Below are 121,896 nucleotides of genomic sequence, written 5' to 3'. Positions count from 1 at the left end.
ATAGGGGCACCCAGGTACCATTTCTGAGCAACAAGATATTCGCCAAGAGGCCAAGAGAAATGACAGCAGGCTGCCTCAAAACAGACCCCAAATCTAAGTGGAACTTTCCAGACACTACAAACTTCTAGGATCTGGCGTCGTCTGGAACCGGTGTTGACTTGCAAATCATCTTATTTATAAAACTTTTATTTTATTTATTTATTTATTTATTAAATTTATAGAATCATCTATTGCAACGTCCTTCCTGTTGAAGACTACTTGAGCTTCAATCAAAACAATACAAGAGCTAACAATAGATTTAAACTCCCATGCTAACCCTTTCAATCTTGATTGCAGAAAATATGACTTCTGTAACAGAGTTATTAATACTTGGAACACACTACCTGACTCTGTGGTCTCTTCTCAAAATCCCCAAAGCTTTAACCAAAAACTCTACTATTGACCTCACCCCATTCCTAAGAGGTCTATAAGGGGCGTGCATAAGAGCACGAAATGTGCCTACCGTTCCTGTCCTATTGATTCCTTTCATTATATCCAATTAATATAGCTATTACATACTTATGCTCATTTATATGCTTATATATTATATAGTTATTTTCATGCTTATACTTACATATACTGTTGTGACAAAATAAATAAATAAATAAAAAATCTGGAAGGCACAAGGTGGCCTCCAGGACTGGGGGCATCTCCCCAAACCAAACGACGCACAGGTGAGGGTCGATAAAACAATCCCGCCCCCCCGGGGAGAGACCCGTCTTCCCCTTGCCTCCTCCCTCCGTGTCACGTGACTGCAGGAGAGCCTCCTCCTCCTCCTCCCCGCCCCGGAGAGCGTGTGGGGTGAGAGAGCCTGGGAGCTGCTTCCTTCGCGTCGCGGCGGCTCAGCTGCGGCCGGGGCAGCTGCGCTCCCGCCGTTTGGCCGCTCTTCCCCTCGCCCGCAATATGCCTCCGCTGCCCTCCGGCTGGCCGCCATGCCTGGGATGCGCGGGCGCCCGCCGATCTCCTCGCGGCTGGGATTGGCCGCCGCGACGTTTTTCCTCCTCTTGCTGCTGCTGCTGCTAAAGAGCCGCCCGGGTTCCGCGGCTGCCACCGGCGCCGTCGGCTTAACCAGGCGCCCTCAGCAGCGAGCCAGCTCATCTACGCCGTCTTCCTCCATGGCTGCTCCAGGTAGGTGCCCCTCTTTTCGGCCCTGCAGGTTGGCCAAAGTTTTTTTTTTCTTCCTTCCCTGCGACCGCCCGCATTTGGATGGCATCCTCGGCGTCCCATTTGCACCTTTCGGCTCCTGGGGCACTAGGAGGGATGCCTCTCCTCCCTGCCTCCTTCCAGCCATTCCCTTTCCTTCAGATCTGCTCCGGTCCTTCCATCCTCTCTTCATTTTACTCCTTGGCAAGCAGCAGTTCGCGCTTCCTTTTTCCCCTGTAAGGACTTGGCTTTCCTCTTAGGATAGCGGATGGGCTGCCTGGCGCTTGGAAGGCTGGGTGGAGGCTGGGTGGAGTAGAGAGAGCATCTACTCGTTCCCGGGGCCCTCTGGGCCGAAAATACTCTGCCTACCCGCTCCTTCCCCCCCTCCCGCAATTATGTAAACGGCCTCCTTGTTTTCTGACGGAGTTTGCGGCCATCTCGGCTCCATTTCTCCCCGTCGTCTTCTCCCCATCGCATCCTTTGCGTCAGATCCATCTCACGACTTGCCTTCAGGTGGACGGAGAAGGGCCGGGATGCCAGAATTCATTTTTCTTCAGTTAAAAAAAGAAAAGAAAAGAGAAAAGAAAGAAATCGAGCCCAGGAAGGGGCGATCTTCATCAAAAGGCTCAGCGATTTTTAGAAAGGGTTGTTTTCCCTAGGTAGGGAAATAGGAGGTTGACTTGGCTTCCAGGAGGGAGGATTGTAATGGTGGTGTGTAGCATAAACCTTCCCTGGTCCCAAAATGCTCTCTTGCCTGGAGAATATCATCTGCCTCTTTTTTTAATGTGCCGCCTTACTTTTATCTCTTCTAGGTAAAAACCTCCCCTCCCTTTAGCTTGTTTCCATCCCCCTTCAATTTGTGCCTGCAGACAGCTTTTCCCCAGGTAGTAGGTAGGTGCCTTCCCTTTGACGCCTCAGCTTTTCCTTTAAGTCTGGCAGACTCCCCTTTTCTCAGGGGGATTACATTAGACCATATGTGCCACTTGTTATTTATGGGTAGGGCTGCTGGGGAAGGGTCTTGACCACTGTGTGCTTAATGAAGCGGCTTCCTTGCCTCTTGGGAGATGTGAATTAGCCCTCCAGTTGCTCTTCCTTTCCCCACTGAGGGGGTTTTAATCGCTCCAGAAGAGCAGCTGCAGCTCTACTTTAAAGCGAATAGGAAAGCAGCTCCTTTGGCATATGGCGACTTGATTGTCTTTCGCAATTCCCCTGTAACCACAGAAAGGAAAATACTTTATCTTTATTTCTACAAGATGCCTCTGATTTGTAGGCTGGGGTCCATAATTTAAGCAGAAGAGGGGTTTAGATTTTTATATTTTTTTTGCATATCGGAATTGCGTTTTGTCTTTTTGTATGTGCACATACGTATTCGGTATATATCTAGAGGTTTACAATTTTACATTAGTGCAAATGCTAGCGTTTGAATATTGAGCAACTCCATTTTCTGCTTTCATTGGACATTGGTTCAAATAATGCCATGTATGACACATCCAGCCAGGAGTGTAGGTATCCAGTGATCTGTGACTTCATCTTTGATGGTTTAATTTATAGTTTAATTTACAAAAGAAGTGCTGGTTTGTGAGATTGCCTATAATTTTTAATGATAAAGGTTTTCTCTCACTCTTCCTAAACAGAGTGTACTTTGCTGGCTCCTTTTCTCTTAAGTCTTATATCATTTTGTGTTACCCTTTTAAGGACAAGTGGTGGCTTTGCAATATCTGTATGCCACTTGAAAGTGGTCTTTAGTTTGTAAGGTAATAATGAACATGCCTTAAAAACAAGTATACTGTATCTTGGATCTTGGCTACAAAGCCTAATCTGTATTTTATCTCCCTTCTGATACAAATCTATGAGGTCATTTGTTTCCTCCCTCCATATGTGTATGTATGTATGTATGTATATGTATGTATGTGTGTGTGTGTGTGTATATGTATACACACACACACACACACACAACTTCCTGCTAATAGTAAGTACCATGTTCCTTCCATAAGAAGATTCTAAAATCAATCTTGCTTTGCAGATTCTCATACATTACAGTAGTGTTATGAAAGAATTGGTACTTATAGTTGTATTATGAAGCTTTATTTTTAATGTTTGGATCAGGACTACTTGAAGTTAGCAGCTCATCACTTATATCTTAAGCATCATCATATTAATTCAGTGTAGCTTGAATGTCTCTCCGGTGAGAGAGTCAAGAATACATTTCTTCTTTTTGGAAATGTGACTGTATAGTTAAGCAGCATCCATGTGAAAGATATAGCGATATTAAATGAAGCTGGGGTTTTTAATAAGATTAAAGAGGGGGATAATTTTGATCCACATTTTTATGCAGCCTGAGCTTCTTTGCATTTATCTGATAATTGGTAGGCTATTGCATAGTTACAATTTGGATTGTATATTCCTCTGAATTTTCTAATATATTTATTTGCTTCAACAGCTGAATAATGATAGTGTGGATTTAAAACATATTATTGAAAATGTCATGGAAATAACTGCACATATTTTCGGGGGCTTTTTAAAAATTTAATGTGCTACTAAAACTGAATGAATTTATTAACAGCCGTGTTGGCGCAGTGGTTAGAATGCAGTACTGCAGGCGATTTCTGCTGACTGCTGGCTACCAGAAGTTTGGCAATTCGAATCTCATTGGCTTAAGGTTGATTCCGCCTTCCATCCTTCCGAGGTCGGTAAAATGAGGACCCAGATTGTTGGGGGCAATATGCTGACTCTGTAAACCGCTTAGAGAGGGCTGTAAAGCACTGTGAAGCGGTAAATAAGTCTAAGTGCTATTGCTATTGCTATTATGGCCTGAATGTGAAACTTACAGATCAGGAGCAGACTGATTTGTTGATCCATAGCTGAGCTACATAGTTTCTGAAATCCGTATGTTACTATTCCAGAGAGAAAATAATGAAATTCTATTATTCTATCTATCTGAAATTCTATTGCAGCTAACTAATTGCCCTTTTAAATAAGGGGAAATTTATTATTTTTCTTAAAACCTGAAAAATATGGGTAAAACGTGAATCAAATCTATTTGTTTACTATGTTTAAAGTAACGACATCAAATATTTTACAGTGACCAGTCACAAAACAAATATAAACACTTCAAAATTTGCTCAGTTTATAAAACATCTTGATTTTTATCTGGTTTGTATGAGGCTCAGGATGAGGGACTATGATGGAACAGGGGAGTACCTTGAAAATAACCTGAAACTAGTACAACAAAATTTTAGATTGAATTCCTATCATATATTTGGAAAGAAAAGAAATCCAGAAGAATCCCAGTAGAGGTGAAATAAGTTAATACATTTGTAAAAAATATGCATGTAATTGTTTATTGCAAGAATAATGTTTACAAATTACATTTTATTCTGAAATGTTATTTGGAAAAGTAAAAGAAGCTCATAATATTGTGCAGAAAGGAAGTAATTTTTTATGGAAATAAAAGTATTATCTGATCAAGAGTCTTTTAAAATAGGATGTAAGGACACAGATTCTGATACAGAATTTGATTTAATAATTGTATGTATGTATATACATACATACATATATATATATATATATATATATATATATATATATATATATATATATATATATATAGGTCTTTGGTTATTCGGGTTTTCTCCCGCGTAAAATTGGAAGTGTCTTGGCGACGTTTCGACGAAGTCTCATTCGTCATCTTCAGGCTTCAGCTTCGTGCTTCTGGGAGCAAAGACCTACATACAAACACCCGCGAAAACCTCAGAAAACAAATATAAGAAAAAATGGAGACCCTCAAAAACAACCTGAGGAATGAACACCTGGAAGTGCAATCATTGGAATCAAGAGAGGATTCATTTGAGGCTGAGAGTAATTTTGAAACAACCAGTGGAAGGCACTAAGGAGTGGACCGTCAAAATTCTAAACGAATCTATGATATGGGAAAGGGAAGATATGAATACAAAAATGGACAGGATGCACAGAACCAACATAAACATGTTATAAGCAAAGTATCTATGTATTTGGCCAGGAAGATGACAAGAGATCAAGTTATACAACAGAAATTCAACACTAAGATAATTCTACCCCAAGAAGCTTCTATTAGAAGATACTTTACAAAGAAAGAATGCAAAATTGTTTGTTTGATCAGATACAGAATAAGTACTTTTGTAAATGTTGAAAACCCTTCATTGACTTTTTTTTTCCTGAAAACAGTTAAAATGCCTTTGATGATTTTTTGCTTTTCTTAATTAAAAAGGATTGAATATAGGAAGAGAAGAAATATGTATGAAAGCTAAAAGAGGAAGAGAGAAAATAAGGTTGCTTGTGACTACTGTAAAGAAGAATGGAAGTCATTCTTTATAGAATCTTTTTTTCCCTGCATTTTCTTTCACTTTTTTCCTTAACTGTTTTATATATATATATTCATGTTCCTTTTATTCATCTACATTTTTTCAACGAAAACTATAAGGAAAAATGATTTACACAGGAATTCTGTATATGAAAAAATCTATTACCATACGAAATACCAGAATACATCTGTATTTTAATACACTAACAAGGAGGATGAGACAATTGTCAGGGTGTGTAACTCTTGTTTGTACTTGTTTCCTTGCCTTAATCATAGTTTTGCTAGAGGCACTATATTTCTCCACCATATTCTGGCTCAGGAGATTAGTCTTGAGAATTGATCCTACAGAATAGGAGATTGCTTTACATTTTAAGAACAAAGAAAAAATGTCATGACCAAACTTCTTCAGCTTCAATATGCAAAATATAGAATAAGGGAATAATAAATTAATAATAAATAATAAATTTATTCAATAAGAGAAGGATTTGAACTGGGGTGTCCTTAGTCAAAATTCAACATGTAACTGGTCTGACTAGCCTGTATTGGATAGCAGCTTCCGTAATAGTTGGGCACTCTAGTTGGTATGATGGTATATGTAGGCCAATCATTTGGATGGTTTGGAAAAGCTGATATAAGAATTGAATACTTCCTACATTTTAATTGCATGGACATTGAGCAGGATTTCTTGATTATTTATGTGGAGTTATTCTATAGTAATTGATCTTTTTTGTTGAAATAATACATATCAATGTACTTTTCTTCATTATAATTTGAGGTTTTTGAAAGTAATGACTTTTGATACATTTTCTCTTAAATTCTTTTGAATCTATAAGGATTGTATAAGATTGATGCTTTATGTTAGCTCACTGAGCTTATTAGTTTTCTGTCCTCATATTTGCCTCTATTGATTGCTTTCCTATGAAAAATTCAATGAACAAAGTTGAAAAAAAAAACACTTTCCACAAATTAGCTTGCCTTCAACTTTGCCCTCTAAATATTTTATCACATATATATTATTTATTAAATAGCTTTTAAGTTTCATGAGCAGTGCCTGAATTAATTTGACAGCAGGTGTTTGATACATTATTTTGAAGCAGGGAAAAAAAGAATGTTAAGTAATGGCACATATTTAGATACTTTGGATTCTGTCATTATCTCTGATTATAAATAGTAATTCTAAAATGGTGACCCTACCCCAAATTAAGGGATTACAGGGTCATAAAAAGGGATTTTAAAAAGGAGTTGTGTATGGTAATCAAATTTAGTATGGGCTAGTTCATCTGTCCATGCCTTAGCACCAATGCAACAGAAGTTGTGACACTGAACTGAAAATATGCAGATTGCAGTGTTATGTGCACGTGTGCATATGAACCAGTTATATCTGCTAAATTCTTTTTCATGTAAATTCCCCTTGGAGTAGCTGAAGCAGTTTCTATCTCCTTCAATATTTCATACCTAATTGTTCTTGCACAATTCCTTACCTTCTCTTTTTCTACAGTAAAAGTTATGACTGCTTGACATCACCTTCCTGTGATGTGTCACACCACATGGAAAGCCAGTTGTTGATAAGCTGTAGCTAGGGATTGTATTTTATTGCTCCAAAATTGACAGGTGGTCTGGACACCCAAGGGACTTTTTAAATTAGCAACTTTATGGCAATTGTCTGGTATGGGGTGGGGGGAGTCATGTATCTCTGCCTAGAGCCGTGATGGCGAACCTATGACACATGTGCCACAGGTGGCATGCGTAGCCATGTGGGTGGGCACACAAGCTCAGCTCTGGTGCGCATGCGTGGGCCAGCCAGCTGATTTTCGGGCCTTCTGGTCCCACCGGAAGTCAGGAAAAAGGCTGCTTCTGGCCTACTGAGGGCCTCTGGGGGTGGGTGGAGAAGGCCAGTTTTTCACTGTTCCCAGGCTCCAGAGCCTTTCTAGGAGGCTGGGGAGGGTGAAAACGGCCTTCCCCATTACCCACCGGAGGCCCCCCCAGAGGCCGGAAATGGCCCATTTGCCGACTTCCAGTCCCACCGGAAGGCCCATTTTTCACTCTCCCCAGGCTCCAGAGCCTTTCTAGGAGGCTGTGGAGGCCATTTCCAGCCTCCGGGGGGCGGGGAAGGCCATTTTTGCCCTCCCCAGTCTCCTAGAAAGGCTCTGGAGCCTGAGGAGAGTGAAAAACAGGCCTGTCGGGCCCACCGTGTAATCACATGCAAAAAGTGTGAGGAGCGTGGGGGGGGGTTGCGCACGCATGTGCGGGGGGCGGGGTGCATAAATAATGGGTGTGGGCACATGATCTTCACACACACTCACCCCACTTTTGGCACACGATGGCAAAAAGGTTAGCCATCACTGGTCTACAGTATTAGAATCAGAAATGTTTCAACCAGCTCTGAAGGGTTCTAAAGTAGTGCATGGAATTCTGTCATGGTGCAGGGTGGTGATAGGAATCTTAGAGCTTTACTGTCAAAACATCATTTCCCCCCAAAAAATGTTTACTGTATGTCTTGGTTTAGAGGTCATTCTATATATTATATATTATTTTGTTTTTATTTACTTGCTTGCTACCTTTAAGATAAAAGCCATGACTAGGAGAAAGAGCCTGTTCTAAATCACTGGTGCCTGTCATCCTGCCACCGCTACTTCAGATCTTTCAATTACAGTCACGTGAATTGGATTAGCTCTGAGGGTTAATAACTACTAAACTGTGGCTGCCTCTCTCATAAGAACAGCCTTGCATTGCACACTGAAGCACTGACAGCTGTAGCTAGGAACCCAGTCTTACATAGACCAGGACAACTATAGTAACGGAATCTTGCAAGTTTAAATGATTCTCTTTTTTCTTCGCTTTATCTATGGTTGAACTAGGGAGAGGCCTGTCTGAGAGCTTTTCTCAAATTAATTTCTTAGAAAAGACTTAAGCCCTGCTTATCTATCACTCCTTTGCTAGCAGCTTTTCTGGCTGACCTTTAAGGCTATTCCCTATGCCCTCTGCAAGCATTACCAGACTGAAAAGTTGATTGGTCCCATCATTATGCCAATTCTTAAGAATACCAGGTATTGCGTGTAACTAGCGAAAGGATGTCAAAAGGTTGGTGGAAAGCTGTCCAGTTTTGTTTTGTTTTCTTTGGTGAATTGTGATTATAGCTGTTATAGTTGTTAGCTATTTTTACAAAGAATCCTAATCTAACTGGGTTGAAGAAAATGTGATATTCTTCAGACAGAAATTCATACAATTAAAAAGCATATGTCATTTGGACCTTTTATTTTTTTACAAAGAGATGTTGAGTGTTCTGTGCCTTTTTTGTAATTTGAAATGAATTACGAATTATGAGGATTTTAGTGGAAAAGAATTAAATTACTCACATATAACATCTTGCTGTCAGTAATTTTTTTCTGAGTTTGGAGATAAGTTTATTTGTTTTTTTTTTAATTTTCTTTCTGTTCTAGTTATCTGTATCTTTGTATTATTACTGCTTCAGAAATCAGTCTCTCTTGGTCATTAAGATAGTGTAAAGTGGTTTCTAAAAAAATAATTGCATGATAAAATGCTGAAGGGGCCACGAGGATGATGATGGTGATAATGATGACTCTGACAACATTTCATGTAGTTGTCTACATCAAAAGTTCCCAAACTTTCTTGGTTTCCTTAGTGACTTAATCTTTTAATGGTGCCCCTAGCCCAAAAAAAATGTATCATTTTAGTTTTTTTGGAGTCACTTACCATTCCTCTTGCATGCAATTGTCCAGGTTGTCGCTGTCCCTTCTGTCTTCCACATCCATTACAGATACATCCAACCAAGGAATTATAGACTCTAGACCAAGGGTGTCAAACTCAAGGCCTGTGGGCTGGATCCAGCCGACAGGATGCTTAGATCTGGCCTTGGGGCCGCCCTGGAAACAGCAAACGACTGGCCCGCGGTGTCTCCACCAGCGAAAATGGGCTCCCAAGCTCCTTTTTTGGCTGTGACAACCTTCTACAACCCTCTGCTAGCGAAAATGGAGCTCGTAGTGTTAGACTCATGGTTTGTGTGTCTTGTCTGGATTACTTTTAAGAGCAGACGGTCTTGGTCATTTAATGCTATATTTCTTTGAGTCCCTGTTTATCTGGATCAGAAAGTGATGCTGTGGATTAGTGGTCTCCCCATTATAGTTATAGCTTGTACATCTGGTATCTGCATGGCTGTAGTCTGTATTGGATGGTCCTAAGTGTGGTGGGTTTTGGGTTTTTTTTGTGCTTATGTGTGAAATTAGAAATATTATATGATATTGAGTTTCTTTTCCTTGGTATTAGTGGTAGATTGACCTCTTCCAGTCTGTTGGCTGCTGTGATGTCTCCAGATCTGTGGCCATTCTTGGCTAAAATCTTAAATATTTCTTTTGTTTGCCATATATCTTTTATATTAATAAAGTGTTAAAAGGGAAGATAAAAACTACTACAAATAATTAATATGAATTAATATGAAGTAAAAAGTAAAGAAAAAGAAACAAAGAAACAGAAGTTTAAGAAAGGGGGCAAAAGCTTAAAGAAAAATAGAAAAAGAAAAAAGAAAGCAGAAACTTCCAATCTTTATAGCAGTTTATAAGTACAGTTACAAATTTACCTCTTACTCTCAGATTACAACATGACTCTTCATAATATAATTTAAAAATCCATAAATGGTAAGCAATAAATTTATTGTCTTTTTTTTTTATCTCACCCAGTTCTATCATTTTCACAGACGATTTTCACAGACGGTTCCTCCATTGTGGGCTAAGCCAAATCTTTCTGTTTTTTCTGCATACAATAACCTTGTTCCAATTATATATAAAAACAAAATCCCAGGTCTTTTTTCCAACTGTTTGTCCATCAATCCCAAAAGAAAATCCTTTGGCTTAAATTGCGAAAGACAATCAATGAATATATTTGAATACAAAATTTTCTAGCTTTTTCATATGTCTACCAAGCATGATAAAATGTCCCTTCTGATCGTTCACATTTCTAACATAAACTTGGATTGTCTTTATACATTCCAGACCATTGATAACTAGTCTAGAGTTATCTGATAATATACGAACAGTACATTTTTATAAAAAAATTAAAGATTTAAAGCATAATAAAAATTTCAGTCCTTTCAATCACATATTTTTCATCTATATATTATAACAAAAATGTTAGCCCACTTCATCATACGTTATTTTACTTATTCTTCAAATTTGAATAAAATTTTATACATTTGAGTAATTACATATTCATCATTTGTACATAATTTCAAACTCAGTTTTATAATGTTCAAAGCATAAACACTTTTGTCTACTTTAAATCTTTCTAAAAACTGTAAATCTGAAAACCATTGGCAACGATATCCCTTTGCCATCAGTTTTTGTCTTGATTTTATTTTGATTTCTCCTTGACAAAATTACAGTATCCCATTTGTTTTTGCCTGTTGTTTAATGCTTCTTATGCTAAGAACCACAAAGGTGTTCTCAGGCATAATCTGGGTTTGCTTGAGTTTGCAAAGAAACCAGGGACATGGTTGGCTTATAAATTACAAAAAGAAAGAAAAAGAAAAACGAGTTTTAGAATTTGAAACAAACCTTGTCTTATTTCTCAGTGTTCTGAATTCGGAATGTGATTATTTGGGGCTGGGGGGGGGGGAGAAACGGCCTTGTATCAGCTTTGGCATGGATACAACCATTTCATGAGAGGGTGTGTATACATTTATATATATTTATGTTATTTCAGCTTTAAGTGATTTTTTAAAAATGTACTTAAATAACTGTAGGAAATAATTGTGGTTCCAGCCATGTTTGTTTCCTAGCTATTCTACATACTCAGTTCTTCTTGCTTTCTGCAAATTTTTGCAAACGTTTGGCAATGTTGGCGGAGAAATTCTGGGAGTTGAAGTCCACACATTTAAAGCAGTTAAGGTTGACTGACACTGATGTAGACAAAGAGCATATGGCCATAAAACAATCCAATTTATTGAAATTTGCTTTCAGCATAATGCTCAGAAGCTTCTGTTGTTTCATCACATTTGTCTTTCATACAGGTGGTTCCCAACTAGCCTATGCATCGTACCAATCCAAGAGATGGTACTTGAATGAACTGGAATACATTTATTTGCTGCTGCTTCTACAGATAAACTATTCGTTTTAGTCACAATTAAAACAGATGTCACCAGATAGATACTGTAGATGCACTTGAAGAAAAAGTTGATGATATCCATTCATTGTGTCTGACTCTTGACGATTCTGTGGGGCATTTCTCTCCACATCTTCCAATCTTGCACTACTTTGAATTACTCTATGTTCTGGCTGGTGTCAGCTTTGATGGTGTCCAGCTACTGTGTTCTTTGATGGCCTGCTTTCCTTTTACTGCTAAGTCATCCAAACATAATTGATTTCTGCAGTGAATTTCCCCACATGGCATGGTCAAAATAAGCGAGACACTGTTTTATGATTTTGCCTTCCAGTGACATGTATGCTGTTATACTCTCCAGTACTTGCTGGTTAAATCACCTCTGCTGTCCAATAAATACGCAGGAGCCTTCTCCAGCATCGCGCCTCAGATGAGTCAGTTTTCTTCTGTCACACATACAAACACATAAAAATCATGATTTTGTGCATCTTGATAATGCTGTATATGCTATATGTTTGGGGGATATCTGCTCTTGTATTAAAAAAATGTTTTGGGTACTTTAGGACACGGTGGCTCAGTGGCTAAGACGCTGAGCTTGTCGATCGAAAGTTCGGCAGTTCAGTGGTTCGAATCCCTAGTGCTGCGTAACGGGGTGAGCTCCCGTAACTTATCCCAGCTTCTGCCAACTTAACAATTTGAAAGCACATAAAAAATGCAAGTAGAAAAATAGGGACCACCTTTGGTGGGAAGGTAACAGCGTTCCGTGCGCCTTTGGCATTTAATCATGCCAGCCACATAACCACGGAGACGTCTTCGGACAGTGCTGGCTCTTTGGCTTTGAAACGGAGATGAGCACCGCCCTCTAAAGTCAGGAACGACTAGCACATATGTGCAAGGTGAACCTTTACCTTTTACCTTATTTTAGTTAGAACATTATTAAGGAACAGGCATGTGGAAATGCACTTACCTGCAAACCTAATAGACATGGGTCCAGTTCTCAGGATGGCCTGAACCATTTTAGAAGGCAGACTGGGAGTGAGGTCTGGAGGAAAAAGTTTGCAGCAGAATTATTCAGTATACTTCCAACAGAAGTCTGGAAGACTTCTGGAAGGAGGTAAATGCTGTTCTTTTGATATGTAATTTGAATGCATGAGACGAACTAAAATATAAAGTTGGATTAACATATTTACTATAACCCAGAATAACAAGGCTAAAGATAGCCCTCTGTGTCTTTTGTAAGCTTCCATATAACTCAATGGAATAATGAAAATTAATAGAGTCACCAGCCCATCATTTCTGCATTTTTACTAGTTATGGAGACATTTGGATGTTATGCAATTCAGATAGAATAAAAATATGACACTTTCTGTTTTTATAGTCTATTGTGTAATTTAAGCCCAAAGTAGGTTGCATATTGATTTGGTTGATATAAAACATTGTATTTTACCACTATACCAATTACGGTTTATTTAGAAGGCCGTCGTTATGTGGAATAGAAAAGAGTATTTGTAGCTAAGGTTTGAACCGTGGAGTCCTTAGTGCTCTCTGAGTTTGGTTATTTTCTTGCAGGCGCTTCATTATCCAACTAGGTAATATCATCAGGCTAGAAGGGAGTAGCCTTAATTTTTGGAATCCATCAAAAAGCAAAGCCTTTTATTCATACTATGACTTGCTGATGGCCTTTTCCAGCAATACAGAGGTCAAAAAAAATTCCTGTTGTATTAATTTAAAATAGGATGTATGCCCTGAAAAGTTAAAACAGTCCCATTTAAGTTTTAGAATTAATATTTGAATGTAAATGGAAATCAGTTTAGAGGTCCTTTTTCTTGAAGTATTCATTATTAATTTTAAAAATGCACAGAACATGCGTAGTATGCTTAAATGCAGATGTCAGTTCTTCCCACAGTTAACTTTGTTGTTTTTGAGACGATAGTGGTAGCACAATAGCCATTCCTTCTCCTACAGCAACATCTTGCTAATGAAAACAAAACTCTTATTCTTATCTTCTACTTATCAGTTCACTAGAGCAGGGGTCTGCAAACTTGGCTCTTTTAAGATTTGTGGACTTCAACTCCCCGAGTTCCTCAGCCAGCTTTGCTTGTTGAAGTCCACAAGTCTTAAAAGAGCCAAGTTTGCAGACCCCTACACTAGAGGAAAAAGTCTGTGTTTGTGTGCCTGGCCCACCTCCAGACCTGTGACAGACTCACACGGAGAGGCTCAGCTTCCTTCTGAGTTGTCCTACTGGGGTTAGTTGAATCTATTAGCTGCTTTTTATTATTGGCCTTCTGTGATATTGTGCATGCTGAATTAATGTAGTGAGAAGACTGGTATCTTCGGCATAACAGATTTCTTCTTTATAGGTCAGTGCATTTTTCATATCCCTAATAAGTCTGAGCAGGAAATACCATGAGTGAGACATGGAAAATGATGGTATTCATTCAGCTATGACTAAATAAATCGCCCTGCATATGGGGGCTCCGAGATCCTTAGCAAGTGAGATGGAAATGCATATTGGAGACAGCTTCTGGTAAAATCTGGAGCATACATCAGGAATTTTTGAAACAGGGCAAACTGAAAAGACAGTAAAAAGATTTCTGGACTAATTTAGTGCCAAGGAAGAGAATGTGAGATTCCATACATCTTTGATGCAGATGTGTTCTTTAACATACACACACACACACACACACACAGAGAGAGAGAATCCAATTGGTTCTTTATGCCATAGGTTAGCATTTTCAGAAATTTGGATTGGGGTCAGGAAACTATAGCTCATGGGGCAAATACTTGTTTTATGGGGGCTGTGAGATAAGGCTGGACAGCAGGCAGGCAGAAGAGTTCCAGGCCTGAGTCTCAGCCTTTTTGGGGCCAAGGGTGGGGCATTCTAGGTGGTGGCAGCCTCCTTACTGGTGAGCTGGTGCTGTCCATTGGCTGGTCACTCCTTGACCTGGAGAACTGCCAGCCACAGCCATATTGGCAGAAGAGCGTCAGGATCTAGTCCTTTAGAGAAAAAGTTTGCTGACCCCTGACTAAGACATTAGAAGAAGGTAACTTAACAAAGAAAGTGTTTAGTGACATGGCTATGAGTATCTTCATCTTCTCATCCTTACTGTTATGTCTTCTTGGTAAGATGTGGGGGGGAAAAACAACCGCAGAAATAGTAGACCTTTTTTTGAAGACACTTTCAAGGATTACCTTGTAACACATTTTTAAAACATTTCTCCTGCATCTTTTATAAGGTGGAGATTGTAGGTATTAAGAGAGTAAAGAAGCTGCCCATAGAGAGAATGCGCTCAAACAATATATCAAGTGTCCTAATTTAATCTAAAAATGAAACTTTCAAAAATTTAATTTTCTGGCTGGAGATCAGGATAACATCTTCTTGATTTTCTGGATTTATAGGCCAAATGGTATATAACTTTCACAAGGTTAGCATCATCTTGGAATTTCATAGATAGCTGCCAGAGGAGAAGTTTTTATGTGATGTAACTCCTGGAGTTTTCATAATCAAGGTCTTAAATATATATGAGGTGGGTTATTCTTCCTAAGCTCTGAACAAGTATTTATTGACTGTCAGGAGTGAAATGCCTTCTTCAGACACTTACTGTACAGGTAGTCCTCGACTTACAACAATTCATTTAGTGACCATTCAAAGTTACAACAGCACTAAAAAAGTAATTTATGACCATTTTTCACAGTGACGATCTTTGCACCATCCCCATGATCATGTGATCAAAATTCAGATGCTTAGCAGTTGGTTCATATTTAGGACCGTTGCTGTGTCCCAAGGTGTGTTCCCTTTTTTTGCGATCTTTTGACAAGCAAAGTCAGTGGAAAAGCCAGATTCACTTAACAACTGCATTACTAACTAATCAACTGCAGTTATTCACTTAACAACTGTGGTAAGAAGGGTCGTAAAATGGGGCGAAACTCACTTAACAAATGTCTCACTTATTAAATATTTTGGGCTCAATTGTAGTCGTTATTCGAGATCTACTTGTTTCTCCTGATGGAAATGATGCAGAAAGACAGTCAATGATACGACTTAGTGTGATCTAAAATCTTGTGCCATTGATTTTTGGCAGCGTAATATGTTAAGAGATTAAAAGAATTGCTGTTTTGAGGGATTTGGACCACTTAATCTTATTTCAGGGGTGTAGCAGGGCTATTGACAATCTAACTGCAACAGTTGTGACCAAAGATCTAAAGAGCACAATGACTTGTACCTGGTGAAGGAGACTGGTCTTGGCAAAGGAGAACCCTCCCTCCCAAATGAAGATGCTGCAAAGAAGAAACTCCCCTTTCCTCCCTATGCAAGCCAGTTCCTTGCCATTGAGTGGCAGATTCTCATCAGCCTGTCAGACAGTGGAAACAAGGGTAGAATTCGAGGCCTTGTTAATGCACCCTTCTAGTCCCTGGCCCTGCCAGCACTAATGACATTCTGTTGTGCTCATCAGTCCTCCTTACTTCCAGATATCTGAATGGCAGCCCATAGTGATTGCCATTTCTGACAGCTCATGAAGTTGATTTGTTTTGCATAGCATTGCAGCTGCCTTCCAGATCCTCAGTTTTCCACCACCTTGTACTACTCTCCCTCTCCCCACCCAATTGTTTCCAGATTTCCAGGAGAGCTGTCATGGTATGTAATTATCTTTATCAATTAATGACGCAGCTGCACCAAAGATTCCACCACATGTCTCTCCTCACCACTCTCACTCCTTGCTGACCACAAATGACTCTAGCAAAGGTTTTTAACTTATTGAGACCCCAGAACCTGAGTTTTAAGTCCTGCTTAAGAGGTGAAGCTCTGGTGATAGAAAAATTGGCTGTTTGAAATGTTTTTGTCCTTAGACTCTCGAGTAAATTTATCTAGTTTTCATATAAGCTAAAATTGGTGGAACATAGTTTGAAATACCCTGATCTATATTTATTAATGCCTACCTATAAGAGTGATATGCACAGTGAGTTGAGTTAAATGCTATGTCATCCCCTTTATTAGTTCCAGTGGGCTGACTAAAGAGGCAACACAGTATATGTTTGATATCTAGAATCTCCAAAACATGTATTTACAATAAGTAGCAATGCAAATTTGATTCCTGGAATCGGCAACACAACAGTGACACTCAGTATGTTAGTGATTGGCAAATTTTCCCAGGTATGATTTGCAATTATTTCTTTAAAAAGTTTCTTTCAAAGACAAACTAAAACATATTTTTTTAAAAAAATAATTACCAGATTTTTCGGACTGTAAGAGGCTCCAGAATATAAGACGCACCTAGTTTTTGGGGAGGAAAACAAAAAAAATAATAATCTGCCTCCTTGCAACAAACAGCAAACAGCTGGTCACCTTCAGTTGATTTAGCACAAGCAGCTGATAGGTGGTTGGACTGGCCTCCTGGAATATCGCCTATCAGCTGTTCCAGGCTGGAGGGATTGCCGCCCATCACCACCACCACCTATCACCGCCTCCACGTGCCCCATTTTTGGCCTCCACATGTCCCATTTTTGCCTTCTGAGTGCCCCATTTTCGGCCTCTGCACGTCCCATTTTTGGCCCATTCCAGGCGGCTAGGGATTGCCGCCACTGCCTATCCCCGCCACCTGGAATGGGCCAAAAATGGGGCATGCGGAGGCTAAAAATGGGGTGTGCGGAGGCAGTGATAGGTGGCAGCAGCGATGGGTAGCAATCCCCACACCCTGAAGCAGCTGATAGGTGGTATTCCGGGAGGCCAATCCAACCGCCAATCAGGCTGTGCTGAAGCTGACAGGCTGTTTGCTGCAAGGAGGCAAATTGCTGGGAGGCAGAGGTCGAAGGGTAGGGGCTGGTGGGTGTGCGGGGCTTCAGCAACATTTGCTCTATAAAATGCACAGACATTTCCACCCACTTTTTTTGGGGGGGGAGTGCATCTTATACATCGAAAAATACAGTAATTTTAAAGGAAGGATTATTTATCATTTTCAAACCTGTGTATTTCCTAGCCCAAAGAAAGATTCATTTAACTTACTTTTTGAAATTACTAGCAGATAAGAATTTTGGAAAAGGATATTCAAAAAATGAAACATGGGCCAATTCAAATATAAAATTCAAGAATCTATTTGTATTTAAGAAGTACTCTTGAGGAAAAAAAACAGACTTTTGAAAATGCTGGCCTCAGTAAGCATTTCTTTTTTGTATTTGGAAAAAAAAATAAGCATTTTATATCTCAAACCTGTATATTTAATTGATAGTAATTCATTTACAGTTCAGTCCTTGTCTCTAAGCAAATATTTGTGGCACTGAAGCTTTTATATGATAGCCATATAGTCCTATATTTGAGAGTATTGAGCAAAACTAGTCATTAAACAACTGTGAAGAGGATAATACCCAGTTATTAGGAACCAAGGAAATGAAATTTATAAATAAGCACTGTTTTAGCTTAAGAAGCATGAATGACTTGTTACAGGAGAACACTGCCTCTACATGTATTGAAATTTTAGAATCTTGAACTTGTTTATAAGCAAAACAGAAGTTGTTGCTACAAGTGTCTGTCCTTACATTAGCTATAGAAAACATGTGAGCCAGCCTTCATTGACAGGAATCCAAGTGCTAATCAATCATATCTGAAGGCATAGTGTCCAGGAATCCATTGCTGTCTCTACTGAGGATCCTTGAAACATATATATTCTTTCAGTATGCATTCACCCATTATTGATTACGTTAATAAGTAACACTAATAAATAAGCAAAAAGCACTTTGTTTATTTCTGAACACCAGAACTGAGTGCTTGGTAGTATAGAGCCAAAATGGAAGCCATAATGTCTGCTACTGAACTTCAAAATCTTGAATAGATTAGATTATTTATTGTATTTGTATTCTGTATTTCAAATCAAACCTTTATTGTCAATGCACAACATGTGTACAATTTCTTCTTGAAGCGCAAGGTGGTTTGTAGTGGAGAGGGAGGATATCATTTTATTTTATGGTCACATCAGTAAATCTATGAGGGAAATCAGGATGAGAAGAGACTGTCCTAAAGACTTCCATTAAGCTCTGTAGTGAACTGGGAAACATAAATGTGAGTTTTCTTTTTTTAAAAAAATATTTTATTTATACATTTTTCCTTAACATACATAAGTGCTTAGTAAACAGTAAGCTCAATTTCCTTATACATAATACTAATAATAATAATAATATTATTTACTTGTAATAGTAGTATTCTTTCAACTTCTAATTTCTACCTCTATTATCTAACCATTGGTAAAACAAATCCCATGTTGAAAAGTATTCTGTATCTTCTTTATTTTTTATCTTTAATGTTAACCTATCCATTTCCGTACAGTCTAATATTTTTTAATTATATTTTCATCTGTGAGAGTTTTCTCATTTTTCCAGTGTTGTGCAAATACAATTATCGCTGCTGTCAAAACATGTAGTATTAAATATATGTTCCCTTTGTCATATTTTTCTGATAGTATATCTAACAAAAATATTTCTGGCTTTAAATCTATCTGTATCTTTATCATTTTCTCTTACCATGTATGTATTTTCGTCCAAATTGTTTTTGCCTTTGGGCATGTCCACCACATACGGTAGTACGGGTCCATACTATCTGGGAGTTTTCTTAGTTCTACAACAAATAATCAGTACAATACTTGGACTCGCCTGCTTTTCCGAGAAGGACTATCTTCTAGTACTTGAAAATTTCCATTGAAAGCAACAGCTATGTTCCCCTTCCATGCATCTTTCTACCCTCATTATTGGAAATGTGACTGGATGACATGCGATGGGCCCAGCACTACAGCATGAAGCCGCAGCCATCGGGGCCCAACAGTGCAGTGCAAAGCTCTAGTTTCCCTTCATTGCTCTGTACTCGAAGGCATTTGTAGCTTTGTGCTTCCCTACTCCATTACCCTGACAGACCTTGTCCATCTTCTGGTGGACACTGCTACTTCGGCATATCTAGTATGGCCCTTCATGGGGCAACTGCAGGCCACATGTAATTCTGTAATATTATGAGGAAACCTCCCCATGTAACCTTGGGAAGAAGAGTCATACAGCCAGAAGTTGCTTATGAAGAGTCAGGCTGAGTATGCTTGATCAGCGAGAAGAAGACAGCAAAGGACCGAAAGCCTCTGTGAAGCGCAGGGGCCCAAAAGAGTAGATATGGGGAGATAGGCAGGTAGGGGGTGTTGTAGCAACCTTGTAGTCATAAGTGAGAGCAAGCTGCCAAAGGTCCAATTTTTTGATCACATGACCTCAGAGGCACTATTACAGCTGTAACTTTGGGGATTGGATATAAGGTACTATTTGTTTACCTACGCTATAACTTGAAACAATCAATGAAAAATTGGTTTCAATCAGTACAGTCCACCCAATCTCATATTAGTTATTTTTTTTTAATTTACATTTATATCCCGCCCTTCTCCGAAGACTCAGGGCGGCTTACAGTGTATAAGGCAATAGTCTCATTCTATTTGTATATTCACAAAGTCAACTTATTGCCCTCCCAACAATCTGGGTCCTCATTTTACCTGCCTTATAAAGGATGGAAGGCTGAGTCAACCTTGGGCCGGGCTTGAACCTGCAGTAATTGCAGGCTGCTGTGTTCTAATAACAGGCTTCTTACCAGCCTGAGCTACCACGGCCCCTTTTATTGTTATTGAAGATACACAGTATTTTCTAACTGGTAATTGAGGAAATTGTGAGCAAAGATAACACATTTTATCCGAGTTAATCAATCTCTATTCCAGAAAATGAAAATGCAGGTCTAAATTGATTAAAGATGCAGTATTCTTCACAATTTGTAGTATGATCTTGTTCTCCTACTTGTGCTTCCATATCTGATATCTTCAGTTTCCAATCAGGACCAATTCCATTGTGCAGAATCATTATTTATCTTTCCTAGTTCCTGCTTTCTGGAAATGGCTTTCTAACCTTTCCATTTTTATCCCAGGTTAAATTTTCTTGGCCTTAAAATCAAAACGAATGACATAGAACGACAGCATTAGCTGTTGCAGTGAAATGGCATCTTCAGAAGAAACAAGGTTTTTTTTGGGGGGGTATGGGAATTTGCTTTTCAGTAACAAAATATTCCAGGACAAATAAGATTTAAGATCCTCCACTATTTCTGAACAAGGCTTAAAAATAACAATTACTGTATACAGACATTTATATTCAGGATGTAACTAATCTTGCTTTCTGAATTTGCAACATATAGAGTGCACAAATCTCTGTAGGTGTAATTTTTCAGAGAACATCAGCTTCCAAATTATATAAAAAATATATTTAGCTTCAGATGAAATAATATTTAGATTGCTATTGGTTTAACTGAATATGTGTTGCAGAAAACTTGTAAACTACCAAATAGGAATTGTGATTGAAACCAACCTATCTTGCATGGTGAAATGTATTTATTCTATTCCCTCCACCATCTACCTCATAAATACGCACAGGAACTTTGTATTGGTTCTATGCCATAGCTCACTAAACACTTTCTCTTCTATCTTTCCCTCCACTTTTTCGCTTGAAGATGGGAATATGCATGAGTCATCCTTGTGGATCAGTGCAAGCTTTATGGGATATAAGTAAGAAAATGCAAATATCTATTTCTCCATAGAAGTCTTAGCAATCCAGTTATTATGAATCATGTTTTGCTTTCTCTCAAGTCATGAAACCTGCAAATATTTTCCTAGATGTTCAAAAATGCATCCCCAAGAAATCAAAGACTCACTCTTTTTTAAAAAAAATAAAATTTAACTAAAATAATTGAGATTGCTCTTTTCTTTTCTTTCTTACAGCACCTATGTTTACCCTGAAAGTGCAAGTTAATGATATAATCAGTCATCAGTACCTACACAAAGCTGTTGTGGACATCTTTGTCAACTATACTAAAACAAATTCTACTCTAACTGGAAAGAATGGAGCAGTATTGATACAGGTTCCCTATCAGCTAGGTCTGAGTTTAACCATTGTTTCTTATAAAGATGGTTACATGCTAACACCTTTACCTTGGAAAACTGGGAGAATGCCAAGTAAGTAAGCAAGCTTAAGAACACCTTTTTAAAAATATTTTCTTTAAACCAATTCTTTTAAAGATAATTCATGTAGTTCTTTAGGTGGCATATGCTTTTCATCTAGCCTTTTCCATTTCCCCCTTCCTTTCGACCCATTTTCCTTTCCTTTTTTTGTTCTGTGATTCAGTTTTTATTTTCATTGAGCTTAATTCATTTATTTCATACTGGTCACTTATTTTTGCTTTTTTCTGTATTCATCACTCTTTCAATCTTCACCCAATCTACTTTATTTTTTATACACATGCCACTTAAATAATCTATTCTCACTGCATTAAATCAGTGGTGAAATCAAAAATTTTTTACTACCGGTTCTGTGGGCGTGGCATAGTGGGCATGGTGTGGCTTGGTGGGCATGGCTTGGGTGTGGCAGGGGAAGAATACTGCAAAATCTCCATTCCCACGTCACTCCTGGGGGAAGGATATTGCAAAATCCCCATTCCCAACCCACTCTGGGGGCCAGACAGAAGTGGTATTTGCCAGTTCTCCGAACTACTCAAAATTTCCGCTACCGGTTCTCCAGAACCTGCTGGATTTCACTTCTGCATTCAATTTACCTTTGTTCCTCCTAACATACCAAATCCTCACTTCCATATAATAAAATAAGTAGAAGTATGCCTTTATGCACAGACATTTGTAGTTTTAATAAACATTCATTTCTCACAACAGATCACATGTGATATTATCCACCCTCTCTGACTTTGGTGGTCTTCCCCTCTTTGACTGCTTTTTCGCTTTTGGGCGAACCACTGGCTCATCCCCATCAGCTCCCTCGGCCTGGTCATCTCCATCCCCTGCCTGCGGCTGAGGTGGGGGTGGCGCTCCCGGGTGCGGCGGGGGTGCATACGGCGGGGGTCTCAGGATAGTTTCCTCCTCCTGGGCCAATATCTGCTTTTTGGTATCTGCTACTTTTGTTTCAGATACTTTCACATCCTTCACTCGCTTAGTGACTACATCCAGCCTTTTTCCTTTCCCTTTTCCCCGCGGGCGGGCTACACATAACCGGACCATCTCAGCCTGACACTGCAACAGGTCATCGGCCTGTTCATCCACTGCATTAGACCACTGGTCAATGTATGGGAACTGATTTGGGTATTTTTCCTCATTTGCCGCTATCAGGTTCCATAGGTCACTGATAGTCTGGCACTTAAACGAGCCCTCGGTTGGCCAGCCCGTTCCCAGGTGTGGCCACTGTTTTTGGCACAGGTATTTCAGGCGTTCTCTGGTCACCGGGGGGTAGGGAACCTTGTACTGTATTTCTCGACCCCTTTCAGCATGCAAGCCAAGGGGGTGCTTGGCGTGCTACTACCTCCACCCATCCTAACAACACTGCCAACGGCCCGTAGCGCCGGACGTTCCAACGGTCGCTAAGCGGAAACCGCGTTGGCTTAACCACCCACACAGCTTAACCGGACTTCGTTAGGACAGCCGTCCCGAGTCCAGGGGGGTGATCGGGCCCCCTCTTCTGTCTTCAACTGAGACAGGTACACAAACAGTTTACATATACTCGCCTGCGGCGTCTTCACACACACGTCCTGGCCAGGATTCGGTTCAGACCACCGTTCCTTCCCGCAAGAGTTCTTGGACTAGCCGTCAGCACCGTCGATCCCGCCGAGGTGTCACTGCCGTCTCCCGGAGGAAGGACCCCCGTGGCGCCTGGGGAATGTTCAGGAGTGACCCCTGGGTGGGCCCGAGGGGTCGGGCTGCCCTCAACGAGATGTCGTCTCGCTTAGTGTCCTGCCGCGGTCGCCACGAAGCTGTTGTAGACATGACAAGACACAAGCCAGCTCCTCTGGGAAGGAAGGGTTTATTATATATGCGCAGGTTCAAGTACAGAACAAGGCTGTACGTCTGAACAAATTAGGGGATTTCCAGCCAGGCTTTATATACCTTATAGCTACGTGCAAGCAGCAAATATGTTATCTCAGCATGTTACATTCCATATATGGGTATAGTTCCAAGAATAACAGAAATGGGGAACTGATATTATATCAGGGGGTCACACAGACAAGTTTACAGTTATGGCAAAGCATAATATCTGCAACGGCAGCAGGATGTGGTTATCTGAGCTCAGCATATTTCTGGGTGGTAGGGGGTATATGGTCCACCGGAGGCAGCTGCTTATCTGTTTCAGCTGACAAGGCTTTTTATTTGCTTGACCAAAGATGTCTCTAAGGCCTACTGCTTGATACCTGTCTGTTTGTTTCTCATATTCCTTTACCAACCCACCTTATTATACTATCTTTCTCCTAGTCTTTGCACAATTAAATTTTGTCAATCCATTTTTCCATCTTTACTAAATGTTCTACCATAGTACAGAATTTCATGTATTTGCTCTTTTTTTGCCATTTATGTACAATTTGCATTCATTGGCTAATGCTTTCCCTGTCAAACCCAGTTTTTCGGACCTCTATTTCTTTTTGTGTCATCTGGTCAAATCTTTGTTGAAAATAACTTGTGTTTTCAACTAACAACATGGGACATTCCACATGCATAAATGGACATACATTCATGCTTCCCCCCTCCACAAGTAAAACGTTTAGCAGATGAAATGTAAAATTATAATTACAATCTATATTAAGTTTTTCTGTATGTAAAGGAGGAGAAATTGAGGTATCAATACGTAAGTTTCTGTATGTATTGATACCTCCATTTCTTTTTATTATGATATAGATCAGGGGTAGTCAACCTTTTTATACCTACCGCCCACTTTTGTATCTCTGTTGGTAGTAAAATTTTCTAACCGCCTACCGGTTCCACAGTAATGTGCTGTATATTGTCGTCTGCTCATGCCTCTTGCGCATCATGGATTAGGTTGGGGGGCGCCGGCTACCAGCTCTACTTGTCTGTTACAGCTGGGTGGTGTGGTGGGAGATGCGTGAGCTATTCTGGGATGAGGCTCTTTTGTTTGCGGTTGTGCTACAGTGCCATTTAGTTTCACTTACGTAACGTGAACTAAACTTATGCACGGGCGATACAAATAGTATATTTTCAGAAATTTAAATTGTCACGGGGAATTTTATGAAAAACTAATGAAAATGTTTTCAAATAATGCTATGATTTTTTTTTAAAAAAAGTCAAATTAAAAAAAAGGAAAATACTTCAGTATCGGACAAAACTCCAAATCACCCACCATGAAAGCTGGAATGCCCACTAGTGGGCGATAGGGACCAGGTTGACTACCACTGATATAGATGAATAAAAAAAACTGAATATATTTTTTACCTAAAAGGTAAAGAGCGTGTCTAGCAAAATTACAAAGAATTATGCTCAAAATGACATATATCTTCTATTTCCTTCTCCCCAAGACATGAAGAAAGGAAAACAAATCTTATCCTGAGCTCTGTAAAAATCAGATTGCTACTAGTACTCCTAAATTTTAGCTGAAGTTACTTCCATACTTTTTTCATTATGTAGTTAAATGTCATACATAAAATCTTCTATACTCAAATGTGGCTTATATACAAAAATCTATAAATTTCCATTATTTTTAAAATAAAGTTTGTCAAGTGTATGAGTAATATATAGAAAATATAAAAACGTGTTGAGAGATTTTGGACTTTGCTGATATAATGATAGCAACAGCAATAGCACTTAGGCTTATATACTGCTTTACAGTGCTTTATGGCCCTCTCTAAGCTGTTTACACAGTCAGCCTATTGACCCCAACAATTTGAATCATAATTTTACCGACCTCAGAAGGATATTGAGTCAACCTTGAGCCAGTGAGGATCAAACTGCTGGTAGTCAGCAGAATTAGTCTGCAATAATGAATTCTAACCACTGCGCCACCACAACTCTTACGATCATCCTAGAAAAATTCATTTTGGGGAAAAACTTGATTTAATAGAGCCCTGAGAAAAGTAACTCTTGCCTGATTCTTCTTTACCAACCAACAGGCATCCTTTGTTTGGAGATATTATGAAATATAATGAATATATAATGATATATAAAGATATAATGAAAGGTGACCCCTTGTATCTGAAGTCTGCTAAATAGATGGCCATGGAATTGAGCCTTCATCTTATTTAATCAAAGTCAATATAATCATTCTGTTTTTTTAGATGATATAGCTTTTTCCATCTAAGGTTTACTACTCTTCAGGGCAACAGTGTTATAATACATACTTACGTAATAATATATTATTATTTTATCTCCCACAGTATATTCATCTGTTACACTTTCATTGTTTCCCCAAAGCCAAGCAAATATATGGCTGTTTGATGATACAGTTTTAATCACTGGGAAACTATCTGGTAAGTAAGAAAAGAACATACCCAGGTTGCAAACCAATTTCTCTTAAGATATAACCATGTGGTGAAGCCAGTACAGTTTCCAGATTATGTTTTTAAGTATGGGCTGCAAATAATAGACTGAAAGAGTTAGAGCAGGGATCTCCAACCTTAGTAACTTTAAGGTTTGTGGACTTCAACTCCCAGAGTTCCTCAGCCAGCTTTGCTGGGAGTTGAAGTCCACAAACCTTAAAGTTACTAAGGTTGGAGACTCCTGAGTTAGAGGCATTTTAATTATTTTATATTTTAGTAAAACAACAAATGCAGGTTTGTATTGAACGCTTAATTTGCTAATTCATGTTAGTGGATTTATTGGCTGGCCAGAAGATGCAGATCTTTTCAGGCCTTACGTTTATCCTCTTAGTAGCTCAATAATGGAGGCTAAGTTGAGAGGCAATGACTATTTCAAACACAAAAAAGATGACTACCACCTGAGAGACCCCGACCCTGGTCCCACACTCTTCTATCACAACATCATACTCATTTTAATGTAATTCTAGAATAGGTTCTCTTCAGCACTAAAAAAAAAAGGGGGGGGTTGTATTGTTTCAGTTCAGTGGTAACCCACAATGAATAGCTTATAGAACTGCTGGAGTTTATACTCCTGTTTTGCCCCACATAGTTGTGTTGAAGATGGATATTGTGTTCTTGAAGGATCTCTGTGCTACATGTGGCAAGAGAGGAAAAAGCTGACTGAAAGCCGCCTTCACACATTTTTAGCAACACCTCTCCCTTTCCATTCCTCTATCTAACGAAGGAATGTTAATGGGTCACTGCATTTTAATTAGACTAACCCGGCTTCTGCAGGCTTGCTGTCTAAAATGCAAGATACAAAATAAGAGATATTGAGAAAAAAAAGGCTGCTGTTGTTGCTGTTTTTACAACAGATGAAAATCCAGCTGATATTCTTTCACCTGTGTCTTGTTTGCTAAGTAAAGGTGACTTAACCATTGCTACCTTTTCTATTTTTTCATTTTCATTGTTTAAAATAATGTGTTTTTTTTAGTATTTATGCCATATCCCAAGAGAAAAGAAAATGGGCGTTGGATATTGAGAAAAACAAGATCTTGCACTTGTATCTTCTCTGTCTGAGTCAAATAATATATCCTTTGAGTACAGCACTTAAATGAATATTATTTATTGCTTTGGAAGAACAAGCATTTCTATTTTGTCTAATATTGCAAATCTGTCTTTTTGATTAAATATTAATAAATAGTTTTGGGAGGATGAGAGTCGAGGTGTTTAAAATTAAATAGTAATAAGGAGTTAGAGGAAAGTAATGAATTTAAAGCTAAGGGACTGAATCAAATGCAAGATTATAAGGACAATTTTGTCCATGTTATACTTTACACAGATATCAACCATTCACTTATCAACCATTTGTTCAGTGACCTTTTGCAGTTACAGCAGCACTAAATAAAGACACCTATGACCAATCCTTGAAATGGTAACCATTGCAGCATTCCCATGGTTACATGATCACAGTTCAGGTGCTTGGCATTGTGCCAATGTAACACTGATTTCATCATTTGAGCAAAAAGCTCAGATCTTGAGGATGTGTTTATTCATTAAACTTATTTGCCACCCATCTTGTAACAAAACGACTCTGGGCAGCTTACAGCTTAAAACATTAAAATCATAACCTATGAATATCTCTAAAATAATAATAATAATAAAATAGAAGTCCCTGAATCCAGATAAAATTACAATTGAAAGATAAGGGAGGGAAGGAATAGGATGTGTGGAAGGGGAAGGCAGGATTGTCTCTTAATTCATCAACCACCTCCAGTGTGAAACCCCCTTCACTGGAGCCCCAAGCCATCTGGCAGAGCCAGGTCTTAAGACCCCTGTGGAAGGTCAGAAGGTGGGAGCTGATCTTGCCTCAGTGGGGTAAGATATTCCAAAGGGCAGATTCATCTCCTGGATGCTTAGCCGGTGGGGCCTGCAGCATACCTTTTCTGCTGGAGTGAGTAGGGCGGGCCAGTCCCAATGGGCTGAGGCGCTTCCTCAAGGAATTCGGACCCATGTCATGCAAAGCTTTAAAGATAACAACCAATACCTTGAATTGCACTCAGAAGCAGACCGGTAGCTAGTGCAGCTTCCAGAGCGTTGGTGTGACGTGGGTCGTCCTAGGGACCTCAAGAACTGCCCACTCCAGTGCACTCGGCACCAGTTGAGGCCTCTCAGTGCTCTTCAAGGGCAGCCCCATTGTCGTGTCCCACTCCTCCGCTGACGGCCGGGTCAGGGAAATCCGAATCAGGCGTGCCTCTGCAGCTCTGCCAAAGTCCTAGCAAAGTCCTCAGGGCAGGCAGGAGACCAGAAAGTGACTTCAGCAAGATATGTTTAAACTTTGCCTGACTCAGAGAATGCCAGAAAGCAGATCCTTTATATAGGCCATGGGGTGTGGCTCCATGACTCAGCACTTATCCAGGCCTGCCCCTCCCTTCCTTCTGTTGCCTCCGCCTATCAAGTCTTCTGACGCGAGGGTCACTCCAGTCTGCAGCTGTTGGTAATTGACCTCCCTCAGGCTCACATGCTGTGGAGGAGGGGGAGGGGTCTAGTTGCTCCCTTTGCCTGGGCATGGAGCCAGAGCTGGGGGCTGGAGGTATTTCCTCCTCTTCAGCTTGTCTGGGCATGGAGCCAGGGCTGGGGCCGGGAGGCATACTAGGACATTCCTCCGTGTTCGGAAGCAGATAAGAAGACCCCGGGTGTGGTGAGATCGGACGAGACACAACACCCATGTAAAGCCTGTTGAGTAGTCCAAACATGAGATGATTCCTGATCTTGGAAAATCATCCAAATAACACACTAACCGAAGTTATGCAAAGGCTGTCCTAACTGTGACTGCCACATGCTCCTTGAGCAGGAGTTGTGAATCCAGAAAAGCCCCCAAGTTGCAAACTGAGGTAATGCAACCCCTATTCCAAACTAAATTGGTTAAAGTCCCAGATCTTGGAGCTCTGAGCACTCAAAGCCATTTGGGCTTCTCAGGGTGCACCCTGTTGTTCCCCATCTAGGATGTGTTTAGAAAGGAAAGATGATGACATTCTATACTGTTACATATTAATCTTTAATGTGCTATAGGAGATTTTATTACTTATAGAAAAATTGCTGGTTGCAAAGACAAAAATGAAGGAAAACAAATACGGGTCAAATGAAAGACAAAACAGTAGGCTATTCTTCTTTGTACTGTTTGCCTTTTACAGATATTCCTTGACTTACAACCACATTAGAGCCCAGCATTTCTTTCGTTATCTAAGACATTTTTTGAATTTTTCCCAATTTTATGGCCTTTCTTGCTATTAAAGCAAATCATTAAGCAAATCACCACAGTTGATAAGTTAGTTCAGGGGTCTGCAAACTTGGCTCTTTTAAGATTTGTGGACTTCAACTCCCAGAGTTCCTCAGCCATCATTGCTTTGTCTTTTATGGTATCTTTTCTAATGTTAGCTTTCACGTAGCATAATTCCAGAATAGTTGCAAGTATATATAATTACTTGGAAAGAGTTAAAAAAAAAAGTATTTCTTATTTGGTCACATGATTATTTAAACAAAGCATTACAAAATTCTGGTTTAAAATTTTAACTATTTTTCAGAAGCCAAATCTCAGCCAAGTGTTCAGTTTCCAAAATACTTAATTAAACTTCCTGTGAACCACCATATCACCAATGTAACAGCGTATCTTACAGTACCACAGCAGTTTTTAAAAGCGGAGCATTTCTTTTATACAACAGGAATTCTTTTAAATAAATCAGGTAAGTCAGACTGATCATTAATTCTTGAGGTTTTATCATTCTTACCTCATCTTTAAAAGCTCTGTGCCGATATTCATCCCCTTATTGTGAGCCTTGCATGTAACCTTCAAGATGAGTAATGGTTGACTGAGATATTTAGCAGACATAAGGAGCCATTATCTTTGAGATTATAAACTGATAAAACAACGTAATGATGATATGCTTACTGTTAGATTGCTGCAGTTCCAAAGCCAAAACTTCCAGCATACCCCTACTTGAAATTTTATATTTATATTTATATTTTATATTTATTTTTCATTTTAATGAAATAGACATACATCAGCAATGGAGAAAAATGACTATAAGTAGGACAGTAAAAAAATAAACACCAAAGAGAAGAAATGAAGTTTATATTAATTTGAGAATACATCATGGATGCATATATCATTTGAAGGAGAGGTTTTATGCAACCCTTACAATTCAACAATTCTAACATTAGTAATTCTAAGAAATAGCTTGGAATTTTGGAAAGAAGGTAAACAGGTACTCACAAAAGTTCAGTACCTTCTTCTTTGTTAAATACCTGGAAGTCATTATGAATTCATTAATGAGTATAATAATAATAAAGTTTAATATCAGCCTTAGCAGGTGGATCTTGGGTGGTTGAGCTATGTCTCTCTTTAGTTTTCTTCATGTGTTCCAAACTCCAGTACAGGGAGCTGAATACAGCTGGAATCAATAATATATGACTCCCCCTTTTGCATTTAAAGAACTAGCAAAGTGCACTTAGGGCACTTTGTTTTTCCTCTTTAGATTATATTGAAATTTCTGATGTTTCTTTCAAATAATTTTTATATGCATAAAAGAATTTCAGTACTAAGGGCATGCAGTAGTTTATGAGTGTTTTGGTGCTGGAGGGGCATTGCTGTACGGCTGTCATTCTCTTTCAATTTCATGTGACCTGATTAATTAATTAGCTGCAATGCTCTCAAATAAATGCATACAGGTTATAGCTCTAAAATAGATTAAAGGAAGATGGTTAGTTTCTACCTGTGTTTTTGTTTTGAGTTTACCTGGTACCAAAGATTCACTTGTTCAGTTTCTGTTTTCAGTCAGACAGTAGATTGAAGGCAGTTCCTTGTTTTTTTGTTTTTTGTTTTTTTACAGATTACTTTCTATGCATAAAGCTTTGCAAATTCTTTAGGGGAAAAGGGGTATAGACAGCTTCCTTCTTAGTTTTTTGTAGGTTTTTTTAATGTATTAGCTTTTTTGTACTTTAATGTCAATTAATAATGTCAATTAAATTAGACTTCTGGTGAAATGTGTATAAGATTGTGCTGCACATTTTCTTTAGTATCTCTTCATGGGATTTGTATCCGTACATTTAGTTCCGTAACTTGTTCATGTAGCCTTGTACAAAAATGAAAATAAGAATATCTCATGAAGTAACTAATACTTGTCATTGATAGCAATTGTTTGAATCCCTGGAAAGCTGTTGTATCCCAGTTTAGGTGAGGTAGATGTAAGACTGATTCATTATTGCCATGTTTCCCTAAAAATAAGACCTATTCCGAAAATAAGACCTAGCTTCATTTTTACATGCACACCCAATATAAGCCCTACCCCACCCCCAAAATAAGCCTGAGTTAAGACCCCAACCCACCCAGTTGCACCTGGTTGAAGGCCTCTGATGGAAAAATGAGACCTGGGCGGTGGGGGTGCCATGCACATCAATCCCCTTTCCTGAAGGCCTCTGATGGCGAAACGGAGGCCGGGAGTGACGTGCACAAGTGGCGGCAAGTGGCCACAGAAGCAGTTGGCTCCTGCTGGGTGGGGCTGTTGTTATTCTTGCCCTGAGGTGAATCAGTGGAAAACATCCCCTGAAAATAAGATCTGGTGCCTTTTTTGGTGGCAAAAAATAAATAAATATGAGACTGGATCTTATTTTCAGTATCAAATGACATCCCATATAGAAATCACTGTTTATGGTATCCTTAGGTTAAGTCATTTGGCTTGAAAGGAGTATGAAATCAGTAAAGTCAATCAAGTTTAGCCAATTTACATTACAGCTTGTTTGGCTTTTGAATGCCTGCAGAGATAAAACTGTCTACAAATCAGAACTAGTGGTTGGTCCCTTTTGCTGTATCAATCCATTGGCAAGTATTCACATGCCAATATTCCTTGGAAAGTATTTTAGTACGAATTATTCATTTGACAACTCCTTCCTGGGTGGTGAGTGGGATCTGTCGCTTCTTAATCTCTCTCTTGGGTTGGATATTATCTAAAACATGCTTCCATATTTAATTATGAACAGTTGAAAATGTAAGCACTTTTCTGTTTATATCTCCATCTGGTGGTTAAGCTCAATATTGCCCATTTTTCTAAACTTAGTGAAATGAAGCTCATGAGAGCATATATTTTCAGACTTCTTTTTTACTTTAGTGGGATAGTTTTACTTCCAATCTAATTTGATAATCAGATACTTAGAAAAATACAAGGAAAAGGGGGCTGCTCAGCAGAAATATGTATAGGGGAAGATGAGCATCTGCGTCTTTCAAAAAAGGTACTAAAACCTTCACAGTATTTAAATTCACATACGATTGCTTTAATCAACTACTATGGTAAATCTCACTTTTTTTACAGACATAACAAGCTATGTGTAGAATGTAATATTAAATAAAACAAAGCTATTTCCAGTAATTATCCAGTAATTATGCAGAAACACTTTTGCCTCTACTCGAGGAGTGGCATATTTCCAGGTTCAGATTAAATTGCTATAATAGTAGTTTGACAGGAGTCCATAAGGGGTGGAGTCCCTATGTATGACTTGCAAATAGCACTCATTTTATGAAGCTGCTTCAAAACTATTATATGTTCCCATTATCAAGAAAAATAAATTAACACTTTTAAATTAATTAAAAGTAAATTTTCTGTATGTTTAGGTGTCAAAAGTATTGAACTGACTCCCCTTGCTGCAATTTGCGTAAACATATTTTCAAGTGGGAAAGAACTGCAGGTGGATGGCTCCATTCAGATCACCTTACCTCTTCTGCCTACAAGCGCGGTAAAAGCAGGAGAACCTATCTCAGCCTGGACTTTTGATATGAAAACGGGTGAGTGCTTTCTGATAGCCAAATGGTTACAATTGGAAGAAAGTTTAGTTTTTGTCAGCTTCCTTTATTTGTAAAAAAATAAATAAAAATAAATCCCAATCGAGATTATCCTAAATACATTTTCTTAGATGCAAATCCAGCTGATCCAGGATCTTTATTTCCAGTTTTTGAGCACAGGTTGCAGTCTATAGATAGTCCTCAGTTTATGTCTATTCAAAGCGGTGGCAGAGTTGAAAAAATAAACGTATTACCTTTTTTTAAAGTTGTAGCCGTTGCAGCATCCCCACAGTCTTGTGATGGTAATCTAGGCACTTTAGTACCCAGCTCACAATGATGATGTTGTAGTGAGGCATGTCACGTGATCGCCATTTGTGACCTTCTCAGCCAGCTTCTCACAAGCAAAGTCAATGAGGAAGCTAGCAGGGAAGATTACAGGTTGCCCAGGAAATAGCTCTCATATAGATACCCTTTTTTTTTTTGAAGAGTCCACTATCCTGGGGATCATAGTTTGTAGAACCCCCTGCCCAACTACTGCACTATCCTGAAGCCCCTTCCTGCCCTCCCACAGCTTCCACCAACCTATCCGAGGCCTCCTGGGACCTGTCCAAGCTCCCTAGCCATCTATCTGTAGCAATCGCCAGTCACCCGCAGCAACCATACTGCCCCCCACACCTTATCTTGGATGCCTGCGTCTTCTCACTTAAAACCTCACACATCCTAGAGTTACAGTGGCAACCGGGATTGCCAGGCTTGCTGTCACTAAGCAATGTGGCCATGTGATTCACTTTACAATTGCATTGTTCAACAACAGCAATTCCAGTCCCAATTGTTGATGTAACCAAAGGACTTACCTGTATATACATTATTGGAAAACCTGCATACGATCTAAAGTCTACATTTTAATAATAAACGCTTAGCTGTTTTGATGCATAACTTGGAATATAGGTAGTCTTCAATTTACAATCATAATTGAGCCTGGAATTACGATTATAAATCATTGAGGTCATAAGGTGAGACACCTATGTGGCCAGAAGCAATTTTCCTGCCTTTTTTATGGTGGTGGTTAATAGCAGTAGCACTTAGACTTATATACCACTTCACAGTGCTTTAAAGCCCTCTCTAAGTGGTTTACAAAGTCAGCCTATTGCCCCCAACAAATTGGCTCCTCATTTTACTGACCTTGGAAAGATGGAAGGCTGAGTCAACCTTGATCCGCTCAGAATCAAACTCCTGGAGTGAGCAGTGAGTTAGCCCTGCAGTACTGCCTTCTAACCACTTTGCCACTACAGCTCTGTAAGCAAATACTACAGTCATAAAGCAAACCCATTCATTTGAAACCGTCAAAAACAGTCATGTGACCATGTAATGCTGTAATCTCTATATATAAAAAGACATGTATGTATGTATCTATATACGATCCAGCATAACTCTGGAACAGCTCGAGCCATTTCAACCAAACTTGGTACACAGATGACTTACTCTCTGGAAACAAATACTGTGGGGATAAAACACCCCTGGGGTGGGTGGGTGTTTGTGTGTGTGTTCCACCATAACTCTGGGATGGCTCGAGCAATTTCAACCAAACTTGAAACACAGATGACTTACTCTCTGGAAAAAAATACTGTGGGGATAAGACACCCCTGATATGTGTGTGTGTGTGTGTGTGTGTGTTTGTTTGTGTGTGTTTGTGTGTGTCTGTGTCTGTCTGTCTGTCTGTCTGTCTGTCTGTCTGTCTGTGTTCCACCATAACTGGAACGCCTCGAGCAATTTTAACCAAACTTGGTACACAGATGACTTACTCTTTGGGAAAAAATTCTGTGGGGATAAGACACCCCTAACATTCATCAGTGTGTGTGTGTCGGTGTGCCTGTGTGTCTGTGTTCCAGCATAACTCTGGAACAGCTCAAGCAATTTCAACCAAACTTGGTACACAGATGACTTACTCTCTGGAAACAAATTCTGTGGGGGTTAAAACACACTCCTAACACCCCTCAGGGTGTGTGTATGTTTGTGTGTTCCAGCATAACTCTGGAACAGCTCAAGCAATTTCAACCAAACTTGGAACACAGATGACTTACTCTCTGGAAACAAATACTGTGGGGGTAAGACACCCCTGGTGTGTGTGTGCGCGTGTCCCCACAGATAACTTTATTTTGTTTGCTCAAGGGTGGGTTCACCACAGAATTTATTTATTCTTGCTCCTGGAGGTGAAACTAAAAATGTTGTTTATAATCAAGTTTTGTCTTAAATTAATATAATTTTTAATTTGAATAATATTTTACTTTATAATTTGTATACTGTGCTTATACTTTTAAAACCCTGTGAATAAAAGTGCTTTGATTTGACACTAAATATATAATTCATTCCTTTTCCTGTCTAATACAAGATTGGGATAAATAAATACCCGGGCAACGCTGGGTAATCAGCTAGTAGATCATAAAACTGGCTCGCCCGATACATGATCATGTGATTCCCAGAGGTACTTTATGTGGCTATCCTAACTTTATACAATTGTTAAATGAAGAATACCTGTTCTTGGTATTAAAGATAGAGCACTATATCATTAACCACTTTTAGAAAAACAATGCTGGACTAGTTGGAACAGTCTCTCTAATATATTTATTATGAATATAACATTACGAATATAAAAGAGTTGACTAAAGTTTTCGATCCATCCATTTTTAGTTGAAAGTCTGAAGGAAAGCATCTTATTTTATTTTATTTTTGTTTTACCAGGTGCTTGGATTAATCGTGGTTTAGGAATGGTAAAGAACATCAATGATCACTTAGTATGGACGTATACTGCTCCAAGTCTGGGATATTGGATAGCAGCCCCATTGTCTGGAACCAGAGGTAAAACTGGGGAAATGGACATTATTTTATGTCTGTCTTAATTTTTATTACTTTCATAAAGTCAGAACACAGGACACAGAAGTCTTAATTCTTGCCACATTTAATTGGGATGATGAGATTTATCTCTTGTTTATGTTGAAGGTGAAGTTTCTTTAGGCTTATGAAATATGACTTTGGGTCATAATACATTGTAATATTCCAGATGGTGCCAAAGTAAATGCAATTCGATATTACAGGATATGCACAGATTTATATTAGTAAACATTTAGCACACATGGTAATTCAGTTCCTAACAAGAGCCTAGGAAAGAGTTCCTAGAGTGAAGCAATGTCCTATTTAGAGTACATGTTGCAAAATCTAATATGAACGAGGGTCAGGATCATTAGCTTCACTCTCATATCCAGTCTACTCAGGCTGTATATTAAATTTTTGCTTGAATGTGAATTCAAACCCTCATCAGGAAGGACAAGTGCATATGAATATAGTATGCCTTACTTGTGTAATATGATCCAGACCTATGTATCTTGTTGGATTAATGCATACATATTCAGGTAGTCCTCAGGTTACAACCTACCTACAAACTATTCAGCGATTTGTAAAGTTATGACGCTGCTGAATGAGGGGGACTTACAACTATTCCTTGGAGTTCCAGACATTGCAGCATCCCCATGATCACATGATTGCAGCCCAGGTGCCCAGTGCTTGGCTTGCAATTATGACATTGCAGTGTGCCCACGTGATCATGTTTTCTGGCAGTCACATGATCATGCTTTCTGACATTCCCTGCTGGCTTTCCCACAAGTAAAAATCAATGAGAAAGCAGGTCTTAAATCATTCTTGCTCCCACTGCTTTTTCACCAGCTTGCTCTCTATAAAGACTGCCTGTGGCACCGCCTACCAATTATGGCACCCATACCCCCACGTGTGCTCTGTAACACCCATCTGTGGCACCCACCCATGTGCAGGCCTATGTGTCCACCTGTACTCCATAGTGCCTCTTTGCAGTGCCACCTCCCATTGCACCTACATACCTGACTCCCTTCTCTAGCACTTGCCTATGATAGCTCCCCACCTGTTCATAGCTCTCACCTGCAGCTCTCACCCACTGGCTTCTTTGCCTGGAACTCCACCTCTTTCTGTGCCGTCTTAAGGTTACAACAGCAGCTTAGACTGCTGAGGTTGCTGTTGCTAAGCCATGAAGTTTGTGTGACGTCACACTTTATGACCAGATCGCTTAGCAACCCAAATTCTGATCCCAATTGCTGTTGTAACCCATGAACTACTTGTAGGCATATTGCATGGATGATTTTGACTGAGGTAGAGCCCCATCAGTATTAAGACAATGAATGAAACTGATCTCAGGGCCTCTTTTGAGTACCATTCAACTGCTTTTATAATAAATAAATTGTGGACCTCATGCTCTCTGATGTGAACCTCTCTATTCTGTTTTTGCTGGAGGCTTGCAGCCATGTCTCCTTGTTTGCTGAAAGATCCAGTGTCAGAATGTAAAGGAAGAATACAGTCAGGAAATCCTAGGAATGCTCAGTCTGTGCTAGTGCAAAAATGGTAACTTTTATTATCCCTGCATCTCCTTTCTCTGATTAAAAACACAGATTCCATTATTACAACAGTTACAAAAGATATCACTGCCTACCACACAGTATTCCTCACGGCGATATTAGGAGGCACTGTCACCATCATTGCTGGGTTCTTTGCACTTCTGCTTTGCTATTGCAGGTAAGATGGGTTTATTTATTTATTTATTTATTTATTCGTATTTCTATACCGCCCTATCTCCCTAAGGATTCAGGGCGGTGTACAGCCATATAAAAACACACAAATGTACAGAATAAAAACATTCAACTAAAAAACTTATTATAAAGGCCAAATATTTAAAATAAGATATAAATAGTAAAACCCAATTTAAAACCCAAGCTAAAATTTAGTCATTTAAAAATTTAAAACCCTAGTCCAGTCCTGCGCAAATGAATAGATGTGTCTTAAGCTCGCGGCGGAAGGTCCGAAGGTCAGGAAGTTGACGAAGTCCTGGGGGAAGCTCGTTCCAGAGGGTGGGAGCCCCCACAGAAAAGGCCCTTCCCCTGGGTGTCGCCAGTCGGCACTGCCTAGCCGACGGCACCCTGAGGAGTCCCTCTCTGTGAGAGCGCACGGGTCGGTGGGAGGCATTCGGTGGCAGCAGGCGGTCCCGTAAGTAACCCGGCCCTATGCCATGGAGCGCTTTGAAGATCATTACCAAAACCTTGAAGCGCACCCGGAAAACCACAGGCAGCCAGTGCAGTCTGCGCAGGAGAGGTGTTACATGGGAGCCACGAGGGGCTCCCTCTATCACCCGCGCAGCTGCATTCTGAACTACCTGGAGTCTCCGGGTGCTCCTCAAGGGGAGCCCCATGTAGAGAGCATTGCAGTAGTCCAGGCGAGATGTCACGAGAGCATGAGTGACCGTGCACAAGGCATCCCGGTCTAGAAAGGGGCGCAACTGGCGCACCAGGCGAACCTGGTGGAAGGCTCTCCTGGAGACGGCCGTCAAATGGTCTTCAAAAGACAGCCGTCCATCCAGGAGAACGCCCAGATTGCGCACCCTCTCCATTGGGGCCAATGACTCGCCCCCAACAGTCAGCTGCGGCTGCAGCCGACTGTACCGGGATGCCAGCATCCACAGCCATTCCGTCTTGGAGGGATTGAGCTTGAGCCTGTTTCTCCCCATCCAGACCCGTACGGCTTCCAGACACCGGGACAACACCTCGATAGCTTCATTGGGGTGGTCCGGTGTGGAAAAGTACAGCTGAGTGTCGTCAGCGTACAGTTGGTACCTCACACCGAAACCACTGATGATCTCACCCAGCGGCTTCATATAGATGTTGAACAAGAGGGGCGAGAGAATCGACCCCTGAGGCACCCCACAAGTGAGGCGTCTCGGGGCCGACCTCTGCCCTCCCGTCAACACCGTCTGCGATCGATCGGAGAGATAGGAGGAGAACCACCGATAAACGGTGCCTCCCACTCCCAATCCCTCCAACCGGTGCAGCAGGATACCATGGTCGATGGTATCAAAAGCCGCTGAGAGGTCTAATAGGACCAAGGCAGAGGAATAACCCCTGTCCCTGGCCCTCCAGAGATCATCCACCAACGCGACCAAAGCCGTCTCAGTGCTGTAACCGGGCCGGAAGCCGGACTGGAACGGGTCTAGATAGACGGTTTCCTCTAGGTACTGGGGCAGCTGACATGCCACCACACTCTCTACAACCTTCGCCGGGCGGGTTGGAGATCGACGATAATTACCTAACACAGCTGGGTCCAGGAAGGCTTCTTGAGGAGAGGCCTCACCACCGCCTCTTTCAAGGCGGCGGAAAACCCCTCCAACAAAGAAGCATTTGTAAGCCGCTGGAGCCAGCCTCGTGTCACATCCTGTGCGGCCAGCACCAACCAGGAGGGACACGGGTCCAGTAAACATGTGGTGGCATTCAGCCTACCCAGCAACCTGTCCATGTCCTCGGGAGCCACAGGGTCAAACTCATCCCAAACAATCTCAACAAGACGGCTCTCAGACATCCCACCCGGATCTACCCAATTTTGGTCCAGACCGTCCCGAAGCTGAACGATTTTGTCGTATAGATAACCACTAAACTCCTCAGCACGTCCCTGCAACGGGTCATCCCGCTCCCCCTGTTGAAGGAGGGAGCGAGTTACCCGAAACAGGGCGGCCGGGCGGTTATCTGCCGACGCAATGAGGGAGGAGACGTAGCAACGTCTCGCTTCCCCCATTGCCACTAGGTAAGTCCTAGTATAGGACCTAACTAGTGTCCGATCAGCCTCCGAACGACTGGACCTCCAAGAACTCTCTAGGCGTCTTCTCCGGCGTTTCATCTCCCTCAGCTCCTCTGAATACCAGGGAGCTGGTTGAGACCTACGCCGGGTCAGAGGCCGCAAAGGCACGACACGATCCAAGGCCCCCGCCGCGGCTCATTCCCAAGCCACGACAAGTTCCTCGGTCGTGCCGTGAGCCAGACCCTCAGGAAACGGCCCAAGCTCCGTCTGGAACCTCTCCGGGTCCATCAGGCGCCTGGGACGGAACCAGCGAATTGGTTCCGTCTCCCTGCGGTGTTGAGTGGCGGTCAGAAAGTCTAGGCGAAGGAGGAAGTGATCTGACCATGACAAAGGCTCAATGACTAAATCCCTCAAGTCCAGATCCTTCAACCACTGTCCAGAGATGAAAATCAAATCCAGAGTGCCACCCCCACTGTGAGTAGGGCCATCAACTACTTGAGTCAGGTCCAAGGCCGTCATGGAAGCCATGAACTCCCGAGCAACTGAAGATGACAGGCCGGTCGATGGCAAGTTAAAGTCCCCCATGACAATAAGTCTGGGGGTCTCCACCGCCACTCCAGCCAACACCATTATGATGGTAATGCTTTTTTTTTTTTTTTTGCCATAATTGATTACCGAATGCACCCAGTTCGGACCGGCTCGCATGATCCGGTAGCAATGGCAGCTGCTGGTTCGGAGGACCAGTAGCAAAAATCCCTGGCCCCGCCCCCGCCTCTCCTGAGCCCCACCATCAGCAGAGGTTTTTTTTTTACTTTTTAAAGCAGTTTTTCTTCAGCCAAAACATGCCTTGAAAAGTAAAAAAAAGCCTTTGAGGATCCCGCCCCTCAGCTGAGATCGGCACAACCTTTAAACTTAAAAAAAAAATTAAAGGTTACTCTGGGGATCTCACCTGAGTTCCTCATCAGCAGAACCTTAAAAAACATGTTTTCTGTAGAAAACATGTAGAAAACCTCCTTTTAAGAGATTCTAAGGCACTTACCTGATTACTGATCAACCTCATGGCTTTTTTCCCAGCCAGAAAGCCCCAGTTTCACTTTCAGCACCAGACAGAACTAATCTAAACTTAGCTAATCTATTTCATCACTAAGTGATTAATACTGTCTGGCTTTTCTGGCTGAGGAACTCTGGGAATTGAAGTCCACAATAAAATAAAATAAAATAAAATAATAAAATGAAATATTTGTGCAGCTTTTTGAGATTTGGTGTGTTTCTGTAGTGTTTCACTCTACACAAACTACACAAACACACAAAATCTCAGAAAGATGTATGTGGTATTTTTTGTGTGTGTGTCAGTTGTGTGTGTGTAAAGTGTGAAAGTTGGTTTTTCAGCTTTTTGTGGCTATGTGAAGTGTGAAGTGCAGCTGCTTTTACATTGTGTGTGAGTCAGTTGTGTTGTGTGTGTGTAAAGTGTGAAAGTTGGTTTTTCAGCTTTTTGTGGCTGTGAAGTGTGAAATGCAGCTGCTTTTACATTGTGTGTGAGTCAGTTGTGTTGTGTTGTGTTGTGTGTGTGTAAAGTGTGAAAGTTGATTTTTGGTACCTTTTATTGTTTTTTATACTTCGTTTATTATTTTTATTATTTATTGTTATTGACCACGCCCACCCAGCCATCTGACCAATTAAGCCACGCCCACAGAATCGGTAGGGAAAATTTTTAGATTTCACCCCTGGTATGCACTGTTTGAAAGCATAGCATTAGTGCTCAGGTTAATTCTGCTTTTGAAAGATAATTGATTTATAATTTATGCCCACTTTCTATGCCTAAAGGAAATGCTAATTCGTCCTACGTGTTCTGTAGTGCTCTTTTATACCGTTTTTAAAGAATCTTGATGAATGTACAATTAAAAAAATATATAGATTTAGTGGTGGCGATAGTCTGCTTCAAATATAGTTAGCTACATATTATTTGGTAAAATCCAAAATTAAGTGGACGTTTTCTTCCTTTACAAGAAAGATAAGCTTGTAAATTACATAAATAAATAAGCCTGGTGCAGTGGTGGGATTCAAATATTTTTACTACCAGTTCTGTGGCGTGGCTTGGTGGGCATGGCAGATGAAAGATACTGTAAAATTTCCATTCCCACCCCACTCCAGGGGAAGGATACTGTAAAATCCCCATTTCCTCCCAATCAGCTGGGACTCGGGAGGCAGAGAATAGATGGGGCGGGGCCAGTCAGAGGTGGTATTTACCAGTTCTCTGAACTACTCAAAATTTCCACTATCGGTTCTCCAGAACTGGTCAGAACCTGCTGCATACCACTTCTGGCCTGGTGGCGTTAGACTATTACTAATTGCACTGATCTATATTAAAGCATAATTTTAATTTTTTTTTTAAATTTTGCTTCTTTTTTTAGGGATAGATGTGGTCATCCAAAAAAGAAAAAAAAAAGTCCTACCAAGCTAGACATTTTAAAAAAAGACCAGACAACTTCAACAAGTCACATAAATCATATCGGTGCAGCCAAAGGGTCTCTGAAGCCAGAGGACAAATCTAGATTGTATTCACCCAGAGTAGCATTTTATAGCCCCCAGAGACGGGTTTCAGCTGAAGGTGAGGAGAGGAAAGCCCAAGACAGTTTTAAAGTTTACACAGAAGGTACTCCTCTGTATCAACTCTCTGGCAAAAATCTCCAGTGTAGGAGCTCTCCCCAGGCCTTGGAAGCCAAAACAGAATTGAGGCATCTTCCACCAGTTAAACACTTCAATGGAAGTCTTCCTCCTTCCCAAAATGTACAAGAACAGAATCAGTATCTCCCAATGACTGAGGAAATCTATGGACTCTCTTCCCTCCCAGAACAATTACTGCATCTCTATAGCCAGCCTGGTGCTATGCTTCAAACATCTGAGCTATTTCACTCCCAGGAGCAATTGCATGCTGCAAAGTCAGCTACTTTACCAAGAAAAGGACAGTTAGTCTACACCCCTGTGATGGAGAGTATGAATCACGAAAATTACACCCAGACATTGCCCAAAATGCCAATGCACGCTCACTTGCAGGAACCAACTTCCAGAGATGAAACAGTGGCTATAGATAGGCAACAAGGCTTGTCTCCTCAGACTGCCAACTGGGGCCGCTACACTAGTAGCTTGCTGGAGTCGGTTTCTGTCCCAGGAACGTTAAATGAAGCTGTGGTGATGACACCATTTTCATCAGAACTTCAGGGGATTTCAGAGCAAACCTTACTTGAGCTTTCAAAAGGAAAACAGTGTCCACATCCAAGAGCGTGGTTTGTGTCACTGGATGGCAAACCAATAGCTCAAGTGAGGCATTCGTTCATTGATCTCAAAAAGGGCAGGAAGACTGAGAGCAATGATACTAGTTTAGACTCAGGTGTGGACATGAATGAGCATAATCCAAGTCGAAAATTGGAGAGGGAGAAAACTTTTATTAAAAGCACACAGCAGTCTAAGATACTTTACCTAGAAGACTTGGATCTGAGTACCAGTGAATGTGGGACCATGCTTTCAACCCCGGAGGATCAGGCTGTGAAGCACATGCCAGAAGGAAGCAATGACCCCATCATAGAGCAAGCGCTCCTGGAAGAGATGCCTAGAAGAAAAAACACAGCAAAAAAACACGAGGCCAGCCCTCCCCCTGGGAAGAAACAGGGAAGACCACGTCTAACTAAGACAGAAGGCAAAACAAACATCTGGAAAAAGAGAGACGAGAGACCACTCATTCCAAAAAATTAACATTACAGTGATGTTTATCTTCTGATTGTTTCATGTTCAGTAGACTTCACCTCTTCTCTATCATTTTATTTGTAAATTTGCACTGGTCATTTTCAGTGGGGCACTCAGATTTAGGTGACATTGCTTTTTTAAGACACGCAGCAGATTACATCTTCACAAGGAGTATTGTTTTCTGAAAACCAGCTCATCTTGCTTTCAACAGTTGTTATAATATCAGGATGTTTGTAAAACTATACGTGGAAGATTATTCTGTGGTGTATCTGCAAGGACATATATGCATTCTCTGGAAGACACCAGTATGGAATCTCATTTACTTGCTTTGAAATTAGACAACTGGCAAGGAAGAGGTTTTGTTGATACCAAATTGCGTTGGTTTAGGAAAAAGTGTTTGTTATTTTTGCAACTAGTGTCTGATAATGGACATTGTCCTAATATGGTTTGATATTGTGTAGTATGGTATTTTTCATCAAAATGCCGATAGGGAGATCTTGTATTTCATATTTAATAGAACATCCTGCCTCACTATAATTCCTATACAGCTTTTTCTGGTGGGAGAGGGAAAATTAAGGACTTGTTATCCAGAAGGTATTTCTAGTGTGAAGACTTCTGCCATTCCAATTTGTATTGAGCCAAATTGTGCTCCATTTTTAGGACAGCTGGATTTGTATTCTTGTAATAAAAGCAGAGTTTGGCCCTTTATGCCCACAATGTGCGCCATTGTAAACATGGCCAAAATATTGCCTTTTGAGATATTTCCACCAGAAACAGCATTCTGTGCTAGCCTTAAAAAGACAAAAAAGATGCCGTATTAAGCAATTTGATAATGTGCCTCCCTTTTCAGCTAGCATTGTCATAAGTCATGAAAGTCAATTGTTGCTTATAAGCTGTTGAAATCTATTGGAGTTAAATTTAGCCATATCTATAATTCATTAATGAAAAAAATTGGGATGGTGGGACCACTTTGTTATACCCAAATTTTCTAATTTGATAATAAATCTGTAAGGCAGACAAAATAAAGGGGAACACCATAGTTTGATAGTATGCAAAATGGAAGATTTTGGAAAGTTTCCTGGGGAAGGATGCCAACGTGTATAGATAAGTCTTTCTTAATGAAAGTTATGGATTTTGGAATCTACATGGAGTCCTCTGAAATAAACACATTGCAGCCCTAAATATAGTTACTTGGAAATAGATTCTGTTGATTTCAGTGGAACTTGTTTCACATAAAAGCACCCACAATTAAAAGCTAAACGTGTATGTCTCTACCTGAAATTACAAGACGACCCATTATTTTCCCCTGAACAACTTTCACCATCACCTTTTCAGTGGAGATGGCAATTAAGATGTTAATAAGTTTGTACTATATCTTTCCTAATATTTTTAATACAAAATGGAAATATCCATTCATTTACATTTGATCTGTTTGTTATGAGGCACTTTTAAGTAGAAGAATTGGTGTAAAAATGGTAGGCGAATGTATTTGGGGATAGGAGGAGGACTTGACAAATAGGCATTAAGGTGGTCAAATGCTAAATGGCTTTAGCCATTTCTGCAAATAGGGCAAAAGTAAAATTTCATGCCAGACAATTATACATAATGTCTTTGTACTAAACGTGGCAAGTGTACTTTGTCAATTGATTTACCATTCACTAGAAGTACCTACAGTGTGTCCTAACTAGATTGTGCACTATGAACACGTTCAGGGACTCTCAATTGGGGCATCTGTATACATTAAATGGAAACTGGGTTTTGGCCTGTAGGACAATAGCCATCCTTAGGTTATATAATTCATTAAGGAGTTAAAACACTGATTATATGAAGAACTGATTATAAGAGATATAAAAGAAGGAATTATAGAAAAAGGAAAGTTCACCAATGTTTGTTTGTTCTTTGAATAATAAATTTGTTTCTGATAATTCATTTTTGGCTACGAGAAAAATAGATATCCGTAAGTGAATTATCGCTAGAGAATCCTGTTAACCAAAGTATTTTCCAGAATTTTGATTTTTGCAATCAGCTAGAAAAATCTAATGACACTAATTTTGTTATCAGAAAGTTCCTAAAATCAAAGTAAAATGAAACTTATGCAAACAAGAGGTTTTTCTTATTCTCTTTTACATTCGTCATCTCATAATCATTTGAGGACTGGCTTATTTCTATTGCAGTAAGGCTGTAGCCTCTGAAATCATGGTTGAAGTGTTAACCACCCTATTTTTTCAGTTCAAAACTCATTTGTCTCATATTGAAATAAATAGAAAATTTGGATAGTAAGAACTGTAGGTTCATGGTGGACAGGTGGCACAGAAATCATGCTCCAACTTATAGCAAGGCAGTGGTCTTTCTGAGTGCAAACAGAAAATATCCTACCTTGCTAAAAATCTAACATTAAATGTTAAAAGCTTGAGATTTATTAACGGACAGAGAATCACTTTTAATTATATATGATCAGAAAAAATTCTATTAACATTTTTGAGTTATCTTTTTAATACTTTCATAGGGCTTTTATGTTTTGAAATAATACAGAGAAATGAATATAAGTAATAAAAAGGACTTCAAGAATTTGTTACTATGGATGGAAGGATAGTAACATTTTATTCAAAATCAAAGATTTGTCGGAACGAAAATGAAGTAGTTCTGAATGACACAACTTTTATTGAAAGGTTATGATGTGGAACTGCACAATTGCCTACATTTTGAGTTTTCTTTTCTTAAAAAAAATGTGAGGGAAAAATGGAACTTCGAAAGGCACAATGATACAGAAATGATGGATTTTGAGTAAAATAATCTAGTTGTTTTGTCTCAATTTATGAGATTTGAATTCTACTTATTTGCAGGCCATTGCATATGAACTGATAGGAAAGAGATAAACAGATTCCTTGAGGATTTGGGTTACTTTTACTGGAATAGTGTAATATGCACACCATAGTCTGCAGTAGTGAATTTTTTATGAAAATATGTATGTACTTAGAGAATATATCTGAGACAAGATGGACATTTTCTTCAGTTTGGAAATAAATGGAGCCAATACTAATTGGCTGCATAGTGATGATGAACACATTTGTTATTCTGTTCTTGCATTGAATCCTACAGTAGTAGTATCATAACTTTTAAATATTTTATTTTGACCAGAAAAATATTTACCTCTTTAATTGTTCACATTATTGGTTCTTACCAGAGTGTGCATGAAAGGGTAAGACTAAGAATATTTCAAATTTAATCTAAGCACAAATACCTCTCTGGGTATGTGGGATATATATTAATGACTTAAATATAATGTATATTAAAATATTTTTGGAAGTCACTTTCAGAAAATAAGTGCTTTTCCCTTCATATGTGACACATGCACTGAAATAGCACTGGACATTTTAAGCGTTTTGGAATATTAAATAATTTTCAAACAAAAAATGTTTTTGCCATTTTATATTTAAACAGCACTGATAGAATTATGCCTAGTAAACTTTTGATGGTGGTATTCCTCTTAATGCCTAATCAATATTTCTGAAATAATTGTTCAGCATTTTGTATCAATTAGTTGTATTGGCTGAAATTTAAACTAATTTTGAAAATAACAAATTGTCAAATAATTGTACATTTCCCAATTGTAATACACTGTTCTTTAACTTTAAAATATACTGGGGTGTAATTCTTCAGCATATATAGAATCTTTGTGGGGGTTTTAAAATGTATTTCTATGCCATATCGGTTCAGTTTTACTGTATTGCATGCATGTTAACAGATCAGTTCTATGCATGCTTATTCAGAAGGAAGGTTTTATAGTTCAATGGAATTTCCTGCTAAATAAGTAAATATACATATGCTTACAGTCTTAAGAGTATAGTTTGTATTGGAAATCCAATTTTGTAAGCAGCAATGGCTGGAACAGAATCTGAAATAGACATGGAAACAGTCACCACTGAAATAAAGCCTTTAGGACATATATTATTAAAAGTTGAGATATTCTCTACTAGAGGAACTGCTGAATATTCAACAATTCCAACCCTACGTGATATACAGAGATGTTGTTTAGATAAATTTAGACTCCATATTTACAAAATTGGCAATTAAGATTGCAAAATCATTTAGGTCAGTCTTGCTGCATTGGGGCCTACCTATTCATCCTGCCAAGTAGAGGCCTGAAGTTTGCCCCTCTCTATCATTCAGTGCAGTTATTTTTACCTACCACCAAAGCAGACAGCCCATTTTCCAAACTAGTCATTGAATCATGTAAAGGTTGCTAATCTAATCTAATCCACAGCAGAAATTGGGAGCCCAGTTTTTGCCAAGATTAGCCCTTCCTTATTAGATAACAAGAATAAAAAGAATCCTTTTTCACAGTATATTTTAAATTTGTTTTATAGTTTATTAATGGTGATCCTTTTCATTTTATTTTTACATTTTTCTACCAGGAGTAGCTGTTTGTCTGTGCAACTACTGCAGTGCCACTGGACTATCTATATCTTATAATTTCTAAGATACTGTTAAGTAATCTTACCAATAACTTTGTGATTCTTGATTGTTTAAAAAAAACAAATTGATTGTTGCATCTCATGGAGAATGTGTTACAGCCAAGTGAATACTAGATCAGGGACTCTCGAAAGGAATAGCTTGCAGAAATTGCTAAAATGTCATGCTTCAAGAAGTGAGTTAGGCAACGTAAGATAATACCTGCAGCTGCTGCTGCTTCAGAATGACAAGCTTGGAAATAATGAATCTAGGTTTAGAAAGGGTTGTGACCATCTTGACAGTCATGCATGGTGAACCCATTATATTGAGAGCAATTGTTGATCCATACGGATGTTCTAGTATTATAATCTTGGTTAGAAGACATGAAGCGGCATATATGAATGTCTGATTCAAATATTCCCATTATTTTATTCCACATTCTGTCAATTGTTCAATGGTGACTTTGACTGTATGTACACCCTGAATGTATACGGTGTTTTCTCTTCTCCATAAAAGAAAATATATCTTTGAATATAGCTTATGGTTCATAAATGTGCATGGATTACTAGTGCATCACTTCAAATCCAATATTCTTATTTTCATCCATATTCTTGAGGTTTTTTTTAAACTATCGCAAATACTAAATTTAGTAATGACAGCACTTGAGCAATCCAAAAATATGTACAGCTCTTTATTAACATAAACTGAAAGAAGTAACAGGATAATACTTGGGGACTTTTACACATCTCAACTTTAATACATTAATATGGGTGGCAGTTTTGTAAAATATTTGTTCCAGTTTGTAGACCATTGAAATTGTACATCCAAATTGTTTGGTCTATATTTTGCTATACTTGCTATTTATTGTTCACATTATAAAAGCAATATTTCCTATTTCATTTATTTGCTGGTTCATACTAGAGCTACCATTCATGATTAAATAAAACATTTTTATTGCAATGTCATTATAAGAGCAATTTATCTCTTTGTAGGGGATTCTATTTCTATCAGCAAGAAAGAATAAATGTTTTTATTAACCATCACATTATCTCCCAAAGGACATAAACACTGAAGATACTAATGAGTATAAACTTGGTTTAGAATTTAGATTAACATTATTAGTCAGTTAAACAATAAAACAGTTACCAAATGCAGCAAGAAAAATATTTCCACAGAAATGTGTAGTTACAGTTTAAGCTGAAATTAGAGTTTAAATCAGTTAAGAAACAGAATTGGGAGAAATAGTTGAATGTCTAATGGTTGGGTCTTTATCATGTTATATATTCAAAAATGTAATTTAGATACTTAGTCTTAAAGAAAAAGTTGAATTTACTGGAGCCAAAAAAATATTTAGAGACTTTTTTTATGCTGATAAACACTATTTTATGTAAAACTTTTTATTGAACATCAAACCAAATAAAAATGATTTTCACATTAAAATTTTTTAACATTTATATAAAAAACTAAAGCATCTGAATCCTTTGTACATCCAAATAACTACAATAGAATCTCTTTTCTTTAAAATATGTAGTGTTACAATTTTAATCTGTCTTTCAATTTGCGCATAATCTTAAATCAGTACCAACTCCTTTATCGGTAAATTTATCAGTATGAGCCTTTGGAATAAGGACTAAACCCTTCATATGCCTAGAAAATTTCAAATGTCTTGGCTTTTGAGTGTTAAGCAAGCTAGAACCAGCATCTCTGGTACAAGGATAGCTGAAGCCATTTAATGTTAAATGTTGCTCAGTCTCTGCAGAATTTTTTTTCTTGTTACAGTTTTCTTGAAAACTACTTGGAGATACCTCTGTGACACAGTGAGGCTTTATTTGTTTGATAGACAATCCAGTGCCTGGTATAAAAAGATCCAGCCCAGGCTGCTTTGCAAGGAGGTGCTTTGCTTGAGACCCTAATTGATTTACTTTGTCTTTGCTTGGTGCCGTCTCCCAGGTTAATGGATTATATACAACATGGTCATCAATAGGACATGCATTTTCTTTCTGCAACTGACAGTCAATGCATTTTCTGTGGAACTAAATAAAATATATAATGTATTAAGACTTGGTAATTTTCCGCCAACATTATTTATGCATCTTTCATGAGTCAAATATTACATGTGAAATGAAATAATGCATCTGAACTGCCATTCAGTTGTTTGAGGCAGGTAAATGCCATGACTGAAGAGACATCTCTGATGTCTACTAGCATCCATATTATCTTTTGTGTCATACATTTGAAGAGATTGTTAATTAAGGTTTATTGGAATTGCTAGGAAACAACTAGGAAGTTGTTGATTTGCTTCCTTTGAAGCAATATAAGTTGCCTTTTTATGTATTCAAAAGCTCAAAATGATTACTGCAATGCTCTCTACATAGGGCTCCCCTTGAAGAGCATCCGGAGGCTTCAGTTGGTTCAGAACGCAGCTGCGCAGGTAATAGAGGGAGCCCCTCGTGGCTCCCACGTGACACCTCTCCTGCGCAGACTGCACTGGCTACCTGTGGCCTTTCGGGTGCACTTCAAGGTTTTGGTTACCATCTTCAAAGCGCTCCATGGCATAGGGCCAGGTTATTTATGGGACCGCCTGCTGCCACCGACTACCTCCCACCGACCCGTACGCTCTCACAGGGAGGGACTCTTTAGGGTGCCGTCCGCCAGGCAGTGCCGACTGGCGACACCCAGGGGAAGGGCCTTCTCTGTGGGGGCTCCCACCCTCTGGAACGAGCTCCCCCCAGGATTGCGTCAACTTCCTGACCTTCAAACCTTCCGCCGCGAACTTAAGACACATCTATTTATTTGTGCAGGGCTGGCCTAGAGTTTAATTTTAAAATTAATTTTAAATGGGGTTTTGTATTTTTTAACCATAGTTTTAAATTTGGCCTAATGGAATAAGTTTTTTAAATGTTGTTTTAACATGTATTTATTTTTATACTTTATGTTTTATAAGGCTGTAAACCGCCCTGAGTCCTTCGGGAGATAGGGCGGTATAGAAATTTGAATAATAATAATAAAAATAATAATAAATCACCTCAGAATGAGTTCAGGTTACTGAGGGATAGTTACTCATGTAGAAGGTTTTGAAATAAAATTAGTTCTCACTGAAGCCTTTAATAGCCTATAGAACTGCTGTAAACACAGTGGGTCATAGATTCAGCAAAATACTTCATAAAATATTCCAACAAGCTAGTTTAAGTACAGGTTGAATGATATAACTAATGGATAGAAGGCTGGAATAAGAAAGTTGAAGGAGTGCAGGATATGGACACATTCCTCAAATATCTGAAATAAATTATTTTAACTTATTCCTGACTACAGGACACGAGATACTGGATTTATCTTACAGGGAGGCAGATTCTGAATGAAAAGCTTCCTAAGAGGAAGCAGACACTTTGAGAGGGAAAAGGCTCCCATTCCTTGGATGTGTTCAAGCAGGGGCTAGACTGCCATCTGTTTGGGATGCTTGGATTTGGATTCATGCAAAGCCTATAATGGGACTTAAGCATCTAAATGGCTTCTACTAACTCTAATGATTCTAAAAATAACTGAAAAATACATAAGTAGTAAATCTTTGTTATGTTAAGGGTAGCCACACAGCCATAGCCAAGTCTATAATGGATTCTAGGAAAGTGAAGTAACAGCTGAATTTACCCCAATAAGTATTTGCTTTACATGGCTCCCTTTCTTGCAAATGTGACTATAGGTGGCTAACATGTTTTTTTAAAAAAGAAATATATTAAGGGGTGAACCCCCCCAACTCTCCAAAAAAGTAAAAGCTAACATTGGAGCACATCCAGATCTTCAATGCTTTGTGAAAGGCTGGCAACGATGGACTTATCTAATGGGATTATGTCACAAGGTGCTGTGACAGAAAAGGTATGGTTCCAATGATATTCAGAAAGGACCTGGAGTATGCCCCTTTTGTTGGATCTAGTGAGATGGCTAGACAGTTTCCCTATCTTTGTCACCTTAAGAGCTGCCAGTGGCTGGAGCTATCCCAATCTATATAGGTGCAGATGTTATATCCTAACATGTACAGTATCAGTATCTCCCCCCCCCCGCTCTTCCCCAACAGCACAAATAAGACAAAATAAGCATACATCAATGAATTAAAAATGCCTGTAAAATAAGGCAACCTATTTACAGAAGTAACTGGGCCTCATTTACATAGTCCAATCATTTTTTCTCCTACACAAAATGCAATAGTATAGAAATACATATTTCCCTTCCTCCTTATAGCCAAAGCAGCAGGAAAACAAGAAGATGGCAATGTACTGAGAAAGGAAGAAAGAAAGAGAAAGGAGTGATAAAAACTGGATACATAGGAAGACATAACAATGCAGGAAAAAGAGAGTGTTAAGCTAATATTTAGACTAATCTTCAAAAACATTGTACAACCAAATCTGCAGAGACTAGTGATTTTCATACCCGACCTGGAGGAGCACATGGGGGAGATCCTCCATTTTATGCCCACAGCTACTCTGTGATGTAGGCTGGGATGAGAGTGACTGTTCCAAACACATCCAGTGAGTTTACATGGTTGATGCTTGACTAAAAGTCTTGCATTGTACACTCTAACCTAGATTTGGTAAAATCCAATGTAGTTGTGACAAGTATCTTAACATGAAAGGAATGTTTAGAAACTATAAATATGGTCTGATTGTGAACAAGGCACCATTTTATCCTGAAGCAGTTCGTATTCTGAAGTGGCTGTGGCTCTAGTTCTAAAAATCAGGGGAATTGTGGCAGATCCCTGACTCTTTACCACTAATGATTGAAACAGAATTTCTTGATTCCACAAATAGATGTTTCAGACACCAGACTCTGCTTGCTAACTCTGTAGACTGCCTCAATGCAAAACAATAATTAAAAAGGTATGTCACAGCAGCATGCAGGCTTTACATTATATTACACATATGTTAAATCATTTCAATATTTTTGTGATGGCTTGAAAAATCTTGTATCAGAAATTAACCTGGGTTTCAGGACAACAACTAAGTTGCTGCTCAAGCGGATCTTCAGTTTACCTTGTGATTACATGGTAAGGTCCTTGTGACTTGGCCAAGGCAGAATATCTTCAAACAGAGTCTACACTGTAAACCTGGATCAAGTAAAGGGCTGCCCTTCCTAATCACCATATTGGGTATTGAGTTCAGTACCTGCTGTGGTATGCAGCTGAATCTGAAAGAGATGTAACAGAGTATCTATTCCATATGAGTTTATGCATTTATCTGTTTTTAAAATCTTATTTCAAAAAAACAATGCAAACAGTGCTGATGTACAGTAATCCCTACTTATATTTGCTCACTTAGCAACCATTCTGAAAGTTATGACCATTGCAGCATTCCTGTGGTCATTCATCCTTATGACCAATTGCAGGATACTGCAGTGTCCCCACTTATCTCCGATCCCATCCCCCACACTGGGTCACCCACATGCTTTAGGCCTGCTTCCCACTTCTCCAGGCCCCACATTTTCCTCCTTACTTACGTTTCATTGATCTCCAAAGCTCAGGAGGTTGGGGAGGGAACAGAACGATTTGCTTTGCTTCAATAATGTTAGCAAAGCAAAGGAAGCCTCTTCATTATTTGGATCCCACAAGGCTCCATTTTTTCAAGCCGGCATGTCTTCAATCAGACAGCTGAAAATTGCTTTGGCCCAGCGACCCATGTGGCCTGAAATGGAGTGTCCTATCCTCCTTTCCCACCCTAACTTCCTGAGCTCCAGAGATCATAAGTATGCAATTGTGACAGGATGGGGAAGAGCTACAGGGATCTGAAGGGGAGAGGAAAGGCCTGCAGGGACACGGGGATGGGGAAGGAGGCGCAAGGGCTGTGGGAATCCTAAGGGTCAGGAAGTGGAGCACAGAGTGTCTCGGAGTGTGTAAGCAGGAGGTCGTGCCCTTGCACTAGGCCTCCCAATGCCTCTGCCCAGTGGTGAAATGCTACTGGTTTGGTCTGGTTTGCCTGAACCGGTAATAAAAAATGCTACAGGTTCATTGAACCGGTAGTAAAAATTGTTTTTAAAAAAGTTCTGACGATCAGCTGAGTGACCCGTGATCATCGGAACTTTTTTTTTTACTTTTTAAGCATTTTTTTTACTTTAAAATGCTTTAAAAAGTTTTTAAAAAAGTTCGGATATCGTGGGTCACTCAGCTGATCGTTGGAACTTTTTTTTTTTTACTTTTTGGGTATTTTTTTACTACCAGCTCAGGCGAATAGGTAGTAAAAAATAGGTAGTACTTTTAAAAAGTAAAAAAAAGGCTCCGATGATCACAGCTGTGCCATGTGATTGTCGGAATCTTTTTTTAGGGGGGGTGTGGGTGGGCTGGGTATGTTTTTGCTCCCAGCCTGCTAGGCCAAAACCAGGGGGTTTAGGCCAAAACCAGGGGTTTGTGTCCATTTTTGCTCCCAGGCTTCCCTGAAGCCTGCTAGGCCAAAACGGGAGGGGTTCTGTTTTGAAAGAGAGAGAGAGAGAAAGAAAAAGAAAGAAAGAAAGAAAGGAAGGAAGGAAGGAAGAAAGAGAAAGAAAGAAAGAAAGAAAGAAAGAAAGAAAGAAAGAAAGAAAGAAAGAAAGAAAGAAAGAAAGAAAGAAAGAAAGAAAGAAAGAAAGCTGGCTGAGGAACTCTGGGAGTTGAAGTCCACAAGTCTTAAAAGAGCAAGTTTGCAGACCTTTGATCTAGTCCAACCCTGTTCCAGCAGGACATTGTTAGTGAGTTTCTGTCTTTTGATCCTGTCACATGGTTACATAGCCACACCCACCCAGTCACATGACCCACACCAAGCCATGCTCACCAAGCCATGCCCACAGAACAGGTAGGAAAGAAATTTAGATTTCACCACTGTCTCTGCCACCTGAGGCACCCTATACTCCAGTTCTCGGCCTGTGTGGTCATTTAAAAACTGCATCAAGGAGACCATGAAGTAGGGATTGTTAAAATCATCTCACTTAATTGCCATCACCATTTGCAAACATGATGAGTAAGTAAGCTGAGGATTACCTTTAGTTAGAAAAAATAAAATCGTAAAATGAAAGATTTCAAATGGCTTTCATATAAATACTCTAGACTGATACATGACAAAAAGTTACTATAATGTCAGTAAAAATACAGAAATGTTTCTTTCATTGGAACTATGGGAACCCACTGGGAATAGATTACAATTCTTTATAAATACCATGAAATATTAAATAAAATGGATTAAAATATATAATTAATATCACTGCTTTCTTAAATCATACCTCTCCTTCCTTAAGTTTTTTAATTAAAAACCACTGAAATGAATTTTATTCAATTTTTTATCTTACTGTTCCTTGTTTTTTTCTTCTGGATTAATCTTCAGATTTTCTTCTGTTGCTGACAGTTGCACTTTTGGTTCAAATGATTTCCATCTGTGATTCCTTTTCTGAAGTAGAGATATAAAGAAACTAAGCAATAGGACATATTGTTAAAGGGAATAATCATTTATCATTTCAGTAAAACCAATAGCAGAAAAATGAATTCACTTTACATAAAAAAATACTTGAAAAAAAAGCTGCATAAATGGTAATTTCTCAGATCACTGCTGTATGTTTTGTTTAGAAGACAAAAACCCGCAATAATGTGAGTGGACTCAGTTACAATGGTGATAGAGACCATGGGAAGACCCCCAAACCAGGTTGAGACAGATTATCCTGGTGAACATAGCATGATCGTACATTGTGTGATCACTAAGTGTTGATACCATCTTGATGACACAGGGTAACAGTTTATTTTAATTAGTAAGTAGAACACAGGCTCTGAAAAAAGAAGCAGGTCAAATAGGATGGCAGATTCAGTTTGTACAAATAATTCTGATCCAGGATTGGTATTAGCAAGTCACAAACTTCACTTTGGTCAGGTATGTCTCAGTATTCCTGACAGAAGAGTTGAAAAACTTTGTATTTCATATGAGCAAATAAAACTGCACCAGGGCATACCAATACCATAAGTATTATAGGCAGGTTAAACAAAGGTAAAAATCCCCAAACAAAACAGTAAATACAAAGCTTTCTTCAACTGAAGCCTTCAGGATGAAAAGCCAGCTTCTTTTTGAAATATCTTTACACATTTACACACATGAAATTTCAAAATATCTTTTGAACTAGATCAAATAGATAGATAACTCTTCCTTCTCAACCTCAGTTCCAGGGAAGCAGATAGGGAGGCATTTACTATACATGACTCGAGAAGCTGCATTTCTACACAACACTTTGCTTTTCCCAGAGAATTGTAGAAAGCTACATCAACTGCCACAGAATATTTACTCTCATTTTAGGGAGAAGGAAGCAGGTTACAGAGGAAGGATAATTGGGATTTTTTTAAAAAAAAACCAACAACCCTATATTTCACCCCCATTGTGTTCGTTCAGGCTATGAATTCTCCACAACCAGTAGTGGGATGCTCAACTCCAGATTTGGGAGGGGTTGTATTGTTCATAATGAACTAGATTAGTGGGCCACTGGTTAAGTTAAAAGCACCACACCTATTAACCAAGGCACAGTTGAAAGGAAACCCAATATTCTGTCCAGAAAAGGAAAGCAGCTAAAAGAAGAAAGCTTCAAGTTAACTTTTTTTGCTATAGCACCTCACATGCATATCAACTCAAATGTAAACACTGCTACAGAGAGATCTTTATTGGATTGAAACAGTGCTTAGGATCTCATCTTTATTTTGATTTTTAGACTACAGTATAGTACAGTACAAGAATATATTCATCACTGTTTAAAAACAAGAAAATAAAATAATCAAATCATTCATTGGTACAATTGATTTACCGACAAGACATAATAGGAAGAATTAAGTTTCCTTTACTATTGCTTGCTTTTTAAATTGATGTATTAAGGTTTGCATTTTTTAAGGGAGGGAATTTATACTATACCTCTCGGAAAGCAAAAGTATGCGACGGATGACAAAAGCTTTGAAAACATCCATGGCATAGATAGTAATCGCTGCATTCAGTACACCTTGAAATAATATTATTAATATTAATAACATTTATACAAACATTCCTTAAAACACTATTGTTTGATTTAAAGAAATGTTCTACTTTAAAATAGAATACACCAATAAGCTAAAATTTCAAGTTAATATGCACATGCATTTGCAGAGGAGCAACTGAGCAGAAAGTGAAGAAACATGCCTCATGATATCATAACACTAATTTTATGACTTCTGTACTTGCACTAAATGTCGGAATGCAATGACAATAGGGTGAAACTGCCTTGTTTTTTCATGACTGTGGCTCATTGTGCTAAGATGGAAAGACTTGACTCTAAATGTACAGTCTTTTACATACTGAAATACCATGGTGCAATACCCACAGTAGTTTAGAAGCTTTTCATGCTCTTGGATGCTATCAGTAAATTGATTTATATTTTCTTCAAATGAAATGAGGAAAGTTAGAAAAAAAAAACATTCTCACAAGCAGACACTAGGTGGTGCAAAAGTCTTTTTTTTCTTCTGATTTAATTGCTACTCTTGATTCATGAAGGAAAAATAATTTTGATATACAGTTTGCTGTTGTATAAATATAAAATTAACATTAAAATTAATTGTACAGCTAAATATGTTTATATTTTTAGTGTCAATCATATTTTTAAAGAAACTAGAATCTAATCATTTCCTCTTACATATCTTTAAAAATATTTACAGATGTCACTTTGAGTTTTAATACTTCCTAAAGGAAATCTCATCTAGCCAACTATATAAATTGATATTATTAATGTGAATAAAACTCAAGCCTTATGATTCAAGATATATAATCACAGATAAAGTAGAGTTTTATTACATCTACTACTGTTAGGATCCCAGTTGTGCTGGGTGCCAGAGAGCTTATTCATTAGTCAATGAGCTTAAGATTTTCATCCATAAACTTTTCATGAAACAATTTTGAAATGTGGCATTATTTAAATATATAAACTTAGATGAAAATTTGAACCAATAATTGACATGGCTACTCATAATAATCGCAAAGGTTTCGTCTTTGATTCCTTACAGAAAAAATATTTAAAATATTACAAATAAATTGATTCAGGTATAACTAGTTAAACGCCTTAAATGCTTACTTGTAGCAATTTCCCTCAATGGGTAGTATTCTGCAATTATTGCAAGGGATTCCAAGGTGTTTGTTAAGGCTTTGTTTTTCTGCTGCAGTCACAAGTTTTTTGCAGTTTCTGAATTCTTCCAAGATAAGCTTCAGTGGTGCAAAATTTTCCCTGCACAGAGGACACTTCACTAAAGAATTTTTTTCTAAATCTCGTTGGTGATCAATCCAAATTTTCATACACACTATATGTATGTTGTTCCCACAACCAAACCTGTGTACACAAGAAATTGTTTTTTGAAATGCTACCTAACTTAAATAATTTTAATATTTATTTTAATGCACTTAAATTTCACTAGAATTACATTATTTTTCATTTGTTGTCATGGAATTTTATGTATCAAATTCTTAATGACAAATTGTCAGGTAGTAAATACTTTTCTGTGAGCACATATACAACTCCTACTAAAAATAGTGAAATCCAAGGAGATCCATTAGAAAAGGGATGGACAATATTTTAAAACTAGAAAACCAGATGACCTTGATGTGAAAGTTGTGTGATGCAAAATAAGGACTGAAGTCATAAGTAGTCTGTATAGACCAAGGGATTCCATCTACAACTCTGCCAGTTGTCTGTAACATCATCTACTAAAATTTGGTCAGATATTTATTTAAGAAATCCTGTTTGTTCTGTATAAAAGCAAAGAGGAGATAACACAGTTTTATCAAAATGTTGAAATGTATGTTTTTTCCCCCTTTTTGCGTGTACTGGTCTGCTTTTAATGTAGAAAAAGAAGTTTAAATTCCAAATAAAAAAGAATACTTTTTCCTATTTATCTACTTACAAAAAGAAACAATTTTGAAATGTGGCATTATTTAAAATATATAAATTTAGATGAAAATTTGAACCAATAATTGACATGGCTACTCATAATAATCGCAAAGGTTTCGTCTTTGATTCCTTACAGAAAAATATTTAAAATATTACAAATAAATTGATTCAGGTATAACTAGTTAAACGCCTTAAATGCTTACTTGTAGCAATTTCCCTCAATGGGTAGTATTCTGCAATTATTGCAAGGGATTCCATCTACAACTCTGCCAGTTGTCTGTAACATCATCTACTAAAATTTGGTCAGATATTTATTTAAGAAATCCTGTTTGTTCTGTATAAAAGCAAAGAGGAGATAACACAGTTTTATCAAAATGTTGAAATGTATGTTTTTTCCCCCTTTTTGCGTGTACTGGTCTGCTTTTAATGTAGAAAAAGAAGTTTAAATTCCAAATAAAAAAGAATACTTTTTCCTATTTATCTACTTACAAAAAGAAACAATTTTAATACTGGTGCAGGGCTTTCACAGCCAGCATCAATTTAATGATCATAATTTTTCAGGCTCATCTGAATAGAATAAAAAATAGATCCTGCAGTAACGTGAAAACCACCACAGATTCTTTCCATTAAAAAAATCTAAGCTTGCAAGAAGAGAAATATCACTAAAATTCTGACAGAGGGTACTAGCGGAAAATGTATTTGTGAGCCTGAAAACTGTGAGTCCAAATATCAAATAGCCTATCCAGGGATCAACTTGTGATTTTCCAGATGTTGCTGCCAAACTCACAGCAGCAGTGCCTGCCAAACAAAGCCATTGTGAGGAGTGCTGCAAGCTTTTGCTAGTAACACATGGAACACTTCTACTAGAACAAAGTGGAATTATGGACATGAGTCCAAATATCAAATAGCCTATCCAGGGACCAACTTGTGATTTTCCAGATGTTGCTGCCAAACTCACAGCAGCAGTGCCTGCCAAACAAAGCCATTGTGAGGAGTGCTGCAAGCTTTTGCTAGTAACACATGGAACACTTCTACTAGAACAAAGTGGAATTATGGACATGAGTCCAAATATCAAATAGCCTATCCAGGGATCAACTTGTGATTTTCCAGATGTTGCTGCCAAACTCACAGCAGCAGTGCCTGCCAAACAAAGCCATTGTGAGGAGTGCTGCAAGCTTTTGCTAGTAACACATGGAACACTTCTACTAGAACAAAGTGGAATTATGGACATGAGTCCAAATATCAAATAGCCTATCCAGGGATCAACTTGTGATTTTCCAGATGTTGCTGCCAAACTCACAGCAGCAGTGCCTGCCAAACAAAGCCATTGTGAGGAGTGCTGCAAGCTTTTGCTAGTAACACATGGAACACTTCTACTAGAACAAAGTGGAATTATGGACATGAGTCCAAATATCAAATAGCCTATCCAGGGATCAACTTGTGATTTTCCAGATGTTGCTGCCAAACTCACAGCAGCAATGCCTGCCAAACAAAGCCATTGTGAGGAGTGCTGCAAGCTTTTGCTAGTAACACATGGAACACTTCTACTAGAACAAAGTGGAATTATGGAGATCCAGTAGAAAAGGGATGGACAATATTTTAAAACTAGAAAACCATACTAAGACCTTGATGTGAAAGTTGTGTGATGCAAAATAAGGACTGAAGTCATAAGTAGTCTGTATAGACCAAGGATTCCAAGGTGTTTGTTAAGGCTTTGTTTTCTGCTGCAGTCACAAGTTTTTGCAGTTTCTGAATTCTTCAAGATAAGCTTCAGTGGTGCAAAATTTTCCCTGCACAGAGGACACTTCACTAAAGAATTTTTTTCTAAATCTCGTTGGTGATCAATCCAAATTTTCATACACACTATATGTATGTTGTTCCCACAACCAAACCTGTGTACACAAGAAATTGTTTTTTGAAATGCTACCTAACTTAAATAATTTTAATATTTATTTTAATGCACTTAAATTTCACTAGAATTACATTATTTTTCATTTGTTGTCATGGAATTTTATGTATCAAATTCTTAATGACAAATTGTCAGGTAGTAAATACTTTTCTGTGAGCACATATACAACTCCTACTAAAAATAGTGAAATCCAAGGAGATCCATTAGAAAAGGGATGGACAATATTTTAAAACTAGAAAACCATACTAAGACCTTGATGTGAAAGTTGTGTGATGCAAAATAAGGACTGAAGTCATAAGTAGTCTGTATAGACCAAGGGATTCCATCTACAACTCTGCCAGTTGTCTGTAACATCATCTACTAAAATTTGGTCAGATATTTATTTAAGAAATCCTGTTTGTTCTGTATAAAAGCAAAGAGGAGATAACACAGTTTTATCAAAATGTTGAAATGTATGTTTTTTCCCCCTTTTTGCGTGTACTGGTCTGCTTTTAATGTAGAAAAATCCTTTTAAGAGGTTCTGGGCTGATGAGGAACTTCAGCTGGGATCGTCAGAGCCTTTAAACTCTTTTTTTTAACAACCTCTTCGGCCGAAGAGGTAGTAAAAAAAGGTTTTAAAAGGCTCCTCTGCTGAAGAGCTTGTAGAAAAAATCCTTTTAAGAGGTTCTGGGCTGATGAGGGAACTTCAGCTGGGATCTTTTTTTCCCCTGGCGATCCCAGATGAGTTTCCTGATCATCACAGGCTTTTAAAATCATTTTTTAACAACCTCTTACAACAGTCCCCACCCATGCCCACCCAATCCCCCCTCCCCACTTACCTATAATTACTGCTCCTTTCCGGCTGGCAAAGCCATGCTTTACTTCAGTTACTGTAATCAGTTGCATCAGCTAGCAACTGACTCTGCCTGCCTAAAATCCATCTCCTCGTGAGCAACTCAATCTGCCTGCTTTGCTGGCTGAGGAACTCTGGGAGTTGAAGTCCACAAACCTTAAAGTTACTAAGTTTGGAGACCCCTGATTTAAAAAAATAAATAAATAAAATAATAAAATAAAATAAAATATTTGTGCAGCTTTCTGAGATTTGGTGTATTTCTGTAGTGTTTCACTCTAACTAACAAACACACAAAATCTCACAAAGCTATATGTGGCATTTTGTGTGTGTGTGTGTGTGTGTCAGTTGTGTTGTGTGTGTGTGTGTGTGTAAAGTGTGAGGTTCTTGCTTGTTACAGGGGCCATTTTGGGTGAAGTGCAGCTGCTTTTACATTGTGAGTCAGTTGTGTTGTGTTGTATGTGTGTAAAGTGTGAAAGTTGGTTTTTGAGTTTTTTCTGGCTGCAACAAGCAGGAACCATTTTGGGTGAAGTGCAGCTGCTTTTACATTGTGAGTCAGTTGTGTTGTGTTGTGTGTGTGTTGGTTTTTGGTACCTCTTATTGTTTTGTATACTTTATTATTTTTATTATTTATTGTTATTGGCCATGCCCACCCAGTCATCTGACCACCAAGCCACGCCCACCAATTAAGCCACGCCCACAGAACTGGTAGGGAAAATTTTTAGATTTCACCCCTGCCCCAAAAATTCTCTTTTACAAATGTATAAGAAAATGTAGGAAAATACTATCAGTCAAACTGCATGATTACAAATATGTTACTTTCTCCTAGCAATTTAAATCCAACAGGGACTCACCTGCAATAAGTGACAGGAAGCATCTTTTTAAGTAGCATATCCTGGCAAACAGGACATATATCCTCATTATCAATATTCTTTTGTTTAACATACCCATCATCAACTGTTTTCAATTCCTTAAGAGAATGGGCAATTACTTTTACTTGGGGGGCAAGTTGTGGATTTTGAAGCAGATAGTTAATTTCTCGTTCTAACAGACCAATCTGTAAAGCATCTGTTGAAGAAAAAAAATAACTTTAATATGTATAATGAATCCCTAAAATATACAATATGTTTATTTGTTGGAAATTCTTGCCCTCCCTCCCAGCTACAGGATGATCATCTGAGTGATGGTGAATATAAGGTTTTCTGGGGGATGTAAATACAACAACAAATGTTTCATGCAATGAGTTCCAAACATAAAATAAAATGACAAAATTAACTTATACCTACATTCATGGTCTCTTGGAAGTTTGAACTTTTTTAATAATAACCTAAAAATAAAAGCAAATACAATTTATTCAGTAACTTTATGATTTAAATGCAGTTGGCTTTTCAATTTTAAAGACATACGAACATAAGCTCAATTATGCAAAAATGCCAGACAGTTCCCTATATTCCTTAAAGTTGTATTCCATCTGCATGACATTTACTAAAATTTGTTTGTATATAACTATCATTCATATTTCTTATTGTACCTTGTAACCTACAGCAAACAAAGTAAGGGATTATTTGACCCTCTTTCCCAACTTGTATTTGGTGAAACATTATGATGTCTTCTCTTTTCCCTGATGGATATTTAAGAGCTCTCCTTATGCACAGATTTAATTGGATTTCCAAACCAGATATTTCCTTTTTTGGTACATGCATACACCCCATATCCCATTTTTTAAATTAAAGAAAAATAAAAATGAAATACTGCAAAGTGCCAGACCTTCAATATTATCTTTATTTCCAAAAATGCCCCTGAGCCCTGAATTCCCTGAACATTTTGTCTTCCAATACTAAAAAATCTTCTTCTAAAAGAAAATCTTATAATTTGCCTCTACGTGAGCCTTTTTTCTCATCTTTCAGGATCCTCTACTTTCCAATCTTCTTTTGTCCTTTTATCTGTCTATTTTATCTTATTTTGATTCTTCCCTCCTCAATGGCAGAATAATATCTGATTTTTAAAAAGCTGAATAACATTAAGAGGCCGTGCAGAATGTACACCAAATATAGAATGAGAAATTTATATCATTTTACATTTTAATAAAATAATAAAAATAAAATGAAATACTGCAAAGTGCCAGACCTTCAATATTATCTTTATTTCCAAAAATGCCCCTGAGCCCTGAATTCCCTGAACATTTTGTCTTCCAATACTAAAAAATCTTCTTCTAAAAGAAAATCTTATAATTTGCCTCTACGTGAGCCTTTTTTCTCATCTTTCAGGATCCTCTACTTTCCAATCTTCTTTTGTCCTTTTATCTGTCTATTTTATCTTATTTTGATTCTTCCCTCCTCAATGGCAGAATAATATCTGATTTTTAAAAAGCTGAATAACATTAAGAGGCCGTGCAGAATGTACACCAAATATAGAATGAGAAATTTATATCATTTTACATTTTAATAAAAATAAAAATAAAAATAAAAATAAAAATAAAATAATAAAAATAAAATAAAATATTTGTGCAGCTTTCTGAGATTTGGTGTATTTCTGTAGTGTTTCACTCTAACTAACAAACACACAAAATCTCACAAAGCTATATGTGGCATTTTGTGTGTGTGTGTGTGTGTGTGTGTGTCAGTTGTGTTGTGTGTGTAAAGTGTGAGGTTCTTGCTTGTTACAGGGGCCATTTTGGGTGAAGTGCAGCTGCTTTTACATTGTGAGTCAGTTGTGTTGTGTTGTATGTGTGTAAAGTGTGAAAGTTGGTTTTTGAGCTTTTTCTGGCTGCAACAAGCAGGAACCATTTTGGGTGAAGTGCAGCTGCTTTTACATTGTGAGTCAGTTGTGTTGTGTTGTGTGTGTGTTGGTTTTTGGTACCTCTTATTGTTTTGTATACTTTATTATTTTTATTATTTATTGTTATTGGCCATGCCCACCCAGTCATCTGACCACCAAGCCATGCCCACCAATTAAGCCACGCCCACAGAACTGGTAGGGAAAATTTTTAGATTTCACCCCTGCCCCAAAAATTCTCTTTTACAAATGTATAAGAAAATGTAGGAAAATACTATCAGTCAAACTGCATGATTACAAATATGTTACTTTCTCCTAGCAATTTAAATCCAACAGGGACTCACCTGCAATAAGTAACAGGAAGCATCTTTTTAAGTAGCATATCCTGGCAAACAGGACATATATCCTCATTATCAATATTCTTTTGTTTAACATACCCATCATCAACTGTTTTCAATTCCTTAAGAGAATGGGCAATTACTTTTACTTGGGGGGCAAGTTGTGGATTTTGAAGCAGATAGTTAATTTCTCGTTCTAACAGACCAATCTGTAAAGCATCTGTTGAAGAAAAAAAATAACTTTAATATGTATAATGAATCCCTAAAATATACAATATGTTTATTTGTTGGAAATTCTTGCCCTCCCTCCCAGCTACAGGATGATCATCTGAGTGATGGTGAATATAAGGTTTTCTGGGGGATGTAAATACAACAACAAATGTTCCATGCAATGAGTTCCAAACATAAAATAAAATGACAAAATTAACTTATACCTACATTCATGGTCTCTTGGAAGTTTGAACTTTTTTAATAATAACCTAAAAATAAAAGCAAATACAATTTATTCAGTAACTTTATGAATTAAATGCAGTTGGCTTTTCAATTTTAAAGACATACGAACATAAGCTCAATTATGCAAAAATGCCAGACAGTTCCCTATATTCCTTAAAGTTGTATTCCATCTGCATGACATTTACTAAAATTTGTTTGTATATAACTATCATTCATATTTCTTATTGTACCTTGTAACCTACAGCAAACAAAGTAAGGGATTATTTGACCCTCTTTCCCAACTTGTATTTGGTGAAACATTATGATGTCTTCTCTTTTCCCTGATGGATATTTAAGAGCTCTCCTTATGCACATATTTAATTGGATTTCCAAACCAGATATTTCCTTTTTTGGTACATACACCCCATATCCCATTTTTTAAATTAAAGAAAAATAAAAATGAAATACTGCAAAGTGCCAGACCTTCAATATTATCTTTATTTCCAAAAATGCCCCTGAGCCCTGAATTCCCTGAACATTTTGTCTTCCAATACTAAAAAATCTTCTTCTAAAAGAAAATCTTATAATTTGCCTCTACGTGAGCCTTTTTTCTCATCTTTCAGGATCCTCTACTTTCCAATCTTCTTTTGTCCTTTTATCTGTCTATTTTATCTTATTTTGATTCTTCCCTCCTCAATGGCAGAATAATATCTGATTTTTAAAAAGCTGAATAACATTAAGAGGCCGTGCAGAATGTACACCAAATATAGAATGAGAAATTTATATCATTTTACATTTTAATAAAAATAATTTACCAGCAGATATGTTTACAAAGGTCCTTCTCTTTCAGAAATACTGAGCAGCTGCATGAATGAGGGTTCCCCAGGGAAACCTTATGTCAAAAAAATAGAAAACATGCTTAATAATTATGCCACAGCATTTATAAAATGGAATAGTACTAGAAAACAGAAATAATAGTACTAGAAATAGTGTAACAACTATTTCTCTTCTAATGTACTATTTCTCAGAAAAACCTATTTATGTTCACATACTTTCAAAATATATATCAACATCTATCATTCATTGAAACAGAAGAAAAAGACAACTGAAGTCCATTAATGACATCAAAATGCACTTCTGGAAAGCTATAAGAATATACATACAGGTTTGCTTCAATGATTAGGGTGTGCACTCCATACTATGAATCATAGATTTTAGCTACTAAAGCATAACAATAAAAGCTTTTTTGATCAGATACTCCCATCAGATGGGAATTTTTTCCTCCAGACTAGAAATGTTGTGATGTACATCAAATTCCCATTTGAAAAGCATTGTTCATTATGTCCCACTTTTGCTCTGTGTGTGCTATATAGAAGACGTAGACTATTTCTATTTTCTTTCAACTTTTCAATAATTTCATATTGCAAGTAGGGAATATATTTAACATCTTGCAACTTACGTTTTAATCTCATACAGGTAGTCCTTGACTTACAACCATAACGAAGCCTACCCATCATGATTTTGAGTTGTGAGTCATAAAACAGGTCAGTCATTTGACCAATCCAATTTTATGACCTTTTTGGGGGCAGTCAAGTTAACACAATTGTTAACACAATTGTTATGCGAACTAGTGGATGTAAATGAGTTTTACAAAACTGTTGTAAAACTCATTTGCAGTCATGAAACCATGGGACACTGCAAATGGCAATAAATATGGCTTGGCTGCTGAGTGTCTGAAGTTTGGTCATGCGACTGAAATGGAGAGTATGACCATCAGAACTTGAAATCCAGGTCATAACTAACCCCCAAGTAGGTCTGTCATAACTTTGAAGTGTCGCTATCTGACCAGTTGTAAAATGAGGACTACCTGTGTTACAGAATTTCAAAATGTGACTTGAAGCTGCTCATCGATAAGGAAACCAGAATATGCCTATTGGAGAAAATGTGAATAATATTTTAATACTTTTAAAATTAGCTCTAAGCTTACACTTGAGAAGTTTGATGTATGATTACAGTTTTATGACACAAGATGTGTAGCTTTATCCCTTGTATATGGAGAATAGAGCAACTAGTACTGTCCCTGAGAAGAAACGAAACTGTTCTGTCCTCCCTCGCCTCCGTCGAAATGATGGCTTAATTAGCCGTCACTATCAGCTCTGGCAACAGAATAGCCAGCGTCTGCCAAGAGCCTCTGTTATCTTCCACAATGCTGGTGAGTCACCTAGAAACAAACTTCAGCTCTTAATCAGTGGATTTGCCTGTTACAAAGAGACACAGCAGCTCTGGCTGCCTTTTATATCCTGTGGGGTGTGGCTCCATGACTCAGCACTTCCTAGGCCTGCCCCACCCTTGCTTCTGTTGTTCCCTCCTCTCCTGCCTATGAAACCAAGCCTGATTGCCATCAGCTGGGTCTGAAGGCGTGGCCTGGGGGGGAAGAGTCAGGGGATGGAGGCCTCGTTATCTCTTCCACCTGGCCTGTTTCTGGCTCCTGGAGCTGAGCCAGGCAAGCCGGTGCTCCCGAGGTAAGTCCTGACGGCCCTTCCCCCTCACTGTCCAAGTCACTTTCTGGCAGCAGGCCCAGCTCGGGGGGCACAGACACAACAGAAACTGGCAGCAGAAAACTGCTTATATCTACCAAAAAAGAAAAAAGAACTCACAAAAATAATGAGATAGGATCCCAATAGGTACCTCAACTAGCAGGAGGAGAAAAAGAAATGAGCAATTTGCTACAAAGTGTAATATAAGAAGTCCAGTGGGGAATTTTGCATTCAAATAGCAGGTGAGTGTTTGTGCATGGAGCAACATTCCCTCACTAAATGAGGTAATAGATATATCTCTGTAGGCCTATCAGTTGGGCTGGGATAATGAGAGGATATTAAAAGCATGGAGATTTTTGGAATGACTTTACAATGACAAATATTACTTGTCAAATGACAGGGCTTCAGAGAAAATCTTTGTGGCTTATGACGTGAAACAAACAGCAAACAGCAGTAATTGCATGTCAGTAATCAATTAGTTTTATATATAGGATACCTTATTTTACTTTTAATCAGTTCAAGGTCAAATCAGCAATATGGCTTGGCCATAAGTTTATAGTATCCCTTCTCTAATAGCTATAGCTATAATCCACCCCTAAATCAACAAAAGTGAGCATATAATCGCTATTTCACTTGGTTTATGAACTTTCTGCATGAGTAGGCAGAAGGAAAATCTTCTGAACAATAAAACAAGATCAAATCAGCAGCATTTCCTCCTTGCAGTGTTCTCGTTCACGTGATTAAAATCTCAGACACTGGGCAACTGGGTCATATTTATGACGGTTGCAGTGTCCCAGGGTCACATGGGAACGTTTTGTGACCTTTTGACAAGCAAAGTCAATGGGTATGCCAGATTCACTTAACAACTGGTATAACACAGTCACTTCACTTAACAACTGTGGCAAGAAAGTTCGTAAATTGGGACAAGACACCTTTAACATTTTTTTTCACTTATCAGCAGAAACTTTGGGCTCAATTGTGGTCGGAAGAAGAGGACTTCCAGTAGCATCTCTTCTCTAATAGCCATATTACTGTAATCCACGCCAAATCAACAAGAAGTGAGCATATAATCACTATTATGAACTTCCTGTATCAGTATGAAAAAGGAAAACAGTGACACTCTTAAATGCAAAACAAAAAACAAAAACAAAACCCGAAGTGCAGTGTTTGGGCAGAGCTTGACTTTCAAGTGCTCAGGCTTTTCTAAGGGAAGGGAACATGTTGAATTAAGATATTAACTCTATAGGTAGCAAATTAAAGGCACTTTCTATATACTCAGAAGCATTCCCCATCCACAGTTAAAACCTCCCAAATCTGAGAGTTCTTGTGTTGTAATGATACAGTGGTGCCACTAAGAGATGCTTTTAGCTTCAAAATTACTCATGAAGCTAAAAGCGGGGAGGGGGTGGGGGGGAGGAGAAGGAGAAGCCAGGTTCTCTTTACAAGAGATAAATTCTGGTCTCTTGAAAGAAAGAAAAAAAAGCAAAGCCAAATACTTCATCTGGCATCCACAGCCACACCAGCCCTCTGCGCCTTCCCAGGCTGCGTAAAAGGGGAATGAGGGTCCCATCCCATGTCTTTGCCCTGCGCCTCCGTCTCCCCTCTTCTACCCTGAGCTCCGCCGCCCTCCGCTCTTCCTCCTGCAGGACGAAAGCGGTGGGGCCCAGTTCCCGCACGATACGCATGGTGGTGCCCAGCGCCTGATCCTGTCGCCAGCTCAGCTCCGGGCTGGCGGAGACGCGCCTTCGTGACATGAACGCCACCGCTGCTGCTGCTGCTGCTGACGCCCCCCTGGAACCAAACCCGTCTCCCTCTGAAGAGGAGCCGCCTGGCGAGTGGAGCGTGGCCCCGAGGAAAAGGAGCAATCCGCGCGAGGAGGGCCTCACGAGACAGTAGGAAGAACGGTCGCTGAGAAGCGCGCGGGTGGTTTCCATGGAGACGGGCGGCCGGGCGTGGACTCCAGGTGACGGAAGATGGAGCCGTCTGGCGTTTCTTTCACGCTTCTCCAGCCTCTTTCCTACATTTGCGCTTTGTTTGTGCTCGAGTTCTGATTCGTTGAAAGATGTTACAGTATATCTGTGCTCATTATCTTCCCTTTTGTCCCACTGGATCTATTCTTCTAGCCGTTTTCTTCGCCCAGAGAGAGAGAGAGATGTATCGCTAGCTAGATAGCTGAAGATGGATGGATGGATGGATGGATGGAAGGAAGGAAGGAAGGAAGGAGGGAGGGCTGAAATCCAGCAGGTTCTGACAGGTTCTGGAGAACTGGTAGTGGAAATTTTGAGCAGTTCGGAGAACCGGCAAATACCACCTCTGTCTGGCCCCAGAGTGGGGTGGGAATGGAGATTTTGCAATATCCTTCCCCTGGAGTGGGGTGGGAATGGAGATTTTGCAATATCCTTCCCCTGCTGCCCCCACCAAGCCACACCATGCCCACCAAGCCACGCTCACAGAACTGGTAGTAAAAAATCTGGATTTCACCATTGGATGGAAGGATATTGATGATAGGTATCAATAATAGATATCAATGATAGATATTGATGATAGGTATCAATAATTAGAAAGATGATAGATATAGATAGACAGACAGAAAGGATGGTGCAGATTAGTTTAAAAGTGTATCCTGCTGCATAAAATGAGATGAAAGGAAAAATACATTTTAAATATTTCTCGATTGATTGGAAGTGATGAAGTCTTATCAGCTCAGTTAATCAATAAAATTTATTATAGACTCAGACCACTATCAATGTTTCCACTTCATATATTTATAATGCCTGCCTTCATTTTGAAGGGAAGTTTCCTTCAACAGGGTTTGCCAGGGACATCAGTTAACAGCACTTGTGGATATAAGAAAGATGCCAGGCTTGAATTGCTCTGCCTGGATGTGGCCCAGTCACAGCTCTGCTACAGAATCCGCTACAGAATCCACTGTATGTTCAGAATATCTCTATTGTGACCTATACATGACTGCCACTCCTAATTGCAACAGAAAAAGAAAGTATGAGAGAGAGACAGTTTTTTCCAGACAAGTTGGACTTCTTGTCTCATAATTTTCAGTCACACTTCTGGTAATGAATACATACGGTATATTTAATTTGATAAGTTTTTGGTGCAAGCTTCTGTATATACGAAAATTGATGGTTCATACTTCATATCTTGACATGTTCAAATGTTTAATAGAAAATACACACACACACACATACATATACATACAAGAGATTATTTTTTAAAAAAGGAAGAGCTTTTATTATGGAACAAAAAGAAGGAACTTCAGATTCTACATGATAGAGAAGATGAAACCAAATAAATATAAAAAGTAGATTTCTGTATCCTGTTTAAGTTTTCAACTTCCTTCCCAGTTCAATGGAATCTAGTAGTTAAGACTACTGTACAGCCAACAAAGTAAAAATAGAATCTTGTTCCAGTGATTTTATTTTTATGACAACCATTCTTCAGCTGGGATATACAGAAACTTCAGGAATTATTTCCATTTCTGGTATATTTACAAAATACTGTTGAAATTCACCGACACATATTTAATTGAGTTTCAATACTATATTTTTGCTAGTTCAAATTAAATTATTTTTAGACATTTCCAAAATGATCTAATCATTTGATAATTTCAGTGACTTCTCTATCTTGAAGCCAGCCGGCTTGCTTACCTGCCTGCCTGCCTGCCTGCCTGCCTGCCTTCCTCCCTCTCTCCCTCCCTCCTTTCCTTTCCTTCCTCGCTCTTTCTCTTCCCTCCTTCCTTCTTTTTCATAGAATTATACAGTAATCTTTTGTATCTTTAAGAATCCCAAAGAATTTCTTAGTAAAAAAAAACATTAGAAAAATAACTCTTCAGAACAATGTATTTCATATAGTTGAAATCAATATATTTCATTTTGAAATCAAACAAGCCATCACAAAGTAAAATTAAAGAATACACATAATGTGCCCAATAAAGTGTTTGGTTTACTATTTCCCCATTATGCAAAGTGCATAGTTTGAAAAGAGTAGACTCAAGTGTACAGAAATGCTTATCTAATGACAATTTAAAAAATGATTATTACCGACATAAGAAAAGTAACATTTCCTAAATAGGGCGAACCCTCATTGTCTATTTCCTTAAGAAATATCTGGAAAGGATCTGATAAGATTCTGCTGTTTTCCTAGGTCAGAGGGCATTGTCTTCTACTTTATTTCACCAGCCAGTAATAAAGCCAGACATGCATTAATGTTGCCATACAGGAAACCCAGCATGGCCTTGTGCTTGGTGGAATACAAATGCAGGAAAAGACTCAGGTTGGTTTGAAATCGAAGGCTGGTTTGTTGAGATTCACTCAGCTCATGACACAGTCTTGTATGTGTGATAAGATTTGACCAGAAAGGCGCCAAGTAATGTACTATAGCTGCCGGTACGTGGTTGAGAAAGCATAGTTGTTCTCATTGGATATGGATCATTAGCAAGCAGCGGTGGGAGGCAGGACTCCTTGAATGGCCATCTCCCCATTCTGTAACCTTTGAGGACCTGAAAAGGCAAACAGGTGTGAATGGCTGTACATAGTGGTGCCTTGGGGTTGGAACCCCTGCAGATGAATTCAGCCATAAGTGGGCACTTTCTGCTCCACCAGAAAAAGTGAAGAAGAACAGGGAAAAGTAGGGAAGTAAAGAATATGAGTCTATTTCTGCTCTGCCTTCTAGATCTTCTGCAAGTGCCTGGGAATATTTGAGAAGGGGTCATGTGTAACTGGGCGAGACCATAGCACCTGTCTTTTATTTCTTCAAGTACACATGAACAAAATACTTTTTTTTTTTAATGAATTTGAGCAGCACTTTTTTTCAGGCTCCTGTGGAGTGAGAGTGGGATCAAGAAAGGAAATATAGTTGGTGTAATAATACAAGATATGCCATAAGATGGCTACTTTGTCATTTTGTTTTTTTGATATCAAGTACCCTGATATGATAATGATGACAAATTATAGTGTACTATAATGTAGTGTAGTATAGTATAGTATAGTATAGTATAATGTTAATAATATAATATAATATAATATAATATAATATAATATAATATAATATAATATAATATAATATAATATAATATAATATAATAAATTAATATAATATAATACTATATAATAATATAACACAACACAACACAATACATATGAAATATAAAACTCCAGAATGTGAACATATCTAATGCTTCAGTCCTTTATTTTTACCACCACAACAACCCTGTGAGGTCGCTTGGGCTGAGACAGAATGAATGGCCTAAGAGTGCATCTGTTTTAAATAGATACACAATGACTACAGAATGCAAATACAAAAATTTGAAATAGAAATTGTTCTCCCCCTGCTCATTTACATGTCACTGGAAATAAAAGGGAAAAGAAAATATGAGAAACAATCAGGCAAGATGAGAGTGGGAAGGATCATATTTCTATTAATTTTAAAACAGTTTTTTCCCCAAAATTAGCATGTTTTATATAATAGTTCTTGGTTAAGATGTGAATGTTCTGCTCTACTGTTGTTAAATTATATCCCTCTAGTAGATCTGAAGTATATAATTGTACATTCACAGACAGATAATGATCATCAATATGTGCTGGTATGTAAGTAATTACATATTATACTACATGTTCAGTCTCTAAAAAAATAATTGGTGCCATGTCTTAGTATACTATTAAAATACTTTCTAAAAGGCAATGAAAACCAACTCCTAGTGATCTAATTGAAAGAGAAAATTATATGTAGAAAATCTTTTTTAAAAAGATATTACTTTGATAGTGACATCGTGATTTTTTTATTATTTTTTTTTTTTTACATTTATACCCCGCCCTTCTCCGAAGACTCAGGGCGGCTTACAGTGTGTAAGGCAATAGTCTCATTCTATTTGTATATTTTTACAAAGTCAACTTATTGCCCCCCCAACAATCTGGGTCCTCATTTTACCTACCTTATAAAGGATGGAAGGCTGAGTCAACCTTGGGCCGGGCTCGAACCTGCAGTAATTGCAGGCTACTGTGTTCTTAATAACAGGCTTTACCAGCGTGAGCTAAACCGGCTCTACCTCTTGTTAATAATTGTTTTGAAACAGACTTTTTTGGGCATAGATACTGCATGGATGTTCTATAGGAGATTTAGACAGAAGAGTTGTACAGTATTTGTACAGTATTCCAGTTGTGCTGGAAATTTTTAAGAAAATGTTGGATAACCATCTGTCTGAGATGATGTAGGGTTTCCTGCCTGGGCACGGGGTTGGACTAGAAGGCCTCCAAGGTCCCTTCCAACTCTGTTGTTATTATTATTATTATTTCTTGATAACAGAAATTGATCTGTTATCAATTAATAGAAAAATATAAAACCATGTGCTGCACTATCACATTGCATCAAATTATGCTACAACAAATAATATAACTGTACTGTATATGTTTCAAAGAAACTCTGAAAGCACATTTTCCCCCTCATGCTTGCAACACTCAGAGCAACTGCTTTGCTCCATATCATATACATAACTGTATATGATATGAAGTATGGGATCAAATATGGGACATATCTGTACTATTCTGCTTTATTATAATGTTTATAATGTATCTATTAACATCATAATTGTGCTGCCAAAGTCTTTCCCTTTTCACTCTATGAAAGTGAAAAGTAGGCTTTGAAGAAGTAGGATAGAAACAGTAGTGACATTTTTTTTGAACTCTGGTGTCTGAGAAGACCTGTGAGAACATCATCATGAATAAAGAAGAAAACAAGCAAATGGCTCATGGAATAAATCAATCCATTCTTACTAAAGGCAGAAATGGTTAGTTTATTGTATTTTAGACACATTACACAAAGGTTTATCTCACAGAATTAAGAACTCTTATAATGCTGGAAAAGATGGAAGGTCAGCAGTGGAGAACAATCAGCATCAAGGTGGATGGATTCAAATACAATGGCAATGCCATGGGAATATCTGAAGGACTAAGATAGGTTTAGAGTATCTTGGAGAAAATCAATGCATTTGCTAAGAGTTGACATTGACTTGACAGCATATAATCAATAAATGGGACCCAGAAAAAAATCTGTTATAATGCACACAGAACAATACAAATGAAACTGATAAGTAAATGGAGATATTGTCTTCAGTTCTAGAACATATATGCCTTCCTCATAAATATAGATAATAATACATAATATTTTCAGATCTGATGCAACTTAGTTGTTATGGGTAACTTTTTTTTTTAACTTAGCTGACTGCATTTCACTTATTTATGTATATTTACATTTACAGAGATGCCACAGAGTAATAATGATGGGCCTTAGTTTCCCCAAGTAAGAATAGATAGGTGCCAGTAAGGAAAAATATGTATGGGTTTGGTATCTGGTATGGTTAGGCCTTAGTGGCAATATTTTGTAGTAACGACCCTTAATTTGATTCAATATTTTTGTACTGATTTTACTTTTACTTTTTGTTATGTGTAATTTGTTCTAATTATTGTAAGCTGTAGTGGTACTTATGTAAGCAGGAAGACAGGGCATGAAACGCACAAGCAAACATACAAAAACACACAGATTTCATTCAATTGTCTCCAATTTTCAGAAACTGTCTGGATAACTCCCTGCAGTTTTCTTGGTAAGGTTTTTCAGAAGTGGTTTCCATTGCTTCCTTTTTAGAACTGAAGAGAAAGTGACTCACCCAAGATCACTCAGCTGGCTTTGCTTTATTTACATGTACATACAAACACATGCATATATACATGCACACAGAGAAACAGTTTTCTCCCCCTCCCCCCCAATAGATGACTGCAATTAGGCTTCTATGACCAGTACAAAGAAAAGTGCATTTTCACTTGTGGTTAGATAGTCACAAGAGGGCAGCAGAAATCCATATTTGTAGTTTTTGAAAGCATGACTTTAATCAGAGTTGTAATAGTTTTATCTCTTATTTATCAATGTATGAGGCTAACCAAGACAGTTGCAACCACACATGCCTCTTAATGTAGTGCATTATCTGTATATTCACTGTTTGTTTGTTTGTTTGTTTGTTTGTTTGTTTGTTTGTTTGTTTGTTTGTTCTCCACATTGCAAACCATAGGGTAGATAGGGATACCTAGAAATAATATCAGTATGTTCATATAGGTAGCTTGTGATTAGTGCAAATTCAAATAATGCTATATTCAGTTTAGTGTGAATTGTAAATTGATACCTATTTAAGATGACTCGAAATCAATTAATCAGAGGCTAGTGCATGCAATGCACAGTTGTAATTGGGATTGTAGTTGCTCCTAATTTTTCTGTGTGCCAAATGGAGTAAAGAAAGATTACATCACAGGAAAGCAGTAGAAAATTTAAAAATTAAATTAAAAATTAAAAAAGAAGAGGCTTATTGCATTACAGCAAAAAAATCAGATGTGTTTGACAGACATGAATGTGGTCATAGCGATGCTAAAGCAGGATGAGATGTTGAATTGTCCGAGTCTAATAGTAAATATTTTTGTTTTTATTTTGCTTTCTATGATCTTACTGTGACTTTGTTAACTATGCATTTAAATTATAAGCATATTCTTTGTATCATTTACTTTAATACCAGAAACATATAAAAACGTATGTTTGAAATTTTTCATTGTTCATTACTATCAAGCTGGAACCAATTACCATATTTCCCATAGAAATATCACTTCAAATAGTGTGGATTTAAAAAAAAAGAAAAAGCAACATGTTGTGGGATTCATGAATTACACTAATTGAGACCCGTTAGTAAGTGTAGTTTTAGCTTTTAAAACTTAGAGTAACCCGTTATATTCATGGTTCACATTTGATCATGAAACCTTACATTATAAAATGTGCAAAACATTTCAGAGTCAAAGCAGTTGCTCTGAGTGTTGCAAGCACGAGGGAAAAAATGTGCTTTCAGAGTTTCTTTGAAAGTGGATGCTCCAAGTTGACATCATTCATGTGTGCTGGCTGTTTTGAGCTCTTTGCTCTGCTCTCTTCTCAAACTTCTTGCAACCTAGTTATTATTGCAGCAGTAGGGGCCTATTGGGTTTAGACCAGGGGTCGGCAACCTTAAACACTCAAAGAGCCAGAAAGGTCCTAACCAGAAGCCCCTGTTCAATTATGGAGCCAACCAGAAGTCCGGTTCCCCCATCATAGTCTCCTCCTAGCACGGCATCCTTTTTCCTTTGCTAATTGGAAGTCCGGTTTCCCCACCATAGAGTCTCCTCCAGGGGTGAAATGTAATTTTTTTTACTACCGGTTCTGTGGTGGTGGTGGTGGGTAATGTGACTGGGTGGGCCTGGCCAACTTTTTTTTTAATTTTTAAAAGCATTTTTTCTACAAGCTCTTCGGCCAAAGAGCTTGTAGAAAAAATGCTTTGAAAGGGTTCTGACAATCCCAGCTGAGCTGCGTGATCATCAGAGGCTTTTTTTTAACTTTTAAAAGCATTTTTTTGGCTGAAGGAAAAAAAGCTTTTAAAAGTAAAAAAAAACCTCTGATTATCGCACAGCTCAGCTGGGCATGTTTGGGGGGGAAGGGGGCAGGCATTTTTGCTATTAGTTCTCCGAACCACCCGCTGCCATCGCTACCAGATCAGGTGATCCGGTCCAAACTGGGAGCATTTCACCCCGGTCTCCTCCTACCATGTTGTCCTTTTTCCTCTGCCAACTGGAAGTCAGTTCCCCTACCATAGAGTCTCCTCCTAGTGCGGCTCCTTTTTCCTCTACTTGTCCTAACCGAAAGCCTTTGTGGAGCTGACCAGCAACAGGGAGCCACAGCAAAGGGATGAAAGAACCACATGCAGCTCCAGAGCCGCTGGTTTAGACTAATGTGGCCTGATGAGCCTGGAGCCCTCAAAGGAAGAAAGCAGTTTTCTGGTCAGATAGGAGATAAAGACTGCAGATGAATTTTTCCCAGATAAATCTATTGACTGCTCTTTTCTTTTCTTTTCTTTTCTTCTTTTCTCTTCTTTTGCTAATTTTTGCTAAGGGATTGCATACTGGTGAGTATATGGGAGATGTGCCGCATATGCATTGTGCTGGCCTTTATTCTGTAGGCAAGTCAGGCATACATCTGCAGGCGCACTTTGTGCAATGTTAATATTTCATGTAGATCAGATGCATCAGCAGTCCTTCTTTTATTTTTCTACAGCCAGCAGCCAGTATGTGCAATCAAACGTGTCAGCAAAGAGTGCCACATTTGCTTGTTCCTTGCTTTACCCCTGGCAGATCGATACAAAAAGTAAAAAACAAAACAAAACAAAACCCGATCAAATTGCTTGATGCAGGCAGTTTGAAAACTGACTGCATTTCATTTATTTATAAAGTTAAGAAAATCACATAAGAATGAAGAAATGCAATATATGCCTACTTGGTTTGCTTATTTATTTTTAAGACTGGCTTTTTTATTTTCAAGCTGTGCTATTTAACCTTTGATTAAACCTATTGATTAAACTGGTTAGTGTTCTCTTTCTCAAATAAGGAGAAAGCTCAGGAGTGAGATGTTCTATTTAAACAAATTCAAACAACTTCTGTCTACTTTCTCTTCTTAAGAAGCAGAGAGGGTGGGGGAGAAAGAGACTGCTTGCAATAGATTCAAATCTAAACAGATTTTTCAGTAATTGAGAGTGGAGGTATGATTCCATTGTTTTTGATGGGGATTTATTTTCATTTTTTTTTTAAAAAAAAACATGTTTTAAAATAAACCCCTTGGTCAAATTTTTTGAAATTTGATTGGTTGGTAGCACTCCAATATGTGGAGTACTACCCCACCTATTGTTTCCTATGGCTAGAAGATATGGCACATTTCAACATTTATTCTAGGGGCAGTTTGGTTCAGTCGGAACACAACTAACTCAACATTTTCAAACATAATGCCTTTTATGGACATTTTGCTGAAGGTGGATAAAAGTGAATTGGTGATTTTGGGATTTATTGATTAAAAGAATTGTTTATGGGAAGAAGGGAACCATGATATGTAATTTGGCAGGATGGAAATAGTAATTACTACGCAACTACTGCAAAAGATCAAAAGTCACTTGTTAATATTTTTTTCTTCTCTCTTTCTTTTTTTTTGCTATTTTTTTCTTTCTTTTTTGTTTTGTTTTGTTTCATTTTTCTATCTTTTCACTGGGGTTTCTAATTTTATGCAAAAGTTTCTTTTTAATAAAAAATATATTTTAAAAGCCCAACATTTTTATGACAGAATGTTTTGAGTGTGACTGGTTTTTCCAAGCTAAAACAAAACACTTTTAAAAAAAAAATCATGCAGAACTCTTTAGCTTTATGTCTTGGTCTTCATATATTTCAATTTAGGAGTGTTGGAAGGTGTTTGGTTTGCAAGCATTATTTCAGTCATTCCTATAGCAGTCCTATGGGACAGGTGTGCCCTAAATTCAATACCAAGTCATTTAAAGAGAATCTGGGCTGCCCTCCAAAACAAAAAGGAAAAGCCTTCTCTGTCACAACACCTGTTGGAATTTCGGTCCCCCAAAATATGTCTGACCAGCACCCTGACCATGTTTAGGAGTTTTACAACTTGATTCCTTCTCCCAGGCCTTGCGCTAGACAAGATGTTGGGTCCCCCGTGCCGTGTTATTTTTAGAATGAACAGTGCTTATTATTCTAGAAACCACTGATTGCTTAATTTGTTAGGTTTTTTTTTATTGAAAAAGTTTTACAACAACAATTAAATTTTTCCCCTCCCCTCCCCTCCTCCTTACCCCTCCTCCAAAACCCCTCCCCCCCAACTTCCCGGAGCAAACACAAGGTATAGTTCAATAAACAGACAGTCATACATTAAATTTTTAAAATCTAACACAATTATAATCCTTCTCTCTCACATAACCTGACTTCTTCCGTTAAAATCAAAAACAACATCCTACATTCAAAGGCAATCTGAAATTTCTTAATCTGATATCTATTTTGAATATAATCAATCAAGTTCTTCCATTTATTTAAATATTTTTCTTGAGTGCTGTCTTTCAAGAAGGCTGAGATTTTAGCCATCTCAGCCAAATTGGAAACTTTCAATATCCATTCTTCTATTGTGGGTAATTCTTTTTTCTTCCAATATTGTCCAATCAACAGTCTTGCTGCTGTTATTAAGTTCAAAATCAATTTAGTCTCAATCACTGTACAGTCTGTTATTATTCCCAAAAGGAAAAATTGTGGTAGGAACTTTATCATCTTCTTCAGAACAGTTGTTTTTAATAATGATTGTATCATTGTATATCATTGTACATTAAAGTCATAACAGAGTTGGTTTAATTGATTAAAATTTAAACATATAATAAATATAGAAGTACTCCTGATTTTCACCAAAATCTAGCTTGCACCAGAGGACTTTTCTTTGACGAATGCAAGGATATGGAAAGATCTCTCCTACAGCAGACCACTAGGTTATCTAATTCAGCATTTCATTCCTACGTTGTCCAACAAATTCTCTACAATTAAGCTTCCCAGTTTGAAGCCTCTTAAAACCAACATATATGGATGATTTTCTTGATGCCTGCCAACATCATTGTCCTACTGACTTAGAAAAAAAGTTACATGGGAATCTGAGGTTCTACAAACAAAATACCCTCTTCCAATATCATATTTACAACTCAGAACAGTTCTGGGCCTTATAAACATTCTTAGAAATAAAATGGCTGCAGTCTGACAGACTGCCTGAGAGTGTGATATCAGCTCACAAAAAAGAACCAAGGCAAATTGGCAGTGCTTTATCAAATCCTGTTCCTGTCAATAGCGGCGTTCCCCAAGGCAGCGTTCTTGGACCAACACTCTTCATATTATACATTAATGATCTCTGTGACCATATTATAAGTAATTGTGTTCTCTTTGCTGATGATGTCAAATATTTAACACCACCAACAATACAGCTACCCTTCAAAAAGACCTTGACTTTGTGTCAGAATGGTCAAAAATTTGGCAACTCAAAATCTCAACCAGCAAATGCTCTGTCTTACACATTGGAAAAAAAGAATCTAAACATTAAATACAAGCTCGATGGACATTACCTTACAGATGACCCTCATACTGTTAAAGACCTTGGAGTTTTCATATCAAATGATCTAACTGCCGAAGCCCACTGCAACTACATTGCAAAAAAGGCTTTAAGAGTTATAAACCTAATCTTGCATAGCTTCTTCTCCAGAAACACTACACTACTAACCAGAGCGTACAAAACATTTGCTAGACCAATTCTTGAATACAGCTCGATTGTCTGGAACCCATACCACATTTCAGACATCAATACAATTGAATGTGTCCAGAAATATTTTACAAGAAGAGTTCTCCACTCCTCTGAATACAACAAAATACCTTATGCCACCAGACTTGAAATCCTGGGTTTAGAAAACTTAGAACTCCGCCGCCTTCGACATGACCTGAGTTTAACTCATAGAATCATCTATTACAATGTCCTTCCTGTTGAAGACTACTTTAGCTTCAATTGCAACAATACACGAGCACACAATAGATTTAAACTTAATGTTAACCGCTCCAATCTTGATTGCAGAAAATATGACTTCAGTAACAGAGTTATTAAAACTTGGAACACACTACCTGACTCTGTGGTCTCTTCCCAAAATCCCCAAAGCTTTAACTAAAAACTATCTACTATTGACCTCAACCCATTCCTAACAGGTCTGTAAGGGACTTGCATAAGAGCACAAGCGTGCCTACCGTTCCTGTCCTGTTGTTTCCCTCCATTATATCCAATTAATATAGTTATTACATACTTGTGCTTATATATATGCTTGTATATTGTATAGTTATTTCATGCTTATGCTTATATATACTGTTGTGACGAAATAAATAAATAAATAAAAATAGTAGAAAAGATACTGGAGGCATGTAGAGATATCATGGACAGAGGCCCTTCTTGCTGTAGAATATTTTACCCATGACTGGCAATGCAAATCACAATACAGGTAATCCTCAACTTACAACTGGCTGCTTAAGAACTGTTTGATGTTACTATAGATTAAAAAAAAGTTGCTTATGAACCTTCCTCAAACTTATGACCACTATGCCACCCCCATGGTCGCATTACCGCATTTCAGGTGCTTGGTAACTGGCTCATATTTACATCCTGTTGCAATGAACCACATTCATGTGATTATGTTTTGCAATGTTTTTGGTGTGGGTTTTTTTTGCCATTTTTTGGCTAAAAACACCCATTGGATAAGCTGGATTCAGACTTACAACCACATAATTTGCTTAATGATCATTGTAAAAAATGATCATAAAATCAACTTCTGTCACACGGTGAGTTGACTTACAGCTGCAATGACTGATGACCAAAATTCCAGGCTCAGTTGTAAATTGAGGACTACCAGTAACCATGTTAGGATTGGCCATTTTATGTGATGCCAGTAAAATCATCTCAACATTCTAATCATGCCTCTTAATTAAATCAGGCTGGGAATCTCTGGTGTATGGGATTCTTGTTGGTCAGGTTCTAGGACACTTTTCTTTTTATTATTATTGAGATTTTTTTTTTTACTGAGTAAAAATAATAAAAAATTAATTTAAAGGAAAGGAAAGAAAACTAGTAAGTGAATAAGTAAAACATAAAAGGAATATTTTACTTTTTCTAACTGTCAAATCCATAAACTGTAAGATCATTTTTTGCCATTTTCCACAAAAAATCAATAAAGGATATCCAGTCACTGGCAAATGTAGTTGTCTTTTCCCTAATCAGGCAAGTCAGTTTTGGCATCCCTGCAAATTCTGTCATCTTCACCAACTGTTCCTCCATTGTGGGTATTTCAGAGTTTTTAATTTAATTTAATTTTTTGACCACCCTCTTTGTTCATGTATATATTTATTATGTTTTATCAGTAGGAATAAAATACAAAACAGTAAACAAAACAGAAAAAAAATACATCCAGCAACAACGTAAAAGAAAAAAATGTGTACATAAAAGGGAAAAAGAAAAAAAAGACCCATACATCCAAGATTAAACATATTAAAAATCCATCCTGGCTGGATGCTGAAAAGAAAGAAAAAATGATAAATTCTCCTCCCCTTACATAATGGGTCTGTAAATAGTTCTAAACTTTCTCATCTTTATTTAACAAGAAAAATATATAAACAAATATTTCTGATGGGGAGATGTCTGTCTAATAATCGAATTGAGCCAACTTCTAATATATATATTTATTTTTATTTATTTATTTTGTCACACAGTGTATATAAGCGTAACCATGAAATAACTATACAATATATAGGTATATATGTAAGTATGAGTATGTAATAACTAAATTAATTGGATATAACGAAAGGAAACAATAGGACAGGAACGGTAAGTACTCTTGTGCTCTTATGCACACTCCTTATAGACCTCTTAGGAATGGGGTGAGGTCAATAGTAGACAATTTTTGGTTGAAGATTTGGGGATTTTGGGAAGAGACCACAGAGTCAGGTAGTGTATTCCAAGCATTAACAACTCTGTTACTGAAGTCATATTTTCTGCAATCAAGATTGGAGCGGTTAACATTAAGCTTAAATCTGTTGTGTGCTCGAGTATTGTTGCAATTGAAGCTGAAGTAGTCTTTGACAGGAAGGACATTGTAATAGATGATTCTATGAGTTAAACTCAAGTCATGTCGAAGACGGCATAGTTCTAAATTTTCTAAACCCAGGATTTCAAGTCTGGTGGCATAAGGTATTTTGTTGTATTCAGAGGAGTAGAGAACTCTTTTGTAAAATATTTCTGGACACATTCAATTGTATTGATGTCAGAAATGTGGTATGGGTTCCAGACAGTCGAGCTGTATTCAAGAATTGGTCTAGCAAATGTTTTATATGCTCTGGTTAGTAGTGTAGTGTTTTTGGAGAAGAAACTATGCAAGATTAGGTTTACAACTCTTAAAGCTTTTTTTGCGATGTAGTTGCAGTGGGCTTTGGCACAGATAATTTGATATGAAAACTCCAAGGTCTTTAACAGGGTGGGGGTCATCTGTAAGGTAATGTCCATCAAGCTTGTACTTAGTGTTTGGGTTCTTTTTTGCAATATGTAAGACTGAACATTTGCTGGTAGAGATTTAGAGTTGCCAAGTTTTAGACCATTCAGGGTAGCTGTATTGTTGGTGGTGTTAAATAGTTTGACATCGTCAGCAAAGAGAACACAATTACTTGTAATTTGGTCACAGAGATCATTAATGTATAATATGAAGAGTGTTGGTCCAAGAACGCTGCCTTGGGGAATGCCACTTTTGACAGGAACAGGATTTGAAAGAGCACTGCCAATTTTGACCACTTGTTGTCTGTTTGACAGAAAAGTTGTTATCCAGTTGTGGAGGGGTCCTGAGATGCCGTAGGATTTTTGTTTTTGGAGAAGTTTATCATGTAGTACTGAGTCCAAAGCTTTACAGAAGTCTATGTAGATTATTATATTAGATTAATATAATAATTATATTACTAATTAATATAATATAATAATTAATATAATTAATAATTAATTAATATAATTAATATAATAATTATATTACTATGTAGATTATTATATTATATTAGGTGCTCGCTAGAAAGGATTTTTCGAAATGACCATCAGATCATTAGTATTTCATATGCAGTATTATATTCACACGCTCTGATGCTAAGGAGTTAGATGTTCTACTCCCCCTCCCCACCTGAAAAGAATTCTGTTCCAACTGCCAGTTGCCTCACATTCTGTTCCCTCAGTTCAAACTGGCAGATGTTCCACTCCTTCACTCAGGAGCGGTCTGGGGCTCCTTACAGTACTAAACATCACTACCTTACCAAAGTATCTATGCCTTCCACCTATGGAACTGCTTCTGAAGTTAAGGCGGCAGGAGAGTTATTCCCTTATGAGTTTCAATCACTGACCACCACTGAGGCAAAGGATTGTGAACCAAATTTCTCCTGCATAGTGTCCCAGCCCCAAATCACTTCTTACACTGACCTTCTACAGTAACACCAGTTAAAGAGAAAAGAGGGAAAAAACACAGGAAAAGATTTACAGATGCAAAGTCAAGGCCTGTCTCAAGTCATCCATCTTATGGCCTAATGTCAAAGTCCTGTCCTTGAGAGTTGACATGAGTGTCCACCTTCAACGTGATTAGAGGGCAGGAGAGTTTTCTAACTTATTACCTGATATTGATTATGGCAAGCTTTTGGAAGAAGAGGGAAAATAACTATTTGAAGTAACCTTTGTGATGTTGTGAGAGATCTGATCAGCTTGACTGACAGAATATACTCCAACATTCATCAGGCTGGAGTGGATTGTGCTTCATGGCTGAGGGAAAGAGCTATTATCACTCCAACAAATGACTCAGCCAACAGCATCAACAACTTTCTGCTGGAGAAGTTGTCCACTGAGCATATGAAGTATGAATCTGTGGACTCGGTAATGGAGGTTGAGGATGCTGTACATTACCCTGTGGAGTTCTTGCACACTCTCAACCCATCAAGATTATCACCTCATGTCTTCTACCTCAAGGTTGGTGCTCTAATCATGCTGTTATGGAATCTAACCCTTCAGGAACTGTGGCAATGGCACCAGGCTTCAGGTGAAGATTCTGTTCAAACACATAATCGAAGCCACAATTTTCACAGCATCAATCAGGGAGAAACCGTTTTCATACCCCAAATTCCTCTGATCCCATCAGACTACCACAAAGTTCAAATGTCTACAATTTCCCGTTAAGGTATGTTATGCCATCACCATCAATAAGGCACAGGGACAGATTTTGAAAGCGGCTGGTGTACATCTGAGGAGTGATTGTTTATCCCATGGCCAGTTGTATGTGGCATGCTCCAGAGTCAGTTCACCTGACAACCTGGACATCTTCCAAGAATGTTATTTACAGGGAGGTCCTGAGCAATTTATCTGAGGGAGGAATTGAAAGTCTATGCTATGCAAGTTATTAGCCTGGCTACATAGACAAAAAAGCCACGGTTGCTGGTGGGATTAAAGGGTTTAAGCCCATCTATTTTATTGTTGTTAGACTTACAATAATGTCTTAATCTGTAACAGAAACTTAGTTTACCATCTCTAATGAAATAGTACAGTGCCTTTTTAAACTACTCATTAATTTTCAAGCTTTAAGTCTGTGTGTGTGTGTGTGTGTGTGTGTGTGTGTGTGTGTGTGTGTGTGTTTATCAGGGCCGCCCATCTCCACACATGCAAAAGACCTTCTGTGCATGCACAGTGTCAAAAACAGGATATGATGACATCTGAGCGGGTGGGCGGAGCCTCCCCGAGCCGCCGCTACCAGTTCGCCTGGTATTTTATTTATACACACACACACACACACACACACACACACACACCAGTCAACAGGTTAGCTCAAATATTACACTAGACTTCAAATCCCTCTGTTAACCATCTGTTATTTATTTAAACACCTGGAAAGTCCACAAATGGCTTCCAGTCTCTTGTAAAGCTGTCTAGTCTAAATAATTTATTGGCCACCCTCTTACTACAGGGTAACTCTGGGTGGCTTACAGTATTGTTCCAGGTACCAGCACAATTTTTGGATTGCTATAGGCCTTGTTGAAAATAACCCAGCTCAGATCTAGCTTATGCCAGGAAAAAGGAGGCACAGGAAAAGTATTTTAAAACTAAGCGGTAGAGTCCAAAAAGCCAATGGGTAAATATTTCTTGATCCTTTTGACTAGGAAACACAGGGTGGCCTATTTCCTGAAAGTACAATAAAAGTTTACATACAGAGCAGCACAAGAATAGTAATTTATCAGAGAGTGAAAAGGCAGATGAAAGAGAGAGAGAACAAGAAAGAGTACTAAGGACCATATGGACCATATTCCCTATATTGATTTCCATATATCTATTTTCTTGATAAAATTGATAATTTTAGCAAGAAAACAGATGTATAGAAGTCAATATAGGTAAATGTAAAACTGACTGAATCTCCTCCCTTCCCTTCCCTTCCCTTCCCTTCCCTTCTTTCCAGACAGTGTTGACTCCTGATGACTGCCTGGACTAATCCCTGAACAGAGTTTTGGCAAAATTTCAGAAGTGGTTTGCCCTTGTCTGTTTGCTAGGGTCACTCAGCTGGCTTTGTGCCTCACACATGACTTGAATTCAGTCTCCCCATTTCTAGTTTGGTACCTTAACTACTATACCACTGGCTCTCTTTTGTTTCTAGAAATCATTTGTTTATATCTCCCTAAATATTCTTTCTTAAGGCTTTAATCATCATTTGAGGAACTTTCCAGAGGAATTTGTTCACTTATGTGTTTATGATGTTTTCAAAATGTTTTATATTCCTGTCTGAGACTTGCTTTGCAAAAGGGCTTCTCTCGAGTTGAACTGAGCACTTGGGACCAATTCAAAATCCATGTCTTGATGGCTCTAATCCAATTCATATAAATCTTCACAAGAACTTAAAGCACTTCATTTCAGCAGTGTCCTATCATTCAGACCACATTTTCTTTAGAGACACTTTTTTTTTAATACCGCAAATATAACAACTCCATCCAGGGGAAGAACTATAGAATACACAGTCCACATAAAAATTTCTGAGGCTCTGAATTCTCTGGTATTTCCAGAGCTTTGCAGCAACTCGAGGCAATCATATTGCTTTTTAAATCCCAATGGAAAAAAGCAGAATGATTCTGAACATTTTAAAGGAATAAATGTGTAATTAAGCAAAGACTTAAAGCACTCACTTCTCTTCTTAAATATCTCAACTCATCCCCTCCCCCAAAATAAGATAAATATTTAGCTCTAAGTGCCTGGGGGCTGCAAAACTATATTAGGAGCACAGTAGCTGATGGACCAAGAGCTGTCCACCCTTGAGTTTCAAGTAGGCATGTCTAACCATTTGGCCACATACAGGGAAGAGGAAAAGTCTTGGTCACATATAAAATAAATAATATACAGTTAATGTAGTTGATTTGTGTATGTATGTGTGTGTACGCCTACATGCATACATAAATAATTTTAAATTTACAATGTTGTGGGGCCACATTGTTAGTTGTACAGGGCTTCATGCCGCCTGCAGGCTGCAGGTTGGACATGCCTGGTTTAAAGAGCCAGGTAATAGGAAGGGCCTCTGTCTCAGGTTTTGAACAACCACCACCAATAGCATCAATTAACCTTCTATAATTTAGGTTCATTCTAAATGTATGAACTTGAATTCCCAAATTCTCAGCCATGGTTATACTGTTTGGGAAATCTAGGCTGTCAGGTCTGCATTGTGTCTAACATGTAGATTTCCCTTACGCTGTATGTCATACGATATAGATAGATAGATAGATAGATAGATAGATAGATAGATAGATAGATAGATAAAGATAAAGATAAAGATAAAGATAAAGATAAAGATAAAGATATAGACAGACAGAGAGAGGGTAGATAGGTAGGTTGGTAGGTAGGGGATGGATGGATGGATGGATGGATGGATGGATGGACAGATAGTTTGGATATTTGGGGGATTGAAATCCATACATTAGAAGTGGGACCCAGCTAGCCAAAAAACCCCTGTAGATTCAGAGTAACAATAGAGCAGGGTTTTTTCCCCTCAACCTTGGCAACCTGAAGATTTGGGAATGCTGGCTGAGAATTCTGGGAGTTAAAGTCCATACAACTTTGAATTCCCAAGGTTGAGAAGCATAGCAAATAGAATAATGAGGGAAAGCAACCCTTTCAATGAGCCTTACTCATTCTGTTTCTGAGGCTTCATGGTTGGCCCGAACAGTGGAAAGATGTCTGAAGGAGAAAATACATACAGTAATCCCATGGGCGTAATGTAGCCATTTAAAGCTCATACATCCCTAAAATTTATGGCATTTCTCCTGCAATGGGAAGGATCTTTCCTCTTGCTAATATTGTTTTTAGGAGGACAGTCATATTCCCAAATCAAGTCCAGTAACTTAGAAAAGATACCCACATTTTATGAGTTGCAGTAGGCTTTGAATTTGTCTCTGGGAATGCCTGACAAAGGTCATCCTTAGCTATGCCATCTCCATGTTCTGTTAGGATTTTCCCACACTCCTTTCTTTTCCCACACTAAAGTGTCCCTATAGCCTTTTCTCTTTCAGACTGGACTCTCTTGCCTTCAGTGAGGGGTAGACTTGACTTTGTGTCATAGACAAAATAATTCTTTTAGATTTCTCATGAAAACCCAACAGTGTTTCCGAGAATGTCAAGACACTTCCACACTCAGACTCTGACTTCACAAAATTGACTGTTCTGAGGAAGTGAATCAATTTATTTCTAATTTTTTCTCTGATTTATTGGGCATATGAGCTACATTGGTATATTCCTTTGAAACACTGAAGCATATGGATGATTTCTTTTTCTAATAGGAAGAACATTTCCTTGGATACTACTATGCTTTTTTTTTTGCTTCATACCATAAGATGAATAATAATAAAACTAGACAGACAGACAGACAATGATGATAGGCAGGCAGGCAGGCAGGCAGGCAGACAAACAGGTAGACAGACAGACAGACAGACAGACAGACAGAAATATGGATGGGGACATGAAACAATAGCACATTATTATACTTCCTTTGGGGAGAGGTAAGTGGGGTTTTTTTGTACTCCATGCCTGGTGATGGCTCATCAACCAACCACTGAGTGACATTCTTTGAACTTTCCTATTGGCCAGCTGGTGGGAAAGAAGGGGAACAATACTAGGCTTATGGTGTTCTCTTTATGTCAGGGTCATTATAATGAAGACAATCAAAGGTCAGTTTCAAATTATTTGGAAGTTTGTTCAGCTTGTATCATGCCTGGGGCGGGGAGGGTGTGTTATGTTATAAAGGAAGAAGTTTTGAGAAACTCAGTGTAGATGTGCCTTCAAATTACCATTGCTGGTTCCCTGATGCAAGAGTTCTACATTGTCCTCATCTGAAAAGTGAGGGAAAGGGACAAACTGTGTAGGTACATAAGTGTTTGGGTAGGAAGACCTTCAAGCTCTTTTATACTACTGGCTTCAAGAGAACAAAGAGCATGCATTCACACAAACAGCAGAAATATATACCATAATACCAAATTCAGAAGTTTCAAGATTAGGATAGCCATAACATCAGTTCTTAGACTTACATACCGCTTCATAGTGCTTTACAGCCCTTTCTAAGAGGTTTATAGAGCATGTTGCCTCCAACAATCTGAATCTTCATTTTACCAACCTTGGAAGGATGGAAGTTAACCTTGAGTCAGTCAGGATTGAACTCCTGGCTGTGGGCAGCCTGTACTACTGCATTCTAACCACTGTGCCACTATGGTTTTTAGTTTAGTTCTTTCTGCCACAATGATGATCAAGATTTCATTCCTCAGAAGATTTTGAGAGAACAGGTTTTTTTTCTTCATTGCGTGGAGCAACTTTTGCAACTTTTTCTCTGTTTGTAGAATTTGTGTCCCAAATCCACTGTTGAACATGCAGTTTGCTAAAACCTTGCCCATCAGTCTGCGCACTTTCCAGACCTCTCTTAGGCATCCACGCATCAAAGGGCACCAAGGTTAGAACAAATTTTCTTAAGGAATATACAGGAGTCTCTCTAATTAAGTAGGGGGAAACAATTTCCCCCTTGCAACTGATTTTGCTGTCAAGAAAGGGCAATACATTATTATTATTATTATTTTATTACATTATTATTTATTATTTATTATTTTATTTTATTTTTATTTATTTTATTACTTTTATTGCATTATTATTATTTTATTACATTATTTTTATGGTATAAAAGCAAAAGAAGACCACTAAGAAACGTTGTTTAAAAATAGGAGATATTTATATGTTATATGTTATATCTTTGTCAGATTGTGTATCACAATAAAACAACAACAACAACAACAAAAAGAGAGAAATTCTCAAGTCCCCGATATAAATTAGAGAAATGAACAGCTAGCTGAAGGATTAGACATTGGAAGACTAATGTAACCAACGTTAAAAGAATGAGTTGTGGCAAACAGCGATTACAATCCCTCTTACAAATCTAACAAACATGAGTTTGAAAGTTCTGGTTTGGTTTTAAACTAATCATTTCTTTTTCTGGTAGCCTGAACCTACCTGGACAAGCTATAGTTAATTCCAACTATTGTTAAAATCAATAAATCAACTTCAAACCACAAAAGAAAAGAAAAGAAAAGAAAAAAAGAAAAGAAAAGAAAAAAAGAAAGAAAGGGCAACACATTATTGGTTATCTATTGCAATTTTTCAGTAAAAGACACAGAGAAGATTTTTGGAGGATTCCCCCCCCACCCCCCAGTTTCAGTCAAATAGTAAACCGGATTTGTGGAATATTTACTTTACCTAGAGGTTGGGAGTGCCTTTTGCTGTTCTGCCTTAAGCAATAAAGTATCATAATTCAGGACTGGAATGAATACAGAGCAGAAAATTATTATTATAATGATGGATGGTTTTAACTATAGAATAGAATAGAATAGAATAGAATAGAATAGAATAGAATAGAATAGAATAGAATAGAATAGAATAGCAGAGTTGGAAAGGACCTTGCGAACCAGTAGTAAATGTAAGTAGAACCCACCCCTGCTTTGTATTCTTCATTGAATTAACTGAAGAATTCAGTGCCCCTTGCATTTGTGTAGCTGTTCAGCACAGCTGCTAATAAAGAGTGTCCAGAGGTCACAATATTCCCATCGTAAAGTCTCTGAACAGATCTTCAGCTGTTCAAATAATGTAGTTTTTCTTATAGTCCTCCTGCTGAGACAGTTCTTTGTCAGCCTAAAGAAACAAGTGCAATATAGAAAACTGACAAAAGCTTTATTTCCAACATTTTTTTTACAAGGGATCACATGATTGTAATATAATATAATATAATATAACAACAGAGTTGGAAGGGACCTTGGAGGCCTTCTAGTCCAACCCCCTGCCCAGGCAGGAAACCCTACACCATCTCAGTCAGATGGTTATCCAACATTTTCTTAAAAATTTCCAGTGTTGGAGCATTCACAACTTCTGCAGGCAAGTCGTTCCACTTATTAATTGTTCTAACTGTCAGGAAATTTCTCCTTAGTTCTAAGTTGCTTCTTTCCTTGATCGGTTTCCACCCATTGCTTCTTGTTCTACCCTCGGGTGCTTTGGAGAACAGCCCGACTCCCTCTTCTTTGTGGCAGCCCCTGAGATATTGGAACACAGCTATCATGTCTCCCCTAGTCCTTCTTTTTATTAAACTAGACATACCCAGTTCCTGCAACCGTTCTTCATATGTTTTAGCCTCCAGTCCCTAATCATCTTTGTTGCTCTTCTCTGCACTCTTTCTAGAGTCTCAACATCTTTTTTACATCGTGGCGACCAAAACTGGATGCAATATTCCAAGTGTGGCCTTACCAAGGCATTATAAAGTGGCACTAACACTTCACGTGATCTTGATTCTATCCCTCTGTTTATGCAGCCCAGAACTGTGTTGGCAATTTTGGATGGAAAGATGGAAGGCTGAATTAACATTGAGCAGGTAAAGATTGAACTCCTGGCAGTGGGCAGAATTAGCCTCAAATCTGCATTCTAGCCAATATTTTGACAAATATTATCAAAGAACTGGAATCCCAGAAAAAGTTTCCCTGAGAGGCATTTTAGGTGGACATGAGGTACTATATTTTCCACGTAACTACTCAGTATGAAGATTATATTAATATCATGGATTGGGATCCCACCTTTTCACACTGTGCTTTTTAAATGACAAGTTCAGATATACTATTCACATTATTTTTTTTTTTAAATATATTTCCTAGCCAAAAGTGGAAAACAAATGAGCAAACTGGAGAAATATCAAAGGTAGCTGAAACATCTATATATGTTTGAGAGCACTTGAGGGACAAAGATAAATCAAGAGAGACAGAAATATTCAGAGGGAGGGGAAAAAAAGCAAGTGTGGAAGACTGATCATGGAACAGAAAGAGACAGGGAGAAGATGGGGATAGATTGATTCTATCCCTCTGTTTATGCAGCCCAGAACTTTGTGTTGGCTTTTTTAGCAGCTGCTGCACACTGCTAGCTCATATCTAAATGGTTATCCACTAGGACTCCAAGATCCCTCTCACAGGTACTACTATTGAGCAAGGTGCCACATATACAGTACCTTGCTCAATAGTCTTAAACCTTGCTCAATTGTCTTAAAGAAAGAAAGCTACCATAGTTTTCAGAGTATAAGACACACCTTTTTCCCCCCAAAAAGAGGATGAAAATCTGGGTGCATTTTATACTCGAATGTAGCTCCACCCAGCCCCGCAAATGGAGATTTCAGAGGCTGAAAGAAGCCTCTGAAAGAAGCTTCAGAAAAAAAGCCTCAGAAATGAAGCTTCAGGAAAAAAAGCTTCTGAAAGGCTTTTATCTAAAATAATATGGCAAGCAACAAAAGAAGAATCAGTAAAGGTTCTAACTAAACTATGCTAACAAATCTGGAGAATGACACAATAACCAACAGATCAGAAGAGGTTAATCTATGTACTAATACCAAAGAAAGGAGATTGAACAGAGTACAGATAGTCCTTCAGAATAAAAGCCTTTGAAAGAAGCTTCAGAAAAAAAGCTTCCAAACAGAGCTTCAGGAAAAAAAGCCTTTTTTTCTGAAGCTCTGTTTTGGAGACTTCCAGAGGCAGAAAAAAAAAGTTTTTTTCTGAAATGGAGTTTCAGAAGTTTCAGAGGCAGAAAAAAAAGCAAGGCACAGAGCTCACAGCCAAGGAACCTGTTGCTAAAATTCACCTCTGGGAACAGCTGATTGGGGGTATTCCGGGAGGCTGATCCACCCACCAATCAGAGTTTTTCATATTTTCCATCCCAAAAACTAAGGTGCATCTTATACTCTGAAAAATACAGAGTATTTCATACCTTCATACCCATAATGTACCCTCAAAATTACCAATTCATTTAATTAAAAGTGACCACTGTGCAGATAAAACTTAGAATTATTTTCTTCCAGCAATGTGGATTTGTGCCTTTCCAAAATATCTTCTCAAAGCAAGGTAATGGATAAAGCAAATGTAGCTATCAGATATCAAAAGCTGAGATCAAGTGGCTCAAAATACCGTTTTATTGTTTAGTTCACATGTTGAGCTATATCACAATTTTGTTAATTATGATTTGATTCCAAATCGGCTGAATTTATTTATTGCATTAAATATATATAGCCTGATTTTATAAGCGAAGGCAGTTGTGTTCACAGAACATCCTAAGAGATAGCCAAATAAGCCACATCCACACTCTTTATTCAGTCTTGTTTTTATATTAAGCATCTTTTGATGCTCTAAGATTCAAAGGAGATATCAGATCAGGATCCCAGCAGATAGTGTCCATTACCTAATCCCTTGTAGTACAGTTTAGAACAGGGGTGTCAAACTCAAGGCCTACGGGCTGAATCTGGCCTGCGGGGTGCTTAGATCTGACTCGTGGGGCCGCCCTGGAAACAGCAAAGGACTGGCCCACTGTGCCTCTGCCAGCAAAAATGGAACTAGGTAGGACCACATGCCCACCCCCTGAGCTCTGTTTTCAGTTGCAACAGCCTCCTGCAACCCTCTGCCAGCAAAAATGGAGCTCTCCGTTTTTGCTGGCAGAGCGCTCAGGCCACTATAGGCGCCCCCAACATAAGTGACATTGAACTGGCCAAGCCCACCCTGGTCTCGCCTACCCAGCCCCCTGAGGTCAAACAAAACCATGATGCAGCCCTCAATGAAATCAAGTTTGACATCCCTGGTTAAGAGGTTTCAGTCAGACAGAGGATTTTTTACTACTCACTCAAAGCACTAAGTACTGTCACTTGACCAAGAACCTAAAGATGGCTAGCTGATCTCAGAAGCATGCCAGCTGAATTTCTCAGTCTCTAGCAGACTTCCATCCCCCCCCCATCTCCGTCATAACTGATCATCTGGCCAATGCACAACTCATTTGTGTCAGCATCTTTTGCTTCTGATCCCCAGTTTCTCAGAACCACGTTACCTCTCTCTGACTCTAATAATTACCAACATGTACCAGACTTTGTGATACAGAGCCTGCTGCCATGACCCAATCTGGATAACTTCCTTTGTGATTGCTTATCATAGGAATCAGGCAAGCAGGCAGACAGGCAAGAAGAATAAAAATATGATGAGAATAACATATTCTAGGCAGTTTTCTTTGAATGAGATCTTCCCAATTAGCTCACAAATAATTACTTCACCATCGTTGACTGATGTAATGGTCAATAAACCACTCAATCATTGATAGTCAGCAACAAAAGGTTTCCTTCCTTCCTTCCTTCCTTCCTTCCTTCCTTCCTTCCTTCCTTCCTTCCTTCCTTCCTTCCTTCCTTCCTTCCCCTTGAAGTCAGTGTTATCTCTTGGCAACTGCCTGGGCCAATCCCTGCAATTTTCTTGGCAAGATTTCTCAAGTGATTTGCCATTGCCTTTTTCCTAGGGCTGAGGGAAAATGACTGGTCCAAGATCGCCCAGCTATTTTTGCTTAATGGTATGTGGGAATGACCTTGTAAGACAGGGGAAGGAACCCCAGCTGGAGGAATGGTGTGGCAAGCAGTAACTGAAGGGGGCAAAAAGAAATGGGGCATGGCATGCTTCCTACATGGACTACCCACAATACTGGCATCATTCTTGCTGGTTTCAACATACATTTCTCCACAGTTGCCTTTAAGTTCTGCCAGGATATGGATTATTCTCTTATATAAACAGTGTCATAAACACTGAATGACTGATTCATCTGTGGCATATTTTGCAAGACAAAGATCTTTCCCAGGACCTTTTTTCCCCCAGCTTTGACCACCACACAAATGCAACCAACATAATTGTGAGTCTGTTTAACCAGGCAAAAGTTCCATGGGGGAACTCTTATTATCTAGAAATAAATGCCAGGACTTTCTTGAAGTTGTTTGCCTGTCATGATCTCTTCCATTAAAAGGCCTGTTCTACAGAGTGGTGTCCATCAACTGTACTTTCTGATTTGATTGTCAGGATATGTGAGTGACAGGCAGCTAACAGTTTTTATCTGAAGAAAGGGAGGGGGGAAGGAAGATCCGCTCTGTATATTGTTCTTTGCAATTATTGTAATGGGATTTTAAAGTTCAGATGTTGGATATGCAGTCCTTGCTTAAACTTTATCTTCCTTCCTACCATAGAAAGTCTGTGAGAAAAGCTTTTTGTAAAGCTATTTTTGTCCTTTACTCAGTTGTGTATTAAGCTTGCCAGTGGGAACTCCCTTTTTCAAATGTGGGAAATAAATATCTGTCTTCTCCACAGACTTTTGAGTGAGCCTATCTTTGGAATCTACTGAACAATGTCTTTATTTCTGAGCTTCTTTTCTTTTTTTAGAGGCAAAATGAAGTTTAAGTGTGACTATGTCACATTTGCTTGTAGTATTTTCTTGTTTATTTAAATGCAAGTTGTGCATGTGTTTACACTCAGAGGCTTCGAGCACAATGTTTATATTGTCATCTGAGAGATGTAAATATTTACATAACAAAATTTACATAACTGTTCAGTACTAGCAGTATTTCCTTCTTTAGATTAGAGCACAACTTCCTTGACCAATTTATTTTTGGTTATTTTTTTCATCAATTTTGCTGAGAAAAGCACTATTTAGACTATGTAGATTTCACAATTATTTCTGTGAGAAGTTTAAATCTAAATTAAAATACAGCACGTGTCATGGGCAACAATTCTCATTATTTACATTAGTGTATCTCAACTTTAGCAAGCTTAAATATGTGGACTTCAATTCCCCAAATTCCTCAACCAACATGCTGGTTGGAGAATTCTGAGAGTTGAAGTCAACATATCCTAAAGTTGCCAAGGTTAAAAAAATTCTAATGTTAATAATCAACTGTGGGACAGAAGAGGGTGCAGTGCAGTGGTAGGATTAAAAATTTTTTACTACCAGTTCTGTGAGTGTGGCTTGGTGGGCATGGCATGGCTTGGTGGGTGTGGCAGGGGAAGGATACTGTAAAACCTTCATTCCCTCCTCACTCCAGGGGAAAGTTATTGCAAAATCCTCATTTCCTCCCGATCAGCTGGGACTCAGGAGGCAGAGAATAGATGGGGGAAGGGGTAGTCAGAGGTGGTATTTATCAGTTCTCTGAACTACTCAAAATTTCCGCTACTGGTTCTCCAGAACTGGTCAGAACCTGCTGAAAACCATCTCTGGTTCAGTGTGAGAAAATTATGCTAAGAGACATTTAGAAAAACATACCGGTAGATTTCTTCAGTAACAAGGGAACATTATTGTTGACTAGTATGCATGTTTTGTTCTAGTGGGTTGAAACTCAGAAGCAGTATGTTCCTAAGCACTACCAGTTTCTAAAATTTAGAAACTATGCACTTTAGAAATGACAGTTAAACAAACATGGTTAACTTATGCTGAAATTCTGCCTTTCTTTTAAGACCTTGTTAAAACAAGGTCTGAAACTGGAAGGTTGTTTATGTCATTGGATACTACCAAAGCTGACACAAGTCAGAGAACAAAAAAGATTGAATGCGGTGAAGAGCTGGCCCATAGAATCTCCAAGAATTGGACATGACTGAATAGCTATTCAATCATCATCATATGTCACTTATGGCTTTCCTATGCTCAATTGATGGAAAATTTTAAATTTGATAAAAAGAACCATTATTTTAAAAGTTGTAAGGTTGAACTTGAAATGGAATTGTGGAAAAATGATGATCATGTTATTGCTTAGATATATAAATGTTTATTGATAATGGAAACAAGATGAACAAGTTAAAAACTATATGATAAGGTGGGTAAAAAATCTTGAATGTAATATGTTGTTGGACCAATGAGAGAATAAGTAGAAGAAAGGACTGAAATTCAAATTGAATTCTAACTTTAAAGAACATGTTTATAAATGATGTAATTGCTGGTATTTGATACCAATAAATTGTCAAAAATATATAAAGGAATTTCACATATTTGTTGGAAATGTAATCATTCTGAAGGTACATTTTTCATCTTTGGTGGATATGCAAGAAAATATCGGGATCAATGTGTATTTTGAATCAGAAGATTTTTAAAGTAAATTTACAATTGCAACCAGAGGTTTTCTTTTGGGTTCATGTACAATAGATTGAAAGTTCTACTATTGAGGCTTTTTCATATTCAAAAATATTCAGGAAAGAACAAATTGTGAGATACTGTGAATTGCTGAATGAAAAGGGTGAACTAAAAACAATACAAGAATTAGAAACAAAAGGTATAAAAATGAATTGGTTTTCTTATTTGCAAATATGCTCCAGACATGATAAAGATTCAAAAACAGAGGGATTTTACAACAATATGACTAATTTAGATAAAATATTGATGGGTACTGATGACAACTTAATTAGGAAATTATATCGATATCTACTAGAATTTAAATTAGAAGAAGAACAAGTTAAAGAGACGATGATTACCTGGGGGAAAAATTTTGGACATGGGATTGATTTAGAGGTATGGCAAAAACTATGGACTCAGAACTACAAAATGACAAGGTCTACTGCATACAAAGAGAATTTGTATAAGATGTTTTATAGATGGCATTTACCCCTGACAAGAATAGCTAAAATGTTTAAGAACAAATCTGGAAAATGTTGGAAGTGTCATCAGATTCCTGGTTCATATTACCATATGTGTGGACATGTGTAGAGGCTAAAAGATATTGGTCTAAAATCCACACATGGTTGGAAAAGATGATAAGAAACATATTAATCTTAAACCAGAGGTCTTTTTATTGGGAATCATAGCTGAAACATATAGTAGAGAATTGAGATACTTGATTGTAAATGTTTTGACAGCAGCAAGGATCGTGTTTGCTAAAAATTGGAAAAATGAAAAATTACCATCGCAAGATGAAATTATTAGGAAAATGATGGAGTGCGCAGAAATGAGTAAATTGACTTTAGAAATTAGAGAACAAGAGGATAAACAATTCTATAAGATATGGGATCTCTTTTATCAATGGTTAGAAGGGGAATTATGTTAAAAGGAATTAAGAAAGGTTAGAATATAGGGGAATGTTTAAACTATATAATTGTTTTTAGCGAATGGACTTGAAGATGTGTAATATCAATTTGGAAAGTTGATTTTAAAGGAAAAATTGAAATGTTATAGTTAATTAGAAATTATTTGATTATAGTTGAGATACATATCATACTGATAAAATGTAAGTTTAGATAAATTAATTGGAATGTATATGGGCACAAAGAATTGGGGATCAACCCATCAGCACAATGTATTTGGATTGATGATGATTTTATGTATGTCTGCTTGTTAAAAATAAAAATAAAAATTTCCTAAAAAAATAAAATAAAATAAAAAAAAGTTCTCATAGAACTTTGTTTTTATATATGATAAAAATGGCAAGGCTCCTGTGATGACACAGGGCACGGCATAGAGGCAACACAGGCAGCTGGCAGTTCAAACCACCCCTTTATTTCCCCAAAGGCTCCCATGTTTCTGGCAAGTCCCAGAGCAAAGTAATAAGATACTCTCACACACACCTCAAGGAGCCTCTGGATGCAAATAGTCCAGCCCAATGCTGTGAGTATCATGGCTGCAAAGCAAGAAATCCAGCAGGGCAAGTCGAGGAGTTCAGGAAGCAAAGGAGCAAGGCAAGAATCCAGATTCAGAAAGAATGCAAGAAATCCAAGAAAGTTCAAATGTCAGCACTCAACACTCCAAGAATTCAGCATTTGTTCCTGACAAATGCATCTTCTTAAGTCTCAGTCCCCAGGCATGCTTTGTGAAGAGGGGCAGGGCGCTTTCCTCCTGACTCTCTGAGTCAGTCTGCGCTGTTCTTGCCTTCTTTCCACTCTCTGTGCTTGAGGATCAGGAGGGGGTGGTCCCTGCCCATCACCTGAACTCTGTCTTTCATGTTCACTGATTAGCCTCTCTTGGTCATCCTGTCCCTGTTCCTCCCTGCCTCAAACCATCCCAATCCTGAAAGGCCCTGGCCTGACTGGATCTGCTCCTGCCCATTTTCCTCTGAAGCCAACGAAGCCACCCCCTCAATCTCTGTTGGCTCCAGTTCCAGCTCATCTTCCTCTGCAGATTCAGGCTCTGACGGGGGCATGACAGCTCCTAAATGTATAAGGTGGAAGTACTTATAAATACCTATAAAACTGAGAATAATAACATTTTAATTTTGGGATCTGATGCTTAGAATTACATGGGATTATAGATGTAATGTAGACTATTGTTAATTTTAGAATCAGAGTTGGATGAAGTAAAGAAAGTCAAGCTTTTCTCCATCAATGCCAAACTCATTAAGGACATTCTGTCCTGCCAAAAAATAATGCTTGATAATTCCATAAGCCACAATGAATTGTTTTCAAGGAAGAATATCTATGTTTTAAAGGAAGAATATGTGGGAATATCAGAAAATTAGCTCCTTGTCTGATTCTTGGCTGGATATTATCCATTTTGTATAACTTGGGACATTTGGATGCTGCCACTGTTATTATATTATTATTGTTATCCTTGGGATGGTGACATTGTTTGATGGGTGGGGTTTTCTTCTTTCGAAAGCGGGCATTGGAATTTCATTTTAATGTGTGTCATTGTGTACACAGAAAAATAACAATAAATGTTATCATGTCATAATTCTATTTTTCTTTTTATTTCATTGCAAAGAAATGTGTTGTGCCTCTTTATTTTGTATAACACATCAGCACACACTGATTATGCAAAAATAATCACCTGGAATTCATTATAATGTAGAATCATAAGACATATACTCAGCCCACCACTGTTAATAATTAATCGTCATATAATATGCCTCTTATTTTTGTTACGACAGTACATGGTTGTGATGACTCTAATTGAGAATAATAACATGATAATCCTGAATCAGAAGTTGAGGGGGAAAAAACATGAAGTGGGTGGTTTTCCCCCCCTTCTTATGAGAGAATTTGGTGATCATTTGTCACATGGTTTCAGCTAAACCACAGAGAAAAAAGAATGAGAAGGGATTTGGGGAGGGGGTGGACAGATAATGATTAAGATGAAATTGGAAAAGTGTTGCTTGCACTGAAGCATAAGAAAAAAAATATTTAGACAATAGAAATCCCCCTCTTGTTTTCTGCCAGTTTGCAGAGGAGCATCTAAATTATGTGATGAGGACTAAGTAAGAGCTGTGGTGGTGCAGTGGTTAAAATGCTGTATTGCAGACTAATTTTGCTGACTGTCAACTGCCAGCAGTTCAGCAGTTCGATTCTCACTGGCTCAAGGTTGACTTAACCTTCCATCCTTCCAAAGTCAGTAAAATGACTTAGAGAGGACTGTAAAGCACTATGAAATGGTATGCAAGTCTAAGTATTATTGCTATTATTATTGCTAAGTATCTCAGATGCTGGATGAATATTACAACATGGGTGGAGATTGGCTGTGCTGGTTAGATAGAACAATAATTCACAGCCAAACATTTAGCTGTGGTTCCATGTCTTAATGAGTCACTCATGAATTCAACATCACTTTTTAAAATATCTATTTAAAAGATGTATATGCCACCTGCCAGCAAAACATCCAAGATATTACAGCAATAGCACTCAGACTTATATAAAGCTTCATAGTGCTTTACAGCCCTCTCTAAATGGTTTACAGAGTCAGCATTTTGCCCCCAACAATCTGGGTCCTCATTTTACTGATTTCAGAAGGATGGAAGACTAAGTCAATTTTGAGCTGAACTGGCGGAATGCATCCTGCATTCTAAATACTGTGCCACCACATTATTATATCTGATTCTTCAGATGAACTGAATGCAGGGGTGAAATGCTCCCAGTTCGGACCGGATCGTCCGATCCCGTAGCGATGGCAGTGGGTGGTTCGAAGAACCGGTAGCAAAAATTCCTGCCCCCCCGCCCAGCTGAGCCCTGCTCAGCTGACCATCAGAGGTGTTTTTTTTAACTTTTAAAAGCATTTTTTCTTCGGCTGAAAAAATGCTTTTAAAAGTAAACAAAAAGCCTCTAATGATCGTATGGCTCAGCTGGGTTCGTCAGAACACTTTAAAAGCATTTTTTCTACACCCTCTCGAAGAGGTTGTAGAAAAAATGCTTTTAAAAGTAAACAAAAAGCCTCTAATGATCGTATGGCTCAGCTGGGTTCGTCAGAACACTTTAAAAGCATTTTTTCTACACCCTCTCGAAGAGGTTGTAGAAAAAATGCTTTTAAAAGGCTCCTCTGGCGATCCCAGCTGAGTTGCCTGATCAGAGGCTTTTAAAAGCATTTTTACAACCTGTTTGGCCAAAGAGGTTGTAGAAAAAATGCTTTTAAAAGTAAAAAAAAAAGTTGGCCACATCCACCCAGTCACATTACCCCCCCAAGCCATGCCCACAGAACCAGTAGCAACAAATTTTACATTTCACCCCTGACTGAATGTACATCTTATTTAATCGTATTTCCTTTAATGCACTTTTATAGGAAAGGGTAAGAGAATTGTTAGTAGATAGGAAGACAAACTGTTTTGCTTACTTGTTTGTTTCATAGTTCCAATTTCGAGATATATCACTGTACTCAATTTCTGGCTGATATGAAAAGCTAAGCAGGTCAGCAATGGTTCCTTCTTGGATTAGCAATTCCTGGGAAATGTCAGAGCCTTGGACCAGATAGGAAAGAAAGCAATGGCAAACCACATCCATATTATTGCCAAGATAATTATATGTACTGAATGTCTTCATGAAATCACCAAGGAGCCAAACTCAACTTCAAGAAGAGTTTACTTTTAATAGTCCATTTTTACTTAGATCAATATATTTTATTCTGTTTTGTATGCCAAACATTTTTAAAAAATCGATGATGTAATTTTATCCTCAGTTACAGAAGTAATTTCAGATTTACCTTCCCACCCCACCCCGAGGGTTATATATTTGAAAGACCACAATGCAGTGATTTAGATGGTGGTTGTACTAAACTTTATGATGTTATTTTCTGTCTGTGGCAGTAAAAGAAGAATTATTTCTTCTTGAGTTAGTATAAATTGCAGCCCATATCATGTTCTGTACAAAAGTGCTCGGTTGCTCTATATTTGGTATATAAAAGGTAACTAATTCCAAAGATGCTAAAATTAAAGCTACTTAGCATTCACTCATGTGGCTTAATTTTTAAGAAACATTTTATTTCTACTCTCCTTATGATAAGGTGACCAACTTTTTTACAATGAGAAGGAGGACACAAATAAATTGAAGAAAAAAATATTGTAAATAAAAGAAACATTTTATTCATTGCAACAATAATACAGAATACACTATAATATAATAAATGCATAATAAAAAACATTTGTAAAAACATTTTATATTGTAATTATGCTTACATGCTTATCAATTATTATTTAAATGAGCACTTTTCCATTGAATAAATAAACTTGTAAATAAAATTATACGTATTTGGAAAGTATTAAATAGATAATGAATTAATAAAACATGAATTATTGTGCTCACCTGTGTATGTTTGAATATTCACTGAGAAAGAAGTAAGTCTAATGCATGCGTGTGTGCCATGTCGTGTTTTGGTAAGAAGTAAACAAAGCCCCTTGCGTGCGGTGCACTCTCTCAAAATAATTCTCCTATGCGGAGCGCATGCGTCTCATAATCGCGTCTCGCAGCACGGTACCGAGCCTTGACGAATCGTCATGTCAAATACAAATACGCCGCATCACACACAATGGATCGGATCGGCATCGATAGAAAACGGAGATTTACAAATTAGTCTTCAAATATCGAAAAGGAGGACATGTAGAAAGACACTATTCGAGAGAGGACAGAACTTACAAAAGAAGGACTGTCCTTCCTAAAGGAGGATGATTGGTCACCTTACTTATAACTGCAGTGGGCAATTATTTTAGAGAGTAGGAGGACTTAGGTAATTTCCCCATTAGTAACTTACAGGGCTTTCTACAGTGAACCAACCACCATTTTGCCAAAGAAATAGTTGTGAGGACAAGCTTTGTATCATTTCAGTGAGGGGCGAATGATGCAAAGAAGGCCCTGAAAGTCACTGGTAGAAGAATTGCTGTAGTTAGCATTTTCCAGGATGCAGCAAAGATCAATATGGTTGCCTTTTATTTTACATATGTGTGAAAAGCCAATAATTCTGTGGGGTTTATTTTTTCATTTGGGGGAGGACCTCTTTGTTTTTAATATTGTTAGCCCTCTTTGGGGGTATGTTTTGTAGTTTTAATATGTTTTTCTCTTTTGCAGGAAGGAGTGGAATTGTGAAGGCTGTAAAATCCAGGTTCCAAGCCTGTCACCTCTGGTTACTATGATGTTTAAGTGCTAAAAATGATCTGATATACTAGAATATTTCTTACACACTCAGATGAACAAAGTATAAACAGTATAGTATAGTCCTAAAACAATGATATGTAATCCTATTGCATTGCTCAAGAAAAGTAAACATGATCCCATTAAAACTCTTCCACAGTCTCTGCACAGTTGACCAACAATGCCCATTTTTTTTAGGGGTAGAAAATGATTAGGCAGGCTAGAGGGATTTCAAACTTAGAAATGGAGCATGATTCTGGTAGGAGCCTAGTTGAGCTTTGAAATATAATGGCAACAAGAAGGCTTGTTAGAATCACTACTGAATGGCCATTCCTTCACATTAATGGCAGGGCCCCTTGATTTTCTGAGGAGTTTTGAAAAATGAAATGGCACAGCATAGGGGATGATGAGTGAATTTTACTTGACTGAGTTACAGTATGGTTTGGATTTCACCACTGGTTTAGATCTATGGTTCCTGAGGAATTGGACGGAATCCTTGGTGAAATGAGCTCTGACTCCCGTAGATTGTATTTGGGCTGCAACTGGCTTGTATATGATTCCAGAGAGGAGCCAGAAAGTTGTGGTAAATTTCTCATTGCATGAGAGAAAGTGCTGATAAAGTTGATATTGGTGCATTCCCACCTTATTGGGCAAACTTTGGAGTTTGCAGTATGAAACAACTATTATCCAATTTTAACCTTTCCTTTTTTAAGGAAGCTGACTGATCTATCAGCTCAAAGAGCTCTGGATAAAATAGATGATCTGGGTCACACCTAAATATGAATGTAAATTGTGAGAGTCACTCTTTTTGATGAACTATGACAGAACTTAGATGAGATGTGGAACATAATTCTACTAATTTTATTTGATCTCTCAGTATCCTTCAGGACCATGAACTATCTGGTATCATCAACTACAGTCACAGGGCCAAGAAAATGTGCTAAACAAGTGTATATTACCTAATTTCTGTGGAGATTCTCAGTCATCCAAACCGTAATTGTTTCAAAGGTGCTTTTTCAAAAGGCAATTGGACTATTTTTTCTTCTTCCTTATATTATCTAATCTTGCAATACAGAAAATCACATTTCAATTATTCTAGATGATGGCAAGCTTATCTTCATGATATAAGTTGGAATGTGTACACTGATTCTGTAGTAAGACTATATTAAGAGGTACCACTGAATGACAATTACCCATCTAATGTGCACTTTCATGGTAAGACAATTGAATCATGATTCCAAAACTAACCAAGTCTTCTACTGGTAATCACTTGGATCTACATTGTTCTGAGTTCCATATATAACAGAAGAAAGTTGAGAATATAAATAGAATAATAAGATAATAGAGGGATTGAAGTGGTACATCATTATATTAATTTGAAGGCTACCAAGATATCAGTTACCACAATATGATGCTACATGCCTGAGATATCATAGTAGGTTGAAATAATAGGCATTGCCACAAATGGACAACAATAAATCGTACACTAATCACTAAGCTACATAGGGCATAGGACAGTTGAGTCATATCAATAAAATCCCACCGTCAGGGGATGATCTGAGGCATTTCAAGTAAGTTCCCTTAAAATAGATTGTGCTGTGTTTCAAACAATTATATTTAGAACTCCAAATACAGGGGGGGAAATGGCATTTTCAAGGGAAGCTCTAAGACAAAAGTCTCTGAAATCTTGCATGCACTGAAATATGAAGTCCTTCATTACATTCATAAGGCTCAAGGGAATGCTAAAAAGCTTGGGGCAGGACTTCCTCCGATTGTTAAATCCCTCCCTCTCCCAGAATTTGCAATATTTGCAATTCTTATCGCAAAACAGCCAGAAAATGGTCGAGGAACTGTTTCTTCATTAGGATCCTTTAAAAAAGTAAATTATGAAGTATTTAACAAGTCTATTAACAAGTCTGTTCAACATTTTCAGTTGCTTTGCAGTACAAAGCATTCATCTGGCTAAAAGTCATCCAGCCTTCTTCAAACCACCAAAGCTAGACATAATTGATAGTACCACCTTATTATATTACTTCATTATTTATTTTGCCTTGTGTTGTTTGATATCAGATCACGACTCTTCCATCCGTCCTGAGAATGTTTTCTTTTAATTTGGTTTAAAATGGAAATGTATACTGTTAACAAGCAAAAGAACTGAGCTATTTTTAAAATGCTTCTCTGATTTAGCATGACTGGGACATACCATAATGTTTACATTGTGCTCAAAGAGCCTTCTTTCTCTAGAGCAGTGTTTCTCAACTTGGCAACTTTAAGATGTGTGGATGTCTGCTTTAAAGGGAGGATGCCCAACACTACCAAAGAACAGCATTTTAATGATATTTTTTTTATCCTAATGCTAATGGAAACGAGATGGAAGAAATGGTGGTTAAAACAATGTAGAATGAAACCATTCTGGAGCTTTTATATATTCTGGAGGAGCTTCCCCTTCATCACTAGTCTCTGTAGCACATATGCAATCAATTATAATATTATTTTATGAGAAATGTCAGCCCACTTCTAGTGTTTACAGTTCATGCAATTTGGTGGCGTATATTTTAAGAACAAGAGCATGACCCCTTCAACTTGGATAGACCTAAACTGCTATAGGCTTTGAACAGACATGTATTCCTTCCTTGGGAACCAGCCACATTAGCCATAACAGGGCCTTTAAGCAGGATTCCTATGATGCGGTGTTAGTGTTATGATTATCTACCTGATATAAAAGCCATTAAGTTCAATTGGACTGATTTCTCTGCAGACATAACAGTACATAGGAGTGTATAATAATTTGCCTCATTCATAGGGCTTTTATATTTTTTCATATAGAGAAGTTCAATAGTTTTCATATAGCCTGAAACTGGTTTGTCTCCTTTTACTGTTTGTCTCCTTTATATTGTTTTTGCTATTGTTATTAATATTATTTAAAGAGCCCTGGTGGTGCAGTGCTTGGAATGCAGTACTGCAGGCTGACTCTGTCCACTGCCAGGCATTCAATTCTGATCGGCTCAAGGTTGACTCAGCCTTCCATCCTTCCAAGGTCAGTAAAATGAGAACCCTGTGTTGAGTTTGAGAAATGAGGAGGCAGGAGACAGGTCATTGGTAACAACAGATCTTTACTTTATTGTGTGAACGGTCTGGAGTCCTGGCAGGGTGGGCAGCGCCCTCCCCAATCAGCAATTTCCTTATCCATATTGGGCCACCACACATAACTTCGTGCCAGCCCCTTCATACGAACAATACTGGGGTGCCCCACATGCAATAATTCCAACACTTTTTCCCTGAGGCTCAAGGGAACAATCACCCTATCGTCCCACAACAATCACCCCCCTTGCGTGGACAATTCAAAATGTTTAGTGGCAAATTGTTTGAATTCCTCTCTGGTCGAGCTGGGCACCCCCTCTGCACCCAGCCAATTACAGTCCTGACAACAATGTCCTTGGCCGAAGCTCTGGCAACCTCAGCTGAAGTGATTGGACCAGTGTCCAAAGAGTCAATAAGGAGAACAGAGGTTCCAGGAGTTGGGTCCTCCACGATGTCTGGCAACGTGCACCTTGCTTAAAGTGTCCGCATGTCCTAAGTCTTGGCCCGGCCGGTGGGTTAAATGGTATGAGTAAGCGGCCAGGAAAATGGCCCATCTTGTCAGTCTTGGAGATAGGGCAACAAGTGTGGGGCAGTCCCCAGCTAGCAGTTCCAGAAGGGGGCGGTGGTCAGTAACGAGTTCAAATTGTCTCCCAAATAAATATTCATGAAATTTCTTATCACCCGAAACAATGGCAAGAGCCTCTCTATCAAGCTGACTATAGTTCCTTTCATCCCCAGAGAGGGTGCGGGGAAAATATGCAATAGGAGCCTCTGCTCCGTTAGGCAGTTTATGGCTAAGTACAGCCCCCACTCCAAAAGGAGAGGCGTCGCACACAAGCACCAAAGGCAGCGTTCCATTATACTGAATCAGGAGACTGTCCCCAGACAATAGTTGTTTGACAGCTCTGAATGCGGCAGACTCAATTTTGCCCCAAGACCAAGGAGTCTTTTTCACAAAAAGCTTGTGCAAAGGTTCGGCTATAGTTGCCTTGTTTTTTTAAAAAATGAAATAAAAGTTCAAAAGTCCTAAAAAGGCTTGGAGTTCCATCTTATTTTGGGGAGGGGGAGCTTTCTGGATTGCTCGAACCTTGCTTTCCGTGGGATGTATCCCTGCTGCATCAATTTGATAGCCCAAAAATTCGACTGTAGGCACAGCAATTTGGCATTTATTGAGTTTGACTCTTAACCCTGCAGCCCGGAAAATAGTCAGCACCTTTTGCAGTCTTTCTCTCAGTTGATGTATATCATTCGCTGATATCAAAACATCATCAAAATAGGGTACTACCCCAGGTAGCCCCTGCAGTAAACGTTCCATAAGATTTTGGAACAGACCTGGAGCTACGCTGACTCCAAATTGGAGCCTGGTGCATTTAAAGGCACCTCTGTGTGTGACTATAGTTTGTGCTTCTGCTGTAGTGCCATCTACAGGCAGTTGCTGATACGCTTGTGTCAAGTCCAATTTGGCAAATATTTGCCCAGGTCCTAATGAGTGCAGAAGGTGCTGGACTATTGGGACAGGGTAAGCATTTTTTTGTAAGGCTTTGTTCAGTGTTGCCTTGTAGTCAGCACAGATGCGGACAGAGCGGTCTGGCTTGACTGGAGTCACTATTGGTGTCTTCCACTTTGCGTGGTCGACTGGAATCAGAATGCCTTGTTGCACTAGCTTGTCTAGCTCCTTGTCAATTTTAGGTTTCAAGGCAAACAGTACCCTTCTAGCCTTCAGCCGTATTGGGGCAATGGCTGTGTCTAAATTAAATGAAATAGGGGTCCCCACATACTTGCCCAGGCTGTCCTTGAACATGTCTTGGAACTCCTGGAGCAGCTCCTCTTTTAAGTTGCTTCTGATGATGCAGACTCCGGAGACTCCCATTCCCAGGGCCTGGAACCAATCAAGACCCAGGAGGCTAGGAAGGTGTCCCTTCATGATGCTGATTTGGAGGATCTTCTTGTGCTGTCCATAGTTGACCTGGACCATTGCAATTCCTTCCACCAGAATTCTGTTTCCTTGGTAGTCTTGAACTCAAAGTTTCTGTGGCTGTAGCTGGCTCTTTTTAATGTGTGGTATTGTGGTAATGTGTGGTTATCTTGTCCCAGGACATAATGGTGATCAATGATCCGGTGTCGACCTTCATTCTACAAGGGACTTCTTCGATGTAGACGATTGTGAAAATCTTTTCCACTGGGCTGGCAGTGGCTTGACCAATTCTGACGCTGGTGTGATTAGACTTTACGCTCTTTTGGGCTTGTCCAATGGGGGCTCTCCGATTTGTAAATGGCTGCTGATTGGGTGTTTTGAAATCTGCTCTAGACTTTTGGCAGCACGGTTGGATTGCTTGGCATACTCGTGCCAAATGCCCCTTTTTCTCGCACCATCTGCAAATAGCATCTTTGAAATGGCATAACTGTCTTTGATGGGAACCCCCACAGCTGACACAGCCATCTCCCTCATTTCGCCCCGGCTTGTCTGTTCGGAATACTTCTTCCTCTGCCTTGCCGTCACTTTCGGCTGAAGTTTTTCCCTGTGCACCAGCGTTGCTTTCGACAGATTGCTGGTCGAAGTTGGTCTTTGTAATGTCTCAGCAGCTTTTGATGACAGCACTTTAGCCCGGGCTTTGTCCAGGGCAGCATGGGGTGTTAAATTTGCTTTGGTGAGCAGTCGCCTCTGTAAATGAATGTCTCTCACTCCACAAATTAGTTTCTCTAGGAGCGCATCATTGAGGTCTCATTATTCACAGTGTGTGGCTGCCTTACGCAGGGCAGCCATGTACACACTGATCGGTTTGCCTTTGCGTTGGAGTTTTTGGCGGAACTCATAGCATTGCACAAACTTTGATGGCACGGGGGCGTAGTGCGCTCGGAGAGTTGCTTGCAAAACTTGCCAGGGCACAGACTGGACTGGCGTCGGCTCAGATAGCAACTCCACAGTGTCAAAAACTTAGGGCCCACAATGGCACAAAAAGTATGCCCATTTCTGATTGTCTGATAGGCCCTGGAAATCGTTAGCCTTGAGGAAACAGTCAAAGTGTGCCATGTAGGATCCCTATTTCTCTGTGGCTGGATCAAATGGTGCTGGCGGCATGTAGATAGACATTTCTTTGGTCCTTTCCTATCGTAGCCGCCCTAAAACTGGCTGGGTTCAGAACTAATTATTAATCAGCTCTTTTTGGGGTCTCTCTGCCAGCCTCTATCCCATCCTCATTGCCAATGTTGAGTTTGAGAAATGAGGAGGCAGGAGACAGGTCATTGGTAACAACTGCTCTTTATTTTATTGTGTGAACCCAGCAACTGAAACAGGGGAACAGTCCTCCTTATATACCATTCAGGCTGAGGCACCAGCCAATCACCAACGTGCATTTTCCCTCCAAAAGCTCCCTCCAAAATTCAAATACATAACAACCTGATTGTGGGAGACAATATGCTGACATTGTAAACCACTCTGACATTGCTGTAAAGCACTATGAAGCGGTATATAAGTCTAAGTGCTATTGCTATTTGCTGTTTTCTTTACCCAAAGCAAAATCATATTTCCGTTCACCTATATATGTATTCCTCAGCTCTCATTACTGAACATCAGGATTGTCAGCAACTGTAAACCAACCATGTCCCAATTAAATATGTGACCTGGGTATGACTTTACAAATCAGACCTTTAAATAGTCTCTAAATAGGAACAGCCAGTATCAGCAAGAGATTCACATGGAGGCAGAAAATTTAACAGCATATTTATCATTAATTTGGACGGTGTACATAGACCACTGGAATGCAAAAAGGGCACGTTTTTGTTCAAGACCAAAGTCCTCAACTTATCTTGAAATGTATATTTCAAACTGTGCATATATTATCATCTCCCTATTAAGTGTTATCATCTCCCCATTAAGCAAACAGCATCCCAAGGCACTTGTAAAGTATATAAAGTATGCTGTCTTGAACTCTCCATTCCACCAGTGGCTCCCTCAGGTGATCCTTAGCAGATGGGATCTGCTGGAGCCTCTTGGCCAACTGCATTTATGCCAACCACCTCTTTCCTCCAGCCATTTTTTGTCCCTGCCACGATGTTCTCTCATCTCTTTATTCTTTAAGCTTTCCCATTACATACTCACAGTTTCCTTTTATTTCAGGCCTTGGACTTCGGCTTCACACTAGCCAGCTATTTATACCATCGTTTAGACTTTTCCAACAATTGTTGTGCCAAAAGACCAGACCTGGAATATTGCATTCAGTTTTGGTTTCCACGATATAAAAATGATATTGAGATTCTAGAGAGAGTGCAGAGAAGATTTTTAGGGGACTGGAGGCTAAAACATAAAAAGATTGATTAAAATAATTAGCTGCATCTAGTTTTAATGAAAAGAAGGACTGGGGGAACATGATAGTGGTGTTCCAATATTTGAGGGGCTGCCACAAAGAAGAGGGAAATCAATCTATCCCCCAAAGCACTTGAAGGTAGAATAAGAAGAAATGGATGGAAACTATTCAAGGACAGACCCATCCTAAACAAAGGAGAAATTTCTAGACACTGAGAACAATTAATCAATGGAATTGCTTGCCTTCAAAAGTTGTGGCTGCTCCATTGCTGAAGGCTTAAAGAAGGGACTGGACAGCCATTTGTTTGAAATGGTATAGGGCAGGGATGTCACACTTGTGACTCATTGGCTGGTTGCATCACGTGTTGGCCCTGCCCCCACTCTGTTTAGCAAAGGGGGGAAAAGTCCCAATATGTCACGTGATGCTGCCATGACAACACGAGTTTGACATCCCTGGTATAGGGTCTCCTGCTTGTGCAGGGGGTTGGACTAAAAAACCTTCAAAGTTCCTTCTTCTTCTTACTCTATTCTTCCGTTAAAAGAACAGTAATATGGAGTAACTATATAACAAGAGTTTTTGGACCTGTCTATTCTTTCCTTTAGCTTTGGAGCAGTCAGTGGGTACTACAGAGACTTCTTTAGTATCTTCAGGTAACCAAGGTATTTTTCTGCTTGAGAGAAATGGTAAGATGATGTTCTCATACTACATATAATTGATCAAATTAACTATTGGCTCTCTTCTTCAATCCCTCCCGAATGCTACAATGTTATTAAGCATTCCATATTGCATGAAAGTACTTTTTCAGTTGTTCTTTGCTTCTCTACAAATGAAGTTCTTTGTACTGTTCATTTGCTTTGGATTCTATATAGAAAAATCCAAACTGTGCCTCTTAAATTGCTTCATGATGTGCCCAGAGACGAAAATGACTCGATCCGCAAGCAATTATTCCCAGGCATATTCCACGTCACTTGTTTGAGATGGATGGTCATAAAAGTTAAATAAATAAATTAAGAGTAGCATAGGAGAAAATATTGATTGCTCATCTTAAATATTAAAGTCATCCTATTGGTGAGATCTGTATCAATAGGTGAAAAAGATTATGATTAACCCTTTAATGTCTTAAGATCTAGCAACAGCAAAAAAAAATTAATAACTTGTAAATATTCGCCAATTATGACTGTGGCCATCTTAAAGTTAAAGTAGTCACCAGGTGTCACCGGGTGAATGGTATGCGATGGCTAAATGTCTATGAAAATTTTCTAGCCAATTTGTGCTTAAAAAATTGAATGTTCCTAATGATAGATTGCTCACCCCCAATATTGTATTATATAATACTTGTTACCAAAGAGGGAGGAAGTTGAAGGGTGAGCCCTGGCCTTTTCTTCTCTGTTAAACTTTTATTCAGCTAGCTCGGAGAAATGCAGCAAATTCCCCTGTTTTGAATTTTAACAAGTTCTAAGAGTGTCTGTAGGGACGCGGTGGCTCAGGGGCTAGGACGTTGAGCTTGTCGATCAAAAGGTCGGCAGCTTGGCGGTTCGAATCCCTAGTGCTGCCATGTAACGGGGTGAGCTCCTGTTACTTGTCCCAGCTCCTGCCAACCTAGCAGTTTCGAAAGCACGTAAAAATGCAAGTAGAAAAAATAGGGACCACCTTTGGTGGGAAGGTAACAGCGTTCCGTGTGCCTTTGGTGTTGAGTCATGACGGCCACATGACCATGGAGATGTCTTCTGACAGCGCTAGCTCTTCGGCTTTGAAATGGAAATGAGCACTGCCCCCTAGAGTCGGCAACGACTAACACATATGTGTGAGGGGAATCTTTACCTTTACTTAAGAGTGCCTGTATGAGTGCGGGCATAGGCATGAATTCTGGAAAGAATTTATTACTTACGCCTAGCTAATTTATGTAATCAGCTATGCTGTTTTATTAGTCGTCATGATGTTTTATGGCATCATTACTTTAGATAACGCTTGAGCCATCGTCTAAGACATTTATATAGTAAACAATTAGGCAGCATGAAATAATGTAGTACTTGGTTTAAAAATGTAGTTATCTTTTTAAAGAATGCTTTTGAAAAGATTAAGTTTTGCATTAGTTTAGTTTCAATCAAACTCAGCAGGATCAGAGAATGCACAAGGGCAGGTTTCCTTCTTGGATTTTTGTATGCGGATCAGAATGTGTTATGTGTTAGGATGATTTGGCATAGAGTGTAGGCTCTACTACAACACCTGTTGTGTCCAATTTTACTCAAGGCAAGTCTCAAGGGGTGAACGATCTTAGGTTTCAAGAGCCACCTCAATATAGATTTTGATGTTTATCTACAGATGTCAGAATGACAAATGGTTTCCGAGACTACCTGGGTGGAGAGCAAAGTAATTAATCTTTTGCAGTTATTTACCAACCCTAGCAGATGCAATACCTACACTGAAAAATATCACTTTCATTTCTTGTATTTTATTTATTTATTTATTTATTTATTTAATTAGATTTTTATACCGCCCTTCTCCCGAAGGACTCAGGGCGGTTCACAGCCAAATAAAACAACAATGAATAAATACAAGGTAAAAACAGTAATTAAAAAACTTATTAAATATGGCCCAAATTAAAATATATTTAAAACAATAAAACCCACTAAATAAGATTAAAACCGAATAAAAATGTCTAAAATTCTATACACTAGATATTTATTGCATTTAAATGGGATGGGATATTTTGTGTAGAATAACATCTGAGATTGATTTATTTTCACTTTTAACACGAGCCCATTATTCCCTTCATGGCAAAGGAAACAGCATAAAAGTAGGAGAAAATATAATAAATGAAAGATGCACAATGCTAGATAAAGTTATATGAACAGGGTGAGCAAATCTTTTCCTTGACAGCACTTGCCTTAATATCAATAACTATAGATAAGGAAGTATGCACTCTGTATCCGGCTTATCCACATGACAGGTCTATAATCTTGGAGAATTTGACATGGGGAATATAAAAAATGTAGATAAAAAAACTGTGTGACATACTGTATAAATATAATAAATGAAGTTTACCACTGCACATGTTGAACTTCCATTTTGTTCAATTGAGGTTTCTCCTGCTCCTCCTTTTTTTTCCTCCAAAATCCTCTTTTTCCTCCCAAATCTATTCAGGAAGTTCCTCTGAAGAGATTTTAGGTTCTCTCAGAAGTCTGTAGGAGTGTAGAAGGCAGAAGGAATGGCCTTGAAGGACAAGAGCTGCTATGGCGAGAGAGCAATGGTCACATAAAAGGAGCTTGAATACAACTAGTTTTACACCTCTATGGAATTAGTGTTTTAACCTGGTCTATTTTATAGGGTTGAAAAAGGGTGAAGATATATCCCAAAATCATAGAACAGAGCCGGGAGGGGCCATTTAGGTCACTAAGCCTAAACCCAGCATAGGAATCTAAATTGATTGATTGGATGGATTTTGATGCCCCTGATTCCATAGCAACATTATGTCAGGATTCCAAGTAACACCCCCAACCAAATCAAACTCTGAGGCTTGCAGTTCCTCAAAGCTAACTTTTATTAGAGATGTCATACTGGCACATCTGCGGAAAACCCGAATCTGAGATCTTCCGGGTTTTCCTCACCTAAAAGAAAGTTCAAGACCTTGCCCACTTCTCCCACGTCCACCACTGCTCCACTCAGTTCCTTCATGTACAGAAGACAACCCCCACTTTCTTCTCAGCACAGCTGTCAGACACCATGGCCTTGAACATCTCTGTGAAGTTTTGTTATGGCTAATTCTACTTCACTCATGCAATCCTCCCTCCCAACTTCCCACGGTAGGATTGTGGCAGGCCTGGATCCTGAAGGCATCAAGGTAATATGGCTTCCAGGCCTGACACATTGGGTGCCTTATAGTTAAAGTGTAAAGAAAACAGAATAAAAGAAGACAACTATCTGGAATCAAAACCCCAAAAGCCAAGCAACCAGTAAGAAACCATAGGGGCCAAATCCTCCTTGTAACTCAGAGCCTGGGAGAACAATCAGGTTTTGCCAATTACAAAAGATCAGAAGGGTGGGAGCAGTGCAATTTTTCCAGAGGATACAATTTTTCAGAGTAGGAACCATTGCCAAGAAGGCCCACTTCCTAGGTCTCATATATTATACTACTGCCTAGTATATGGCAGGAGTCTCCAACCTTGGTCCCTTTAAGACTTCTGGACTTCAACTCCCAGAGTCCCTCAGCCAGCAAAGCTGGCTGAGGAACTCTGGGAGTTGAAGTCCACAAGTCTTAAAGGGATCAAGGTTGGAGACCCCTGGTATATGGGACCTGGAACACGAACCTAGCTGACTTGATTGGTTGTGTAGAGACATATAGAGATGCATAGTTGCTTAAAATAACCAGGCCCTATACCATACATGGCTTTATAAATTATAACTAATAAATTAAAAACATCCTGGAGAGATGCTGTCCAGCAGCTGGGACTGTTGTGGAGGATGTGTGAAAAAGAATCAAGATGGCAGTTATGACCCCATGATCAAAGCCTCACCCCTTTGTAGACACATGAGGTAGTGAAACACGTATAAAGTAAATGGGGCTTTGATCACAGTTGTCATCTTTTTTAACACTCTCCTGTACCATACTTGTAATTTTATTGTTTGCCTTTCTTGTTCATTTGCTAATGTTTACAAGGCTTATGTAGAAATGATTAATATCTCAGGAAAACTATTTGCATTCGCAACAGGAATATTACTGATCCAAATAGTTCTGTCACACTCTGTTATAATTAAAGTACAGATTTTAGATATCATATACTGTAGGTTTGTATTTATTATTAGGTTATTAATATGGATCCTCTAAGCCAAGAAAAGAGACATCATTGGAAGTGAAAATGAATTTTAAGTTATGGTATTTGAATATGGATAGATATACTCCTGGGAGTCCAGTCAAAGTATTGGCAAATCTAGTCAAAATTGCAAACAAATAGCTTTGAATTTTCTGTCAAGAAGTTCATAGCTTTATTAGCATCACTGAACAATCAGTAGAATGCTAACATTTTAGAGTTAGGTCTAAGTTTAGTATGAAATAGTAAATAGTAGTGTAGAGATTTGGTGTCCATCATTATTTTTATGGCAAAAAAAAATCTTATGGCATTAATGGTTTAGAATTCTTTATATATTTATCTTCAGAAGGTTTCTAGTCCCAAAACTGACAAATCTGTCCATGCTAGATAAGGAAACTCAGAAGTATATTAAGACACGATAAACTTCTCCTAAAACTAAAATCCTACGGCATCTCAGGACCCCTCAACAATTGGATAACAACTTTCCTGTCAAACAGACAACAAGTGGTCAAAATTGGTAATGCTCTATTAAATCCTGTTCCTGTCAAAAGTGGCGTTCCCCAAGGCAGCGTTCTTGGACCAACACTCTTCATATTATACATTAATGATCTCTGTGACCATATTACAAGTAATTGTGTTCTCTTTGCTGACGATGTCAAACTATTTAACACCACCATCAATACAGCTACCCTTCAAAAAGACCTTGACTTTGTGTCTGAATAGTCTAAAACTTGGCAACTCCAAATCCCAAGCAGCAAATGCTCAGTCTTACACATTGGAAAAAAGAACCTAAACATTAAGTACAAGCTTGATGGATATTACCTTACAGATGACCCCCACCCTGTTAAAGTCCTTGGAGTTTTCATATCCAATGATCTAAGTGCCAAAGCCCACTGCAACTACATTGCAAAAAAGGCTTTAAGAGTTGTAAACCTAATCTTGCGTAGCTTCTTCTCCAGAAACACTACACTACTAACCAGAGCTTATAAAACATTTGCTAGACCAATTCTTGAATACAGCTCACCTGTCTGGAACCCATACCACATTTCTGACATCAATACAATTGAACGTGTCCAGAAATATTTTACAAGAAGAGTTCTCCACTCCTCTGAATATAACAAAATACCTTGTGCCACCAAACTTGAAATCCTGGGTTTAGAAAATTTAGAACTACACCGCCTTTGACATGACCTGAGTTTAACTCATAGAATCATCTATTACAATGTCCTTCCTGTCAAAGACTACTTCAGCTTCAATTGCAACAATACACGAGCACACAATAGATTTAAGCGTAATGTTAACTGCTCCAATCTTGATTGCAGAAAATATGACTTCAGTAACAGAGTTGTTAACACTTGGAATACACTACCTGATTCTGTGGTCTCTTCCCAAAATCCTCAAAGCTTCTACCAAAAACTGTCTACTATTGACCTCACCCCATTCCTAAGAGGTCTGTAAAGGGCGTGCATAAGAGCATAAGCGAGCCTACCGTTCCTTTCCTATTGTTTCCTTTCATTATATCCAATTAATATAGTTATTACATACTCATGCTTATATATATACTTATATATTGTATAGTTATTTCATGCTTATGGTTATATATATTGTGTGACAAAATAAATAAATAAAAATAAAAATAAAACATCAAGGTAGACATTACATAACCAAACAGGCAAAATAATTATGCTTCTCATGCATTAGATAATTTGAACCTTCCTTCCTTCCTTCCTTCCTTCCTTCCTTCCTTCCTTCCTTCCTTCCCTCCCTCCTTCCCTCCCTGCCTCCCTCCCTCTCCCCCCTCCCTCCCTCTCTCTCTCTCTCTCTCTCACTCACTCACTTTCTTTCTCTGCTTACTTTTTAAGATGCAACAAGCAAAGCTCTGGTGGTGCAGTGGATAGAATGCAATATTGCAGGCAAACTCTACCCACAGCCAGAAGTTTGATCCTGATGGGGCTCAAGGTTGGCTCAGCCTTCCATCCTTCCGATGTCAATAAATTGAGAACCCAGGCTGATGGGGCAATGTGCAAATAATCCTTCTACATTGTAAACCACCTAGAGAGTGCTGTAAAGCACTATGGGGCGGCATGTAACCCTAAATGCTATTGCTATGGCTAATGTTGTTGCTATCTTTTCTTCCTAAAGTAAACTGCAAAGGTTAGTTACCATGGCTTTTTGGTCTTGAGTTGGAATCCTTCCTGCATATATGCCTCCACTGGCCATAGCTGATGATGATTTTTTTCTTTGTTTGATAGCTTTCCATCTTTCTCAAAGACTTACAGTGGTTTGGCTATCACTCTGAGAAAATAGATTTCTTTTAAAAAAAATTGTAATGCATTTATCATTTTTAAGTAGTTTTTTTTCAAGACTGTATGCCTTCGGGGTTTCTTAAATATATAAACAAGCTTAAGTACACGAGCAGATATAAAAACATTAACGTTGTATTGGCAACAGTGGCTTTGTAATTAAATGTATAGGATGTCTCGTAGTTTTGCCAAGCTGAACAGTGGCTGAGCCTTTGGCAAGTTTAATTTGTACTAGCCTCTTAACAGACACAGACAAATTGGAAAGGGGTAACATTATACCGAGAGTTTTGTTTCCATTTTGCACAGTCTGATTCCAACATGGGAATCAGGCAAAGAATTCCATCACCATCCCTGCTATGGGAGCATTAGAAACTCAGTAAGATGAGCCAATAAAAATGACATTGTACAATATTTGTTGGCTTGTGATTTGTACCAGACTACAGACAGAGCACTTAAAGCTTCATGGATGGATGAGAAAGAGGGAGGAACGATTTGCCTAGTCTAGTCAAAACTTTTTTCTTAAAATATTAGTCCCTTTTCGCTTTCTTTCTGTTTGGCAACAAAAATGCACATTTCACTATCAGAACTGTCAAAATGCGGCAGTTCAACGATTTCTTTAATATGGGATTCTGTAGATCATTCTTACGATAGGAACCTATGGCATGCGTGCCATAGGTGGCATGCAGAGCCTTCTCTGCGGGCATGCGAGCTGACACCCCAGCTCAGTTCACCGCGCATGCACGTGTGCATCCCACAGGCCAGCTGATTTTTGGGTCTCTGCCACGCATGCGCAGGGGGAGTGTGGCGGGGTCGCACACGCATGTGTGGGTGGGCAGGACGTATATAGGAGGGTTGCACACACGTTGCCTTATGGTTTATAAGTGCAGGGAGGCATACTAGGCCCAAAACAGGGCATGGGGGGCGGCCCCCCGCGGCCCATTTTTGTTCCCAGGAAGCCGCAGGGAGGCCTACTAGGCCCAAAATGGGGTGCAGAGGGAGTGTGGGGGTTGCATGTGCATGTGCAAGGGGTGGGGTGTGTCTGCGGGGTTGCACACATATTGCATTATGCGTGCGTGCGTGCGCGTGCTTTTGACACGCGACAACAAAAAGGTTAGCCATCGCTGGTCTATACTTATCTGGAAAGGGGACTAAATCCCACCCAGTAGAGATTGCTATGGAAAAGACATATAGGATTCTCCTGCATAGCCTTGTATTCTTATGAACTCCCTTGAGGAGGAGGTTTGGAGGTTCTGTCTTTGCTAGACTGAAACAGACATTTCAAATACAGGACTGTTTCTTCAGCTGAACATAGAAAGTCAGTATACATTAAAAGGGCTGAGACTGGTAAACCAGGAACCAGTAATTACTAAGCAAGAGTGTCTCCATTCCCAAACTGAAGCAGTGATACTTGGTAGGAAGCATGATAGAAGAGATGTCACCACATGTAATGAGACAACTTGCTGTTTCCAACTTGCTGCGGCCAACTTGTCACAACCAACTCATCACAGGACAATTCACCATGGCCAACTCATCATGGGACAACTCGCCATGGAAGAATTCAACAATTCCATTTAACTTATTTTAATTTTTATCATTCATATTTCATTTTGTCTCTCCTCTTGCATCATTTCTTTAACGATTCTATTCCGCTGTTTCTTCAATATGTGTAATTCTTGTCTTGTGGTGACTTGTCCCATGGTGAGTTGTCCATAAAGAATTGACCACGGTAAGCTGGTTGCAGCGAGTTGGCCACTGCGAGTTGGCTATGGTGAGTTGTCCTAGACCTAGACCTTTTGGCATAAGTCATTCTGTGAACAGAACAACTGGGTGGGTCTGAGTGGTCATGATCAAGTCAAAACATATTTTGTTTGGAAAATAGTTATAGATGCTTTTACAGGAAGAAATGTTTTGTAAGGCTGGGGGGAAAAAACCCAAGGCTGAGAAGCATAATTGTCAAGTGTATTTCTGGACAGCAGCAGTGATGGTTAAGAGAAAGGAAAGAAGATGGGAGAGTAGATGAACTTCCCGGATATTTTATGCTGGGACGTTGAAGGTAGCTGATGTTTCATATATTTCGCAGAGCTCAGCAGAAGTCTGGGATAATATCTCTGTATTTACAGCTGTATTTACTCTGTACTAATTTACTCTGTACTAATAGGGAAAACATAAAATTTGGCAGTAATCTTCCTCAAGAGAAGCTAGGTTTGTGTAGACAGAAAGGTAGTATTTTAGTGTGATGTAGATGGGGAGAAGGGGAGAGGCAGAGACTGGGAGTGGGGAGGAGTAAGTTACTGGTATGTGTGAAATCAACTTAGGTTACATCAGAATACCAACTTCTCATCCAGAAAAGCATGGGTGAAGTTCGCCTTTTCAGTAGCATCTCCATTAGCATCTCACATAGTATAAAATGTGCCTTTGAGGTAAAGGAGGGAAAAGCAACAGGATCAGTAAACAAAAAAATAAAAATAAAAATGTTTGGCACAAACAAGGTTACAGCAGGATTCTGATATTGCTGTAAGAGGGTTTCTTCTACTTTTTCACCTTCTTGGGTTCCAAAGATTCTCATCATGGAATGACAAGCTAACCCTAAAAATCCCAAGGAGCATTCAGAAAACAAAAACAAAACACAACAGAAAACATCTCTTATAAAATGCATGGGTTTATCCTGTAGAAACAAAGCTCTGTCATGATGAATTACCAGGATTCCTTCCCTCCCACTTCACCAATGGTGGGTTTCAACATTTTTTACTACTGGTTCTGTGGGCGTGGCTTGGTGGGTGTGGCATGGCTTGGTGGGCGTGGCAGGGGAAGGTTACTGCAAAATCCCCGTTTCTTCCCGATTAGCTGGGACTCAGGAGGCAGAGAATAGATGGGGGCGGGGCCAGTCAGAATTTTTACTACCGGTTCTCCAAACTACTCAAAATTTCCACTACCAGTTCTCCAGAACTGGTCAGAACCTGCTGAAACCCACCTCTGCCCTTCACCATTGTCCTGAGGAAGATGGCTTGCCTATTTAATAAGGAAAAAACAGAAATCACGAACGATTGATAAAATAGAATATAGGGGCAAGGAAGTTTATCAAAAGAACTTGATTAAAAAAGCGTTTTTAGAGTATTATAGTAAGTTATATACTAAGGATATGATTGATGATACAGAGATAGAAAGATATTTACAACAACAAAATATTTGTGAGCTTACAGAAAATCAAAGAGAAGAATTGAATCAATTAATTACTTCAGAGGAAATTTTGTTAGCAATTAAGCAACTTAAAATCGGTAAAGCACCAGGTACAGATGGTTTAACAGCTGTTTATTATAAAAATTTACAAAATGAGATGGTTGAACCACTTAAAGAGTTATTTAATACAATTCAAATGGGAGGGGATGTTCCCCCTTCATGGACTACTTTTGTATGCTGACAGTTTGTGTTTAAGTGATGGTGGAGAAAAAGCCCTTCTAACAGTGAATGAAACCTTGAGAAAATATGACAACATATTTCACTTTGAATTGGTTTTCTAAAATTAATCAGAACGATCACATTAAATAAGACTTGTGTTTAATGCATGTCTTGAATTCCAAATTCATTTTTCATTCAAAATGATAACTTTTAATGATAGGAGGCTGGTGGGAAAAAAATACATATACCATCATTTTGATATCTATTTTTATCCCAAAAATGTAATGATTTTCTATAGGACATGACCCTTCAATTGGCTCTCTTTCATTAGTCACATTTTTGGCTTTCTATGACAATGTTGAAAGATCTAGTAAAAACAGATGAATTGATGTTGATACATAGAGATAAGTCATATGAATATTTTTGTGTATGTACTTAAAACTTCAAATAAAATCTCAGAGAGGCTTTTTTTAAAACACCACATCCAAATGTTTTGTTGAAGATC

The 121,896-nt window shown here is 38.5% G+C and overlaps 2 protein-coding genes across 2 annotated transcripts; one reads left to right on the top strand and one right to left on the bottom strand.

The window, feature by feature from the left end:
• The first annotated feature begins 832 nt into the window (after positions 1-832).
• Positions 833-48,474, top strand: FAM171B (family with sequence similarity 171 member B). The gene is made up of 8 exons (XM_058189156.1): positions 833-1,167; positions 21,406-21,639; positions 25,842-25,934; positions 29,567-29,725; positions 32,647-32,817; positions 35,554-35,670; positions 37,284-37,407; positions 41,865-48,474. The coding sequence occupies exons 1-8, from the start codon at positions 972-974 to the stop codon at positions 43,201-43,203; spliced, it is 2,433 nt and encodes an 810-aa protein (XP_058045139.1). The 5' UTR covers positions 833-971; the 3' UTR covers positions 43,204-48,474.
• Positions 48,475-49,187: 713 nt separating this feature from the next.
• ZSWIM2 (zinc finger SWIM-type containing 2) lies at positions 49,188-69,902 on the bottom strand. Its single transcript, XM_058186961.1, is given in 9 exon segments — positions 49,188-49,679; positions 52,668-52,821; positions 54,946-55,043; positions 56,538-56,622; positions 57,724-57,975; positions 64,391-64,604; positions 64,823-64,863; positions 65,632-65,708; positions 68,964-69,902. Coding segments are annotated over 9 exon segments (1,737 nt in total). The 5' UTR covers positions 69,288-69,902.
• Between the last annotated feature and the right edge of the window lie 51,994 nt (positions 69,903-121,896).

Source organism: Ahaetulla prasina, chromosome 1 (genome assembly GCF_028640845.1).
Source record: "Ahaetulla prasina isolate Xishuangbanna chromosome 1, ASM2864084v1, whole genome shotgun sequence".
Lineage (NCBI taxonomy): Eukaryota > Metazoa > Chordata > Lepidosauria > Squamata > Colubridae > Ahaetulla > Ahaetulla prasina.
The sequence above is the reverse complement of the archived record's forward strand: the minus strand, read 5'-3'. Positions and strand labels throughout refer to the sequence as shown.

Bases quoted from the DNA above. Each gene is read 5' to 3' on its own strand.
- FAM171B (XM_058189156.1), top strand. From the start codon at position 972: ATGCCTGGGATGCGCGGGCGCCCGCCGATCTCCTCGCGGCTGGGATTG. The intron at 21,640-25,841 runs GTAAGTAAGCAA...TATCTCCCACAG, and splicing joins GAAAACTGGGAGAATGCCAA to TATATTCATCTGTTACACTT. The intron at 25,935-29,566 runs GTAAGTAAGAAA...ACTATTTTTCAG, and splicing joins AATCACTGGGAAACTATCTG to AAGCCAAATCTCAGCCAAGT.